The sequence below is a fragment of the Lissotriton helveticus genome, chromosome 7 (genome assembly GCF_964261635.1).
Source record: "Lissotriton helveticus chromosome 7, aLisHel1.1, whole genome shotgun sequence".
Taxonomy (NCBI): domain Eukaryota; kingdom Metazoa; phylum Chordata; class Amphibia; order Caudata; family Salamandridae; genus Lissotriton; species Lissotriton helveticus.
In genome coordinates this window covers 15,551,064-15,672,959 of record NC_136068.1, presented here as the reverse complement: position 1 = coordinate 15,672,959, position 121,896 = coordinate 15,551,064, and the positions used below count along the sequence as shown (strand labels likewise).

The 121,896-nt window shown below is 45.5% G+C and overlaps 1 protein-coding gene across 1 annotated transcript; it reads left to right on the top strand.

Moving 5' to 3' along the window:
* The first annotated feature begins 253 nt into the window (after nucleotides 1-253).
* On the top strand, nucleotides 254-62,160 carry LOC144767916 (uncharacterized). The gene is made up of 7 exons (XM_078651255.1): nucleotides 254-396; nucleotides 14,567-14,917; nucleotides 37,054-37,185; nucleotides 37,265-37,353; nucleotides 37,581-37,775; nucleotides 60,386-60,418; nucleotides 62,119-62,160. Exons 1-7 carry the CDS (start codon nucleotides 327-329, stop codon nucleotides 62,158-62,160), a joined length of 912 nt encoding a protein of 303 aa, XP_078507381.1. The 5' UTR covers nucleotides 254-326.
* The last annotated feature ends 59,736 nt before the right edge of the window (nucleotides 62,161-121,896 follow it).

Below are 121,896 nucleotides of genomic sequence, written 5' to 3'. Positions count from 1 at the left end.
TGCTAGAGAAGAGGAACTGACTTTGGTTGTGAAATAAACCCACACAGAAGTGTTTCTTAGAAAATTGACCAACTCTAACCACAGACCCATGGGGTTACAGCTGGTGAGAGGGGAGGAGGCATCCCTGCAGCAGAGGACTGGAGGAGACTGGAGAGAGGCCACGAGCAGGCACTCTCACAACACACAGGACTGTGAAAGGGTCGGATTGTGAATGGTTCACCAGTTCTATCCCTGCAGACAGGGGAGTGAGGACACAGGGTGGGATCTCCACACTCGAGTCTTCTTCCAGCTCAAGTGTGAGCTCAGCTCGTGGTGTTTGACGCACAATGGTGATTTCCCTGAAGAGCTGGAGGCCGGGTGGACGAGTTCACGGTCGCTGGGGCTGGATCCACACAGGTAAGGCAAGAGACGGGTGGGACACTATGACCCCTCAGTATCTGCACACACAGGAGATCCCCAGGGTCACACATTGCGTCATCTAGAGATAGAGGACACTGAACTCACATCATTACTAATTAATTTCTATGGCGGTAGCTTCAAAATCTAAGATTGTGGAAAGCCATGTCTCCCATGAATGACGTAAGCATGACGTAGGCAGGGAGATAAAAGAGGCAGGCGTGTTTCTGAATTGTTCTTTATTATGTACTTTCATTGTTTGTATAATGCACTTAAAATACCTTGAGAAGTCTTCCAAGGAACATAGTAGCATATTAGCAAGAACCTCATTAAAATGATTGCCGTGTTAGCGGCAGGAAACTGCTGCTAAAAGGCTATAATGGGCTTGCTAATATGCGTTATAGAATTCCAATAGAAGGCAAGTTTAGATGTGCAGGACATCTAACCTGGGCTTCTATTGGAATTATATAACGCATATTAGCAAGCCCATTATAGCATTTTAGCAGCAGTTTCATGCCGCTAAAACGGTGATAATTTTAACGAGGTTCTTGTTAATATGCCCCAAAGGTTGGGAATGAAAGAGGTGACGGAGTAACACAGGGTAAGTGTTTCTACAGTTAGTGCACTACTGTTACAAGATGTGCATTATTCGGGTGCACTATTGTTCCTAATTGTGAACTATTCGTGAACCATTGTTATAAGGTGATCTAATGCCTCCTAATCTTCAGGGTGAGAGTTGTTTACTGTCCATGACCTCTATCCGGGGTCACGTGCCCTGGTATCTGGGAGACATTCATCTCTTTGTATGACCTTCATGAGACCTTGATCCACAGGAGATGAACTGGGAGAAGGTGAAGAGTAGGGAGCCTGATGTGTGTACAGAGCCCTCTCCAGAAAAGGACCGCCTTGTGGAACAGTGGTGGGTGGTCTTTGCGACCACCACGCTGCACTGAGGATTCCCCTTGCCATTCCTAATTTGGCAGGCAGGGCCCACCACCGCACGTCTGGCTGTGGCGGGCCTTCCGCCATCGTAATGAACCATATATTTTTACAAACGATATTAAACACTTCTATATTTTTTTTAAATCGATAATACTTACATGACCATCTGGCCGTCCCGTTGGAGCTCGAATTCTATCATTCCCTCCCCACCTCCTCCGACCGTAGGAAGTGGGAATTAAGAAGGAATTATAGGGAGGTCAATAATGAGACACTTGCCCCATTTATGACCAGATTGAGGCCTCTCATTTTGAGGGATACTCATGCCGCTGCCCTCGGCTTGTCTTTTGTTACCGAGTGCATGACTACGATGCCTCGATTTTAACACTGCTGCTTTTAAAATTCATTCAGCTTCATTATTACTATGTCGCTTTGTTTTCGCTGTATATTTTAAAAACTGTGTGCAACTTTGCTCTTTTGCACATCTCCTAGCTGCCCTACGCTATCCCTGCCAGCGCCCAGGTCCACCACGGGTTTTCCCGTTTGCTGTGGAGGGCGCCCGCAAACATTTGGTGTCCCTGCCCTCATTGGCTACAGAGGGTCACGCGGGGCTCGACACTCATGCCCAACCTTATTTAGGCTCTATGGTTCCCTCCGCGCTCAGCGGACGCGCGCCAAAGTCGAGCTTAAGTCCAGCGCGTCTGCGCCCATCTGCGCTGAGTGCGCGCCATGGGCCAGGGACGCTGTCCCTTCCTCCTTATCTCCCCTAGTAAGTGCGCTTTACTCTTTCGAAGACCTCTTGGCCTTGAAGCCCCCTAGACAGTCCTGCCACCACTCATTCTGCCCAGAGGCGCTTCTACATGCTCCAAGCTTTAGCTGTAATGACAAATACAATCGCCCCAAAACATTGAGTACCCATAAAACCAAGCCTACCATTGAGATACCTAATTCTCCTTCCTTGGTTGTTGAAGAGGATTTCCTTATCAATACAAGATTATTAATCAAAAATAACATAGCCTTTAAAGACTTTGTCTCTTCCAGGAAACCTTCCTGGGTATTCATCACGGAAACCTGGGCGTCGGAATCCTCATGTCCCGAGCTAGTCGACGCTATTCCTGAGGGCTACGTCTTATCTCGGATGGACAGAATTGGGTGAAGGGGAGGAGGACTGGGTATATTACATAAAAGCTCCTCCATTTGTCATACCAAACACCTTTCCACCTCCACAGATTCTTTTCAGGCCATGTATTTTTCTCTTAACTCTACCCCCTCAGTTTCTTTCTCCGGCCTTTTGTTCTACAGGCCTCCTGGTCCCAGGTCTGCCTTTAGCCATGAACTACCGAAGATTTTAGAATCTTTTATTGACAGACCTAACATCACCCTGCTGGGTGACTTCAATTATCACCTTGAAAACCCGAACTCCAGTGATACTTCTTTCCTGGTGGAAACGTTGGCCTCGTGTGGCCTGATGCAACTTGTGGATAGCCCCACCCATTCCGCCGGCCACACGCTGGACGGAGTCTTTTCTAATGACCCCAGATTAAAGATAGGTTCTCCTATCCCCCTGGCGTGGTCAGACCATCTGGCCGTCCCGTTGGAGCTCAAATTCTATCATTCCCTCCCCACCTCCTCCGACCGTAGGAAGAGGGAATTAAGAAGGAATTATAGGGAGGTCAATAATGAGACACTTGCCCCATTTATGACCAGATTGAGGCCTCTCATTTTGAGGGATACTCATGCCGCTGCCCTCGAATTCTCCACCTCCATTTCGGGAGCAGTGGATATCTTGGCCCCTGCTAAACAGCACTACTCTGCGAGAAAGAGACCTTCGGCCCCCTGGTTTTCTGACTCCCTTAGGTTGCCAAGGCAGGGCTGCAGAAAGCAGGAGAGGTGTTGGCGGGCTCACCTCGATCCCAAGGAGAGAGAAATACACAAACGCCTCCTTAAAGAATATAAACTGGCTATAATTGAAGAAAAGAAGGCTCATTTTGTCAATCTGACGGCCTCCCTCAACTCTCCCAGAGATCTGTTCAAGATCGTAGACTCCCTCTCTGTCGCTCAGACACCAGAACCCATAGTGGGATACCAGGAGCTTTGTGATAAGATCTCCACCTTTTTTCACACTAAAATAGTAGATATTTTTACATCACTAGAATCACTTAACCTTGAATTGGACGCTCTCTCTCTTATTGTCCCTTCCACTCCTGATTCTCGGCCGAATGAACCCTGCCCCAGCCTTCCTAATTTCCCTCTCCTTACCCTGGAAAAGATTAACCTGCTGCTTGATAAAACCAAATCGGGTTACCCTCTGGATCCCTGGCCTCTTAAGATACTCAAGAAGTGTAGGGAGGTGGTTATCCCTCCCCTTTTAGAGGTGATGAACCTAGCAATCATGGAAGGAACTTTTCCGGCCTCCTGGAAAATGGCGGTTTTTAAACCTCTCCTGAAAAAGGCCACGCTGGACCCTGGGGTTTGAAGAACTTCCGCCCAATATCTTTGTTACCCGCTCCAGCAAAAATACTTGAGTCACATCTTAACCATCACTTAAGCTCCTTCCTGGATGACTCCAACTCGCTGGACTCTTCTCAACTTGGTTTTCTAGAGCTCACAGCACTGAGTCCACCCTCACAGTGATCATCAATAACATCCGCTCGAAGGCCGACATGGGCCAGACTACTCTTTTGGTCCTGCTCGACCTCACGGCAGCTTTTGACACCCTGTCCCCCTCTGTTCAGGTCGCACGTCTTAGGGAGATTGGTGTTGGAGGCGCAGCTTTAGGCCTCCTGACCTCCTTCCTTAATCAAAGAGAACAGAGGGTGAAGCTGGGCGAGTTCCTCTCCCCCTCTAAACCTGTGCAGTGTGAGGTCCCCCAGGAATCTTCCCTGAGCCCCACACTTTTTAACATCTATGTGGCCCCACTCGCCAGGTTAGTATGTATATAGCTTTATTTCGAAATATTACATTTCATAAAAGCGTTACAATAAAACAATTTCAGGATAAAACAATTGATAAGGTTTAAAATCACAAAAAAGAATCATTTAAAAAGTGCAATATACAACAATACTAAAAATGTCGATTTTAAGACGATCATAGGGACACATGCTTAGTCGACCTTTGGGGAATGAAATGGGACACACAGTAGGTAACTAAACTGCTGAATTCAAGGGAATGAAGCCATTTACTGGAGGATCATCATCCTAGCAGATCTTATCCTCCAGGCCCACCCCAAATATTTCGCCAGACCGCATGCGAACAAGGATTGGGGGTCAGATCTTAACAAATGTAGTGCCTCAACATATGACCGTGTACCCAACCTCAGACAAAGTGGTTTCAACCACCTACGGCGAGGGCTAGAATATGCGGGACACACGAACATTAAGTGGGAGATGGATTCGACACTGCTTGCACAGAAAGGGCAAGTTGATACCGTTTGCCAGGGGGGTTTCCAATTTGCTGTCCATGATCCCAATGGCAGAACACCAACCCTGAATTTGAAGTACAACGCCCTGTCCGTTGGGTTAGAAATCACATCTAAATAGTGCTCTCTGTAGGGACGACCTTTAAATGACAAAAACTCCACCGCAGATCTACATAAGTTGGTTTGGTTAGATCTCTCATTATCTACCCACGCCCAGAATAATTTCTTTAATAGTTGTTTTGGTGGTGAAGATCTGTTGGCCCAGGCATCGTCCAGGCCAAGTTCACAGAGCAGACGCTTTACTTCCAGGAGCCAACCGATCTTATACCAACCCGAGGTGGAGAGAAGCTCACGGAGGGCATCTGCATAACTCGCGAGTTCAGGCACATTCCATATGCGGGCCCACAGGAGAAGGGGGCGTAACTTCGCCTGCTCTGCTATGGAACGTGTACCAGTGTCAAATAAAAGAGGGAGAGTTGGGGAGCTGTGAGGGAGCCTCATTAGGTCTTTATGGAATTTGTTCTCAAGATGGGATAGAGTGTCAAATTTCTGAGTACCCCACAACTCCGCCCCATACAGAGCCGCACTCACAGCCTTTGCCCTATAGATGTCAAGTATCACCCCAATGGGCTTGAGCGAGGAGGCACGATGTTCTTTTAGTAGGGCGCCCGTAACCCTCCTATGAGCCAGAATAATCTTTTGGCGGTGTGCCTTCCAGGTCATAGAGTCACAGAGGCGGATTCCCAGATAATCAAATTCCCATACCCTTTCTAAGGGAACTGAATCCAGGGATGGAGGGTGGACTGTCTTTCTAGGGGGATTCAACACCAGGAACTTGGTTTTGCTGATGTTAATAGCCAAGCCCCTGGTGTCACAAAAGCCCTGGAACCTAGTTAACAAGGTCTGGAGGCCCGCCGGGGTCTTTGAAATCAGCAGGGTATCATCTGCAAACAGGAGTGTTGGTATCTTTCTGCCCGCCAGGGAAGGTGCGTCTGCAGGTAGCTCGAGCAGGTGCTCCACCACTCCGTTTAGATATAGTGAAAACAGAGTGGGGGCTAGCACACACCCCTGGCGGACCCCCCTGTCTACAGAGATACGAGATGTTTTTTCGCCCTGCACACCCCATCTAATTCTGGCAAAATTTTCCTCATGGAATTTAATAATTAATGCCAGCAAGTAGATGGGCATACCTAACCCCTCAAGAACAGCCCACAGTTGGTTGCGTGGAACTAGGTCAAAGGCAGTCCGCAGATCTATAAAGGCAAGATACAGACTGCCCTTGCCCAGTTTGACCACCTTCCAATACAACATAAGGAAGCGAAATGTCTGCTCAATGGTGCCGGTACCAGATCTAAAGCCGGCCTGAAAGTCAGACAATATCTTTGCTTCCTCCGCCCATTGGAGAACCCTCCCTAAAACCACCTTCCCTGCAACCTTCTGGGTCGAATCCAACAGACTTATAGGACGGTAGTTAGCAGGGTCATCCCTACACCCTTTTTTAAAAATTGGGACAACCTCTGCGCCCCTCCAAGAGTCTGGAAATCCACCGCCCTCCAAGGCCTCATTTAGGAGTTTAGCAATAAGTAGGCTCCACTCCTCTATGTTAATGCGCAGCAGGTCACCAGGAACTCCATCTGGGCCCGCTGCCTTATTGGGCACAATACACCTAATTGCTACTTCTACCTCCTTGGCTGAAAAGGTAGAGTCAGGGGGAGAGCTGTTGGTCAATATTGTGTGACTTTCGCCCCTACAATGGCCCCTATCCCCCATAGAGCAGGTGTAAAGTTTTGAAAAATGGGCCAGCCAAACATCCCCTGTAATGTTGCAAGTCAACAGTGAGTCAACCGGCCTGTCCCTAGCTCTAAACAAGGCCCAGAAGGCCCTTGAGTCCTTCCTGGATCCTGCATCCATTAATTCCTTCCAGAAATTGGTTTCGTGAGTTGCCCTAGCCACCTCTTGGGCTTTCCTGTATTCCTTCCTAGCAGAGGAGATCAGCCCGGGATCTTTCAGGCCTACTGCTCGGATAAGGTTGCTTTTGGCCAGTCGGCAGGCAGGTGAATACCATTGATCTCTGCCCCTTGGTACAGTTCTCCGCCTAGCCCCGCCCCTTCCCAGAGGAACCAAGAACAGGTTGCCAAGTGAAGCAATAATCTCCGTAAAGGTAGTTAGAACTGCTTCATCGGGGTCCAACGTACTCAAGGTACCCTTGGCTTCCAGCATTATGGTTCTTGCTTGGGCCATTCTTGATTCATCCAAAGCAACTTTGGCCCATTTCAGCCGTCTGCCACAGTTGGATGGGACGACTTCATTGGATGATTTCCAGATGGGTCGAGGCGATACTGGATCGCCTACTTCCCATGGGAGAGCAAGTAATAAAGCCAAGGGATTGTGGTCACTGTCCGCTGTTTGTCGGACCTCCATATCAACAAAATGCTCCCACAAATTGTGGTTCAACAATATATAGTCTATTCTAGAGGTGTGGCCCTCCCTATTGTAGGTGTGCACACCCCTAGTGTCTGATTTGGAGCGGCCGTTTGTGGCTCTTAAGGCATATTCCAAGCAGAGAGAGTTGATGTCGATAGCATTCTGAGACCATTTTTTGATGGGGTCAAGATTAAGCAGAGGAATACCTCTTTTGGCATCATCCTCCCAAGTGTCCAGAATGTCTTCACAGGCCAGCGGTTCGAAGCAACAATTAAAATCACCAGCCAATAGGATAAAGGAGTCAATGTCGCAACCCCGAAGCTCATCTTCAACTCCAGAGGAGAAAAGAGGAGAAGAGTCCCCCCCCCGACCCCCCCTGACGTACAGGTTAAACAATTCCATAGACTTACCCCCCGAGCACCGAATGGAAAGTCTCAGCAGGTCTGGCGACTGGATGTTAATTTGTTTTATGGTAAGCCCCAGAGAGATACTGACCCAAACAAGAAGGCCACCAGACGGGCGTCCTTTACTGCCTTTTGGCCTGGAGGCCGGCACATGGTACGTCGTGAAACCAACCCTGTGCATGGGCTCCAGGCACCAGGTTTCCTGTAGGAGACAGATCCCAAAAGGCTCCACAAAAGAAATCCAGTCAGGTTTATTCAAATTGCGCACTAGCCCCGCCACATTCCAGCTTAGGATCTTGAGCGGGGAACTGCCCACCGAGCTAATGCAAGGTTGGACGACAGTAGCCGGGTACACAGCATCGAGACCGTCGGGATCAAAATGCTGCAAATGGAGCTCAATTTCCAGCAAGTCCTGGGCTAACGAAATCGCGGCTGGGAAAGAACTAACATTGCCATCGAGCGGGGGAGGGTGCGGCAGACCCCGAGCAGGGGTGGTCAGGGGCGTGACCTGGGTCAAGGGACCAATGCCCCCCATGTCCAAGATAGTATACGGTGGTAGTGAGTCAACCTCCACTTGCGGGGTATTAGATTTGAGGAGTGAAGCCGGCGCAGGGGGTGATGCAAGTCAATCCACATCTTCAAGGCTGGCAAACCTATTAAAGGTTGTGATACCAGACCAGCCACTGCCTAGATTTTGTGCCCTAGGGGCGAACCCCCAACTGGGCTGCCGAGGAACCAGAGTCCAACTGCCCCTCTGTGGGGGCGCCACCCGGGGTGGATAGAAGAATGACAAGGGCCTCGGAGCAATAGAAGAGCCCTCATTCTGGCTCGCCCAGGAGCAGATGTAATTGGCCGTGTATACATCATCAAAGGTTACGACTATGCAGTCCCCAGGGATTGATTTCGTAGTTGTACCCACCCACGGAGCTCTGCGAACCATTGTGACTCTACTCTTCCTACCATTAGGGATGGGTCTGTAGGAATTCAGCCAATGCATAACTTTATTATGGAGGGATTGCTGATGTTCAAAGAGGCCATTCTGTAACTCAGGCACCCCCGTCAATACTGCCACATAGTCATTGGCTTCAGGTGGAAGATCGATGTATCCCCCCCGGAAGTTGTTCTTAGCACTAGGACCCCCCCAAGAACGAGAACTAGGTTTGTTTTGGGAGGTGTGCGTGGAACGAGCACTAGACCTAATGGGATTCTGTGACCTCGTGTTAGCCGGATTGGTACGTACATGTGGTTGAGTAGTAGGGGGGTTTGGGATGTTGGACCTAGGCTGTGGCGCCGGGGTTGCAATGTCAACTCTCCTGGTCCGTGGTTTGGGAATAGGCTGAGTGGGACAGAACACAGTGGGATTAGGCTGAGAACCTGAAGTGACCATAGGGGCGGGGATAGCTGCCTGGACAACTGTATTATTATCTATCAGATCCTGGTGTTCAAGGCCTCTCAGGCCAAGAGTGGCCAAAGCGATGATGCTTTTCTCCATCTCTAGGAGGTTGTTCTCTATTCGAGAGAGCCTTAAATCCAGGGGAGACAATAGACTTTTTAGGGTGTTCCAGACTGCTCCTATAAATTCTGTTTCCCTCCCTTCATGGTCATTTGGGGCAGGGTCCGGTCTCCTGCTAGGCGAAGAGCCACCAGATACCACAGAAGTAGTCCCCACGTTAGCAGCACACCAAGCGGACTGTAGGGCAATGGGGGGCGTCCCTGTGCTACCATTAGCTGCAGTGTTACCCATATCAGACAAATTACCTCCACTCTTTAAGATCTTTTTGTGTGGGGGGGATATGCTGGGTGAGCGTTTTCTTTTGTTGGTGTTGCCAGGGATACTATCTAATCCTCCGTAGGTGGTGGAAGCAAAAGAAGAATCTGACGAGTTCAGGATAGAAGTAGAGGCAACAGAGAGACTACCCGTAACCGTTGGTTGACCCTCGGGCAAAACAAGTGGGCACAAAGGGGAAAGGGGAGTAGGTGAAACTGGGATAGTGTGAACATCAACCTTGATTTCAGTTCCCCCTATGTTAAGAGCCCGGGTGGGAGTGATAGCAGATGCAATGTGCCCAAGGGAAGATTTTTTTTTAAGGGTGGCAAATTCCAGCGACAATTTTCTGGCGGCTTCTAAGTCCAGGGACACTCTTGATTGTAATTTAGTGATTTCATGGTCTATGGCAATGTTCGTTCGCGTGATGAAGTCGTCCATAGGTCCATTGGGAGCTGGCCCCGCCTTAGCCGCCCTGTTGCGGGTTACCCGAGTACACATGTGGGCTAATAGTGGCGACCCAGTAGGACCCTGATGAAAACAATCCCTAGTGCCAACAACAACCGGATGGTGAAGTATGGGTGACAGAGGGGGGGCCCAGACCAGACCGCTCAGACCTCGAACGGCCTCAAACGGCCCGCTCTTTGCCCGGTCTTCGCTCCGGGCTGCGTCCCGCGCTGCGGGAGAAGTTGCCCCGGATATAGCGAGGACTGAGAGCGGTGGGCGGGCCGGCAGGGAGAGCGGACCGGGAGTGGTCAGCGGTCACTCAGGGACTCCTGGGATTTGGAGTCCCTGATACGCTCGCAGCCCTGCAGCCCTCAGATGTTGTTAGGCTCCCACTCCTCCTCACTGGACAACGAAGCGGCACCCGCGGAGCGGGTGCGGCGAGTTGCAGGCAGAAAATCCTCCTCGCAGAAACAGCCAAAGGTGAGCGCGTCCTGGCAAGCGCTAAGCAAAAATGTTTCCCAAGGGTCTGTGCAGCAGGTGGGGCTTTAACGAACCCTCAGGTGGGCGGTGGGCGGGCCGGCAGGGAGAGCGGACCGGGAGTGGTCAGCGGTCACTCAGGGACTCCTGGGATTTGGAGTCCCTGATACGCTCGCAGCCCTGCAGCCCTCAGATGTTGTTAGGCTCCCACTCCTCCTCACTGGACAACGAAGCGGCACCCGCGGAGCGGGTGCGGCGAGTTGCAGGCAGAAAATCCTCCTCGCAGAAACAGCCAAAGGTGAGCGCGTCCTGGCAAGCGCTAAGCAAAAATGTTTCCCAAGGGTCTGTGCAGCAGGTGGGGCTTTAACGAACCCTCAGGTGGGCGGTGGGCGGGCCGGCAGGGAGAGCGGACCGGGAGTGGTCAGCGGTCACTCAGGGACTCCTGGGATTTGGAGTCCCTGATACGCTCGCAGCCCTGCAGCCCTCAGATGTTGTTAGGCTCCCACTCCTCCTCACTGGACAACGAAGCGGCACCCGCGGAGCGGGTGCGGCGAGTTGCAGGCAGAAAATCCTCCTCGCAGAAACAGCCAAAGGTGAGCGCGTCCTGGCAAGCGCTAAGCAAAAATGTTTCCCAAGGGTCTGTGCAGCAGGTGGGGCTTTAACGAACCCTCAGGTGGGCGGTGGGCGGGCCGGCAGGGAGAGCGGACCGGGAGTGGTCAGCGGTCACTCAGGGACTCCTGGGATTTGGAGTCCCTGATACGCTCGCAGCCCTGCAGCCCTCAGATGTTGTTAGGCTCCCACTCCTCCTCACTGGACAACGAAGCGGCACCCGCGGAGCGGGTGCGGCGAGTTGCAGGCAGAAAATCCTCCTCGCAGAAACAGCCAAAGGTGAGCGCGTCCTGGCAAGCGCTAAGCAAAAATGTTTCCCCTCGCCAGGTTAGTAAGATCTTTTGGGTTAGAGGTACTGTCATACGCTGACGACACCCAGATCATGGTCTCCCTCTCCCATTCGGTGAGTACCTCCGCTCTTAACTTCAGGAACTGCATGGATGCAGTTTCTCAATGGATGATTCAGAACTCCTTGAAGTTAAACGGAGAGAAGACAGAAGTTCTGATCTTCGAGGGTGACCAGGATATCTGGTCGAGTGACTGGTGGCCATCGCCCCTCGGGGTTTGTCCCCTTCCTTCTCAATCTGCCAGGAACCTGGGTGTGCTGATAGATACCATGCTCTCCTTCAACCATCAGGTCAGTAGGACGGTTTCCACCTGCTGTGGTATCATCAGGATCTTGAGAAAGATCGCTCACTACCTTTCACCTGAAGCCTGGAAGCAAATCACTGTGGCTCTCGTCTCCTCGAGACTGGATTATCGTAATGCTCTTTATTCAGGCATTAATTAGAATCTTATCCAGCGCTTACAGATAGTGCAAAATGCGGTGGCCATGTTGGTTCTTAATCTTCCCAGACTCTCCTCAGCCTCCTTGGCCAGGAAGAACCTACATTGGCTGCCCATCCAGTCTAGGATTTTGTTTAAAATCCTCTGTCTTGCCCATGGGGCCCTGTATGGTTCAGGCTCAGAGGGCAATAGGTCCCTCTTACATTCTTACTCTCACAGCAGAATTCTCCGCTCTTCTAATAAAAACCTCCTGTCAGTCCCCCGCTTTCACAAAGTAAGGTGGGGAGGGAGAGCCTTTTCCTCTCTCGTGCCCAGACTGTGGAACACTCTTCCCCTTGATCTGGCAGGACAACCCTCTATTATGCTTTTTCGTAAGGCATTAAAAACTTGGCTCTTTGTAGAGCCCTATACGTAGTCCTGCACTGGAAGATTTACAAGCTGTACGACCTTCAGGCGCTTTGGGCTAAGTCGTGCATTACAAGACTCCACTCATTCATTCATTCATTCATTATCTAAAACCGATATTCTTGACCACGAGGATTTTTCTGTTGATATTCCTGACCCACGATATTTTTACCACGATATTTGTGCAATTCGATATTTCTACCTCAATATTCTTTCTCTGCACCACAACTGCCCTATTGAACTCACACTCTTTCCCATAGTCAACAGATTCTTGAAACTCTTGGCCATCACTTAGGCCATAACTTCACTACATATTTTATAAGATTCACCAGAGAAACCCTCTGCCTCTAGTTCCTCTGTCTATCGGACCTTGATGGCCTCCTTAATTCCTCTTCGGTGATCTCCGCCTGGATACCCTCACGGGTGACAAGTAGCGCTCTAGAAATCTACTGATTGATTAATTGATTGATTGATCTCTCTCCCAAATGTCCCCCTATTTCTTGCCCAACCTTCAGAATTCTTATTTTTGAAGGTATTCCTGAACGCGAGTCGAGCCTTGTTATGATCTCTCTGATGTGTAAGGGGCCTGGTGGGAGTGGAGAACCCCCCCTTGTTCTCTTGTGTGGGTTGTACTCCTCACCTTTGTGTCTTGAAAGTGTGTATTGCCATCTCCCTCACCTTCAGTTGTTCTGCTAAAAACCCTCCTTCCTTCTCCTCCTCTTGTTTGATGCTCTTTTCATTGCAAGGTCCTAAATTTCAGAATTCACTTCCTTTTCACATACAAAGCTCCAGCTAGCAGTGGGTGTCATTCTTTCGGATATGTCATCTGCGATTCTCATAGGAGGAGATTGAAAGTATTTAGAATGAACTCTACAAGCTACGAGAATCCATGGATCAATAACATTTGGTGATAAACTCTCTACTGAAGACAGGTTCGTAGCAGTCATCCTCAAGCTAGCCTCAGAACCACGCTCATCAAAAGGGGTTGGCCACACTGTGATAGGTCTCGTTCCCGTCCAATGGGCAACAAGCCTGTGTAACAGGCATGTCCCTCCTCCAATGAGAAGTACAAGCTGTGGGTGGGCCGAGATATGAGTTACTGTTCAATGCTCTTCGCTTCTCCTTAAGTAACTAAGCTTTGATGGTCATGAAAGGTGACACAAGGACAACGCAAAGTCAACAGTAAGATTTGCAAATCCACGCAAGGGAGATTTGTGGCACGTCACACAGCTTTGTAAAGAAATGCAACACAATGAAGTTACACATGCTGCGTTTCACTGCATTTCTACTTGGGGGGCATTTTATGGGTGGAGCGTTGCCATGCGTCCCCCCATGGATGATGGCACATTCCCATATTTACAACGACGAGTAAACCAGGGAATGTGTGAACATTGGAATGTATCGAGGAGAAGCATCTTTATTTCTCCTCATTATTTTATTTTTCCACAGGAGCTGCATTCTGCAGCGCACATAGAAAGAGATCATGTCTTGATGCCTTAATTTTGTGCAGGAAGTTATAATTTCCTGCACAAAAAAATCCCATCTGTACTGCAGGCGCTATTGTGCACCTTGGTGCCTGCGTTGGCGCTAGACAGCACACCGTGCACCAGTGCAAGGAGAGAGCTGGAATGATCCATATCTTTGTAAATAGTGTATATTTCTGCTCCCTCCCTTTCAAGCAGCGCAGAAGCGTTGCTTGATGCGCTGCAGTGCGTGAAAGTTTAGTAAATGTGCCCTACATGTGGTGAGAACCTACAGGCAGGTCACTCTGTTCCAGAGACCCTCAGATCTCCAAACCCACAGATTTATTGATCTAGTCCAGTGAGGCGGCCTCGAGGTGGGAATTGATGAGATGCAGACCCCTGTTATTGCCAATATCTGCCATCAGGGCTGGTGGGGGAAGTGACGCGTCTTTCATGGTAGGTGTGGCCACCTCGATGACCCTACAGCTCACTCGAGAGTCACCCCCTTGTGTCTGTTCAGAAGTAAAGGTTGATGGGTTAAACTGCTGAAGCCTTTGTAATGGACATTAGGGGTCTCGGGTCAGTGATGCTGCCCAGGTTTGTGGAGACTGGTACAGGTTACTGAGTTAGCAAAGAGTAGGGTGAAGAGGCAAGAGCCTTGTTTACATCACACTCTCTGTGAGAGCAGGACATAGGCTGAGTTTACGGGAACTTGATTAAAATGTTTTTTAGATTTTGTATTATACGGTAACCCTGGCATAGGATTAGGGAATTTACTGTGGGAATAATTATGTATATTTTCTCGAATGAATTGTGATAATTGTGTATTTATTTAAAATAAGTTGTCTATGATTTCAAGTGTAGAAGTTGTAGCTCTGAGCTGATATTGTGATGCTTTTGTGTAATCCATTCATCTAGTTACAGTCGACTTTGTCTTTTCGCACCCACTGGTGTCTGTTGTTTTTGGGGTTCAGCCGCAGCGCCTCTAATGTTGTTCCTCTTCTGTGTTTTCTTTCAGCGTGGGTGACGTCAGTCTGGGTGACGTCATTGTTCCAGTGCACAGCGGCGCAGCTGTCAATCACTCCAGATGTGGTGACCGCAGCGGTGGGAGACACCGTCACCCTGTCTGTGCGGCACGAGGGGCGTTTAGAAGATGTTGTCTGGGTCAGGGGCGAAGGGACAGACGGAGATGACATCTTCCTCTATCTCTCTCGCTACCGTCCTCCTGTCTATGGTCTTCAATCCACCGGCCGAGAATCTGTGCTCCCGGACGGGTCTCTGCGGATCACAGATGTGCAGACGTATCACAGCGGAAACTACACTGTGCGAATGTACATCGACCTGCGGAGGAGACATGAGGCCACAGCGCAGCTCAGAGTGCACGGTAAGGTCGGTCACACCTGTCCTGGCACTGCCACCCAGGCCTGGTTCTAGGGCGGTGCGATGGGTGCCACCGCACCGGGCGCTGACTTGGGGTGGGGGCATCATTTTCCCAAGTATATTATCATTTTAAAAGCACCTCCTGCTGCGGCGTTTCTGGCCTCCAGCAATTTTAAGGTCAAGTTTGTCCACTAGAGGTTTAATAATACCCTTTATCTTTAGGTCAATGATGCTGACTAGAAGATTAATTTGTTCAGCATCCAATTTTACACTGTCATCATTAGTCATAGCATCATTATCCTTAACAGGTTCTATAGGGGGGTAACGGCTCTTTTTCTAATTGAACGGGTACCCCCTCATTTAGGCAGGACTTTTCGACACGCTCTAATCGCTCTAGTGGCAGGGGTCGGGGAACGCTGTACTGATGTGCATATGGAATCATCCATTTTGGTTTGGATGGGGACTGACTGCTCAGACACTACCTCGACAGATACATCTAGGTTATTGGGGTTACAAGTATTATCCATTACTAGTGGGGCAGGAGAAATGCACAATGCAGAGGGTAAAGGAGGGCTATTTAATCCTAGTGACAATCGCCTCTCACTATTAATTTTATGGACAACCTTGACTAGGTAGTTGTCCAATGTGGCTGATGCTGGTGCTATCTTGTTTTTAGAAATACTTATGAGAATAACATATTCAGGTAGGGGTTAAAAAGACCGTGTAAGCTATCATGAATTGTCCAAAATAGAATAATCCACCAACTAGTGGCACAAAAACTGATATTATATAAACACCCAATAATAATATGCTAAGGCAAATGTGGGAGTTCAACATCCAAAGACCCAAAATCCGTGACCCTGCCCTGCCTCGGTGTTCCCCGGACGGCCACAGACGGCCCGCCCTTTGCCAGGGCTTATCCCGGCGCACGCCCGCACGCGGTCCCGCGATGCGGTGCTGCGTCCCTTTTTAGTGCACCTCCTGGCGCGAAGAGTGCGTGTTGCGGCTTCCGCTGCCGCTGGGGCGTCTGGGTCCAGTAGTCCGGAAATGATCCCCCCTCCGCACTGCAGCCACTGGTGGCTGTGGGCTGCGGTGGCGGGAGGGAGGGAAGCTGGAGACAAGTGCGGGAGACTCCAGTCCAGCAGGTAGGACACTCGACTTGCCCCCAAAGTGAAGTTTAGGCCCCCGCGATGCGGGGGCTGCGTTCCTTTTTAGTGCGCCTCCTGGTGCGAAGAGTGCGTGTTGCGGCTTCTGCTGCCATTGGGGCATCTGGGTCCAGTAGTCCGGAAATTATCCCCCTCCGCACTGCGGCCGCTGGTGGCTGTGGGCTGCGGCGGCGGGAGGGAGAGAAGCTGGAGACAAGTGCGGGAGACTCCAGTCCAGCAGGTAGGACACTCGGCTTGCCCCCAAAGTGAAGTTTAGGCCCCAGAAAGTCTCATTAGTGCAACTAGGACCAACGGGGCCCAACTACAGTTTCCTATAGGGGAGGGGCAGTCAAGGGCCCTCCGCCCTCCCCCCAGGGGTATTACCTTTGTCTTCGGCGCTCCAGGGGCCGTTGCGGTGTGCGGCGAAGTCTGGGCCCACAGGGGGTCTCACACGCTCCCGGGAGCCCATTTCCGCCTCTCTCCGGTCTCGGTCCCGGGCCTCCTTAGGCTTCCGGGGCCCAGGACCAATCCGGCGGTCACCCATTGCAGCGCGGCCGGCGGAGGTGCGGTTGCGAGGCACCAATGGGAGTGCGTCTGGCAGGGCCGCGCGGATTGTGACCTAGCCGGCTCCCAGGCCACGTGACGACTCCCTCGCCGGCTTCCAAGGCCTAGCGCGGCCTTGCTCGATATCGCGGCGGCCCTCCCCAGTCTCCGGGGGCCGCTGCGGGAACTCCTTACTCCGGACGCCGGGAGGCGGCGATGATCTCGGCCCACAGGCGCACTCCAGGCCAGCGCCTCTGTGGGGTTTGGACGCCGTGTCCACAGTGGTGATTTGGCAGAGAGCGCTCCCGTGCACGGAGTTTGGCGGCACGGGGGCCTCGATAACGCCGAAGGCAGGCGGTTCTTCACAGGGCCCACAGAGGAGCCCCGGGCTACAGTGGTGAGTCAGGGAATGCAGCGCGATTCGACCACAGCGCCTAGACTAGCACAACGTGGGGGCACAGCAGCAGTTCTGGCAATAGCGCTTCGTGAATACATTGTTTCGGGGAAACAACAGTCTCTAGAGCCACAGCGCTCGGAGGGGCACAGCGGGAGAGCGCTTTGGGGGAATAGCAGTTCAGACAGTTCAGCAAGATAGATGAGGCAGGACAGCACAGGGGGAGGCACAGGTCGAGCAGGGGACACTTGGATGATGCAGCGCTGGTACCTGGTTGATCCCCCAGCGGTCCTCTCTGTAGGCAGGTGTTCTCTTGTGGCACAGGGTGGTTCTTGCGCACTTCCTAGGCAGTTTCTTGGGGGGTAGGTAGTAAGGGGGGTTGAGTTGGTGAGCCAAGTCAAGTCATAAGCTTTTATTCGATTTGAGAAATACAAATCATACAAGCATAAAACATATAAAAGTAATTCATTATATACATATTTGTTCTAAATAGAGAGTAGCTCAAATAGTCTCGGGAATAATGCATAGAGAGAAAGAGCATATGTAATGGCAATCACTGATCAGCATAACATAATTAAAGGTAAAATATGAAGCCAGTAAGTTATAAATGTCATACATGTACAGACAGGAATAGGTATAATTGTCACACGATGTGCTATCCTGGCAGCTGTACGTTTAAATGCAGAAATTCCTGAATGGTGCGGGGCAAACAATAGTACAAGGTTTAAAAAAAATATGATTTTCATACAGACGTTCCAGTATGGCTCGGGCAAGCTATAGTACGAGGTTAAAAAGTGGTGTACTATAAAGACATGTATGTACAGACAGGGGTATATAAGATTATGGCAACACTATACTCTTCCTGGCAGCTGTACATTTCAAGATAAAAGTGGCAACAAAGAAACAAATATCCACATTCTCTAAGGAAGACAATAACTCTAGGGCACTCTTTGAAGATCGAATATTATATTTTAAAAGAATAGGTTTTAGGTATCTTACCCTTAAGAAGTGATAAAGTTTACAAAAAAGTAAAAAATGACAACAGCTCTGACGTGAAGTATTGTCACATGGGCAAGGAGTCTCGGATCTTATTTTCTGATCTGGAAATGCGACAAGATGATGTACAATGCCCAACCTGACTCGGGTTAGAACAAATTGATGAGAGGGACGAGAAACGTTCAGAAGGTAGGCTTGGAACCCCGGAGTTAGATTAAGTTCCTTATAAAACTGCACGGTGGCTAACTTGCCATACACCTTATCTCGCCCTTTCTTTTTAAAATTTAAAAATGTATGTTTAATTTCTTTTTTGGGAATTGCAACCGCCAGTTCGGGGTCACGAAGAACATCTATTTCAAATAGAGTTTTATACCAGGAATGCATGTATTTCAGCCATTGGATACGTGATGAGTGGTCCAGTCCTATACAATCAAGAATAATTTCTTGAGTGAATCGAGTCTCTGGCTTAGCCCAAATAGAACGCCACAATAAGAGTGGCCGAACGGCTGCTAAGTCCGAGATAAACTCGATCCCCACCTCATCATGAATTAGTTGGACAGAGGCAGAGGGGGGGACGCATAACAATCTTTTCAGAGTTGGTGAGCCAGAGTCAGGGTGTTTACCTTAGCTCACTGTAGGTGGTTTCCTGGGTTCCCCCCACGCTGGGTCAGATCAGTGGGTTTGGTATAGTCCCGCACTCAACTTAGAAGGGAGTGCCTAAGCCCAGTCACTTCCCGTGGTGTAGGTTCCTCCCCTAGGCCCTACCACCTAAACTCCTGCAGAGGTTCCCCCAGGTCCAGTGATGCCCCAACCAGCAAACAGGTTTCCCTCCTTTCCCTAAATACCCCTAGGTCAGGTGACCACTCTCTAAGGTGGCAAAGTGTAACCCCTCCCCTATTATGGAAGGTTCCAGGAGTTTCCACAGTCTGGGCTATGGGCAGAAAAGGCGAGATGGCATTGTTACTGTATCTTAATCTCCCAGCCAGCTACTGGCTACTAGTATGGGTTTAAAAAGGACACTCGGCAGTAGCAAGGGCCTGTGGCAGCCATGTTGGTAGGAGAGAGCACCTGCACCTTAGCACTGATTGGCAGTGGTAAGGCGCCCAGAGACCTAGGTCCAACGAAAAAGATGGTGGAAAAAACAAGGCAAGGGCAAAAAAAAACGGGGTAAGACCACCCTAGGGCTGACAGGTCTAACAGAGACTAACCTTTCCATAGAAAGTCTTCATTTTCTAAGTGGATGAACATGGAAATTACCTCTGCATTGACATTGTCAGTCTGGTCTGTGTTCCACTACAAAGTCAATTTCCAGTGGGGAGATGGACCACGTCTACAGTTTAGGATTTTCACCTTTCATCTGCAGTAGTCATTTGAGAGGTCTGCATTAGCTAGTTGAAAGATCTGTGATCAGTTTGAACTAGGAAGTGAGTAACAAACGAATATGGCCTCAACGTCTTCAGGGACCAAACCACAGCAAAGGACTCCCTATCAATGGCACTCCAACGCTGCTCCCCGGGAGAAGCCTTCTGCTTATATAAGCAACAGGTTGATCCTGGTCTTCATCATTGGACTGGGATAGGACTGCTCCTACCCCTAGCTCAAAGGCATCAGTCTGCACTATGAACTGCTTTGTATAGTCTGGAGGTTTGAGAGTTGGTGCTTAGCCTTTTGACAGCTAACTGTCCAGTTTACCTTTTTGGGGATCTTCTTGGAGGTATGTTTGGGGACTAAAACCACTGGGCTGGCCCAGGGGCTCTCAAAAAGTTCAATAATCCCTAACTCCAGCATCTTGCTGACTTCAGCTCTGATGCTTTCCTTGACTTGATCAGACTGACGATAGATTTGGTTTTTGACAGGTGAAGTGTCACTAGTGTCCACATCATGGGTACACCAGTTTGTCTGACCAGAGGTCAAGGAAAAGAGCTTAGCATACTGCTGCAAGACTTGCATGCAATCAGTCTGCTGTTGGGAAGTGAGGGTGTCTGAGAAGACAACTCCATCCACTAACCCATCTTTTATCTGCAGGTGGGAATTTAACCCAAGAATAAAACACCTCTGTTCTATATGTTTCGTGTGCCTCTACCACAAAGGTAACATCCCCACCATCTAGTGTGAGACCATTTTGTAGAAGCTTCTCAGTGACTGTATATCTGCATATCTGCAGTTCTCAGTGATGTTTTGTGCCATGTATGCAAAAATAAAGCACAGATAAGGCCATCACAGTGGGAATTAGATCGTATCAAGCATGAATTACCAACTGTCAATACATAGGATATACCTACTCAGCTGAGGAGGATATTCCCTATCACCACGGACATCTCTGGTGAACTACTCAGATGATCCATACAAAATAAGGACCCCACCAACATTGGCAGCACCATGTCATGTAGATTTCACTAATCAATAGGAACTCCAAATTTGTGGATGACAAAAATTTTGGGACGGTGAAAGACTGATTCTGTGCCCCTGAAGGATATGCTGTCCCATAGATCAGCAAGCTCACAGCGTCACCATAAGCCTTCCTAACCTAGACAGAGTGTGAACAGTTCTGGCAACTACTGAACATGACAACTCTGTTCCATCAGGAACTGTGGTGACAAATCTAGAACCTTTCTCTCACATACTCGTGCTCTCTTGTGCTCAGAAAAATATGCAACAAATACATAGAGATGCATTTTCAGTGTTTATTGAACCAACATGATTTGTATATAGAATATCTGTCAATCAATCAATCGATCAATCCATCAATAAATCAGTATTTGTTTAACATGACTACACACCACTAGGGTCTCACGGTGCTGGGAGATTCAGGTCTTGAGGGCTCTCCTGAACTAGGTCAGCGACAGGTGTAGGCTGAGGTAGAGAGACAGTGTTTCTAGGTCTTGGCGGTGAGGTAGGAGAAGGATCTTTATCCGGTCCTGGCTTTGTGGATCTGAGGGATGGTGGTCAGGGCCAGTTCGGTGGAGTGAAGGTGTCCAGCGGGTACGTAGAATGAGAGGCAGTGGTTCAGGTATGCTGGTCTGGCGTCTTGGAGGGCCTTGAAGGCAGGCGTGTGTGAAGAGCTTGAACCTGATTTTTTTGTTGGCTGGGAGCCAATGGTGTTCTCTCAAGTGTTCGAAGATGTGGCTGCGGTAGGGGATGTGGAGGACCAGTCTAGCCGCGGCGTTCTGAATGTTCTGTAGTTTCCTGAGGGGTTTCTGGGGGACGCCAGTGTAGAGTGTTTTGCTTTAGTCTAGACTACTGCTAATGAGTTTGTAGGTGACCATTGTTTTGGCTTCGGTGGGCAACCATCTGAAGGGCTTTAGAAGCAGGCAAATAGAGTGGAACCATGATGAGGAGACAGTGCTGATCTGGTGGTTCATCGTGAGTGAGGAGTCCAATATGATGTTTAGGTTTCGTGCGCGATCCGTGGGTTTGGGGGATGCAGCGGACCAGCAGGAGTCTTCCCACGCTGAGGCGTTGGGCCCCAGGGTTAGGACTTCATTCTTGTTCGAGTTGATCTTGAGGCAGCTGTCTCTCATCCATTTAGTGGCAGCCTTCATCCAATTGTGGAAGTTTTTTCTGGTAACTGTGGGCTTGTTGGTGAGGGAGGGGATCATCTGGATGCTGTCAGCATAGGAGACAATGTTGAGTCCGTGGTCATATAAATGTTGAAGGGGCCCGGGGGGACCCTACAGCCAATGTCTGTGAGTTCTGATAGGAACGGTGGTATTGTAACTAGCTGTGTTCCTCGGGTGAGTGAGAAGCAGATCCAGCCCAGAGCTTTTTCATGGATGACGGCGTCATGAAGTCTTGTACTTAGGGTGCGGTGGGAGACTGTGTCAAAGGCAGCTGAGAGATAGAGGAGGATGAGGACTGATGTCTTTTCCCGGTCGAGGAGGGAGCGGAAGTCATTGGTGGCAGGGAGTTATTGCAGCAACGAGTGCTGCAATGATCAATAGACAGAAGCAGATGAAAGTTATAAGAAGTATCAGGACAGTGAACAATACAAAAAGTCCCACCATCATACTGAAACAACGTATATATGCAGGCATATGTAATATTATAACATTCTGGTATACTCCTACAATGCGAACCCTAACCTATGTGTCTAGATTGTATGTGCCAAGAATCCATTACTTGATAATCCAACCCCATTACCAGGTGGGCAAGAATGTAGGACCCCATCTTGGTCACAAGCTGGACACCCCTCACAGAGATGCTAGCCAGCTGCTGTGCAAAAACATCAGCCTGTAGAGACCTCTAGATGTCAGAAGAAGTGTCTCCTCTGACTATAACCGGAAACAGAACTTTTTTGAATAAAAAAGGTATCTGTGCCTTGGGCTGAGAGTGTGACCAGGCTGCCATTGTTTCTGTGCTACAGATAGTTTTGTTGCCTTATGGATGAACATAGCAAAACACATTTGCAAAACTTATGAGTAGGCCTCGTATATAGTGCCAAGTTGACTCGTGTAAGCAAGGTTGATGTTTCCAGGAAACTAACCCAAAGTGTTGCAAATGTGTGCCAAAAGTCAATGTGACCAGGGAAGTCCTTTTAGGTGGCACACTGTCATTGTTCCTTCTGGCAGCTTCTTTGCCTCTGTTCCCAGGTCTATAATGTGGCACAGGTGCAGATGCACAGGGATTCTCTCATTTGCATGGGGGCACCCTCTGGTGATAGTGTGATATATGTGCGAGCGCTATCTGTATCACAGAAAGGGCTGTACAAGCGTATGCGCCCCTTTTTGTAATACCAAAGAGCTCCGGGGAGTGCAAAGCAGGTGAACATGCCTGTTGGGCTCCCATGGCACTTTCTCAAATATGGCTACAGTTATTCACTATCATGTTTGAGAAGTCGAGAGTGCTGGTTCCACGACTGATGAGTGACAATGTCTTTCAGTTTAAACATGTCACTACCTTGACTCGTGGCAGTGACGATTTGTTCCAATGAACTGGCAGCTGGTGTGCTCGATTTCACAATGAAATGTATGTAGGCTTCAGTTGTCTTGAGAAATAGTCAGTTGGTTTTTGATCTTTTCCTGGACGATGCACCATTGTGTAGTTGTTCTGTTGTAATCTTAGACCTCAATGTTCAATGCAAGGAGGCATCTTCGCTTTTGGGTTACCAAAGATGGTCACAAGTGTGAAAGGATTTCCATATAAGAATATGTTGAAATGTTCGCAAGACCCTACACTACTAAACTTTCTTTCTCAGGTTGCGAATAAGTAGGTTCAGTTTGGGACAAGCCTATGCTTGAATATGCTACACTATGCCTTCGAGCATGTTGCTGACTGCTTTGCTGTGCAAAGATGGCACCTAACCCAACTGTGCTAGAGTCAATAGCCTCTGTTTAAAGCTTTGCATCAAAGTATGCAATTTCAGTGCCGTTCTCTATTCCTTGTTTGAATTTCTTTGCTCACATTCTCATTACCAATGAAAGGAAACACTCTTTTTCGTCAAGTCTCTTAAGGGAGCACTTACAGTGGCAAGTGGCCATGCCAAGGTATGAATGTAAAATGAAAATGTCTTGTAGGGAACTGGCAGTTGACAGTACTTGCACTCTAGCTGGATCGCCCCCATCAGAAAAGATATGGCCAAAGAATTTTAACTTGTTTTACGGCACTCACATTTATGGGCATTCAAAGTAAAACCTGCATCAGCTAGTAAACGACATACTTGCGTGAGAGTTTTGTCACGTACCTTATGTGGAGCTCCGAAAACCAATATTTCATCGCTATAATTGAAAGCATTCATGACAGGATGTATGATACATGGCTTGGTTCACTGACATAATTTTGAATGGACATAATAGCGACGCCAAAATATCGAAGTACAAAATATCGTCTCCCTGTCTACAACAGGTAAGTATAAAAATATTGAAGACAAAATATAGTTTGTTAAAGCGATGTGCTGACCTGGATTACCTACCTTTAAGTTAAAGCGACAAGGAGGAGCCCGGTTTGCATTCCTGGCCCCTAAGTTATGGAATTCTATCCCTCTGAAAATTAGGTCTAGCACTGATCTTTTGAAATTCAGGAAATTGCTTAAAACCTGGCTGTACAGGCAGGCGTACAATTGCCCTGTTTAACGTTCCGGCTCCTTCTAGATTTAGCGCCAAGAAACCAATCGGTGAACGAGCGCTTTACAAAATATCATTAACATAACATAACATAACATTGCCTTGTTCATTAAATACGTCAAGGCAGATCCCTACAGCTCCTTCACTGCCTCTTTTGAGCTTTACCGCTATGAGAGAAACCCATGGCGTCGGACCAGTGGATCACTCAATGATATCATGTATGAGTATTGACTCAAGTTCTGTTTCAACTGGCTTCTGCAAATGAAATGCAATCGTCTGTGTCCCTGAGCAATAGGACAGTAAGCCTCCTCTATATGTAACTGTACTTTCATAGTCTTGTGTTTTCCTAACCAATTATATAACAAAGGGAACCAACTGATATACTATTTCTTGATGAGCATTCATGGAAGTACATGAATGGGAGCCTGCACTTGTGTATTCTTGTGTTTTGTCATAGTTTCAAATTAACCTTAACTTTCCTGGGGTGATGATGCAGCCATGCATATATTTTAGTTTTCAATTGCATAAGCTGGGGAAATGGAGCTAATTCATTGTATTTGTCCTGAGGCATACTGTTTATCCACGCACCACTGTCGATGATGAAAGGTATCGAACATCCATTTATCTTTAGAGTAATCTTTGGACAATGTTTGAAAGACTTGGGTGCTTGTTCATGTCGACTTTCATTTGTACGTTTCTTCAAATGTGACTAGTCCCACACATGCATTTTTCTCTGAGGTAAACATCAACATCACACAGCCATCATCTTCACTTTGACTTGATACTGATATTGAAGAACTTTTCAACAATGATTTAGATAACAATCAACTTCGTTTGGTGTTAATTTTCCTCAGCTGCTGTGCCGCTTGGCTTTGTGGATGTGCTTCGAATGTCATTTGTGGAACATTCGTGGCCATTTTGTCTTTACACCATGCTGCTCAAATATGAATTTACCTTGAAAAAACTAAAGAGAAGAGGTGTTTGGCAAAACAGGAACAGTTGGTTTAATTAAACATTTCGACCAGGAGTACAGTTACTGAAGCGGTCTGCGGATTGTCTCAAAGTACAATCAATCTGAGCTCATCTGTGTCCCTTTATTGGGAATCATAGAAGTACTTCTGGCGATCATTGGTTGTTAAAAGATTGCGGGCCTTGTCTGTGGAGTCATAAATAAGGCCTCTGATAACAAATGTAGGTGGACTTCGACCTTGCATGGACACAATGTGGGCCAGTAGGTAATATGTCCTGATGTCCGGCATAAGGGGCACTTCATCACTGCTTGTACTGTGTATGCTGTGTCCTGATTTGCTGCGTATTCCTAACTTCATGCGGCATCTACCTTTATGGTGTTTTGGGAATGTGTGCACCCTTCTTGCTATATGTGCTTGATTGGGGCTAATTTCCCTGGACACTTTGGTGTTGCTGCGCTTATCTGGGTGAGGGAACTGAGTTTCCTGTTTGCATGTTTGTCTGCCAGCAAAATGCCACCCATTCTGTGACCTGTTAATTAGCAACCTCAGGCCTATTTTGCAGAGCCTGCCCGACCACGTATTTGTGAGTCGGAGTTGATGGAGAGTTCGTAATACGTGAATTTGATATTAGTGATGAGATTTTGTTCGCTTATGAAAGTGTATCATTATACTATTATCATTGAGTTCTAGTCTGGATTTGGTCTTGGAGGCCTCTTGTTTCCTTTGGGATGTGTCTCAGATGATATTCCCATTACAGTTGCCTTTCTAGCGGCTGAAATTTTATTAGGAAAGTCAAATGACTTTTTATTATGTTCCAAAAAGACCTTGAGTTGGGAGCGTAGTTGAGTGTTGTCGTCAGGCAATTTGCAGTGAGACAGGCTCCCTCTCCATTGACTTGGAGGTGGTCTCAATACACCCAGATAAAGCTAGATATGATTGTGATTGTGATCAGAAACCCTCTTGGTATGGCGGTGTCAAGTACATGAGCCACAAGGGTGGGTATAACAGGAAGTGTAAATATAATCCCAATGTGTGTGCTGGAGTAATCTTCAGGGGTCGACCATGGAGATATCTGATATCATATCCCCAAGTAGCCCCCTTTGCGAGACATTCTGAGAACAAGGATGGAAAGACATCTTCATGGAAGGATTCTGGACTAAGTTCCAGTCACCTCCCAGTAGTGCTTTTGTTTTTGGTTACAGAATAACCACCAGCCCACCATTGCTTGGAGGCCCTTTCTCCTTCATGTCCGGCTAAATAAAACCCACCTTCACACTATTTATCCGCCCGCCAGTCAAATATCACATCATCTTTCTATAAATAAACTGCAGCATGAACATAATGAATTATCTTCGTTAGAAAGTTACTTGACTATTTTTTGTCCCAAATAAGGCTTGATCTTAATTGGTTAAATTAATCAGTTAACACATTGTATAGAGTTTGACGGCCATTTAACATCACCTCTAATGCATTTAAATATATAACTTCCCACTAAGCTCATAAAGGGGTTTAAAACCATAGCTGTATTTCAGTGACCTTCCAAAACTCAAAAAAGAAATGTGACTCTATCAGTTTGTTAAATGAAAATGTAGAAACAGCAGAACTGTGTACATAATCTTAAATAAGTTGTCCTCCAAGGTTTTATGTCCTAACTCCTCAGTGAACAACTCTCCATTGCTCTTGGGTAGAAATTTGTTGCATAAATACATACACCACATATTGCTTCACCATATGTTTACAAAGATAACTTAGAATTGGATTGAAAATTTGGAGAATTAATGCTAAGAGTGGGCAATTAAAAGGCAAATGTAATGTAGTAATGTGTTTTGACTGTTTAAAATAAGCGACTTCTTGACAAAGTTAAATTACCCCACTGTTTGTAATGTTTCAAAGTTTAAGATATAATATCAACCTTATTAAATTCAAAAGTTTGCAACAATAGATGAATTTCTTTCTGAATAATGATATCAAATACGCTAGATTAAGGAGGAGAGGAACTGTCTCTCCACAACGTCGGTTACTCTCAGGTCATTGATGAGGGGTGGTGAGGATTTTGTGATTCAGGAAATGATCAGAGATAAGGTCATATGTGTCAGTTTGGTTTGCTTCAATACTTGATTGTTAGATATTCAAGTGCATTGTCTGATGCCTGGGGGTAGTCTGCCATGGAGAAGGAAGACCTGGCCTGACTGACAAGAGGAGGATTCGCTGGAGGATTTCAGGAAATCTCAAGAGAGTATTACATGGTAGAGTGAGATTTCAAAATGAGAGAAAATTAAAAAAAATCTTTACAATCATGGAGAAAAAAACATCAGGTTTCTTAAGACAGAGTCGTCAAAAAGAATTTTGGAACAGATGCATAACAAATTTGAAGATAATTCAGCATATGACATGCCGTACTGGAGCCTTGACTTCGAATAAAACATCATAAAAGTAATATTTTGTTCATTTAATTTCATTTATTTATGTAACGACTCTATATAATAATAATAAAATATTCCATACCTTCAATGTTATCCGCCTTGCCCAGCCAAGTAATTAAAGTGCCTTTGTGCAATCCCTTCGAACAAGCTGTACTAGATACGGACGCATATCATATTTAATAATTATAAATAATAACTTCATCTATAAAGTGACTCTGTGTCTCTACTCAAAATTTAACAGCGTTTTATTAGGATCTTATGCAAGGAAACCTATGTTTCAGAACAAATTTCTGAAACTATCCATAGGAGGACTTGTTGCTAAATTCAAATAAACATCAGTAAAAAGTTTCAAATGTCTACGTGCCTGCGTTCTTACAAATTTCTTTTTTTTTTTTAAAGTAGCGAGTTAAGATTATAATTATTTGACTAATTTTGGGATGATCGGCCATCTTTAATATCTAGTTGTAATGAGCTTTACTAATTACAAACAGTAAGGTTTTACTTTAACTGACACCCATCTTACAACGATGCCATAGCAATACAACAACAAGGTTATTAATATAACCGGCTCGGAGGTGGGGATTTTTGCCATGCTGAAATCTCCAACTCTGGGCCGCAAGCTCCGACTCCGGGCCGGAAGCTCCGCCTCCGGGCCGGAATTTACTCCCCGATTTCGGACTTAGAGTTAGTAGTCTTAAATCTATTCTGTGAATACCGAAAGTAGTAAGTTCACTCTGTGAATCCCGAAAGTAGTAAGTGCATTCTGTGAATACCAAATAGTAGTAAGTTTAGGATTTAGTCTTAAGTTCATTCTGTGAATCGGGCCCGTTATGAATGTGTATTGTCTCACCAGAGTTTGGCTTATTAGGCCAACCTCTAATCTGTCATTGAGATTGTTTGAGGGAGGAGAGCAGTAAGTTCAAACCTAAAGTCACTCGGCAACAATCCAGGACGAGTTTTCTTATGATGAAAGTTTGCCTTGGGGACAATTTGAACAAGTGGATGAAGAAGTATGTTTCAAAACCAACCTTCATTTCCCAGGTGAGCAGATAATTACATCTTCTTGCGGAAGCGGGTGCTGCCACAGTAGATGATTTGTGATGAGACCCATTGTGACCCCCTTGTGTGCCACACCATACACCTGAACTGTGAAGACTGCTTATATATGATTACTTGTCAATAAAGGTTTTCAGTATGTCATTGACACAACTGCTGCAGATGTTAATCAGAACTGTTAGGTTGGATATAGACTAGAACCTTTAGTTGGGCCAAAATGACTGATGAAGGAATGGTTTTTGTGGATCAGGGACATTGCTTCCAAGGATAAGAAATTAGAGGACCTGGTGATGCACTTCACAATTAAGTGCTCAAAGGATTAATAGATTGAATTTCTGATTGCTTTGTAGCGCCTGAAGCTGGTGGAAATAACATCTGGACCTCCAGCCCAATGATCGTCTTTTTTACAGAGGAAGGTAGGTCAGAGTGAAGTTTGGTGTGAATTTCTTGTGTAACAAGGGTTGTGTGTTGCAGATTATAGGTGATTGTCATGGGTGAAGCATGAACTTCATGTCTTCTTTGGGAACTTACAAGCACTGAGCTGGACCTGCTAGTATGGGGAGCAGCACCCCAACCCCCAAAATTTAGGCACTCAGAAATTCAGATCACCCCAAATTTTACCTTTAGCGGTTCCGCTTCAATCCTTGATCTATCAATAAAGAACCCCATCCTCATTATCAGACGTAACATTAATTCAGCTGAGTATAAACAATTAACTAGGAGTTCTAGATTAGGAATAGTTCAAGGGTATTATTAAAAAGTCTCAAAATCAAGGGGTACAGAGTATTGCAAAATATGCTGTGAAGTCTCAAATGCACAATACATAGTCAGAAATTCAATTATTCTCAGTCTCAAATGAACAGCTAGATTATACGTGGAGAGGACAGAGTCCCTGGTAGAAAAGGAAAGTGATCTCATTATAATTGATATAATCACAAAGGAAACCAACAGAATCTCCGGCTGAAAAGGAAAGGCCTCCCAATAAATAGACATAGCCCCTACTAGACAGGAACGTCTTCTGGCTCACCTCAAAATACAGAGTTTTTATACACAATTTCAGAGCAATTTACCCCTTCGCTGCCAGACCTTGCCTCCCCTCTACCCTCCGGGCAAACCCTTTAATGGCTATTTGGGGTATTTCATGCTTAGGCACCCATACCTTTTGAGTCCACATAAGATATCCATGCCAGTAGGAAAGTAGACTCTGCTTTTATGGTTACCCCCACGGTCTGCCTGGTGTTAAGCTATTTCTGACTAGTCTGACTTTGACCCTGCTAATCAGGACCACTGTCCATGTGCTATCTCCAGGTTCCACCTACAATTGGAATACGTCCTTTCTTGAAGGTCGAACCCAAGCAGTTCGACTTGCCCCTTTTACTGCCCCTAAGATCGCCACCACATGCGGGGTCCCACAGGGCTCGTCTCTATCTCCACACTTGTTCAAGCTTTACCTCCTGCCCCTGATCCACTCCCTAAAAGACAGGAAGGTGACTACCTTCCACTACGCTGACGATCTTTAGCTTGCGGTTAACAGTGTGGGAGGTATGATTCCATGCACTGTGAAGCTCCTCCGTGAGGCCCTCAGTGATCCTGGTACCAGTCTTCTAGACCCGGACAACGACTGATGACATGTTTCTGCCCTTCTGCTGCTGAGCCAAGCTTGAGCAGGGGCAGGCAGAACAATAGATATCCTGTCACATGGAGGTGTAACCACCTCCCAGATGGGGTTTAGTGTATTGGGGCAGGGTGGGGATGCTTGCCAGCACCACAGAGACTGCTCAAAGAGCACACTTGGTGCACTCCTTGCATACTCCAGTTCAAACCAGTTCATAGAGCCGTTGGCTCCCACTCTGGCGTGAAACTGGACAAAGGGCATGGGAGTACCCTCTCCACTGTCCAGCCCCTACTCTGGAAGGGACGCCTGAATCATCCCAAACATTTCCTTAGGGAACTTAAGGGCTTACCTGTAGGTGGGTCCCTAGATTTGTCATGGGACAAGATTTAGATCTGGCACCACTTTTGCTTCAACTATTTGGGCACTCTGGACATCCATGGACTTTGCTCTGGGCACCAAGTCCGCAACTGGGAAGACTACTGCTGCTCCTGGCCTCGTAGTCCTGCTAGTCTGCTGCAAAGTCTGTGCCTGTGCTTCAAACAGGATCCTCCCAAGGCCTTTGGACATCCAAGACACCTGAAGGAATGTCCCATGAAGTGAAGGAGTCACTTCCCTGCATCTGCAGGCACGGAAACAGAGCTGACCAGTCGGCTGATCCTGGGCTCCCACAGACTCTGAAAGGCTCAGCAACACAGGTAGTAGTTCTTCAACTCACTTGAGGCCTGCACTATCTTCTCACTGAGTTTGAGGTCAATATCCCTCGTCGTAACCTCAGGAGCCGAACCCATGTGCACCCCGTCAACTTGCCATTGCAAAAGCATGTTCGCTCTCTTCCTCAGAGATCTTCGGGCTCCAAGTAACCTCAACCTCAATCATCTCCTGTGACCAAGATATTACTCCTGACCACATTTCTTGCACTGTGGACCTGCATCTTTGGCAACCTGATTGAGGTCTTCTTGCAACTCCGGTGCCTCCGTCCTGTGGGTCCTCTTGAGGGTCTTCTTTGACTCCAGTGGGATCACCTGATTGCTCCGAGCTTACTCTGACTCCCCTGCTTGTGGTGAGTTACTTGGACCTTGCTGATCCTGAAACTGCACCCTTTTTGCTTGCCACAATATTTGCAGTTGGCGCTCCATACGGACACTGACCCCTCAACTCTCGACATATGATGGGGGTTAGCTTGTGAACGGCTCCTGGTCTTCCACAGCATTGCCTGGTCCACAAAGTTGCAGCTCCATGGTCACCGTCAACTCTCCTGCAACACCCGACATCGGTGGGAATTTGACTTTCATACCTACTGGTCACTCCTGAGTGGCATAGACTCTGTCCCCTCTGCTTGCAGGTTCTTCTCATCTCAAATTCACCTTTGGGTTCCACGGGACACTTTCACCATCTTCGCCAGCGGCATCTTCCTGAAGTCCTCTATTGAGTTCGACACCAGTTTCCGACACCACTTTTCACCTATGCAGCCGGCTTCCCTGGTGTAGGTATACTGGCTCCTAGGGTATCCACTGGTGGGGTAGCTCTCCAATCTTCTGTCTTCCATGGGGTTTCATCAAGGTCCACTGGGAAAGGTCCTTCTTCTTTGAAAATGCAACTGCAACTTACCCATTTACTTGAATTGAGCACGCGGTTGTGTTCCCATTCTGCACATTGCCTCTGTGGGGTTCCTGGTTACTTACCATGGGTGGTTTCTAGGGTCCCCAGCACTTATATGTCTTCTGGGTATGGTCTTTACTTGAGTCGTGGATCGCATCCCACTATTTTAGTATATGGTTTGGTCTCCCTCTGGCAACCACTGTGTATTCATGCTACTAACATGTTTTATTTGCACAGTATTATGTACATTGTGAATATCTCCGGGTAGGAGATATTTGTATGGGTTAGAGAATGTCTTATAATAAATACCAATTATTATAAATACACTTTGTTGTTCTTTTTCATTTAATATACACAAATAAGATTATGTTCTGGTAAAACAAGCCACTTTACACTCCTTCTGGATTATGCCTGAGGACTGCTCTCCACAACTACCACTTAGAGAGCTTTCAAGGTTGTCTAAGACTACTAACATCACCAGGAGTGTTGTCTTAATTTTACATAAGTGAGCACCATATACTAAGCCAGCCTCCTACAATGCCAAATTTGAGCCCTTTTCTTCCATCATCCCAAGGAGTCTAAAGGTACCCAGGGTTTATAGATTCCCCTGGAGGGGACTGAAAAATTAGGCAAAATACAGCTACGTTTTTTTTGTGGGAAAAAGTGCTGCAGAAGACAGCATCCGTTATTTTTTTCTAGCAAAGGCTTTGTGTTGCTGAAATCACCATCTTTCTATTATAGATAATGGGGTAACCCAAAAAGTCAAGACGGACCTGGGTGCAATACGGGAATGAAAAAATGGTCCGTGGCCGATTTATCATGAATTGAATTCAATTATACACAGTCTGTGTTGTGTAGAGCACTACAACACTCAATATCCGAGTGAACTTTCTCATGCATGCACTCAATTCCTATTTATGAATACATGTATAGAGAAACCACACAAGAAATAGCGCCAAAACAGATCAATTTACTTGAAACAAAAACATTTATTAGTTGACTCGGCAAAGAATTTCTATTCAATAAATATAGGTTGCGCGCAAGAAGGGAGAAAAGGTAGGGGAGTGGGTGTTGGTGGGTGGTGAGAGTGCACATCACAGGAATCAGGATAGATACAATTAGATGATTTTAGAATCACTGGTAATCAAAACCAGACAATGAAGACCTGTCCAATGCATAACGTTCATTTGCATGCAATCTGTAAATTTACAATGTGCAATTAATGCATCTTTCAAAGGAATGCCGAATAGGAAGCAGGTACAGGTCTTGTCAAGTTGAGGGTGTCGACGTTTCGACGCAGCTGATGCAAGGAGGGAGATTCAAGCCTCAGCTGCGAGTCTTCTTCAGGACTGGATATGGCAACCTATTCCCAGTGCCAGGCCTGGCTACTCAGGTATGTAGTCCAACAACGAACCCAATGGCCCAATTACGCCACGGGTACAGGAATCAAGGGTGCGCAGTAACTTCAAGCACCATATATCGCATCCGTTAATGATGAGTGTGATGTCAATCACTTCCCTTAATTTCAGCAGACCTCCAGACAATCCATGTTGCTCCTAGCATACGCGGGCAAGGCAGCAGGAATAGGCAGCATTTTATATACAGTTGTGGCATTTTACCTTTACCTATTTGTCATAATTTTTGTGCTTTCAACCTCTTTCCAGTTAGTGGTAGAAATGGGGGTAAAACCAATAATGGATCCCGGAAAGATATACATTTCTGAAAAGAAGACACAATTTTGAATTTAGCAAGGGGTTATTTGTGAAGTCCTTCAAAGTTTTCCTATAGAAGGTAACAGTTGAAATAAAAAATATTGAAATTGAGTTGAAAAAAACAGCCATTTGTGCCTACATTTTCACCTGTTACTTCTTCTAACTTTGCTATATTTTTGAAAGCACTATACTGTTACGTCTGCAGTACCCTTCTGGTTGTGGGGATATATCGGGCTTGTAGGTTCACCGAGAACCCGAGGTACCTGTGCTGCACCTTAAAATGGTTTTTCATTGTGTACCTGGTATAGAGCAATTCATTTGGAAACATATAAAGAGTGAAAAATAGATATCAAGGAAACCTATGAATTTCCGGAATGGGAACAACATATGGAGTTTATAAGCAGTGGGTATTTGCACATCTCTGAATTTGTGGGTAGCCCTATTAGCATGTGAATTAGAGGGTATTTTTCAAAATGACTTCTTTTTACACACTGTCTTACCTTTGGAAGGCAGCAATGCATAGAAAGACAACTGGTAATAACATTTGTTCTACTATGCTGTATTCCCTTGAGTCACCTTATAAAAGCAGTACCTCACTTGTGTGGGTAGGCCAAGTGCCCACAACAGGAAATGGGTCACAACGCAACATGGGCACATCACATTTTTCCACTGTAAACTGATCCTTTTTTTGAAATGTGCCTAGCTGTGGATTTTACCCCTTACCTCAGCCGGCACCTGGAGAAGACTACAAAACCTGTAAAAAATGTTAACGAGACACCCAGGGGAATCCAGGATGGGGTGACGTATGTGGCTTTTAACAGCTTCTGGTACCCTGAATCCCTTGCAAACCTCAAACGTTGTAAGAAAACAACACATTTACCTCAAATTTATGTAAAGGAAAATTCTGGAATCTGCGTGGATCCACAAACTCCCATGCACCCACTATTTACAAAAGTCTTCCGATAAAAATGGTGCCTCATTTTGTGGGTAGACTAGTGCTCGTGACAGGAAACAGCCCAAAACGCCATGTTGACGCATCACATTTTCACAGAGAAAACTGAGCTTTTTTTGCAAAGTACCTAGCTGTGAATTTTGAACCCTAGCTCTGTCGCCACCTGAGGAAACTTAGCAGACCTGTGCATTTTTAAAAACTAGACACCCAGTGGAATCCAGTATAGGGTGACTTGTTCAGCGGTTCTGTCACCCAGAATCCCTTGCAAACATCAAACTTTGTGAAAAAAACACATTTTCCTCATATTTCTGTGATGAAAAGTTATGGAATCTGCAGGTATCTATAAACTCACACACACTCAGCATTCCTCCAAGCCTTTTGATAAAAATGGCACCTTACTTGTATGGTTAGGCCTAGTTCCCGCAGCAGGAAATGGCCCAAAATGCAACATGGACACATCACATTTTTCCTGTGAAAACTGACTCTTTTTTCACAATGTGGCTAGCTGTGGATTATGGACATTAGCTCAGCCGGCACCTAGGGAATCCTAGAAAACCAATAAATTTTTGAAAGCTAGACATCCAAGTGAATCTAGGATGGGGCTTTCACCAGGATCTGTTACCAAGAATCGCTTGCAAACCTCAAACTTTATTTTTTTTTAAAAAACACATTTTCCTGATATTTCTGTGATGGAAAATTCAGGAATCTGTGGGGAGCTATAAACTTTCACCTACCCAGCATTTCCCCGAGTTTCCCGATAAAAATAGTACCTCACGTCTGTGGGTAGGCCTTGTGCCTGACGCAGGAAATGGCCCAAATGCAACATGGAAATATCTAATTTTTTTACATAAAGAGATTCTTTCTGGCGTGTAACATTGGAGACAAATAGTCTTGAATTGTGTCAGGCTCTGATTGATAGAGTGAACTGATCTGTCCAAAATCTCCAGTGCGCTCTGTAGCTCCAAGATGTAAACGTCAGACCCCAGTTGCCGGCTCCATTTTCAATCCAATAACACATTGTCCTCAGTTACATACTGACAAAGGACCTGATATACCAAACTTATCAATCTACTTGCTTTATAAAGATGCCGCTACAACTCTGTACCTTCCAGATGCATCAGGTATTTACATGCTGTCAAAAAGTAGTCCCTCACTTGTAACTATTTTTTAAGTGATTATGGAGCCCATAGTTAGCCTGTAATCTGGTAAATGAGCAGAAGCCATTTAAGAAATACACCTGCCCAATATTCTGAACCCCATATCGCACCCAGGCCTTTCCGATTGGATCTTGAAACACTACTAGGAAAACAGGATTATACTACAAAAGCAGCGTTTCTTTATTTAAAAAGGCAATTGAATATTTATTACTGATTTCCTGTCAGATACGGATAGCATCCTTCACAACCTCAAAGCAAACCCTCTTGAAGTAATTTGGGTCCCCCAGCCGGTTTAAAAAAGGCTTATATTCTTTCCCCAGTGCTAGCTGATAAGCAGAAAGACACTTGGTCAGGGTCTGCCAGGATTAATAAACTGCACAAGCGCCCAGAAAATGCAGCCCGAAAATATGACTTAAAATCTGGGAGTTGAAAGACTCCTCGCTTATATGGTAGCTTTATAAATCAGTTTGCTCGTCTTACCTGCCTGGAACCCAAAAAAAACTTCCAATGGTGACTTTGCGGTGCCTACAAAATGAATACGGGACCCGAAAAGGAATTGCAATAAAAACATAATGGAAGAGCGCTAAGCCCAGTAATGGACAATGGACTATGCACCTATGGAAAAGCGCTAAGCCCAATAATGGACAATGAACTATGTACCTGTGAAAGAGCGCTAAGCCCACTAATGGACAATGGACTATGCACCAGTGAAAGAGCGCTCAGCCCAGTAATGGACAATGGACTATGCACCAGTGAAAGAGAGCTAATCCTATTATTGGACAATGGACTATGCTCCAATGGAAGAGAGCTAAGCCCAGTAATGGACAATGGACTATACACCAGTGGAAGAGAGCTAAGCCCAGTAATGGACAATGAACCATGCACCAGTGAAACAGCTCTAAGCCCAGTAATGGGCAATGGACTATGCACCAGTGGAAGAGCCGAGTAATGGAATTTCAGCGGAAGGACCTTCCGCTCTTACAACATTAGAAACACTGGGAAGTTTATTCACAATTCATTCATATTTAGGAAACTTACAATGACATAATCTAGTCTTCATGTGCAAAGCTGCATAGGGAAATATACACATGTAGAACGGGTTTGGAGGGGGCAAGTAGTATGAGTGAGCAGAAAACAACATCCATATTAATTCAAATGGACATTTTATCAAAATGTGGCGACAAAATTTACACACTGCTATATACTAAGTTAAACGAATTTCAAGTGCGTTCATGTGAGTTTATTATTACCAGATTGGACCCATTATTAAATTCATTATTCAGAAACATTTTCCATAATAATGCAAATCTTAAAACCATTTCAACAATCACATTTTGACAAATGATATATTGCTGTTGAGGAGTGATGATAACCAGCTCAGAATCTTCAATCCAAAATACTGGTGTGTTTGAAGAATCTCTTAGAGATTTTTCTCTCTATTCCTTTTTTTCTACGTTCTTCCTGCATCTGTCAAGAGCCGGACGAGCCTGACACTCACAGGTTGTCTCTCTTCTTCAGAGGTTCCTCTTCCATCAGATGCCTCCTCTTGGTGGGTCACCTTGGCGGTGGCTTCAGGGATGCTCATCGGTGCTGTCGTCGCTGTCCTTGGTGTGGTTCTCCTCTATAAGAGATGCACAAAGAAAGTGAATGGTAAGAGTCCATTCAGAGTCCCACTTCAAAGCATAAAGCAGTCAAAAAGCAGGTGTGATATCTTGTGTTCTAATTTCAGGTGCAACTCCGGGTGGCAGCCGAAGAGTCATCTATGAAACTGCAGTGAACTATGTGAACGTGGAGAACGCAAACCAAGTACAGCCTGCAGTGAGTGCATTATAATAAATCTATAAATACATATGTAGAGCCTGTAACCAAGACACCACTCACAAACTGCAAAGAGAAATACACATTATTACCTTAGACAGGTATGTAAAGAGAACAGGCATGTAACCGAGCACAGACTGAAGAGAAGGCATGCTTCCGGAGACCTGGAAGCAGGCAATCCTTATTCCTCTTTTAAAAAAATCTGATGCAGACCCTGCTGTTCTCAGCAACTACCGTCGATATCTCTGCTACCTAAACCGGCCAAAATTTTGGAAAAAATTGTGCAAGAACAACTTTCGGACTATGTTGAAAGCAATGGCCTGCTACATGACTCGCAATCCGGCTTTAGGACCGGTTATAGCACGGAGACTGCTCTTCTGGAGGTGGTGGAGACCGTGCGGGAGACTGTGGACGGGGGAGAGGTAGCCATGCTTGTGCTCCTCGACCTGTCCGCACCCTTTGACACGGTCTCCCATGCCATCCTCCTGAGCAGACTCCGAGAGATAGGAATCGGTGGCTCCCCTCTGGCCTGGATTACCTCCTTTCTTACAGACCGCACACAACAAGTCTGGTGCCGACCTTTTTGGTCTAAAGGCAGGAAACCTCTAGGCTGCGGGGTGCCCCAAGGATCTGCACTCAGCCCCCTTTTTTTTAACATTTACGTCGCACCCCTGGCAAAGGTGATCGAGTCTCTGGGGGTCAGAGTGATATCATACGCTGACGATACGCAGCTCATTGTTTCCCTTAGAGATAACTCGCTTTCTGGCTCTGAAAATTTTAAAACCTGTCTTTCCAATATTGTGGCCTGGATGATATCTAACACGTTAAAACTCAACACGGATAAGACGGAGGTGTTATTCTTTAATCAAACTGTTCCCTTGTCACCCGCCACTTGGTGGCCTATGGAACTCAACCCTCCACCGTCTCCGGTAAAAGTGGCTCGCAATCTTGGAGTCCAGTTTGATAATGAATTATCTTTTAAAACACAGATCCAGAAAGTTACCTCTGCATGTTTCGGGAAACTTCACATGATAAGAAAAATTTCCCCCTTCCTCCCCACTGAAGCATTGAAGACAGTGACACATGCCCTGATCACCTCGCATTTGGATTATGCGAATTGCCTATATGTGGGACTACCAGCGTACCTCCTCCATAGGCTGCAGATTGTGCAGAACGCCGCTGCTAGGCTGATCTGCAAAGTCCCCTATCGACACTCGATCTCCCCCCACTTAAGGAAATTACATTGGCTCCCGATTACGGCCCGTGTCAAATTCAAGGCCCTGGTCCTAGCCTTCAGGGCCCGCAACGGAAAAGGCCCAAAATACCTGAGACATAGACTAAAACCAGTCCAATCTTCCCTTAATCTCAGGTCTAACCATCTTCGCCTTCTGCTCACCCCTAGATTCCGCTTAGCAAGAAAGGGTGGCAGAGCGTTTGCAGTGGTAGTATCAAAACTCTGGAACTCCCTACCCATCAGCCTTCGGCTCATTGACATCGAGTCTTGTAGTGTAGTTCCTATTATCCCAATAGGCTCTGCGCATTGGAATAATACCTTCAATAGTATAGGCCTAGACCAGACGTTAACTAGGTCTACTACTGTCGATATTAGACTTAAAGTTTTGGGTTTGCCAGCTAGCTCAGAGTTCACTAGAAACTTTCTCGAATGTTCAGGAAGGAATTAACTTCCCTGATTAGACAAGAAGGGATTTAGTTTCTGACAACCATAGAACATGACAACTTTGCTCTCCCCTAATCAAGAGTGTATCTCGAGAGTCGTGTGAACAAAAGGCAATTTATTTTACTCAGTCAGTACGTGCATTCTTAGTCTCATCAGATTGTAGAGAAAAGGAAGAGACGGGTGTGATCAATAAAAGATGTTATTTATTGATCAGTCTCTTTTCTCGTACAAGAGAAATGGATCGATATTATTGCAATACTTGTAGTTAAGTAAAGTGCATACATTAAAAGCAGAAGTATAAAATAATACTGTAAAAACATTGATATGGTTTCTAAGCCATATGAAGGTTTAAAATGAATAAAATATATTACATACACATATACATTTGACTAAACGTACTCAACTGGTGTTTCTAGATACGCCTACCCCGTGTACCTGACCTAAGTCTAATACGTGGGCGGGAATAGAAAGTTACAGTTTAAGTTAAGTTTGTTTTTGCCAAGTGACTGACTAAAGAATTCTCTGCGAGGGGTTATTCAGTTCTGTACCTGGAAGTTAGGATGAATGAGGGATGGTATCTCTCATCTCTGGTCTCGATATTCCAGGCTGCCTGCGAGGTCTACCCGGAAACGCCGGAGCTGGATTTCTCGGCAGGAGAAATAGGCAGCTGCTCGATCTCAGCGCGTCAAGAAGGCGGGGCTGCGCCAGCGGGGTCTGCTCTGCTCTGGGCTTCGGCAAATCTGGCTGCTCCGTCCTCAACACCACCGCGTGTGTTTGCATAGGGCAATATCGGTAATATTTATACCTTTAAGGTGCCGAGATTGACGTAAGGATGGACATAGATACGTCAATAAGGATGTCATACGACCAGGTCGTTAGCACATTCTTTTGCTGAAGTTCTCGGTGAAATCAAAACAATGGCCACAGGGTTTTTCCCAGGTCTGTCATAGGTTTGATTTGTTATGAGAACTCCGTATGCCTTATCAGGGGCTGGAGGAATATCGCTTGTCTAATTAGATGGCAAGCGTTATGACCTAATCAAATAACACGTTCCTGTGCCGTAGTGTGGCTTTATCAGATAACGGTTCCTGCATCATGGGGGTTTTCTGCCTCATGGGCTGACTACTAGTTAACTTGTTAGTTTGCTAACCAGAATAGGGTCAGGAATAGGGGATCGATACAGAACCTATAGGAATACATCACACCCACTCCACGCTAACTATGGTCATATTTACTAATCTATGCATAGTACAACATGCTGTAGAGTATTGTGTATACCTTACCACCCCAAAATACATAAATGCATTTTGAAATTATCAAATATACGGAAAAATTGCAGTCATATGTATAGTATGCACTCAAGCTGTAGAATAATGCTAAAGTAATCACGCATTTGTATACATTATTGCTATTTTGTATATGAAAATTTACACATGAAATGGCTCTTAATACAGAAAAAAGGTTCGAGACCATTTCATCACAGAATAATAATAACTATGAACATGCCAGCGGGCAGCTAATGTCTATAAGCTATCTAAATTTAGAAATCTTAGTTCTCTAAGAATAGTTCTTACTTTAAGCAGAAGATAGTGTCCCGAAAAATATGCAAAAATATTTTGGGGCTGCTGAAAAATTGCTGTCCGTGAACTGGAGGGAAAATTGTTCATGTGACTTTATTATTAAAGTTGAAGGCCAAATTCAGGGAACGCCGTGTACGAGTTTGTTCAAAAGTCTCTATTTCTGCTCTGGTGAGAACATCATATCATTTAGACTCTCGAAAAAGTTGTCAACAGCTTCCTGGGAGAGTTCCACTAACTCGGAAATAGGTGTAACCATGCATTCGTGCGCATGATTGTCTCCATTGACATTCTGATTTGGATTGCTGACAGAAGGTCGTACCTGATCGATGCTGCTTTCATCTTGAACTTCACTACCCCTTAATCGTAGTGGTGAAGCTTCCACGAATGCCGTCATCAGGATTGGTAGCCTTTGAGGGCAGCACAAAGCGTGAGCCTTGATTGGACTCAACAAGGTTTCTGCATCCATTGGCGCATCCGATTGTAGCGTCAGACAGGTGTCTAACACGCATTCTTCTCCGCATAGCAGGCACCTTAATACAGGTAAAACACATCGTTGCCACATTGGTCGAAATGATAGAAACCAAGTCATGTTCAGGTCTCTAAGTCGGGATAGTCCCAGGATCTTTGATATCCGGTCCCGGTATCCAATGGCTAGGATTGTTTCTTCCCTTGTCGCAGGTGTTCTGTCTGTGACATGGTTTGCCATAACGAAATATAAGGACTAGGAATAGGATTCCTGCAATCAGTCTTAAAATGAGGGGAAGTCCGCCAAAAATCGAATGGACGAAATCTGGAAAAATACCCAGTATGGCTTTGAATGGTGTTAATGCCATCGAAAATACTGTCTTAAATACCTTTGAGACTCCACTGGTATCAGAAATATTTAAGATTTCATTCAGGATTTCTGTGAAATGTATGGGGGAATTAGTTGATAACAATGAATATATCTCTGCAGTCGTCCTTGCGACTTGGAGATCATACGTTTCTTTTGATGACGTGAGCCTTGTCGGCGTCTGAAGAAGCACTGTTTTCATTCTGCTTAAAGTATCTATTCGAAGAGAAGTAATTTTCAAGTTGGGCCATGCCCTTGCCTCCCTGTCTGGAAAGGAGCTGGGGAACAATGAGTGTCCACAGCACTTGACCTTCGCAGTCGTAGTTACGAGATAAGGAGTCCCGGGCATAAGACTACAACATCTGCGATCTACAATTAGAATGTAACTCCCATTATAGAGTCTTTGAAAGAATGGTTCAATCTCTGTTGCAGGTGCGCCTTGCTGGTGACATGAAAGGTTATTTGAGTTCCCTTCACAGGCCCCATGCAAACTACCGCTTAGTGACATTGCACAATTATTGCCACTAAGAAACACTTTCTGTCCTTTATTACTGACACATGCATGTGAATAGGGCAGGTTCCATGTTGTTTTTATGTACCCTTTTCCCAATTTTTCGTACATGCCAGCCTGTATATATTTTTGGCAGTATTGAAACCTGAAGGTTGATATTGGAATATTTATTATCCCATGTATTATCCATTCACTGACAGGTCGTTCTGACATTGTCACTGGTAATCTCTCAAGTTTCTCAATGCTCAGGATTGTATAATCAGCTCCCTTTTGGGCCATACTGATTTGTCTATCAGTAAGGTTAAAGATATAGAATAGTGACGTTGTGTTGATTAAACGCCAAGGCACATAGCCTGAACGCAGATTTTGTAACGTCCAGCCAAGCTGTACAATAGAACGCAATTGAGACTGACCGTGTTGTAGCAACAGTAAGTCTTGCGATAATATGTCGATTGCTGAAGACACAATGCTGTCCAAAGAAAAAATTCTGGAGGACAGAGTCATTAACCCATTGTCCACTACAGAAAGTGATTTTTCCAAATTAATACGGTCAATTTCCCGTATTCTCTCGGCTGTTTCAATTTGAGTAACCTTCCAGGCCTCATTGTATGCTGCATATACAGAGGCTGCTATGAAACGCTTTTGACGCTGTTTGCGTGGTCCCATAGTGAAATCACGCAAGTCAGCACCATCATTAAGTAAAGTTAGGTGTTGCTTAATTTCTGCCAGTGTGGAAGTTTGTAGCCATTGCCCACACTGTAGGTGGTTATTATCCCTGGGTGATGTCTTTGAGGATATCTAGGGTCTGGCCTGGTCATTTTGAAGGGTCAACAACAGGAAGGGACAACGAGGGGACGATATTTAAAGGGGTCCAGTGTGCGGTCCCAACAGTCTATATAACAAATAATAGCACACAGTTCCTCTGGGATTAGTGATTGCGTAGTGTAGGGCGCTGTCTTCCTCTCTACCTAGAGTGCAACAGGGAAGGGTATCCCTTGTCGGAACTAGGGATGCCTCACACAACAGGCTGGTTTAATGGCCGTTGTCATGTCACCAGCTAGTCGTATCGTGTCATCATCGGCGCCCTGCTCCAACGTCAAGCCGGCGCTGCAATGCCTGACGGGTAGCACGAGGTGCTACACTCTTGTGGAGATCTTTTGTTCCTTGCCGGTGGATGAAAGGGTGTGAGGGCCCCAGTGAGTGAAGTAGTGAGCGTGAGTGCAGTGGGTTAAAAAAGGTTGGTGTGATCTACTGCTTTGTCTTTAATCGTGTAGTTCACCACCTTAATAAAAAAGTGTGAGGGGTAATGGGACTACAGTAGTTACGAGAAGTCAGTCCCGTTCAACCCTCAATTGTGGATCGGTCGACATGTTTCATGCCCTATTGGCAATTCTTCAGGACCAAAATGGTGCTCATAAACTTAGTGAGATGCCCCGCGGCAGGCTGAGGCATCTGAAGGATACAACCTGTGTGGTTGCCGGATCCAGCCAGAGAGGGGTTCCTGCATCAGGCGGATGCCCTGTGGGGAGAGAAGTAGACTTCAACCGGTGATTCAGGGCCCCATGTTACCCAATCAGGGGGATGCTACTAGGTTACGATGCAGTAATACATAGTAATAAGGTGAGGGGAGGGGGAGAGGACACAGTTTAGGTCACTACGCATCAGGGGGTTGGTGAAATTCACTTAAAAACAATGCTGGGTAAAGGACTGCCAGCAGACATTAGGTGTCTCAACGCGCAATTGGTGATTAAAAATACATGGAAGGATCTAACGCTAGCCAGCGTTATTGCTACACTAAGAGGTGAAAATACAAAAGTACAGAGTATGGAAACCACTTACCCTCGGTGGCCGTCGTAAGTGCCCCTAGGCTGCTCCCGTGGGGTCTGCGGGAATGGGGCAGTTATCTGGAGGGTATAAGTAAGTAGTTTCAGGGGTAGACACGGGTAAATTGCCCACAGGGGGATAATGGTAGTAAGTGGGTAAGTGTGTGTGTGCCGTCTGGTGGGACAGCAGGGGCGGAGTCAGCAGCCTGGGTTAGGTCCGCGGTCCCGGTGGATCCAGGACAATCACACCACCCCGGGAGGTCGCAGCCTGGAGGGGCACCGAATGGCAACGAGCGGCGGTACTCCGCTGCTCTTAATGGCCGGTTGGTGGTGGAATAGTCGCCCCTGGCCACCAGCCGCGCCAAACCTCACGAGGAAACAATCCTGGTCGTATAGATCAGCCCTCACCCTGGCGGTAGGTAGACCCGTACGCTCAAAGCCCGGTGCCCCAACTATGCAAACGGCCTCGGAGGGGGCCGACGCCTGAGGTCCCTAAGGGGTGGGAGGAACCCGCCGGGGGCCCAACCAGGGCGTCAGGGCTCCTGTCGGTCAAGGTGTCCGCCTAACAACTAGCAATGGGTGATTAATAAACAAATGATAATAATAATAATAAACCCGTACCCAACACCTTACCTCAGCAGAGCGGGCGGGTGACCTATGCACCTAAACCCACGTACCAGCGCGAAGTGTCGCCAAAAGCAGCCGTAGCTGTTTGATCTTGGCGCTTGCTGATAAGGGTTCCGGTGAACGCCGGAGGCGTGTCTGGTCAGGGGCTCAGTGTCCGCGGCGCGCCGGCATGACGTCAGAGCGTCTAGGTGTCGGTGCCCGCCGCCATCTTGGAGAGGGGAATAGGGAGAGCGGAAGCCCGAGCAATCAGCAATGTGGCTGTCTCCACCTGATCAGGGGCCCACATGGTGCGATGTTATAGGTGCTAAAACCAGACCGTGGCTCTGGGGAGGTTGACCAGCCAGGATGGTAAGTGGATGGAGGAGATCAGAGGGAAGTCGTATGTACTGAGTAAACCGGCGGGACTGAGTGATGCCCCGTCAGTGATGGGCCGGGGAGTCCTACCGGTATTAGGAGGTCATTGATCAGAGGGGCAGTAGTCCAAGCATGTAGATGATCACCACGTCATCTAGATGATGGGTGCATGGGAGATTGGTCCCTGGGTGGATCCCGCTGGGGGTGAGGGTGGGCAACTATGGGATAAGGGGATATGATGTGCATATCAAGTGTGGTATTGCGTTAGTAATGACAGCAGCTTGGAATGTTGACAGCAATTGTGTATACCACTGGGGAGAGAGAGAGTGTGTCTATCTCGATAGAGTGTTCCACGGGACGAAATCATTCAAGCCCTCAGTATCTAAGTGTAGGCGGTGCACCCATCTTTGTTCCATCCTAAACAGAGCCTGTTGGTTTAATGAAGGATGCCATTCTAGCACGACCCATTGGATGCCCTCAGCTGCATGCTCCTTTTCATGGCAATGTGCATATAGGCGAGTTTGTGTCCTTTTGCAGCGAATGTTGCTGTTATGTTCCATCACTCTTATTTTTACTGGGCGGGTCGTCATCCCAATGTACCCCTGTGTTTTGTTCAGGAATCTGTCTTGACAGTTATTAGTATCTGTGGGCCGGATCAACCACTGTTTCCAATCTGGATGTGTTCTGTTTTGGTTTAATACATAATTTACGTCTATCTCTTCTTCTGTAGAACTATTGCTGTTCATTGTTGGTTTTGGAATAGACGGTTTATTTAAGTCTTTGATTTTGGCTAGGCCAAGACAGGTAGTTTGTTGAACAGTGTCATTTAAAAATATAATTTGTTCTGGGATCATGCAGGCTCTAAACAAAGATTCTATACCCTGTACTTGCCATTCTTTTGTGCCCCAAACACTTTTCAATTCAACATTTTTGTCCCAATAATCAAAACCAAAAGTATTCATTTGTTCAAAGAATGAGTCTGAATATATCAATTTTGTGTTGGTTATCATGGTCTTTGTCCCTGTCTTATTTGACAATTTGAAATAAAATGTTTCAGCATTACTTATGTTAAAACCTGAAAAGTATGAATATTTGTCGTAAACGGGTCTTGAGCTTCCTTTTGGAGGTGTTGCACAATGTTCCCATTGATTATAATTTAAAACATTTCTAGGTTGTGCAGATCTATGTAGAAAATGGTTACCATAGTGGTTATAACAGTACATACTATCATAATTTGTAGAACCCTGCAAATAATCATGTTTGGTAAATTTAGCAGACATTACTAAGTCAGACATCATATTATTAATGCTTTCGAAGTCCCAATCATCAGCAAATGAGCTTGGTTTTACAAAGTCACTCAATGAGATCTTAATTTGGTGTGGATATTTCAGGATTTCAACTGGACCATGGATTTCGTAGTCTGTGTTGTCCCATGCTACCCCACCCGGTATAGGATTGGCTGTGAAGTTGACTGAAGAAAGTTCTCTTTTCTCGACGTGTGAAGATGTGTGTGGTTTGAGGATCAAGTTGATTTTCTGACTTGCTGTGTCCATTTTAGCATATTTTCCCTCAATGAAGCGTCCCAATGTTAGTATCATGATGAGCCAAAGTATGAGGATAAATGCACCAAAACCCACCCAAAATTCGATCCATGGAGAAATCAGATATGTTTCTTTCAGTTGTTTCAAAAGTTCTTTAGCTTTATCTTTAAAGGTTTTTGATGATGGCTGTGTCTTTGATTCCGTGAAGCCTTCAGAGGAATCATCGAAGTTTATGAAGTAGCCGGATGTAGTTCTGTCAATAGTTCCAATTGCTTCAGGATTAATGTTTCTTGCATTGTCATTTGGTACTTCATTGTAGATTGGTGTGTCTCTGCTAAATGTTTTTATTTGGGTTTTCAGAGGTCTGAGTTCTATTGCATTGTTGCATAGTCCTTGTTGTTCTTCTGTAGGCGTTTCAAAAGTGATTAACCTCTTTGTTAGAACCTCTGTACTGGTAGCAAACCTTGGTGTTCTGCTACTTATTGGGAGTCCACTTGGCCTACTATTTGTTATCGGCCACATGATTGTGGTTTTACCAGGTCGATGGATACAACTCGGTTCTCCTTTTTACCAGCAAGTGGCGGTAGTACAACTGATCTTGTCCCGTTGACAGACAAGAAAGGAACTGCTTTTCTGGAAGAAGGCCCAAATTCCTTCTTTCCCGCGATCTTTTCTCTGACTAGATCCCCGACTTTTGGAATCCAGACAGGTCTTGCTGGGACAGGTGGTGGTTCTTCAGTGGTTTTTGGCTGTTGTTTCAACTTTATGTTGCTCAGGTCTTTTCTTGTTTCATTTAAGTCCTGCAAAATAGCCAAACGGTCTTTGATATCAAAGCTTTTTTCCTTCACCACTGAAGTTTGACTGTCAAGGTCAGAGATCAACATCCTAGTTCCAAATAATAATTCGTACGGACTGAATCCCATCAGAGAATTTCTTGGCAAGTTATTTAGACTATGTTGGACACTTTTTAGATGTTTGACCCACCCAGCTCCCGAACCTAATATCCTTTCCGTTATAGATTGCTTTATGCCTTGGTTTTTTCTTTACACCATCCCGTATCCCTCAGGAAGGAAGTGAGAAGATTCCCGCTGTGCTATGCTCATTTGGTCATGTTTCCCATCAGGCTGGAAGGCTAGAGTGAAAACAAAGATCAAACGTAGCATGCTCTTAGCGTATATGCCATTTAGACTCGCAAATCTTTGTATAACAGTCCAGACGTCAGCCGAGTGCTGGTGATCTACATTATAAGTGGAAACTAGCCTGTATATGTTAATCGCAAGCCTTGCTTTTTACTCTTGATTTTTTCTGGAGTGAAACGACGAGGTATTACACTGTTTCTCTCCCCACTGCGATTTCTGTTGCAGTTTGGGCAATTTTTTACAAATATGGTGTGATGCAGGCTCATGCCTGGCCACCAGTACCGTGATTGTAATTCTTCCAGAGAATCTTTTAGTTTGAGGTGTCTGAGACCCTTGCCCATATGTGCGTCTGCGATTAACAAGTTTCTCCTGTCCATGTTTGGAATCACTCTATCCCCCACTTCAGGGAATCGAGCAAAAGGGACGGAGTTTGCATCGATTATGTATGTATAATTGAGTGGATAGTTGATCAGTAGCACTGAGCAGTCGCCTTTTAATGACGTTTTCACCGCAAGCACTGTTTCACCGTCAATGTATTTTAATGTACGCTTTTTTCGAACTACGGGAGCCGATTTAGTTGCTACCGCTGTGGCTGTTTCAGCCAATGAATTCCCTGCAACGTGAACGCCATCACGCTGATGACTCAGTGAGTGTGTCACGTGAGTCTTTGGTAGTTCTTTTTGTAAAAGAGCTATTTGTTCCCAGAGCAGTTTCTGCTTTATTGTTGCATCTGTGTCATCTTTGTAACCGTTTTGAATCCATGTCTGCAAATCGTTGTTATATGATTTGACGCAGTAATATGAATCTGACACTATAAGTGTCGGGAATTCGCGATCCGCATTATCTAGCGCCATTTTCAATGCTATTATTTCAGTCTGTTGTTCTGAATTAGTTTCTACTGAGTGTGTTTTTGTTAATAGAGGTCTTAGTTTACCTCCGCGCCACACTTCTTTTGTAATCTCACATGTGGGGTTGTATGCTTGTTCTCCCCAAACGGAGGGTTGAGCATGTCCGTCTGTATAGATTACACAAGCGTATTGTCGTAAGGGCAGAATGTCGATTGGCAGAGGGAATGTTCTTTCATATTCTAGATTTTGTAATTCCTCTAGTTCTGGATCAAAGTAGTAGTACACTTTGTCCGTCGTGATTGAATTCACCCATTGTATCCATTCCGGATTCAATGTTGTTGTTGGTAAATTACATGGTGTTGTTAATGCCTCAAAGGCTGATTCAGCTGTTCTGACTGTGATGTGTCTACCGTCCGCTTGATCTTTTTCTCTAGCTATCGCGGTTTGAACTGCATGAACAATTTTTTCTTTAATGCTGAATTTCTGTTCAGCTTCTGTGTACAAGTGTGATTTGAATGCAATTGGTACCTTTTCTCCCTCATTAGAGGTCAGGTATGTGAATCCGCATCTCCCTGGGATGACTCGAATCACAAGATTGCGTGTGTTATCACGTGTTTCTAATTTTGTTTTAATTAGCATGTCTGTTTGTAAGGATCTCAAAATTTCTGTGTGTATTTGAGTCCAATTGGTTCTTTTAAAATCAGGTTTTATTAGATCATAAAGGGGTTTGACCCTTTCTGCGTAATTTGCAATGTATGTTCTTCCGAAATTTAGGAAGCCTAGAATTGACTGTAGGTTTTTTAGTGTTCTAGGTGCTTGGAGTACGGCACATTTTTCTAGAAAATTGTCAGCCAGGCTTTTGCCTTCACTTGATAATTCGTATCCTAGGAACAGGACTGTCAGATGGGCAATTCTGGATTTTTTAAAGTTGAATTTGTAACCCTCTGCTGCGAACCCAAGTATTATGGTGTTCACTCTCTTCAAGTGAGTCTCCAAGTCATCATCTGTTAAGTATATGTCGTCGACATACGATAATGCTTCGTCGTCATATATTTGTAGTAATTCTGTTACTCTCGCTGAGAATACTCCCGGGCTGTTCTTGTACCCCTGGGCTAACCGACAGAATTGCTTTTGAGTGCCATTTATTGAGAATGCAGACAAATATCTGCTCTCTGGTGCTATGTTTTGACAAAAGAATCCATTAGAGATGTCTAATGTTGTTTTGTATTTTTTGCGCACTATGTTATTCATTAGTGCAGCACTGTGCGAATTTTGCACTGCAAAAGTTTTGCAACATGAGTTAAGGTGTCGGTAATCCAAAACTAGACGATATGAATTGTCTGGTTTGGAGACCGGAAACAAAGGGTTGTTCATTTGTGAGGTGCAAGTTTCAATCACCCCCTGGTATTCTAGCTGATCTAGAATTTCTTTTACCTGTTTTTTAGCTTCTTGCTTAATTGGGTACTGCCTTTGTGCAGTAGGTTGTGATTTTAACTGAATTTTGTGAGGAGGAGAGTCCTCATCCCATCCTACGTGATTTTTATATAAAGCAGGAGCTAGAGCTACTGCCCACTTTCTAGCAAGTGTATATTTTTTATGAATTGGGATGTGATTTGAGAAGGCAGGCATAATTACTTCTTCGCCATGAGGGCACTCCCTGACAAACTCTGGTGGCCAGTCTTTTTCAGCTAGAAGGATGTCATAGCCCTTGGAGAGATTATCCCAAAATAGTCCCCTTATTTTTCTAGTCTTATCCCCCTCTATACGTAATGTTATTTCGTATATTTTGTGAGGTTTGCTAACTCTGGTGTCTGCAGTTTCCACTTGAAGATATTCATTCGTGTCCACTGTCTCCAGATGATTCATAAGGACTTTGCGAGCTATGCTCACTTCTGCTGCGCTGTCTAGCATTGTCTGAGCCCATTCTCCGTTTTTCAGTTGTGTCCTCAGTATTCTTGGCATTGTTAACTACCTTGATACTGGCAACCTTCTTTTTTGGAAATTGTAATTTCTTTTTTTAGCTGAGCAGGTTCCTTGTCTTTGGACTTGGCGTGCTCTTCTCTTTGTTCTGATCGTCCTCTTCTTTCCGATTTCTGCGAGGAAGTCTGAAAAGATTGAGAGGGACGTGTATCAATGTCTTGATATCTATCAGGCTTTTTTATATTATGCCTATTTCTAAGGTTATATCTTTTCCCAGAGGGGTCACTCTGGGGTGACCTGTGTCTTTGGTTCGGAGATTTTTCTCTTCGCCTAGGAGACCTTCCTCTGGACTGGAATTTCTTTTCTTTAGGATTGGATTGTTTGTTTCCATCCCAGCTCTTTTTCTGTGATGTTGAATTATTATTAAAAAATATTTTTTCAGGACTTTCAATCAGTTGTGGTTTTACTGGTATTCCACCTAAACTATCTCTACCTAGTTCCTCATAGGATTTTTCTATGATTCTGGCAATTTCAGCTGGTTGGTCTGCTATATCTGTCTCCTTTAACCTCTGGCGGATCGCCACGTTTGCTGCTTCACCTTTTATGTTGGCTAATAATATAGCCGAGACCTGCTTGAAGTCTTTTAGTAATTTCATACCAAGAGTTAAAGCGGGTTCTGGACCGTATTCGTCTTGAATTTGTTTTAGCACATCTGGTATTACCGAAATGGATGGAACACCGTGCGTTTTTGTGTAGATGGAAGCAAAGACTGTACCCCAAGTGTCACAGTCCTCAATGTGTGGTGCGATTCCCATTGGAAGACAGATAGTAAGAATCCTGTGTTTTTCTAGTGGGGTGGTGTCAGGAAACACCGCCTCTATTTGGGTAATTTTCTGTGCCAACCAGAATGGTATTTGTTCCCGTTTAGCCGGTACTTTACCTAGGCAGGACTGTATGTTCTGTGGGGTAATTTTATTTGTGTTCCCCTGGTGAGGGTCAGCTGTGGATTTTTAATCGCTGGCTGAATTGTTGAAGTCCGCATCACATATTGGACTAATTGTCTATGTATTTTTACTAATTGTTTTAGCTGTGTTAACAGCTCTGCTGCAGACATCCCATTGATGTCTGGATGTGGTGTGTATCCGGCTAGGACCGGCCACGTTGCTCCTGGTCTACCTAAAGGACCGAGCCTGGTGATGTGATTATTATGTTTTAGGGCGCCATTAAATAAGAGCAAATGCTCTTGAAATTTGAGTGGTACTTCCACCTCCTCGAAAGGAGTGTACTCTCCAGGAGGTTCCTCTATTTTGTAATAGTGGAAGTACTTTGTTACAGCATTTGCTGCTGGAAAATGTATCCATGAATAGTATACCTCTGTCTGCCGATATTCGTGTGCCTCAATTACGAATATGACTGTGCCACCTCTAGGTGTCAGTCCATTTTCTATAAGTTTTAAGGTTATAGATTTTCTTTTAATGACCGGGATGAGTATTATATCCGGGTCTGTGTCTTGTATAGCAGTATCAGCTGCTGCTATTTCAGCTGCTAATCTAACTGTCTCTCTTTCATCATCACTGTCTGCCATTTTACCGACAGGATGGTTATTTCTTTTGTTTGCAGATCAGGTTTCTTATGGAAACAAAGATTTAGATGCACAATAATTTGGAACGGTGTATCCTTCAACGTTGACTAAACCAAGTACCATACATAGGAGTTTCCTCCTGCGAGGTTTGGCGGATATTACCTTTTACCCACTCCAGACGTCTTTGGAGTATTATGGGGAAAAGGGGTCTGAGTGAGAAAGCACGACTGAGTTACTCTAAATGTCTTACGTTAGTTTTATCGCCCTTCCAAACGCGTTGGGCGCCATGTAGTGTAGTTCCTATTATCCCAATAGGCTCTGCGCATTGGAATAATACCTTCAATAGTATAGGCCTAGACCAGACGTTAACTAGGTCTACTACTGTCGATATTAGACTTAAAGTTTTGGGTTTGCCAGCTAGCTCAGAGTTCACTAGAAACTTTCTCGAATGTTCAGGAAGGAATTAACTTCCCTGATTAGACAAGAAGGGATTTAGTTTCTGACAACCATAGAACATGACAACTTTGCTCTCCCCTAATCAAGAGTGTATCTCGAGAGTCGTGTGAACAAAAGGCAATTTATTTTACTCAGTCAGTACGTGCATTCTTAGTCTCATCAGATTGTAGAGAAAAGGAAGAGACGGCGTGTTCAATAAAAGATGTTATTTATTGATCAGTCTCTTTTCTCGTACAAGAGAAATGGATCGATATTATTGCAATACTTGTAGTTAAGTAAAGTGCATACATTAAAAGCAGAAGTATAAAATAATACTGTAAAAACATTGATATGGTTTCTAAGCCATATGAAGGTTTAAAATGAATAAAATATATTACATACACATATACATTTGACTAAACGTACTCAACTGGTGTTTCTAGATACGCCTACCCCGTGTACCTGACCTAAGTCTAATACGTGGGCGGGAATAGAAAGTTACAGTTTAAGTTAAGTTTGTTTTTGCCAAGTGACTGACTAAAGAATTCTCTGCGAGGGGTTATTCAGTTCTGTACCTGGAAGTTAGGATGAATGAGGGATGGTATCTCTCGTCTCTGGTCTCGATATTCCAGGCTGCCTGCGAGGTCTACCCGGAAACGCCGGAGCTGGATTTCTCGGCAGGAGAAATAGGCAGCTGCTCGATCTCAGCGCGTCAAGAAGGCAGGGCTGCGCCAGCGGGGTCTGCTCTGCTCTGGGCTTCGGCAAGTCTGACTGCTCCGTCCTCGTCACCACCGCGTGTGTTTGCATAGGGCAATATCGGTAATATTTATACCTTTAAGGTGCCGAGATTGACGTAAGGATGGACATAGATACGTCAATAAGGATGTCATACGACCAGGTCGTTAGCACATTCTTTTGCTGAAGTTCTCGGTGAAATCAAAACAATGGCCGCAGGGTTTTTCCCAGGTCTGTCATAGGTTTGATTTGTTATGAGAACTCCGTATGCCTTATCAGGGGCTGGGGAATATCGCTTGTCTAATTAGATGGCAAGCGTTATGACCTAATCAGATAACACGTTCCTGTGCCGTAGTGTGGCTTTATCAGATAACGGTTCCTGCATCATGGGGGTTTTCTGCCTCATGGGCTGACTACTAGTTAACTTGTTAGTTTGCTAACCAGAATAGGGTCAGGAATAGGGGGATCGATACAGAACCTATAGGAATACATCACAGTCTCAATTTAGGGGCAAACTGAAAACTTTTTTATTTTCGGGTCAATAAATTCCTCCCCCCCTTGATCTGCATTCCTCAGCGCCGGGACACCCCCGTTGGGGGTAGCTGTGCGCTTAATGAATGTCTTAAATAATAATAATAATAATAATAAATCTATAAATACATGTGTACATCCTGAAACAAAGAGACCACTCACAAAGCTCAAAGAGTAACACATATTCTTACCATAAAGATGTATGTACATGTAACAGACATGTAGCCAAGCACAGGCTGCAGCAGTGGGAGAAAAAAAGTAGGGGAAATGTGGGCGGAGAATCAGAGGGCGGGAATAACCTGTGGATGGGGTTAGTGGGTGCAGTCAGAGGTATAGCAGAAACAACAAAATATCCCAATTTTTAATATTTGTTTCCCATTTCACTAACCGGTTACAGCTTATTACATTATTTAATGTAACCAATGGAAACACATGTTATCGACATTAAAATACATTCACAAAGATGAATACGTTTCCAATCACAGAATATCCCAAATATCCTTAAAAGTGGAATCGTGAGCCATTTGTCTCTCAGCCATGGCTTCTCTGTCATCAGCACTTCTCCTTTTTTCCACAAGAGCAGTTCAAGCATACATAGCAAAATATTCCAGTTCGCAACTTTTTTCTACATAATTATGGCTCTGCCATATTTGCCACATAATACATCATCTGCAGCATAATTTGCCGGTTTTAACTAATAAATTGATCAAGGCTGCAACGGATCAAAATTTACTAAAAAATGTGACTTGTGCTGCTGTGAAGTGGAGGGCCCTTTGCAAAGTTGACTGTTTACCTTTCTCACCGTTACAGTTGTATGTGCCACTGATACTAATAACGAAAAATCTTTGCAGAGACTGTTAGCATGTGTAAAAATGTAAAAATAATAAAGTATCAGAAAATTTACAGCACCACAAATACCAGTGTAGGGTGTCAGAGCACTTTACATCACACATACTAGACAGAGACAATCAATCATACGTGTGTAAATCACTGTGAATGAAATGTTACATAAGACAAAGGTCTACAAAGTGTAGGAGTGACATGACAACCATACTAGTAGGCAGCATAGTGTAATAGTGATTGGTCTGGAGAAACACGAAATCAGAATTTAAAATGTAATACCATGGTTGGGGGATCTTTTTAATAATCAGAATTGATGTTTACCCGAATGAATCCTTTTTTGCAACATTAGGATAATCAAAGACTGGGGAAAAAAACATAACGCTCTAATTTATACCTTGCAGTTTGCCTGCAGCTCTTACATGACAGTTTACAGCTCAATGTTCTAAGTTAGGATTTTAACTTATTAACTGCAAGTAACAATAGGGTCTCTCTGACAAAAGCAGTAACCCACTGACCCATTTACATTGTGTGCACTTTGTGATCTGCATGGTACAGCTTCTTAGCAGCAGGCACATTAACCCTCTGCGCTTCCTTTCCGCGAGACAAAACTTCCACAAGGCAAAGCACCATGGGGCATATTATCAAGACAGGCAATAAGATTATCGCCGCTTTAGTAGCGATAATGGGCTTGATAATATGCTCTATGGAGTTCCAATTGAAGCCCATGCTAGATGTGACGGACAGCTAACATGGGCTTCAATTGGAATTGATAATATGCCCCCATCTCTCTCTACTAAGAACATTAATCACTGGAGTTATCATGACATTTGTATTGTTCCTGAAAATTGTTGGAGGTCAGGAAGGAGGCAGCAAGTGCTCTTAAAACCATATTATACTTACAAACATGACGTCATCACCTGAAGTTAGGCCTACCTGTAAGACTGGAGGTGAACGTCATGGATTGTGGTGGACAGGCCTTCAAGGTTAACCCGCACTTGCCACCACTAGGGGCACCTGCTGTTGCTAAGACACCAGGGCTTCTAAAGTCTTGCGGGCCTTCTAACGTCTGGCATGGGAATGTGCTCCCTCAGGGGAGTGGTCTGGTGGACTGGCCTTGAAGGCTGAACCTGGTTCACTAGTTCCAAATTCAGCAGCTCTGACCATAGTGCCACATCCTCTCCCTCAATGAACACCATACTGCCCCATTGAGGGAAACTTGCACTGCCCTGACCCGCTATAAACACCTAGATGTGACTCAATTCAAATTATGCACTAGACAAGAGCAATATGCTGCCTAAAAAATATTAACAACATCCTAGAAAAAGCAAACACTGATAGGGAAAGCAAGATTCAGTAAAGCATGTGAATGTAAGCGGGAACAACACGGTTACCTTTTCCTTTTTACACTAATTATTCAGAACTTAGTGAGTGCTTTTGCTTCAAAGGTTAAGGCCATGACTACAGGGCCCAGAAGGGACCGCTTCAATGCACATTGCTTATATTCTTACAAAAGGAAAGCAGTATGGTTTAAAAAGACCACGTCCGTGAATACAGAGCCGCAGTATGCATTTTGTTTTCCAATTCATCCAACAAGCAGGTATTTCAGTTCCTCCAGGAATATTACACTTTCCCACCCAGGAAAAACATTGCTGTTCAAAGAAAGAGGAGACAACAAAAGTAGCGCTTCACTGGCAAACACTGTAAAGTGGCGCTAATGTGTTTCGGTGTGAATACATCAATCTGGCCGCCTTGCAACCACTCTGTCTGCTTTAGTTTGTTAGTTATTTTTCATATTTTGAATGTATTATTTCTCTCCACCCCGAGGCTGCACTTAGAAATTAAAAAATGTCTGAAAATGACGACATTTCCAGCAAGTGTTTCTCTTTTTTGGATCCATTTCACATTTGGAGCAAATAAACGAAAGGAGGAAAGAAAAGGTACTGCCTGTTTCTTGAGGTCTCAGTTTTTACTACATGCGGAGGAGCGGGACAGAAAGAGAGGGAGGGGGGGACAAAGAGGGGGGATGGGGCCGCTGCCAGCAGTGCAGTTGTGCCCCCCCCAGTCTGACTCAGACTCACGGAGTCAGTCACGGCCCAAAATCGGACGAACTCAGAGGGGGCTGGTTTTGCTGGGGCAGCCCCAGCACAACCGCCCCCCCCCCTGAAAAAAAACAGCCTCTACACCATCCAGCCTACCGGGTGATTGCCCGGTGCCCAGAATCACCAGTCCATCCATGGTGGCGCCTAACTACATCAAAGACCGTTTGAAGCTTTACGTGCCTAGACGATGCCTCCGTTCATCTGAGTCAAGCCTGTTAGCCTGCCCGCGCTTTAAAAGAGCCACCTTGGAGTACGGGCCTTCTCAGTTGTGATTCCCCAGCTCTCGAACAAGCTACTGGACAGTGTGCATGTGGTAGCCACCTTACTCCTGTTCAGGAGGAAACTGAAGACCATCTTGTTCACTGAGGCATTTGGATAAGCTCACCCAAATCTTGCGGAGCGCAGCAGGAATAAGGGATTCCCGGGTTCTTGGTCTATGCTGCAAGCGCTTAGAGACCTTTTGGTGATTTGGCGCTCTACAAATATAAATTAACATAACATAACAAGGATTTTCTGAATTCTCTGTGGTGTAGAGCATTAAAATTTGCTTGGGCTGGTAGCACAATTAGGGGGAGGTGCACAAAAGTCGAGCTACTCACAAGCCTGATCAAGTGGACTAGAAAAATATGAATCATTTTGATTTTATCTTCAAAATGGTTCGCTAAGGAGTCACTAAGTGTTTGTGAAATTGTGAAGCATTTATTTCTTGGGAGCATGCTTCAAAATGTATAAAAGTATTAAGGACATTAAAAAGGGCTTTGGAAGAGTGTTTGGCCTTTGCAATTTGGTTTGATATAAGAAATGTACATGCTATCTTGAAGCTGAGATGGTATAGGTTTAAGGATACTTTATAAGCCATCGTCTTTCTAACCTCTCACAGGAGGCTTTCTCTTGTAATTCTTCGAGTACCAAGGTGCCTGGGGTGTATGCATCCGATTGTGGTAAGGTTTGAGAGGGGCTATTTTATTAAATTCCGACTCCAGAGCTCTCTCGTAGTCAGAAAGTGCTTGATCTATATCGAAGTCATTTGGCGGGACACTAAACTTCAGCACCTTAGCCACAGAATATGGGGTGGTTTTCCACCACTGTCTGGACATATTTTTATTACATGTATTTGTTTTTCCTGTCACAATATACTTAGGAATCTGAAAACAGATGAGTGACTGCTCTGTCCAGAGTAAAGTGTGGTGTTTTGATGTCATGTCTTGAATCAACAACACTGCGTGTTCAAGATTCCAGAGATGACTGTTTAGACCCAGTGTCTCCGGGCAGTATGGTAGTCTGCGCAAGCTCCTTCTGCGCAAGCTCCGTTTATGTCATGTGACGTAGGAACGTCAAAACGTCCAGCGGCCATATTTTGGGAACAAGATTAAGGCCTTTGTGTACGCGTGACATCAGAACGTGTCACACAAGCGTCAAAACGTGCGGCGGCCATATAAACTGAATTATTTCACTCACCACTCGTGTGCATCTTCTTTAATACCATATAAAGATTTGGGTGGTTTGCAAATTAATGGTGAGAAGTTAGTAAAAATGAAGTCCAGAGTATGAGTTGCGACATGAGTTGCTCTGTTAACTTGTTGGAACAGACCAAGTGTGGCTAGTTTGGAAAATAGTTGACAAGTCTCAGAGGAATCTTACCCATGGTAACTGAAGTCTCCCAGCAAGAGGAACTGTTGTGTGCAAGCACATCGGACACAGTATATTCCAGTAGGGTTTGACTGAACACTTTTTTTGGTCCAGTCGGACGGTATACTAAAGCGCCTTTCCAGCTTACCTTGGGAGAGAGTTGAGCTTGAATATGCATACTTCTGCCCAATCTCCCATGGCAGCATCAATGATAACTAACCCTGGGAAAAGCACTACGTTACGCTCGTGTAGTTTGCGAAGTTTGCGCAACTTCGCACTACGCGAGCTGCACGTAGCACAGTGCGAACACGCGTAGCGCAGCGTAGCGTAGTGCAGCGGTAATTTTTTGCTTGTTCGCGTTCCTCAACGTCATGTTCGCGAACGTGAGCAAGCAAAATGACATCCTGGCGAGACTCGCGATGAGAAACTACCAGTCCGGGTTGAGAAAGCTGCCGCTCGAGTAAAAATCTACTCGAGCGGCAGAAAACTACAGCTCGCACTGTGCAAGATGCCGTTTTCAATGATTGCACAGTGCGGGATGCTTGTCCGCACTGTGCAATCATTGATAACGCATCTTGCACAGTGCGAATATGCTACTACGCAGCTCGCGTAGTGCTACGTGAAGTTCGCGTAGTGCGTAGCGCTACTTCGCGAACCACACCCAGGGTTAATGATAACTCCTGATGTTTACAGGAAACAAGGTATTAGTAGTAGTAGGTTAGCACTGTTATGCTTTCTTAACCTTGGCAAGTGTTTGTAGAGTTTTTGAATTTTGTTCAATTTGATGTTATGTCTGTGGTTGCATATAGTTAGTATTTGTTAAACATCCACTTTATGGATTGTGTTTGCTAATTTGAAAGTATAATGAGCTTCTCCCTGTTAAAGATATTTGTAGAGTGCTTTCTCCATAGACAGGTCTTCCAATGGCTCTAACATTTTGTTGAGTTAGTTGAGTTCATCGAGTTGGATGGCTGGTGGTTCAGTGTTTGTCTGCAAGAGTAGTTTAACAGGAAAGTACAATTTTGTGATACAATGTTGTGCATTTGACTGTGTGACATGTCTCTATGAATTGTATTTGGATGGTTCTAAGATGTATGTTGACCTGGTCTGGGGGCGTCGCTGTTGAGTTGAAGCATCTTGAAAGGATAAGGTTCAGTTGGGGTCTGTCAATAATGTTCAGATTTAGAAAGGGAACTATAATCATTGCAGGAAAGATGATCCATAATGAATATTGTTCAGTGGGAGATGCCGTTCGGTGTCCAGAGTTAGGCGATGTGTGTATGTCTAGTTCATACTGCATTGGCGGTTTTGTGGTGTTTGGTATTTGTGTTGTAGAACATGATGAGCTGCACTACATGGCAGACCTAAGGTACCTTGGCGGCTGTAGAGGAAGGTAGGATGAGGAGTACAAAGTGATTAGACCAAGAAAGGAGAGTGTTCACACACTCGTGAACGAGGAAGTGTGCGTCATATAAGCGAGGACGTGCGTGTGATGAAGGAATATGGAGTTGTCTGGAGATTAAAATTGGAAGATATTCTAGTAGTGTGATACTAGCCCCAAAGAATAGGACACAAGACATCTTCTACACGTTTCCAGTATATTCCCTCACCTTCTAGTGTTAATTCAATTTTAGCATTTAGATTTACTAGAACGCTGTTTCCTTTATGAATTGGGAAGTCTGGGTTTTGGTTATTGTGTCTTTAATCTGTTAACACATTAATTTCACCTGCTGATAAAAATGCAACTTGGATATTTTTGAGTCAACAGTATCCTTGGTTGTGCAGGAATCCCCTCACACATGCAGGGTGAGTCTGGACTCAGTGACGGAACCAAAATGAGATGTTTTTGGGTCTTTAACTAAGACCAGGATGAGGTTCTACTCTGTGCTCAACTCTCGTGCCCGCCAGGTGACCAGAGGTGAGGTATGGCTGTTCTCCCTCTATATCTAGTCACCTGGTGACCAGGGGTGTTGTATGGCTACTCTCCCTCTATATCTAGTCACCTGGTGACCAGGGGTGTTGTATGGCTACTCTCCCTCTATATCCAGTCACCTGGTGACCAGGGGTGTTGTATGGCTGCTCTCCCTCTATATCTAGTCACCTGGTGACCAGAGGTGGGGTGAGGCTGCTCTCCCTCTATATATAGTGACCAGGTGACCAGGGGTGGGGTATGGCTGCTCTCTCTTCATCTAGTCACCTGGTGACGAGGGGTGGGGTATGGCTCCTCTCCCTTTATATCTAGTCACCTGGTGACCGGGGGTGGGGTATGGCTGCTCTTGCTTCATCTAGTCACCTGGTGACCCATTCTCATTGTTTTTTCCACAGGCGCAGTCCCCTGATGCAGACCGCACTTACATGGTAAGACAAATCTAAAGCATCTCTTAGCACAGAATGGTGTCCACTTAGATTGCTTACATAAATGTTATTTTTTGACACCTCCTAAATTAGGTCACCTCTGTAAATGTAACGCAATCCAGTGGGAGGCTAATAAGGCCTGGGTTTTCGATTAATCTGTCATGGATATCTAAGCTGACAAAACAGAATCTTATGAACAGATATGCTGGGATAGTCTCCTTATAGATTGTATAATAGGGAAGATGAGTCCCATGTGCTATTTACATGCCCCGCTTACTTACATGCGAGGAAAAAATGGTTAAAACCCATATGCCAACTCCTGGGCCTTCGCCACATTAAAGATGGCAAAAGAGTGTTTAAAGGAGACACTGCACACCTAATAGTATTCAGTTTGAGCCGCTTCCTCCTATCAGCAGCGATAGTCAGGAAGAGAAAAGGCCATAAAATGTAAACTGAGAGTTGGCATGATTGTAGTCTAGCAGCTGAAATGTATTCTGATTTGTGCCCTATTGTATCTGAACTAATTGTACATATGTAATCTTTATTGGAACATGTGTGCAATATGTAATTATAAATGTAACTGAACTGATATTATTACTACCAAGTGGTGCATGTAATTGAATTTGATCTAGACTTATACTGCAACTCAAACTAGAATAATGACAATAGGAATTGGCCTGATCTTAGTGTTTCCTGGTGCCTTGTTTTTATTGTCCTATAGTATTATTTTAAATTTAATGAATTGCTATTTATTAAGTGTTCCTTGAATATGTGTGTTAATTTAACTGAGAAGGACCTTGTTGCTAGTTCTCTTTAATCCCAACCCAGTACTGTGTAGATATATATATTGTATTGTAATGTTTTAAAATGTATTGTATTGCATTCTTTTAAGGTTGTTTAACCGAAATAAAGAATAATGAAATGAAATAGTTTTAGCACATGTCATTTTGTGGTTGTAAAGATGTACTTGTGGCTACAATGTATTTTCATTAACTCTCCAAAGGCCTTTTGGTGCTGTGGGAATAAAAAGAGGGACTGTTAATAGGAAGAGCTAAATATTACCAGCCCTGAATTAGGATCTTTGGAAACTAATAAATAAATGGCAAGTGTGCGCTCAGAGGTGAGATGTTCCACAAAATGACAACCTTCCCTGAGAAGCATCCGGTCTTACAGTTGGATCTCTGCTGTGGAGAAGTAGAGTGTTGACTGTACACTTAGAGGTGTTGTATTGTATGAGACAGCCTTCACTGAGAGGCATCTTACCCTACCGTCGGATCCCTTCTGTAAGGGGGTAGAGAGTGGACTGAACCAGCTGTACATTTAGAGGTGAGGTGTTCCACAAGGTTGCACCTTCACTGAGAAGTATCCCCCCTCAAAGTTGGATCGCCTCTATAGGGTAGTTGGATCACTTGTTCCTGATTGTGATAGAAGCCCATGATCAAGGGCCCGAGGATAATCCAGTCCACAGTTCATCCACTTATTGAATTCACACCTATTCAGTGACATGTGATATACAAGGTTTCTTTCATTGTCTGCAAGAATACAATACCATAATATATAAGAGAAATGATATAACAAATACAAAGGAGGAAACCAACAAAATAAATTCCACAGAACAAAAGTCAGAGTAAGACTGCTCATCTCATTACAATCCAGCAACATATCTTCTGAAGGTATCCTAATGCTGCTTCTTTTGCTTGCAGGCATTAAAGCATGGAGATCAGGCAACATATGGCCACCTTTAACGGTAAGCAATGGGAAACACCACATTCTTCTCCTCACTGCAATATCTGTACTATCTTCAGCCACATAGAAAAGCCATAAAAAGGCCCAGCATCACAAGAATGGAAAGAATGACTGAGGCGATGGACCACTCTGGGGGAGTGGGGGGTAGATATATTACTGTTAGCACCGCACAACAGAGCAGCTAAAGTATGAATTTAAAATGGCCTGCTACTGCTGTCCTCCTCTGCACCGACGCTCTTATAGTCTGCCTAGTGAACTGCGCAACCTTTGCACTATAGTGTGCAGATGTGTGCATGCTCTTTTGCAAAAGATGTGTACTGGAAGCCTACCCTTCCAGTAAAACATTTTACTTCAGTGGCTGTAACTGAGGGGGAAGCATGTGGCAGAGAAGCAACAGCCTCCAACAATAAGGACACTTCAACCTGCTTCCTAATGTATCCACTGAGGGGCAGAGTAAGGATGTACAAAGACTATAAGTTAAAGGTTCAACCTCAGTGGATCAGCACAGAGTAAGGCCCAGCACCAGTCTCACACTGAGGACAGATCTCCCTGATGGTTACCCCGGTGGGCAGTGTGTGTATGAGAATAATAAAATGAGGGCACTTGTGGCTTTCACTAGTAGACTGTAGTCTGGCTAGCAAGTTCACAACACTTTTTACAGAGGTCTGTGATTTATAGTACTGTTTGGGCGGGGTGCAAATTAACGTGTAGTTATAACTAAAACTTTTGAATTTCTTATGTTTGTGTAGTATAAGTTTATTTTGTATAGGAATAGAACATTAAGTTATATTAAAATATGTTTTAAATAATAAATTAAGGAGCGGGGCCTCATGCCTGCTCCCCCTGCAACAGTACTCCAGTCCAGTTTGTCCGCAGTCCACTACTTCCTTGTAGATCTGCTGCCCTCCACTTGCCCTCTGCTTGAACCTTCTCTGCTTGTTCCTTGCCCTTTATTTTGCATTTTCTCCTCTGTTTTGCTTTTTGCTGCTTGTTTTTCTGCTCTATGCTTTTCTACCTTTCGGAGCAATAGTCTGCGCTTTATAAATTCCATAATAACATTAACATTAACATTAACCTTCTGTTTTGCCTTTTGCTGCTCTCTTTTGGCTTTTTCTGCTAGCTTTCCTGCCCTCTGTTTTTCTATACTCTGTTATATCTTTTTCTGCTCTGTTTGCCTTTTTCTGCAAATTTCTTCCCTCTTACTGCCGTTTCCCTCCTTCTGCCATTTTCCTACTCCTGTGGCCCAGCGCTCCACCCTCCCCCAGGACCTACTTAATGGAGGACGCAGTGTGGCTACGCAGCGGGTAAAAGTGATGCCTGTCTGCACCTGTCCTGAGCGCCTGGATCACACCCAGCACCAGGAGCCCTGGCCATCCTGCCACCCTCCACTACAGTGCTGTGGAGCTCTTGGAACTAGACATCACACACCAAAACAACAACTGCTACACCGCCTCCCCGCGAGCAACCAAAGGTCTCTTCACCTGCCACCATTGCTGCTTCTCCTACAATACAGGATCTCCAGTCCACACAAGAGCCTGCACCACACATCCCCTAAAGGCCACATACATCCTTGTGAAACATCTGGGGTGACTGAAAGGGGGTCTCAAAGTGATGAGAATCACTCTACATCCCATCTTTCCAGAAAAATAGTGCATCATTCCTGTACGGAGTCCTGTCGCCCACAAAATTTGAGACTACTTTTACCCGGTTCCTGTGGGCTGGTTGTGGGAGCACAGCGCTTCTGTGGCGGCCATATTGGGTGAGGGGCGCGGGCTGCACGTTCTAGTGGCTCAGGCGACGACCTCCTCTTAAGGGAGGTAACCAGGTCGCTCGTTCTTGATACTCTTGGTTCCGCTGACCTACGAGCGGACGCGAGACCTACCTGAGCGCTACATGGCGCTTTGCTGAGCTGACGCGCGCTGTAATAACAATTCTGCGGCGTCCTTTTAAAATCCTTTTTGATATTTTCTTTACAGCCTTATTTACTTATCCCTTGTTCTTAATTGCAAACGCCACTTACTTGCACCATAATTGTGGTTGTCACCGCGCTTTGCGGGTCCCGGTTCCTGTGGGCTGGTTGTGGGAGCACAGTGCTTCTGTGGCGGCCATATTGGGTGAGGGGCGCGGGCTGCACGTTCTAGTGGCTCAGGCGATGACCTCCTCTTAAGGGAGTCATGCTAACGCGCAGCGGATACGCCGGATCACCGCCGGAGTCACGCCAGAGTCCAGCCCGTCTGCGCCCGTCAGCGTCCCGGAGGCGACCGGGGCGGCGGGTTGGGCCCTGCCACCGGGCGTATATGCTCCTGGGCCCCCCTTGCTCCGTTATACATCACGTGAGCTACGCTCACTACGCCCCTTACAACCTTTTTCGGCCGATTACTGTACTGTCTTCCCCGGTCGTCATAGGGGTAAGTCTCGCTGCCCTGGATGCGGATGGCGCCCTAGCTGCGCTACGTCTTTGCCTCCCAATAAAAAGATCGACCATGCTGGGTATCCATGTATGCTGCTCAATACTAGATCTGTAGGCAGACATGCGCAGGATATTTATGATCTCCTAGACACGGAAAAGCCTCTCTGTCTCATGTTAACTGAGACGTGGCTGGGGGAATTTTCAAATCCCGACGTGGCTTCTGCCATTCCATCTGATTATAATGTTTTTAGGAAGGACAGACTCGAGGGTAGGGGTGAAGAAATGTGTGGCTTGCTCCATTCTGCCTGTAGATGACATCTGCGGCTCTGAGTCCCTTGCCTTCTCCATCACCTTGGCACCCCACCAATCCTTTAAAGGTCTATTAGTTTATAGACCACCCGGTCCATCTGGAACCTTCTTTGAAGATTTCGAGTCTGTCCTAACAGGGTTGGCCCTGAAAACAGAACATTGTATTGTCGCTGGAGATTTCAACTTCCGCATGGATGACCTATCAGACCCGGATACTATCAAATTTTTGGAGGCCACTGCCCCCTTGGGCCTGATCCCGTACCTTCGGGGACCAACACATGATAAGGGACATACCCTTGATCAGGTCTTTTCGACATCTCCTGTGGAGGTTAAGGAGATTATTCCGGTGCTAAGGTCAGACCATAGGTTAGCCAAATTTTTGGTTAAAGGCACAGCGAGACTCGCCAATCCCGCATTCCAGCAACAGCGCCGCGCCCTTCGGGCTTACCATTGTGTGACCCCAGCGATGCTTGCTCAGGCCGCGCTGGATCACCCGTGCCCCCTCTCAGGAGACCTGGAGAGGGATCTTGAGTCTCTGCAGGCTTGGCTCTTGGACAGGCTAAATGACCTTGCCCCAGTGATGGCCCCCCGCTTAACACCGAAACGGGTTTCGGCCCCTTGGTTTACGGCGGCACTGTCGATCGCTCGACAGTCTTGTAAGGCGGCGGAAAGAGCCTGGCGCTCACAATATGATCCTGAAGCACGACTGCTCTATAAGGCAGCGGTTAAGGCATATATCGGACATTCGCCTGGGGAAAAAAGCCTATCTTGCGGGGAGAATAGAAGCCGCCTCCAACTCCTGCAAGGAGATTTTCTCCATAGTTAGAGAATTTACAGCCTCTCGTTCCAATGCTTCCCGAGGCATGCCCCCTAAGTCCTGGGCTTTGGATCTTGCTAACTTTTTCACCAGCAAGATTAAGCTTATCCAGGACTCTTTTCAACTGGCGGCACCCGCAGGGTCGATCAACATCGAGGATGACTCGCGCCTTGCGGTTTCATCAGGCCCGATGCTGGCAATCTCCCCCCCCATTTCAGCCTCTGCCTCCTTAGTGCTTATGGGCAATCTTAAATCTGGGTCGCCCCTGGACCCCAGCCCGGCTAAGTTTTTAGCAAAAATGGCGGAAGTGATAAACCCGTTGGCCAATCCACTTTTGAACCTCTCGTTGAGCCAGGGTTTGGTTCCGTAAGCATGGAAGCAGGCAATGGTCATCCCCCTGCTGAAGAAGCCTGGCCTTGATCCTGAGGCACCGGTCAATTATAGACCGATTTCTCTCCTGCCAGCTCTCATGAAAATCTTGGAGAAGCACATACACACGGTGCTCTCCAACTTTTTGGAAATGCATGAGATTCTGCACGCCATTCAATCCGGCTTCCGCCCAAACCTTAGCACAGAGACAGCGCTCCTGGAGGTGTCGGAAGACATTAAAGGGGTACTGGACTCTGGGGGTAAGGCTATGCTGGTCATGTTGGACTTGTCGGCGGCCTTCGACACCGTTCCCTATGAGGGCCTTCTCGCTAGACTCTATGAGATTGGCTTTAGGGGGATGGTGCTCAGCTGGTTTTCATCTTTCCTAGCTGACCGCCGACAAACGGTCTGGGCCTCCCCGGACTCGGCCGTGATGCCGCCACTGGGAGTCGGGGTCCCGCAGGGCTCTATATTGAGCCCGACCCTCTTTAACATCTTCATGACCCCTTTGGCAGCACTGGCGGAGTCCTTCGTGGCCCGGATCGTGTCCCATGCCGACGACACACAGCTCCTCTTCTCTTGTAAGAGTGGAGGAGATTTTAATGGGGAGAGTATCCGGGACTGCCTTGAGGCTGTCTTTAGATGGTTCCACCTGAGCGGCCTCAAATGCAACTCAGAGAAGTCTGAGGTACTCTTCTTTGGGTGTGCGTCGGATCCTGACTGGCAAGCCTGGTGGCCTATCAACATGTTTCCACCATCTTGTCCATCTTTAGTAGCTAAGAACTTAGGGGTCAAGATGGACAAGGCCCTGACGATGAGATCTCAGGTCCTTGGGGTGACGGGCACCTGCTTTGGCCTCCTCAAGGTGCTGAGGAAGTTTTTACCCCTTTTGTCGGAAGAACATCGGAAACTGACCGTGCAGGCTTTGATCGGGTCTAGGCTGGATTATGCCAATATCCTTTACCTGGGCCTGCCAGAGTATCTGCTGCAGCGGCTCCAGGTTGTGCAGAATGCGGCTGCGAGAGCCATTTATGGCTTAAATAGGCGAGCCAGTGTGGCGGGTCTTTTTCAGACCTTACACTGGCTGCCTATCCGCAAGAGGATTGCCTTTAAAGCATTAACCCTGGCCTACAAAGCCCTCCATGCTGAGGGAGCGAAGTATCTCCAAAGGAGACTTGCCTTCTATCACCCGGCACGCTCTCTCAGATCGGAATCACTGTTTTTGGCGGTGGTGCCACGTGTAAAAAGAGCTCGTATTGGAGGCCGCTCCTTTGGAGTGCTGGCACCACAGCTGTGGAATTCCCTGCCGCTGACACTCCGGGGTTCCACTAGTCTACTTGCTTTTAGGAAAGGTTTAAAGACCTGGTTGTTTACCATCTAAGTTTTCTTCTCTCCTTTTTCTTTTACTGGGCCAGCCTGTTGTTTTTATTACTGTGTTGTGTTATTTCGTCGTAGGTCTCATTATTAAAGCGCCGGACACTCTTTTTGAGTAGCCGTGCGCTATATGAAAATTAATATAACATAACATATAACATAACATAACATACAGCACAAACCTCTCCAATGCATCTTGCTCAAAGCCCGATCACTCTGCAACCAGGCCATGGCAATCTCCTCAAACCCTGACATCACCACCACAACACCTGACGGCTACACCAAGACTACACTAACAAACACAGCGGGGGCATTGCAATCATCTTCAAAGAAACCATCCAATGCATTGCCACCAAAGTGAGACCACACACCTCTCATGGAACACCTCAACTTCCAACTACAGACCAATGCCCAGACAATGATAAAATGCACCCCGGAACCTTGACCAGCTTTCTGCAATGCCATCACCAACCTCATCGCAACCCTAACCATCGACTCCTTCCACTGTGTCCTACTTTGTGACCATAATTTCTACATCGATGATCCCAACAACGCTAATCCACCACCCTCCAGGAGAAGCTGAACAACACCAGCCTCACCCAACTGGTCACTGAACCAATGCACAAAGCTGGGCACACACTCAATCCCATCTTCACCTCCAGAAACAGAGTCAAACACAGCCACATCACAGAACTCACCTGGTCCGATCTTGCCATCATTCACTTCAACATCTTCGGTGCTCAGCACACTAACCACAAGCATCACAGCTCCAACCACATCTGGAGCAAGGTAACAGAGACACAGTGGATTTAGGCCAGCAGCGACACCCAACTTGATCCCTCATCAGACCCAGAAAAGGCCATCCAGATTGTCTCTGCATGGATTACCAAATGCATCAAAAGAGTCACCCAGACAAAACTAGAAATACCACCAAAAACTTAAAACAAGCCAGCTGGTACACCCCAGAGCTCAGAACCACCAAGCGCAACTGCTTTCAACTCGAGAAATGATGGCACTTCACCAGAAACCCCTCCAAATGAGTCGCTCACAAAGCAGCCTTAAGCAATTACTAACTAAGCATCAAGGAAGAAAAGCCATCACAACCCGCATCGATATAGCAACTAACCACACAAAATAACTATTCAAAATGGTCAAGAAATTCTCTAACCCAGCAGCCATATACAACACAATTCACCCCTCTCAAGAACTCTACAACACCCTCCCGGACTACCAAACAAAGATCGCCACCAACCACAACAACTTTGACCCCAACCCACTGTGCTCAACCTCAAAGCCTCGGCCAACCAGCCCACACAAGCCGAACAATCACCACATGGTCTCCACTGACCACTCAGACCACCACGGCCATCATGTCATTCATCCACTCTGGGGCACCCACTGACCCCTGTCGCAACTGGATTTTCATCCTCAGAACCAGTTAAATCAGCAGGGAACTCACCAGCATCATCAACACTCAATCACCACAGCAGCCTTCCCAGACAGATGGAAACACTCAGAGGGCAGACCCCTCCCAAAGAAACCCTCCTATGACCGCTGCAAACTTAAATATTATTGACCAATCTCCTTACTCCCTCACCCTGAGAAGGTACTCAAGAAGGTCATGAAGTAACAGCACACCGGATACCTGTAACAAAACCATCTGCTTGACACCTCCCAATCGGGATTAGAACCAACCACAGTTCAGAAACTGTGCTGATCGCTACCACAGCCGACATCAGAACCCTCCTCAACAATAGGGAGACGGCAGCTCTGATGCTCATCGACCTCTCAGCTGCGTTCAACACCATATCCCACCACACCCTCATCAACAGACTCTACAACATTTGCATACAGCAAAACACCCTCATGCAGATTGCCTTGTTCCTTACAGGATGCACACAGATCGCCTGGTTGCCTCCCTTCACCTCTGAACCCAAGATCATCATATGTGGCATACCCCAAGGATCATCCCTCATTTCCACCTTGTTCCTCCCCTACATTACCCCCCTCTCAGACATTGCCAGATCGCATGGTCTCAACATAATTGCCTATGTAGACACTACTCAACTTATCCTCCCTCTCACCGGAGACCCCTCCACCACCAGAACAAACGTCTGCAACGCCATGGCCAATGTAGCCAACTGGATGAAAGCCAGTTGCCTTAAACGTAACTCTTACACGACAGAAGTGCTGATCTTTGGAAAAAACACATCCATATGGAACCACAGCTGATGGTGAGCAGCACCAGTCGTACACCCAGGCCAACAGACTATGCACACAATCTAGGCAGCATCCTTGACACTGAACTGACCAGGAAACAACAAGTCAATGCAGTGGCCTCCTCCTGCTTTCACACCCTCTGAACGCTCTGCACAATCTTCAGATGGATTCCACTCAACATCAGAAAGAGCCTCACTCAGGGCCTGATCACTAGCCGCCTTTACTACGGCAACACAATTTATGCCGGATTCTCCACCACGCTCCTCAGGTGACTCCAGGCCATACAGAATGCTGTAGCCAGACTTATCCTGAACCTTCCCAAATGGACTCAAATCACCCCCATCTCAGCAACCTCCACTGGCTCCCCATCCACAAGACACGCTAGTTCAAGATCCTCACGCACACCTACAAAGCCCTACATGGTGAAGGACCGTCCTACATCAACCACCGACTTTACTTCCTTCTAAACGCAAGACACTTGCGCTTCCGCTCATTAGCTTTGCACCCACTGAACGCATCCTCCACAGCTCCAACGGATGCTGTTCCTTCTCCTACATTGCCGCCAAGACCTGGAACGACCTGCCCCTCCACCTCCAAACTGCACGCTCCCTGGCAGACTTCAGAAAGAAACTCAAGACTCAAGAAAATTGTGATTACCTAACTTGCAAATGGAAAGCCTTTTCTGATGCATCAAAGGCTTTCCATTTGCAACTTAGGTAAGCAAATGTTTTTGCAATTACCTAAATTGCTAATGCATTTAGGGAATCACAATTTGTGATTCCCTAAATGCGATGGATTAAGCTTTTCCTACATGTAAACTGTGCATTTAGGGAACGCCAATTAGAATCAACTTGAATTTTATCGGTAATTCGCACATTAATTGAAAAATGCACAAAAGTGCATTTTTCAAATTGACATGTGGCGCACAAACATGCCCTTAAAGCATGTGTGTGCACCACATGTGCACACTTAAATTTCTGGGGGTTGCTTCAGGTGGGCCTTAGGCCCCCGGGCACCCTTGCAATTTAATTCGCAAATTGCGAATGCATTCCCATGCATTCCTATGCATTCATTCCCATTCATTCATTCACCATTTGCGATTCACTATTAGGTAATTGTAGGAAAGTAGGACTTTTTTTATGGTTACCCCCACTTTTTGCTTGTTGTGATGCTGTTTCTGACTAGTCTGACTGGGATCCTGCTAATCAGGACCAAAGTCTTACTCCTTTCTATTTAAACTGGGTTTACTATTTCTAAGGGTCACTGCACTCAAAACCTATAAGTCACCCCATAGCAGGCCTTTACAATCCTGAGGGCAGGGTTCTTGGTCCTAAGTGAGAGGGTGCTACTGCCTAGCACCCCTTCAGCCTACGGAGTCCATTCTCCCGGATAATAAATGAGGCAGCCATATACTATATAGAGGGGCACCGTGTAATCACGCAAATATCATCTCAAAAACAGCTGCAACTAATCCTATCATGTTTAGTATGGTGTGGGAGGTATGATTCCAAGCACTGGACGAGCCCTCCGTTAGGCTCTCAGTGTTCCTGGTACCAGCCTCCTAGTTCTGGACAGCACAAAATGGTTACTGCAGACCAGAGACACATGTCTGCCCTCTTGCTACTGAGCCACGCTTGAGTAGGGGAAGGCAGAACAATAGACATCCTGTCACAAGGTGTGACCACCTCCCAGACAGGATTTAGCGTATTAGGGCTGGGTGAGAGACCTTGTCAGCGCCTGAAAGACTGCATGAGGGGCACATTTATTGATCCTGTGCATAGTCCAGTTCAACCCAGTCATGGAAGCCGTTGGCTGCCTGCTTTGGAGCAAAACTGGACAAAGGGCTTGGGAGTAACCTCCCGCCTGTCCAGACTTTCCCCTGGGAGGGTCCGCTGAATCTTCCCAACCCTTTCCCTAGGGTTCGTCAGGGCTTACCTAGGTGCAGGTCCCTGGATTCATCGTGGGATAAGATTGAGAACTCAAACCACTGCACTTCTACCGTCTCAGCACTTTGGACTTTGCTAGACTTCGTTTGGGCCGACTTCACTGCACTTCCAGTCTGCTGTATTGTCTGCGCCTATGCACCACACAGTAACCTTTCAAGGCCTGTGAAGCAAAAAGGACAACCAAATTAGTCCCCCTTGGAGTGAAGGAGTCACTCCCCTGCATTTGCAGGCAGAGCAACTAAGTCGACCAGTTTGCAGATCCCAAGCTCCTCTTGACTCCAGGAGCACTGCAATGCAAGTGGTGGTTTTTCTCAGCTCCCGAAGCCTTATCTACCCTCTTACCAAGTTTGAGGCCGGTAGTTCTTGTGAGGGTTGCAATACCCAAACTCCTGGGTATAACGTCCCCTCTGCAGTAGCAAATGCTTGTTGACATCTTTATCAAAAGAACTTTAGGCTCCAAGTAGCCCCAACCTCGAGCACCTCCAGTGATCAGAATCTTCAGCCACACCACATCGTGTGCATCGAGACCTGCCTCTTTTGGTGAGCTGTTTGAGGTTCTCTCATGACTCCTGTGCCTTTGGCCTGTGGGTCAATTTTAGGGTCACCTTTGTTTTCTTTGGGCTCCACTGATTTCTCGGGTCTGCTTTGAGTCCTCTGCTTGAGGTGAGTCTCCTGGACCTTGCTGGTCCCATCCGTGCACTTTCTTGACTTCCTGTATTGGTTGCATTTGCCAAGGCTTGTTTGTGCTCCCGCTGGACTCCGACCCCTGAGCACTTGACATGCTTTGTGTGACAGCTCATATCCAGGTCCTGGTTGTCCTCAGCATCGTCCGGTCCGCGCAGCTGCAGAGCCAAGGTCACAGTCATCCTTCCTGAAGCACCCTACATCGGAGGGCATCCCTCTACTAGGTCTCCTGGTCACCCTGAGTGAGACAGACACTATGTCCTATGCTTTCAGGTTCTTCTATTCCAGAATCCACATTTGTATTCCTCCATATACTTTCTCCTCTTCCAGCAGCAGCACTTTCCTGTAGTCTTCCATTGAGTTTGACGGAGGTTTGGGACACCACTTCACACCTATGCATCCGGTTTTCCATCGGAGAGGTAACTCAGATACCATGGTATCCACTAGTAGGGTGGCACTCCAACCTTCCGTCTTCCACGGGGTTTCTTCAGGGTTCACTGGGAAGGGTCCCTAATCTTTAAAAATCCAACTGCGACTTGCATTTAGACGTGTATGTAGCACGCATAGTGGTCACACACTGCACTCGGACACCGTGGGGTCCCTATCTGTTCACCTTAGGTGGTTCCTTGGGGTCCCAGCAATTCTACTTTTTTAATTTAATTTAATTTTATTTAATGCAATTTTATATAGCGCTTTACATAAGAACCAGCTGCGATACATAAAGGCTTAGGATTACATGAGTTACATAAAAGATACAAACAGAAAAAATTGCAAATGTGCAAGTTGTAAAGTCACACAAGGAAGAGATAGAAACAGAAAAAAATTGCAAATGTAAAAGTTGTAGAGTCACACCAGGAAGAGATACAAACAGGAAAAAAAATGCAAATGTACAAGTTGTAAAGTCACTCAAGGAAGAGATACAAATGGATAAACTCTAAGAGTCACATAGGAATGGTAGAGAGTACAAAGGTCTACTACATATACCAGTGGTTAGAGTTATCTCTATATACATATATATACAAATAGTAGATTTTCTCAGGTCAAGACCCAAAAAACCAGGAGAGCAGAGTTCCATCAAGTTGGGTCGGAGGGGGGACGCAGTCACAGCACCAAGTGAAGGCAGTAGAATGTCTGCTGTTTTGCAAGATCGTGGACCAAGGACAAGAGCGACAACAGGAGGCGGTCCCAAAATGGCGGGGCGCACACATGTTTCCAGTCCAAAAGTTACGAGTGAGTGCTCCCCCCAGGCGTCTCCTTCACCCGCATTTGAATGCATTTTTTCCCGTGGGGTGTATTTCTTTGTTAGGGTGGGGCAGCAAGGGGAGGGTGGTTTCTCCTCTGGGGGGCTGGGTGGCACCTTTCCTCGTTCCGATTCCTTTCCTCCGGTGTATTCATTACTTTGCAGGGGTGGGGGCAGCGAGGGGAGGGTGGTGCCTGGGCAGACGCTGCCCGGGCCGCTGCGGCCTGGCATGGTGGAGGGGTTCTATGGCATTTCTCGGCATTGTTCTGACTCAAGTCGTGGTTCTTATACCACTTTCTTAGTATATAGTTTAGTCCCCCCCTGGGCCCCACTGTGTATTAGTGCCATTTACTGTGATTTATTTGCTTAAGTATTGTGTGCTTTGTGTCTATCTCCGTGTGGGAGATACTGTAACATACTATTAATCTATACTATAAGGTTGAATTCTGGTAAAACAAGCTGCTTTACACTCTGAACTAAGCCTGAAGGTTGCTTTCCACAGCTACCTCTTAGAGAGTTTCTAAGGTTTTCTGAGATCTCTTAAATCACCATAAGGGTTGTCTGCACTGGTGCAAGGTGCCCAAGGACAGAATATACCGGGCCAACTACTCACAGTAATTTTTAGGAATCACAATCTATTTTGCTATTCCTACATGCATAAGGAATTGCGATTCCTAAATAGCAATTCCTTAAAAATCGCTTTTTTAGAATCGCAATTCCTTATGTTGAAGCATGTGGCCGTTAATCAATAATAGAGGGAAATAAAGACACCTTCAGGAGTTTTATTGAGCATGAAATCCCAATAAAACCCCCAAAAATTCAAATGCGTACATAGCTGATGTAGCACAAAAAAAGGTAAAATAATGAGGCCACCCAGGATATTGCATCCTCTCAAACTCCTGGGAAGGGGGTATTTTGCCTGCAGAACAAGAAATCTAACTACACAAGTACTCAGACCAACACTTTGGACAGGTAGAGTCTGAAAACATGGAACAGTGTCTCTATTGTCTATACTTCCCCTCACTTCCACTCAGCCTACAGGACACAAAGTTAAGAATTTAATGCCATGTACTTAAACCCTTGCAGGCACTTGGTGTTTACAGGGAAGCTGGGCCTTCCGATCACAATATGGGTCATTTATTGCTAAAGAACATGTGCACCCTATAATGTTGTTCTGAGCTCCTGACTAACCCCAAAAGTAGGCTGAGAAGTGTCTTCATGCTGTCTTTTGTTTCTTCTCCACAGGCCTCAGAACTGAATTCCACATGTGTGCACCTGATCCTATCTGATGAACGGAATACTTTGTACTATGCATCACCCCCTGATACACTGCATTCCTTCTATGGCTGATACTATGCGTGACCCTCTCTGACACACTGAACATCTCCTACGGCTGATACTATGTACAACCCTCTCTGATACGATGAATACCTCCTATGGCTGATACTATGCATGACCCTCTATGATACGTTGAATAGATCCTACGGCTGATACTATGTACGACGCTCTCTGATACACTGAACACCTCCAACTGCTGATACTATGTATGACCCTCTCTGACACACTGAACATCTCCTACGGCTGATACTATGTACAACCCTCTCTGATACGTTGAATACCTCCTACGGCTGATACTATGTACGACCCTCTCTGATACGTTGAATATATCCCACGGCTGATTCTATGTACAACCCTCTTTGATACACTGAATACCCCTGCCGTGTATTTCTTAAAGGTTGTCTGCTGCCTTTGCTTGAACAGACTTGTTTTTGTGTTACACATTTATTTTAGAAATAGGCTGCATATGTTTTATTATTCAGTTCTTCTGCTGGGATTTGAAAGAACATTTCCTACAAGGTTGAAATAAACTGTGCTTTATTTGCTCTGTGGTCGGATAAATCTTATCATATAAATCTAAATTTGTTATGTTAAAAACAGAGAGGACACATTCAGACAAAGCAAAGTCCCTGACACATGAAATAGCTCTACTGCCTGAGATGTAAAACAACTTCCTATGAATGCCAGAGATGGGGCCCCCCACAAGTCCCACCCATCTCTAATATATCACTGTGCTTCTATAGTGAGGGTAGGTTTAGGCACAACTGTCTTCCCATATTCCAGGCCTTTTCATTGTGAACAGTTTGTTAATTATGCTAATCACATTTTTGACTTGTATATGTCTTTTAATTGCAGAGCAGCTATTGCAAAATAGAGCACAATAGTTTCAATAAATATTGTAAGCTTTATTCGTGTCTCTTTTCTGTGCATTGTGGATACGTATGAGTGAGCTAACGAAAGGTGATGGCCTTCTACCGGGATGCCTGAAAGGGTGTAGAGTGTGTGTTCTGGGGCGCCAAACTACCTGTTACTCTGTAAAGGTTGGGAGGGCAGGTACGGCACGATGAACTTGTCTTGATTTGGGCTCAGAGGTACAGATGTGGTATGGTGACTCACGTCCAACACACTGATGTTCTGTGGCCCCAGGCATAGTTCTGTTTCTAAGCAGAATCCCTGCAACAACCCTGTCTGATACATTGAACAGATTCCACTTGTATTGCACCGGTTTTATCTCAGCATGACCAATAGTTTGAAGCTTTTTTTTTCTATCACATTGGATCTTCAATAATGAACTTGTTTCACCGACAGTCAAATCTCTCCCTACTTCTGCCAATCCTTCCTACTAAATAAGTGAACTGCCCCTCTGTCACACCCCTGAGATAGCTCCCCCCAGGCTGTCTCCCACAGGATGGACTGGCAGGCATCAAGAGCTTGCTTATAAGCCTCCTACATCCTGCAAACCACTTTGGATTTTGGAGGCCACACTGCCGAGGGTAGTTATTGTGAATAGACTAAGAACGCCCAGAGCAATACCATCAAAAGCTTGCAGGATCTCTCTTCCTCCAGCATCTATATCCAGGCAAGTGTGAAACTCCTGAGCACACTTAGCAAAGAGATAAGCTCTATGGGCCTCATTTATGAAAAGTGACGCATCGCTGTGTGAAAACACCGACTCGTCACTTTTCACTGCACCCTCCTTGCGACACCAATGATGCGTCATATTTACAGTATGACGCATCACGGTGCAAGGAGTTACAGATACGTCAGTATGCTGGAGTGTGTCACAAAAGTGACAAAAGTGACGCAACTCCAGTAATGTGTCCTTTCACATGGGGCAAGCCCCATGTGAAAGTGCCTGCGTCAGTCTTACGCCTGCTGTGAGGCAGGCACAAGATTTTGACGCATGTGAGTACTAGAAGTGGACACTGCGTCACTTCCATGACCCTTTCTTGCGTCAATACGCCCCCCTTGCATACATTATACCTGGTGCAGGTATAATGTGGCACAGGGGTTTACAAAGTGACGCATCTACGTAGATGCGTCACTTTGTAAATATGGCGCAGCAAGGTGGATTTTTTACACCACTGGTGCATCACAAAAAATGACACACCGGCGGCGTAAAAGTGACGCACGGCCTCATAAATGAGGCACCTAAATCTTTTACCCTGGCAAAAAGGTACCAATTGACACCTCCTTTTACAGTGTCCATGGAGCCGTAGGAACATCCACTATAGGGGCACAGGATTGTGATCACTAAAGAGTGGCTGTGAATAAGATTAAAAGTAAAAGTAAGCAAAAATAAAGGAGCTGAAACAAAAATTAAATCAATGATCGACATACAACTCCTCCCCTTGATCGTCGGAACAATTGTGGATTTGGGGAAATTTACTAACTTGTCCAGAGTAAATACCAGATTAGGTGAGTCCAGGAACGCACCAGGCTTGAGACCCTCCCTAGAGAGGACAAAGTCACAGAGAAGACAAATAAAGTCCCCTGCGAACAAGATTAGTTCCCTCCCAGTTACCCTCTCCCAAAGTGTGTTAAGAGTCAAATCAAGCCGGTGGACACAAGTGCCCATAGCAAGTCTTCCTCCCCACAAGCAGCATGGAAGTTAATTAAAACTAATAGAGGGGAATTCAGGAATGACATCAACCTCTGCATCATCTGGGCCTCCCAGCAGAGGTCACAGATATATTCACTCAGCTCAACTGCAACAGATGTGATCAGTCTCCAGAGCCCTCCCTGCTCCAAGGGCTCTGCTGGTGTAAAGTAGGAAGAGTGACCTTCTAGGAATGAATATTCTATACCTCCCAAGGTGCTTGGAGGCAGATCATTGGACAGCTATTTACCAACTGTAGTCATCTAGGGTTAGTAAACGTAGCAGAAAAGTCCAACAATATTTCATGACAGGAGATTCCAACCTATTGAAGATTGTAGAGTGGCTGCTGAAGAAGTGGGCAGGGCCGGGGGCAACAAATTTTTATTTTATTTATTTATTTGATTTATATAGCGCGTTATAACCCAGGGGTCTCTAAGCGCTTTGTCAGGTTCGAGCATTAAGTACAATGGAGAGCAGCTAGTCATAAAATTACAGACCACCCCACGCTTACTGAAAAAGCACTGTTTTTAATTTCTTTCGGAAGGGCAACAAATTAGTTTCCTTCCGCAGTTCCATTGGCAGCTTGTTCCAAGCTGCTGGGAGTGTATAGGAAGGGGAGTCATGGGAGCCGTGTCAATCGCATGGCTCCAGACCACTCAGAGGAGCAAATCTAGTTGTAGCACCAGAGAGGGGAGTGCCTAGAAGCCAGCCGGGCGCGCAGTGGGGGAGCCTCTCCCACCGCAACCTGAGACACCGGAGGGCCATCAACCCTTTCAGGCCTATAGAAATATCCCAAGGGGAGGGCAACTATACCGGGTGGGTGACATATCTTGAGTGGGGTAGGGCGGAGAGTAGATCTGCCACAATACTGGGGTTGTTAAAATTAACCATCACACAATCCACTCCCCATAGTTTGCTGTCTGAGTCCACCCAACTCACTCTAGGGCCATAATGACAGATTCCACAGCCCCCGCCTCGATGAGGTTGCAACTTTAGCCAGTGCACCTCCATGGCTTTGAGCTCAATGAAGGTTTCACCAACGAGGGTGGGGGGGCGGAGAGTAACATTACGTAGCGTGGCAACATAGGGAGTCGGCAGTAGATTGAGCACCGCACCAGGATTAATGGAGGGGGGGGGTACGTAAACTGTCCAGTTTGCTTGAGACTGCACGGAGGAAGGGCTACTATACTACGGAAGCCTCTGTCAAGCTCTTCAACCCAGGAACATTCAGAGAGGAACCCATCACACCGGGCTCACCTCCGATGTTGGGGTCTGTGACAGGATAGATAAGGATGGTGGACCTCTGCTGTATCATTGGTAGGCTCTGCTCCTGTTGCAACCCCCTCCCCAAACGTATATGAGTCAGAATCTCCCACACCCAGCCATGAAGAGCCTCGCCAGAATGGGGTCATGATTCTTAATCAGAAATGTCTTAAGCTCAGTTAGTAACTACTTACTGGGGATGGGCCTCCCTCTACACAGATGGGGTAAGGGTCTGTTAGAGCTGACACATTAAGCCTGGAATGATTCCGAGTTGTGACGCAACCCTTCCTCTTTCACTTGTGTCTAGGGCTAGCCACCAGGGATGAAGCGGTGGGGGGCTGAGTGTGACCCTGCCCAAACACCCCCTGTCCATCTCCCTGATTGCCCTGATGAGGCGACCCAGGAGCCCTGCTAGAGGCAAGCAAACAACAAATGGGTATGGAGAGGCTATCCCTGGACAAAGACAGCCTTCATTCACCCAGCTCTATTTCATTAGATACTAACCCCACCGCCCAATTAAGGAATCCCACTGTAGTGTAAACACGAGGGCAGCTGGCAGGGGTGGCAATTAGCTTGAAGACCCTTTCTTTTCCCCCATGTTTGTAGCACCCTTTAGTACCATTGAGTCCCCCTGGTTCACACAAAAATGGAGTGTAACCCTTCTCAGCTGGACTCCAGTGGTACAAGACCAGCCCCCACACCAGCAGCCCACCTGGGCGTGATTCTAGTAGCCGCTAAGGGTGTAGCCATGAAAGGATGTAAGTTAACAGCTAGGACTATGAAACGAGGTGAGAGAGCTGACTAAATAAACAAGATAATCCCACTTCCAGAGTCATCAAGGTAAGTCATCAGGCCATCAGGTAAGCCCTACCCACGACAAGCTCCTCTCCTTACCAAAGTTAGAACCAAGGCGGGTGCAGGTGCCAGCCTCTTTCTGATGCTGACGGGTGCAGGATAGGCCCAGACTTGGCCGGGCTTTGCCCAGGCACAGCTGTGCATATCCCGCACAGTGATCGGAGAGTTAGCGCTATATGCGCGAAGGTCTCTCCTCCCCCTGAGAGCAGCTACGTAAGATTTTGGACATATTGGACGCTAGGACTGGAAGTCCCACCAGTGTGATTTAGGGCCAAACAGGAGTCCGGCAGGCAGTCCTCGAACAACACAACTCACTGAGTCAATTCTCTGACTTTATGACTTCAACCCCTTCCTGGAGTCCCACAAAGCACAGGTTATTTCACATCATTGTGCATCCTTCCCTAATTCTTCCAGGTTCTTTGTTGTGTTCATCAGCTGTGGTACCTCCGCTTGTAGGGCTTTAGGCCCTTTAGGCTTGAGATACATCCATCTGCCTCAATCGCTCTATCTACTGCATTCCTGAGGGCTTGGCACAGGAAACTAATATCTAGGCCACCTTCCATCACCTTGGTCCTAAGAGTGTTATGTGAGGACTAAGCAGCTTGTAAAATCTCTTCTCTGGATGTTGAGGGGTTGAAATCATATACACTAGCACTTGTCTGGCTTGAGGTTCTCCTGGACAGTCAAGCATAGGACTTCATCACTTTTACTGAATATGTATTTTTTGGTCTGACAGACTATGTGCACCATTTATCCCTTGCCGTGATGTCTTTCTTGCTTCCTATAATATTTTCCAGATCCCATATTTCCAGCTGTCCCATCAAAGGTCTTGGTGTAGCCATATCTCAGGTACTCTCCTGACAAATGAATATTGACTGAGCCGTGTCATTCTTCAGCTGCAGACACCGTTAGTGTCCCACCCCAAGTCTCATTTGTGTACTCTCTGTTACTTCTTCAGTCTCACAAGCCACAGTGGATCCTGTCACTGTCCTTGTTGACCCTGAAGGCTTTCCTGATTACAGGGAGGGGGTATTTAGCCCTCTCGTGAACACTCATACTTCACATTTATGATAGGAAACTTGAAATCTATATACAAAGCTCTCCTTTCACCAAAACAACTCCACCAGGGGAAAAGAGGGGATTGGAAATATGTTTTCCTGTCCTTAAACATTGCCTTCCTATGCTATAGACCCCAGTAGGAAGCCTGCTCTGCCAACAAAGCTGCAAGCCTCTGACCGATACCCACTGTGCCTTCGGCTGGGTCAATATCTGTGGGCCCAACACCCTCTTCTTCAGTGAGCGATGTCCACTAATCTGCTTTTCTCACCACAGGTACACTTCACCATGATATAGAAAGGTGTATGTCACATCGCTTCCCAAGGGCATTGTTTAACATTTTATGCCAGGTGCCCATCTTGTGTTTATCCTCTATGCTAATTTTGGCCAATAGTTCCTTCTGAAACCTTCTGAAACCTGCCCTGCTATTATAGGAAGAATGTGTGTGGGATTATCCTCTGTCTGTCCACAGGTCTCCTGTCTCCTTTTAGGCAGTGCAGTCAATGCTTCAGACAGGGTGTGCTTCCTGGTTACCTGCACCTTCTCCATCCTGCTGACTCACTCTGTTTGAAGCCATCGCGGATTGTCACTCTATCAGTGGACACTTCACACTCTCTCCTTGTCGCTTTGCTGTTCTCCTCAGTTCACCCTCAAGGTAGAGCAGTAATCTCAATGTCTCTTTCTTCCAAGACTGCAACTCTGTCCACTTCAGCTCAGGTCTCTCCTCAGTTCTCTGTTGCCATGTCTGTCCTCTCCCCTCCTCACAGACCCAACTCCACCACCGTTCACAGGAAACATGAGCAGCCTGTCAGAACCTGTCAGAGAGCTTCAGCTTGAAACAAAATGGTTGTAGTTATCGACTGCACAGGCGCAAAGCTTCAGATGACCGGTGGGTGTAAGGCTTCAGTAGAGTGGTCGGACAGAGCTCTTTTTAGATCAGTCCACCATTTTGGGCAACCAGGACCGGCTCCATTAATGAGTAAATTTGACATTTTACCGCCAATTCATCAATGTTTATGCTTCTGTGTGCTATCAGAAACAGATTCCTGTTTAGAATTAAGTAGTTGCCTGCCTACAGAGATTCTACATTATTTTATTTTTTTCTTTAATTGAGCAAATATAGTGATTGTTTTTTGGAGTCATATATCATCAGCACTATGCACACGGATCTTCTGAAAATCTGTGTGCTTGGATTTTTGATTCTGTTTTCTTGGTATTGCAAAAATCTCCCACCTCAGGTGCACTGTCAGGACCACATGCCATTGCATCTGCAGAATGTTTAACCCCCAAGATGAGTTACACACCCCCTCCACACACACTCATAAATCACATTAATTCTGAGGATAGCGACCACCCACTAACTCCCAAGCCAACGCTCAACCTCAGCTGTTTTCATTTGCACTACCCAACGCGGGTCATCCGGCACTAGTTTTAAGGATAATATGTTCTTGCGCAGAGACCCCTTTTTTTTCATTCATTTGATGGTGTGTTATTAAACATGTAACAAGTGATGAATTGCTGTCTCATCAAAAATGTTTTTCTGGCATGTGCCATTATTCCATAATTATATAACGAACAAATAAGCAAGATCAATCAAAAACACATACAGTGATCATTTAGTGACTATGTCGTATTTTGGCTGAGTCAGCGTTTAGCTCAGCTACACGATCTTTTCTGTTAACTTGACCCAAATGTATGGGAGCCATTTTGAATCCGTTGGCTTCCATTTCGTATGAGCACGCTGCCTCGTGGTCAGCATGCCCTTTTGTCCTTTCTCGATACCCATGGTCGTCTACTTTGCTCAGCAACAGGCTATTTTTAATACTGGTCAAGCGCACATGCGCATTACATACCGACTGGTCATTCTTTAGGAATGTTAGCTTACACTGACCAGTACTACTGGACTCCTCCCACATGCTGGCTGTGTTCCAAAAATGTCCTTATATGTACCTAAAATGTGTAAACTTGTAAACGCCTATCTTTTTATTGCTATTGAATTGTATAAAAGAGGGCGCACACCGATGTTCGGTGTGCTACTTCTTGCAATGCCGAAGGGTGCTGTAGGAATGTACCACCACCCCATGGGGTCTTAATAAACTTGTGTTTTGCATTTTCCAGTGTCCGTGCCAACTTCTATTCTAAGGTGCTCGAGAGTTTAGCAGAGTATGTAGGCCTGATTGAACCCAACACCACAATTGGCGACCACGAAGGGACTCATCGGTGACTCGGATGCCCGAAGGAGAGGTCGTGACGAAGGTTTGGAAACTCGCCATGGACGCGATCGCTGCCACTGAGTGACCCGAGTCTTGGCACCCACGGTGTTTTTCCCTTCCTTCTGATCTGACCTTCCAGGTGGCGCCGGTCCTCGACTGAGATTCTGATCTTGGATTGTCGTGTAGTGCCGTTTGGCTGATTCGATTAAAGAACTTGGCAGTTGGACCTTGGTCGTTTGAAGATACTTGGTAAGCTTATGATTGGTAAGGTAGTCTACTGACACTTACTGTGGCTTTTTGAATTTGAATTTGAATTTGTCTGAGTTAGCTAACGTTTGGATTTATGAATTTGACTTATATGTGAAGTGCACCTCATATAGGCAGGCATGTAGGGATATTTCTCTAATTTTGTTTTATTTGAACGGCACGCCGTGTATGAAGCACATTAAGTGCCATTTTATGTAGTATCACGTTTCCGTGATATTTTTGACATGCCTGTTCTCAGCACGCTCCGAGGAATGTGCTGTCTCGGAAATGGTACCAGTTATCGATTAAATGAATCACAGCCGGCTCCCCCAGAGGGGACTCCTAATCGCGATATGTACATAAAATTTGGCCTTCCCCCTATAATGTATAGTACATTATGGCACAAATACACCAAGGTTGATCGTGAATTGCAATGGCCACTACATGGGTCATTTGATTTACGAAAGATTCAAAATGTAGAGCAGTGTTTGTTTCAGCGCAGGTCTAGACAGGATATGTTTGATTGTGTGCGTATGTGGGAGAAAGAGGTGCGTGAACGATTGAAGCGTGAGGAAGCCTTGGCGGAGAAGGTGCAGCGAAGGGCTGCGCGTGATAAAGCTTTACAGCTACAGGAGAAGGAGTCACAGGAACAGAAAGAGAGGGAGACTCGAGAACGTAATTTACAGATTAATGGGCAATTCCCTATCCGACGTCCTTTTTATCCGGTCCTTACTAATGAGACAGATGATTTTTTATTATTAGATCGATGTCCGCCTCCGTATGTTGCACCTACGGCTCCGAACGAGGAATCGGATGAGGACGATCAGAATAAACAGCGTACTCGGTTATCTACGGATCGAGCTGCGGAATTGCGGTCGTTTGCACGAAAGTTGAATGTTAATACAGTCACTGTTTCTGAGATTAGTAAGCAAATGGAGCAATGGTCTGATAAGGAGCGATTGTATTTTTTAGATCATTTTGGAGATGAGGTCGTTAATCGATTTAGAAAGTATTCTTCTGAGCTAGAACCTAAGGATATATCGCAGGGTCGTGATAACTTTCGTAAAGGTCTTTTTATTCTTTCAGATGCGGATGAGTTTTTCAAGCGCTTGGTTCAGCTACGGAATGAGGCGTCGCGGCTACGGGAGTTGGAAAAGACATCGGGTTCGCCTGCGTCTGGATCGACGGAGATATCCAAAGAATGCTCTATCTTTGGAACAGATAAGAACGCCGCGATTAATGTTAGACTTATGCGGGAAGCTGCGCCTTTGTATGTCCCTCATAAAGGGGAGGGCACAGATGACGATAGAATGTCTAAAGACGCGAAGGGTTATTTTATATATAATTGGGTGTATACGCCTTGGAATAGAGCAGATGTTATGGCGCTTAAGAATGCTTTGCCTGATCCCCGTAAGAATCCAGCGGCTTTCTATGAATGTGTTGAAAGCGCAATTTCTTCGTGTATTATGACATTAGTTGATATTGATTTGTTTTTTGGGCTAATATTGCCCCCTGATATGTGGAGGGCGATTCGTAAATTTGATGATCAAACGTTTCTTGGGGCAAGTTGGAAGGACATAGCTCAAGCCGATTTAGATAGGGAACCAGCATGTAAGCCTTGCCAATTAATATTAGAACTCCCAGGAGCCATACTGAATAAATTAAAAACGCTTGTCCCCGCTAAGAAAATTGATTGGACCATGTTAGCCTCTTGCAAACAGAAAACGGATGAGTCGGTTTCTGATTTCTTTTCTCGCTTTGAGGAAGCGTTTCATGATTACAGTGGGCAATCATTAACAGAAGACACAGGCAGGCATTTATTTGTTGACAAGTATGTGGCCAATCTCCTACCGGAGATTGCAAAACGATTAAAGGCAAGTGAAAGTTCGTGGACCACGGCAACCCCTGCTTCTTTATTGACTATGGCTCAATACTATGAACGACAGGAATTGGAGGCAAAGGAAAGTAGTGAGAAGAAAGTGAAGGATTTGAAGACGAAGGTAATGTTGGCTCAGGTCCAGGCTACGAGGGGGAACGATAGGGGTAGACGAGGATCGTATCATAATGCGCCTCCTCCCCGTTCCGATATCTCTGAGGATCAGTGTGCATACTGCAAACAATTTGGACACTGGGTTTCAGACTGTCCGGTGCTGAGAGAACAGCGTAGTCAGCGTGGTCGAGGAAGCGGAAGGTCTAGGAATAGTTATGGAGGATCGAGGGGTGGAGCGAATGATCGTGGAAGGAGTGAAGCAAGGGGTCGTGGACAAACAGATTACAACACGTTCGATCGACGAAATCAATACCAGATAAATGAGGGTGACTCGCCTGAGTCACGTGACGAGCGTCATGCATAGGATTGCGTAGGATGGGGTGTGGAATCGGTTGAGGTACCAGTTGATCAACGGGGTCCATATATAGAAGCACATGTCTTGGGTTCTACTGATCAGTTTCTGGTAGACACAGGAGCTACTCGTAGCGCTTTGTCCAAACACTTGGTTCCAAGGGCTCCCCTGTCTGGCGAGGTAATTACAGCTATAGGGTTTGATGGAACACCTACTTCTAGCCCACTGTCTCAACCTGTTACATTTTATGTTGATAAATTTGCTGCCCCATGTCCATTTTTGCTGTCCCCAAACACACCAGATAACATCATGGGGCTCGATATGCTAAAACATTTTCGAGCTACTATTCGTTGTGCTCCGGAAGGAGTACGGGTTGTGTCAAATGAAAATTATCCAGAATTCGAGCGAGTGTGTCTTCTTCACGAATCTGAAGTATTAGCCTCCCTACCAAAGACGTTGTGGGCCACTTCTGATACTGATGTAGGGCAGATGATTATTCCTCCAGTGCATATTACCGTAAAGGAGGGAGCATCTCTGCCACGTGTCCCACAATACAAAATATCTAGAGAGGGCGAAATTGCATTGATATACATTGTGAATGATTTGATTACGGCAGGGGTGGTTGAGGAAGTTCCCTACAATGTTTGTAACAGCCCAATTCTTCCGATTCTTAAGAGAGATACAGATACTAAGGTCTATCGTTTTATTATTGATTTGAGGGAAATTAAGAAGATAGTAGTGCCTCAGTATCCGGTGGTGTCTGACATCACCACGTTGCTAACGTTGGCCCCACCGACGGCAACTACTTTTACAGTCATCGACTTGAAAAATGCATTCTTTTCGATTCCTGTACACCCTGACAGTCGCTATCTTTTTGGATTTACATTAAATAACAAATCGTTAGATTCTGTCGAGTTCCTCAAGGTTATACAGAAAGTCCTAGCATTTATAGTCAGGCTCTGAAACGACAGCTTGATTCTTTCGAATTACAAGCTGGAGTGGCTCTCATTCAGTATGTGGGTGACATTTTACTTGCAGCAGACACACAGGAACAATGTGAGAAAAGTACCTTTTCCTTGCTTTCCTTTCTTGCTGAACATAATCATAAGGTTTTGAGGAAAAAGTTACAATACTGTAGACCCAAGGTGACCTACCTCGGTCATCTTTTGTCTAAGGAGGGCCGTGCATTAACACCAGACCGAATTCAAGCAGTTCTAGACACACCAGTCCCCCGTACTCAGAAAGATGTTCGTGCCTTCATAGGTTTGACGTCTTTTTGTAGGCAATGGATATTGGGATTTTCTCACATTGTTAAACCATTGTTAGCATTGTTGTCCAAAGATACACCGATTCCCATTGAATGGACAGATGAATGTCAAAATGCTTTTGAGCAATTGAGGCAAGCTCTTTACTCTGCACCAGTGTTAGGTACACCAGATTACATGAAGATTTTTACATTGTACGTACATGAGAAGGATGGGTGCGCATTATCAGTCTTAGTGCAGATGCACGGAGACAAACAGAGACCCTGCGCATACTTCTCGGCGGTACTCGACCCTGTGGCTCGAGGATTGCCTGGATGTTTTCGAGCAGTTGCAGCAACAGCAGTAGCTATACCACAAAGTGAGGGAATAGTTTTGTCACACAAATTGTTGGTGTTAGTTCCCCATGCGGTAGATGCTTTGTTGAATCAAACGAAAACACAGCATCTAACTAGTGCACGCCGAACAGGATATGAGCTAACGTTGTTGGTGCCGCACATCACACTAAAACGATGTGCTACATTGAACCCCGCTACTTTATTACCCTATCCTGTTGCTGAGACTCAGAAGGAAGAACAACATGACTGTGTTTTTCTGACTGAGGAACAGACAAAGGGTCGTATCGATTTACAGGATACACCATTTCCAGATGTAGATGGGGAACTGTGGGTTGATGGATCGTGTGTGAAGTTACCAGATGGCACGACTTCCGCAGCCTATGCGATCACGACACTTAAAACAGTGGTAGAAACAGCACGAATACCCCAGAGATCGGCCCAAGCAGCGGAATTGATAGCCTTAACGAAAGCATGTGAGTTAAGTGCTGGACTATGTGTGAACATCTACACGGATAGTCGCTACGCTTTTGGAGTAGTGCATGATTTTGGCCTACTCTGGAAAGAACGAGGGTTCTTGACTTCACATGGAGTGCATATCATGCATGGAGAATTGGTACGCGATCTCCTGAATGCACTATTGTGTCCAAAGAAGGTAGCGATAGTCAAATGCAGTGCACACAAAAAGGTGACAGATAAAATAGGACAAGGAAATGCTTTCGCAGATCGCATTGCGAGAGAAACTGCTACGCTACAAAATGACTCTCCCATGTACGTGGTGAAATCACAAGCTGAGCGATGGCATGATGCTAGAGAAGAAATATTAGACATACAGAGATCAGCATCTGAAGCAGAACTTGTGAGATGGGCCACTGAAGGAGTATTGGATGATGAGGGTTGTTGGCGTAGTAAAGACATGGAAAGATGGAAATTAGCTACGGCCTATTTACAAACAATGGTTCAAATGACCCATGGGCTGGCACACATTGGAGCTCTCGCAATCACTAAATTGCTTACACGGGTTTGGGAAAATCCTGAGATTGCTAGTACAGCCAAGAGAGTGGTTCAGACCTGTTTGATATGTTTACAGCACAATCCCGGACAAGGGACTTATACTCCCAAAGGAGGGTTTGTTCCACCTACTGCACCATTCTAAGTACTACAAATGGATTACATCCAGCTGGAACGCTGTAATAACCTCAAGTATGTCTTAGTGGTGGTGTGTGCCTTCAGCAAATGGATTGAGGCTTACCCCACGAAAGATAATACAGCATTGACAACAGCTAAGGTGTTACTCAAGGAGTACTTCCCTCGCTATGGTGTTTGTAAGTTTATGTGGAATGATAATGGTCCTCATTTCATTGGGAAAGTAGTGGAGTACGTCCTGAAAGGATTGGGAATCAAGCAAAGATTCCATGCTGTCTTTCATCCACAATCAGCAGGTTTGGTCTGGCCTCACACCCTATGAGGTGGTGTTTGGAAGGCCGATGAATATTTGGGGAGTTCCTAAGCCTCGCTTGATACATGATGTGCCTTGTATAATGATGAACGATTATTTGGCACGATTAACAAATGATTTACTTTCTATTCATCAACAGGTTCGAGAAGCGCTCCCCGACAACTCCACTGGAGAGGCTCACAATCTTCGTCCTGGGGACCACGTGATGATTAAGGTATTCGAGAAAACCAGCAGCTTGGAGCCGAGGTGGCGTGGCCCAGAACAAGTGCTGCTAGCAACACGGACGGCTGTGCGCGTCACGAACAAGAAGAGGTGGATACATTCGACGCACTGCCGACGTGTCTCTCCGGACATGGTGAGCCCTGTGGTGCTATCCGACTACAGAGATATTCTGGATGCAGAAAAGAGCCCAGCTGTTAATGAATCGGAGGGAGCCTTCCCGGACCACACTGTTTCTGATGGAGTGAAGTACAATCCAGGGGCGGTGGGTGACATTTCAAAGTGGTGGGGCGTGAAGTGATTTGCATACAGCACCGTAGCGAGCGAGCGCAGTGAGCGAGCTTGAACCCCAAAAGGGGGGTTTGGGGGGATTACCCCCCCATAAAAATTTTGAAAAAAAAGAAAAAAAATCATGCATTTTCAAGCAAATTTGAGAAAGTAGGAAGGTTAATAAAGCAATTGTGAAAGTGCAGTTATTACATTAATAGATGGCATAACATAGGTAGCTGCTTATTCAGTATAACCACAGAGCTTCATTCATTCCGTCCTATTACGCTCTTACGCTCAGGTGCTGAATTCAGACTATAAGACTTTCATGAAAATCTCAGCTCTAAGAGTAGAAGAAGTTGCACAGCAGTTGGGAAACAGCCTTCACAAAGCATTAGGAAAATGAGAGGCAATTACTTGAAAGCAAACTGAAAGCAATGCATCAAGTAGTAACTTAAAGCAATGCATCCAGCAAAACAGTGCATGCAGTCAACCATACAAAAGTAAACTAAAGCAAGTGTGAACCTGTGAACCTTCACTTTGAAAGCAGGGTGCTAGTCAACAGGCCAGTCACATACATTTAAACTGAAGAAGAGTACACCTCAGCATGCAGGCACCAACATAAAAGCATCAAGCAAGTCATACAGTTTAATGAAAGAAAAATGACTGGTCTGGGTCTGGATCTGACTTGGTACGAGCAGGATACAAAAAGTAAACGAGTAGGTGGTAACCCACTTCAAGTGAAGGAGCTGTAAGGAACCTAAGCGCACTGGTGTTGATACCAATAACAGGGCAGCTCTGGCTTTCTCAGGGTGGGTGTCAGCTGTGTGATGAAACCAGCATGTGAAGCAGTTACCTCAAACTAAAACCAATGCACTCATCAAGACAAGGAGTTACATGAAATCAAATAGAAAACCACCATCAACCCAGGTAGTCACCAAAAGGCAAATTGAAGTGACTGCACACTATGGGAAGTGCACTTCACCAGCCAGCCTATTACACTAAAGGAAAATAAAAGCAATGCTCCCAGTAAACAAGACAACATAAATTGAAAATGTTTCCCAGCAGGACCAACAGTTACAAAAAGTAAAGAAACAGAACGAAGTCAGAGGCACTCCAGGAATCCAGGAGGGTGGTCTGGTGGACTGTTCATGAAGGCTGAACCTGGTTCCCCAGAACGAAATTCGGCATCTCTGGCGTAGTGCCACATCCCCCAATGAACACCATACTATCCCAATGAGACACCCACACTGTCTTCAGCTACAACCCAGTTGAGCCCTGCTACATATACCTGGATGCGGCTCAATTTAAATTATGCACAACAGTGATATGCTGCCTGGAAAAAAAGTACCTTCCTGGAAAAAGCAAACCCTCATATGGATGCAAGATTAAGTAAAGCATATGAAATGTAAGTAGAACAACATGGCTACCTTAACACTTTTATACTTATTATTCAGCAATCAAGAGTGTTTTTTACTGAAACTTTAAGCACCACTACAGATCCCTGGGGGGACCAGTATCACGGTGTATTGCTTATATCCTGTGAACCGTGAGCAGTATGGTTTAAAAAGACTACATTACTCAACACAAAGCCACTGCTTGTTTTTCTTTTTTTTTTCCTGTTTCATTATTTTTCATCCTTCCACTCCCTTATTGTTTCGAGGTCTCAGTTACTTTTCTTTTGTCCTCCACATGATAAATGCGCCTTCCTTCCCATGATTTCTAATCTTTCCCATCCCCTCCTGTGATTTAACCTCTCAGTTCCCAGGTCACCCAATACCTGAAAAGTGGAACTGGGCCCCAGGACATGTATTAAATAGCCCCACATCCTCCACTGTCTCTCATACTCAGGTACTTATGAAGTATTTGGTGACCTAAACATGGCCACCGAGATGGACATTAGCCATGTTGAAGTACATGGCTTTGAAATCAGGCACAAGTCAAGGGTGCACATGGGTCAACAACAGACCAATTCGGTTGGCTGAAAGCCCCAATAGGTAAGTATATTGTATACAATTTTAGGAAAATCAAAATGTCTTTGCTACCACAAGACCTAAAAACATCCTTGTCAAAGTCAAATTGTGGACCACTGTTCCTGAGTCTCTGAGAAAGTGTACCTCATTTCTTTAATTTCAGAAAAAGCTGAAGACATGGTTATTTTAAACAGCGGCTATGTCACCTTAGCTTATTGACACGCGTATTAATTACGCTCATATACTTAATAACGGTCATATACTTAATGCCAGTTGACTGAATTCTTTGTAATGCATTCATTAATACTGCAAACGCTCAACAAAGCTACAAATAACGCAAATTGTGCGCAATGTCAATATCATCATTCCTTTGTTAATGCGATGGGTGGATTGATGGGGAGAGGGTGGGTGGATGGATGAAGGGTGTATGGTAGCACTGGTGAAAGGCTGGCTGGATGGATGAAAGGGTGGGTGGATGACGGATGGCTTGCTGGCTGAATGAAAGGGTGGCTGGATGCATGGACGGATGAAAGGGTGGGTGCGTGAAGGATTGGTGGATGGCTAGATGAAATGGTGCATGGATGAATGGATGTTTCAAAGGGTGGATGGGTGAAGGATGGCTGGATGGGTATGTGGATGGATCAAAGGGTGGGTGGGTGGATGAATGGGTGGATAGTTCGCAAACAAATACTTAATAATTGCTTCATGTAAGTCTGTACAGGGTGGATGGATGGAATTGCAGGCATAATCATTTCAGGGCCTTTTGTAGACGGGAGGAGCGAGCTGGACAATAGTGTTTAGTTCTCAGATTTCATAGATTTGGATTGCCTCAAAAGGTCAAATTATTATCAAAACGGGTACATTTGGTCATGAACAGAAAGCAATTAGTTCTGCAACTCTTCGAAAATGATAAATGTGATAAAGATAAAAAACGAGTCACGCAGACGGTTAACACCATACGTGACACATTTATCAGTACTGCAGACATAATCATTTCAGGGCCTCTTGTAGACGGGAGGAGCGAGCTGCAATAAATGTATTCACAAATACCTCTGTCGTTCCATTACGTACATGAACTAGGTTTAAAAAGAAAAACTAGCCATGTTTAAAGAATCAGGTCGTAAATCATGTACAGTCAGTGCCAGTTTGTGTTCCCATAGAAAACACTGTGCATTAAAAATGTAATTGCAAGCGAAAGAAACGTACACAGCAGAAAAGAAAAATGCACGTTAGAAATCCGATTATAAAGCTGATCACATTTTATGCACAGCGAACCAGACTATCCCGAACACTAATGGTATTTACATAGCGCTTCGTACCGCTTTGGGTGGCGTACAGGTGCCTTATCGAACGGGTAGCAAGCGCAATCTGCGAAATGCGTGGCTGCCGAAATATGCACCGATATAAATTGCACTTTAGGGAACAGATTTTAAAGCCAATCACAATTCATGCACAGCGGACCAGACTATCCCCAACAGTAATGATATTTACATAGCGCTTCATAACGCTTTGGGTGGCGTCCAGGTGCCTTATAGGACGGGCAGCAAGCACACTCTGGGAAATGCGTGGCTGGCTAAATACGGACCGATATGGGATATGTATTCTTGTCTTTTTTACAACAATTTCATTTCAGTAGGATAAAAGAGCAGTTCACACATGAAACAGAGGGGTACAAAAAACAAAACGCGTTGTCGGGGCGTGCGATTTCGTGGTCTGCGAAGTTAAGTACTGCCCAATAGCAATCAACGTATTGGCGTTGCAACAACTGCCTCTCCCTCCCTCTGTGTCACTCCATCCCTCACTCCCTCCCTCTGTGTCACTCCATCCCTGTATGTCACCCCCTCCCTCTGTGTCACCCCCTCCTTCTGTGTCACACCCTCCCTCGGTGTCACCCCCTCCTTCTGTGTCAGTCCCTCCCGCTGTGTCACTCCCTCCCTCTGTGTCACTCCTCCCTCTATGTCACTCCATCCCTCTGTGTCACCCCCTCCTTCTGTGTCACTCCCTCCCTCTGTGTCACTCCCTCCCTCTGTGTCACTCCCTCCCTCTGTGTCACCCCCTCCTTCTGTGTCACTCCCTCCCTCTGTGTCACCCCCTCCTTCTCTCTGTCACCCCCTCCTTCTGTGTCACTCCCTCCCTCTGTGTCACTCCCTCCCTCTGTGTCACTCCCTCCCTCTGTGTAACCCCTCCCTCTGTGTCACCCCTCCCTCTGTGTCACTCCCTCCCTCTGTGTCACTCCCTCCCTCTGTGTCACCCCTCCCTCTGTGTCACTCCCTCCCACGTTCTGTCCCCTCTTCCCTCACTTCCTCCTACTGTCCTTCACCTCACATGTTTCTCTTCCACCCAGCTATCTCTTCTCCCTTGCTTGGGTCAATCTTTCCCTCAACTCTCCCCCCCTATGTTTCACATGCTCTTCCTCTTCCTTCGTGCCTGCCCTCCCCTCTCAGCAGTGACCTAGCTTCTCTCCTCACCCCCTCTCTCCCTCCCTCCCCCCTAGAGATGCCTGGTTACAGGTGGCGTGCTGGGTCATTCACATGTAAATCGGGGGTGTAAACAGCACAGTGAGTTAAGAGCATGTTTCACAGTGTACTGTGCTTTGCTCACTGTTTACATTGAAACACAGAAGCCAGTGGCTGATGCTAGCCTCATGCTGTCTGCCCTTTTCTCCAGCCCCACCACCCAACCTTTTACCCTGGCTCTCCCCAACATGTGCTTCTGTTGGTTTGTTTTTGGACTCTATAGAAAGAAATGTGCGCACTTCCTGATGGGACAGGCAGGCAGCTGGACCCTACAGGTGTAGTGTTAGTGTACTTGTATATGTTGCGAAAAGCGACCTTTAAGATTTATGAAATGTAAAGAATATCTTCTTGTTATATAAATTGTATATATCAATATTAATTTACTTGTATTCGGTGTTACTTTTTACAGGATATTCGCATGAGATTTAGTTTTCTGCAATGTTTTATGATAAGACAGTAACCGAACTCGGTCATATGTTGTGACTTTACAAAGCTGCAGGTTTTCATCTGTTCAAAATGAACAATAGAAAGGGGCCAGGGAGCTCGTTTTGTATTTATTTATATGGCGTATGGTTAAGACGTGGTAGAGAGAGCGAGCGAACGTAAGAACCTCTTGTTCAAATGTGCACTTCACACTTTAGGTGGAGTCTGGCCAGGTCAGTGGGGCGAGCCCTGCAGACGGCAGAGCCCCCCGTTTACAAGGAAGGCGCACCCCCTCAGTGCGTTCGCTTCTCTCAATCCTCAGCTGCTGATATTACAGTCAACGTCACCGAGGAAGCAGGAAAGGTTGGACATGGACTGATACGACAACAGAGCATTCTTTAAGAAAGACCTCGCGTTTCCAGAGCTAAAATGAATTGTTTGGTACTGGTAATAAAATAAATAAATAAAATAAACTCACTGTGGAAAACCAGAATCGGGCACCGCCGGCGCCAATGACCAGTCCTCCTTGGCTTGCGCTGCAAGACGAATGCTGCCGCCGGGCCAACCCCACGCGCGGCATCCAATGGGATGCTGCGCAGGTGTACCAGCCAAACCTGGCCCTGCAGCAGTGCCAGGATTGGCTAGGGGGTCACATTTGCTGCTCGCCCTTTCGCCCTTAGGAAACCCGGGCTACAGCAGCACTGTGAAGCACCCCATGGTCCCACTGGGGAACTTACAGTGCGCATGCTTGAAAAAGTTGAAAACGTTCTCAAGCATGCGTACTGTAAGTTCCCCAGCGGGACTGCGCACTACGGTCTGATGCAGCCTGAGTGTGTGGACTGTCACTCAAGCTGCAGAAGGCAAGCCCCCCCCTGCGCAATTTTTAAGATACGGCCGGCGGCCGCGATGCGTCCATGGTGGCTGGCGGGGCTCCGCACCGCTGCTGGTACAATCTACGTCCTAGGAAATATCTTTTTTTAGCATTTTGAAACTGGTTAGTAACCGCTCTGAGGTTTGTGAAACGGAAGCCGGGAATATCAAGGGGGGGATCAGTTCTGTCCAGTGTAGCGACACCTGTCTTGAATCTCGGAGAAAAAACCAACGGCAGCCTCAGTCCAGAACTACCTTTTTATTATTTTTGCTTTTGGAGAAAATTGTTTTGAGAAATATGACACCTCCTCCGACAAGAAAGGGGAGAATTCTTGGTGCTGTACTGTTTGTTTTGACTATAGTGGTAATAGCAGTAATAGCTTGGACTATAGAACAATTGTTTCCTGCACGAGAACATTTACTGCCTACCACTCCAAGTTCATCCGAACATTTTCATTTTACTTTGCCTTATCATGAAGAGAGACATAGGCAGACTTATTTGAATAATAGTTTCATTCAGATTTTGCATCACACTCATAACATGACCAACATGTCCAATTGTTGGGTATGTGGAATGTTGCCTGGACATCAGAAGAGGGGAGGAACCCCACTTATTCCTCTCCCGTTTTCTCATAATGGTTCTTGCAATGCTTGGTACACTCTTCTTTTCACTTTACGATGGCCAACGAAAGGTGGACTACTTTTTCGGTTAAACAAAGTTTGTTTCAATGACAAAGATGGCTATCCACAAGCTGAAGGAACTAAATTTGAATGGGAAGAATACCGTCCGGACAATGTATCTACACCTCGTATTTTTACAAATCAAAGATTCATAAATGTGTCGAACTCGCATGTGATAACAGTTATTGATACGAAAGCAGATCTTTGTATTAGAAATAAAGGTACAATCCCTGTAGGCCGCAGTGAATGTAATATCACACTTACATTTGATACACCAAATGGAATCGCATTTGTAGCCTCACGTAATACATATTTTATTTGTGGAAATAAGGGATATCATCGTCTTCCAATGGGATGGTTAGGAACCTGTTATGTATCTTTTGTATTACCGCCTGTGTTTATTGCACCACCTATGTATCACAATAATTATGTGTTGTACCATGATTTTGTACTAAATAGGGTTAAAAGAACTTTAGATATTGATGGAGTAGACCAGACCGATACCTCTTTACAACAATATGTAGATTTCAATTTAGGGTTATTTTCATTTGTAGGAACTGCATTAAACAGTAGAAAGATAAGACGACTTACACGTGTTGTGGAAGCAGTTGCTAATGAAACTGCCTCTGCTTTGGGCAACATAACTGAAGAGTTGCAGATTACTAGAATCGTAACGCTTCAAAACAGGATGGTTCTAGATATGATATTAGCTGATCGGGGAGGAGCATGCCGTATTATCGGTAGTAGCTGCTGCGTGTACATGCCAGATAATTCCCCTTCTGTATATGAAGCTATTTCAAAACTTCACAAAATAGCTGCTGAAATTCACCCAGAGAATGGAACATGGACCTTTTCTAGTTGGTTCTGGACTCTACTTGGTACATGGGGTTGGAAATTATTAACTATTCTATGTATTATTATTGGAATATTCTTTTCCTTTTGTTTGTGTATTCAATGTGGCCCTACCTTATGCTCAGTATGTATCACAGCTTGTATCCCGTCCAAACGAGCTATTATCAAGCAAGAGAAACTAGTTAATGATGAAGTGATGAAAATCATGGCGATTGATATTGAAGATGAAGACCCTGATTACTTCCGTTATGAGGTAGCTTTTGCTAAACGCTAAAAGGGCCGTCTGTCGTATTTTGGCAGCTCCTGAGTCAGCGTTTAGCTCAGCTACACGATCTTTTCTGTTAACTTGACCCAAATGTACGGGAGCCATTTTGAATCCGTTGGCTTCCATTTCGTATGAGCACGCTGCCTCGTGGTCAGCATGCCCTTTTGTCCTTTCTCGATACCCATGGTCGTCTACTTTGCTCAGCAACAGGCTATTTTTAGTACTGGTCAAGCGCACATGCGCATTACATACCGACTGGTCATTCTTTAGGAATGTTAGCTTACACTGACCAGTACTACTGGACTCCTCCCACATGCTGGCTGTGTTCCAAAAATGTCCTTATATGTACCTAAAATGTGTAAACTTGTACACGCCTATCTTTTTATTGCTATTGAATTGTATAAAAGAGGGCGCACACCGATGTTCGGTGTGCTACTTCTTGCAATGCCGAAGGGTGCTGTAGGAATGTACCACCACCCCATGGGGTCTTAATAAACTTGTGTTTTGCATTTTCCAGTGTCCGTGCCAACTTCTATTCTGAGGTGCTCGAGAGTTTAGCAGAGTATGTAGGCCTGATTGAACCCAACACCACAACTATTTAGCTGAAAAATGATTCCAGGAATGTCATATGTCTTATTTTAGTTTTAGGTTCTTAAACACATACAGGGCAGGCTCCATTTTAGCTACGGTCTCTATTTTATTTAGGTTCTCCAGCCTGTTTACCTTTGTCGCAAATCCATCTTACATAAAAGAGGCTGCCATCTTAGACCATGGAGGCTGCCATTTTAGATCATGGAGGCTACCATCGTAGACCATGGAGGCCGCCATCTTAGATCATGGAGGCTGGCATCTTAGATCATGGAGACTGCCATCTTAGATCATGGAGGCTGCCATCTTAGGCCATGGAGGCTGCCACCTTTGACAATGAATGCTGCCACCTTTGACAATGGATGCTGCCATGTTTCCTCAAATTATGCAGGATCATCAACATGTCTGTCTTTGCGCTAATGTTGTCTGTGCCCATCTTTCCAAGACTTTTAAAGCGTCATGTCATTCAGATATTGACATCAACAGAGGCCTCAGTGTGACATCAGTCTGGGATAGGTACCTTTTCCAAGGTCAAATGATAGCCATTACCCAAATAATGTAGTTTATATTGAAGTGTTTCTACGATATTAGTACATCCACTGATGTATATAATTATGCCCTCCTTTTTGCAGATTACACCTTGATAATCTCCAAATTGCCACATGGACTTTAAGAGCTTTTTAATGTTTTTCAGCTATTCTGTGTTGAGAGGGGTCTGTAACTAAATAGCTTCAAGACCAAATATCTGTTTTTTTCTTCACAGAAGGCAAGCCTAAGTAAGAAATTAATGCTGCTGAGTGATGTCCCTTAGATGAGTTGGCTGAATTTGATCACTTAGGAATACAACTTACTAAAAATCTATGCTGGGCCCTGCAAGTGGAAAGGGCACAGTTGTCCTTGGTTCAACACACTAATAATATAGAATAACTGTATCCGGAAGGGAGGCCCCCGCTCTATAGATTTACAATGTTAACGCTCTAGGTTATGTCTTGAATGGTGTGGAGTTATGGGGCAGTACAAACACCCGGAGCCTGTCTACAGTGGAGCACACGTTCTTGAGACCTTTATTTATCCTCCCAGAGAGTACCTCTTTGATTCATCTTCATTTAGATCTGGCACAAAAAAAAATTGCCCATAATACTGAATATAGTCTCCTTATTATTTGGGACAGGCTCTGAGTTAGAATCATATGGGGTGAGTCTTAGAGGCTTTCTAACTGCAATGTGTAGGTAGATTTACAAGCCCCTTGCGTCACTTTTGCACTGCCGTTGCTTCTCTTTTGTGATACAGCGGAGGCCTATTTACAATATGATGCATCTAAGGAGATGCGCCACGTTGTAAAGCCTTGCGTCACGTTATACCTGCGCCAGGTATAATGTATGCAGGGTAGGCGTTCCCATGCAAAAAGCCACATAGAATTGGTGCAGTGAAATTTACAAGAATTTAATGCGTCATTCTACGCCTTCACTGCGTCAAAATCCCTATGCCTGCTCAGACCAGGCATAAGGATTGACGCAGTGCACTTTACATGTGACCGACCTATGTTTTCTGGTGCATTTCTGGAGTTTTGTCACTTTTGTGACAAACTCCAACAATGCGTCACTTTTCCTCCAGCAGATATGTCAGAATTTCTGACGCATCTATAATTCCTTGCGCCATGGTGTACTGTATTGTAAATTCAGCGCATCCATGGTGGACAAGGACATTTGGAGGTGACGCAAAGAAACTGACGCATCTATGCAGATGCATCAGTTCCTTGTAAATCTGCCCCATTGTTTGTACATGCCTCCTGCAATGGGTATGCCCTGTATACTCAGCGAATGACGAATGAGGGACGGCGAGGGGTTCAATGGCCAATAGGAATAAGAAGGGGGAAAGAGGGGAGCTTTGACGGGTACCTCTTTGAATCTGAAAGGCGTCTAATATAAATCCTCCGCAATTGAACTGGGCTACAGGATTATCATAGAGCAGGCGAACCTTGGCAATAAACTGATCACCCAGGTCAAAGTTTTCATAGTAGCGAAGTGGTAGCCCCAGTCAATGCGATCGAATGCCTTTTCTGCATCCAGGGAGAGGGTCTCCACGTCTTCAGGTTGGTTTTCTGCAGCCCACAGAGTGTGAGACAGAGTACGGAGATGATTTATTGGAATGCAGCCCAGGACAAAGCCAATCCTGCGTGTGTTGAATAAGGAATGGGATGTACTTGCACAGCCTGGCCGCCACCGTACTTGCCAAAATCTTAACATCGCCATTTATGAGGAAGATGGGGCAATAGCTGGGGCAATAGAGTGGGTCTCTGCCTGGGTTGGGAATTACAGTGATCATCGCAGAGGAATGCACTCTGTTCGGCCTCATGCAGGGCGGCATGTAGGGTATCTATTGCTTCTTCCCAGCATGTGCTGTTATTTTAATGTGTATTAATAGATGGCAATGTCTCAAATTTGGTTGTTCTACGTATTATGTATGTAGTGTGTTGTTTATATTTGTTTGTACTTTTTTGTAAGTTGTACCTTTATGATGTAAAGTGATCGAAATAAAGTCCTTTGATTGAGTGATTAAGTCAAATCATTCCTAAGGTGACATTGCAAATTCCACTGTAGATAAGATACAATATATAAATAAGAACTTCCACTTGACTACTTAGCCAGAAGAGCAACCTCACCCAGGTCGCAAACGCAGATCCAGAGGAGCATAGCACCATATTCCATCTTGACCAAAGAAGCCTGCAGCAAGACACCCCAAGGCTCTGTGAAGCCTTCCATTACGCCTTCACAAACAGGTCCCAGGATTGTGTTCTCTCATAGACAGAATCTCGTAGCTCATGGCCTTGTGCTCAAAATAGCTGAGAAGATATTGCAAGCAAAACTAAAACCTTGTTGCCCAGGTATGCGCACTTACTCTGAAACTCAGGCTCATTATGTATTCATGTGCTAGAACTAGCCTAGCGCTTAGAGATAGCACAGTAATTGTGATTTTGAAAAGGATATCTGCTATTTATTATATCCTATGATGTTACCAATATTATGTGCACTAGATGCTGGTATTTAAAAAAATATAATTATGTTGACCTACATATTCCCCTGCTAGTGATCTTGAGTGTGTAAATCATTATTAAACGATTGCTTGGATTACCATTGCTACTACCTCATTTTCATACTTGGTGGGGTTCTGCGGGGCTACAATATCCTGTCTTTCACATTAGGCGCTGGTGCATTGGACTGAGTACACTCTTGTCACCCGGGGTATGGAAACAAACCTTGTAGAGCTGAGCCAGAGACTCAGTTTACGCAACTCATGCAGCCGGGTGAGTCCCCGGCCGGAGGCCAAAGCTTTTATTTTCAGCCACATTCCTGTCAGAGCTCATAGACGAGCTGCTGTAGGTGGAGACTTAATCATCCTCTCTGTTCTGTCCCAGAGCCAGACTTGATCAGTTCAAACTTAAGTGGTTGAAATTATGAGAAAGTCAAAAGCTCCCTCTTTCATGAGAAAATTACAAAATACACAGTGAGGCAACTTCCTCTTTTTGGAAGTTCACAAGGGTGCTTCCTTCTTTGTTTCCTTCCACACAGATTGTGGTTTTTTGTCAATAATCTCCTCCACTCACGCATTTAATAACTGCTCTTCATTGAGACAATACAGCTGGGATTTCTGAATATTTATTTCCTGTATGATGTGTGGCATACAGAGCTCAGATTCAGTCTCAGCACACAGCGTGAAGCTCCTGTCCCAGGAGGAGATCCTGAACAAGGAGGCTGCTGAGGATTCACCACTGAGGATTCACCACTGAGGATTCACCACTGAGGATTCACCACTGAGGATCCACCACTGAGGATCCACCACTGAGGATTCACCACTGAGGATTCACCATTGAGGATCCACCACTGAGAATTCACCACTGAGGATTCACCACTGAGGATTCACCACTGAGGATTCAGGGACCTCTGCAGAGGCTGATCTACCTCAGGAACTCCCTAAACACCCTCCTTCAAAAGGGGCAGAGCATGTTCTTCACCTGAGGCATGAGCCAGGTAAGTATCTTATCTGCTCTTATCCAATAGAGGGGACAGATAATCCAGTAAGTGACAGTGCAACTCTCCACCAATAGATGGGTCAAGGGATGGAACCGATAGAGCCAATCACTGCCAGGTGAGATGACATAGCCATGCTACATCAAACACAGTCCTTTCTGACCATGGGGAGAAGTGGAAAAAGTGGCAGCCTCAATTGGGCATGAGAATAGGCAGGGCAATGTGAAAGTGACAGAACATATCTCTGCAAGGGAAAGGACATGGCAATGTGATATCTGACAAAATCACTCTTTGCCCACAAAAATAAAAGGGCAATCTGACTCCAGGTATCAACATCGGCTGGAGCTGCTCTCACAACACCTCAACCCCAGATCTTCCCTGAACTGGCAGATGCAGGAATACACTGCAGGAAGTGCCTAACTACTCCCTGTGTTTGAGAACATTCTATTGCTGCTATCATCAACCTTCTCAAAACACACAAGTGTTAATTGTTGGGGGGGATTTAGGACCTTGTGTTTCTTTGTTCTTTTGAAACACTGAAGTTGGACTACACAAGTTTTTTATTATTTAAAAATGTAAAAAACTCTAAAAATAAAACATTGTAAGGAAATCCTAATGAAGGATACCCTTTGCACAACTGATGTTCCTTTTCCCTCCCTTTGTATACTCTAATATATGCCAAAGACAAAAATGGAAGTGGTCAAATCAGTTCTGTCCACAGATTGAAAAGGCTAGGAGGCATGTCAATAAAGCTGTTTCTGCTTACCTCAGAAACCATAACATGGGCTTATCTATAACAACAATCAAGGTTTTAACATGCATAACATCTACAGAACTGATGGAGTTCACTTCACAGATCAAGGGAACAGAGTGTTTCTGAACAGCCTTAAGCTGTGCATCCTCACCTACATGTAGCTGTAACAAAGCCAACAAAGTCATAATAAATACAAGAGCTCTTCTTAGAGCCACCCAAAACCCAACAGTGAAAGTTATTTATTTTTACACATATATAGTATTTTGATTCTTTTTTGGATACGCATGCCCATTGTGAAACTGCAAAATAAAAGCACTAATTCAAAGTACTACAACCCATATAACCTTTCAACTATAACTTTTAATTTACATTTTAAATATTAAATCAAACTCTGATTTTGAAGTTCAATATCACTACTTTAAAAAAAGTTCACAACTATAACATTACTTTCTGAATTAGATAGTATTTAATTATTTATTTAAGATGTATTTGTGATTTCACCCCAATGTTACTCTGGGGGGCAGCGCTGAGAACTGCGATTGGGGTCGCGACTCCTCCACGAGAGAAAATAAAAATAAGTAATCCCTCCCACTTCCATAGGGCCCCTTACACCCCTGAACACCATTTCATACATTATTTGTATTTATTAGTAGAGGCCCGGCGGCCCCCTCTCCAGGCCGATTACAGCCCCGGGGACCCAATCTCCTGGGACCCGACCATTCTTTGTTTTTTTAAAGGGAGTGGGACTCTACCCCCCCGGAGCATGGCCGTCTCTTTAGGGATCATGGTCCCAGCCACCTCCCACCTCCTGGGGGGAGCCAGCATTGCTTTTTATTCTGACATGTAGCTCCCTGAAGGTAGAAAGGAAAGTACCACACTCTGAACAGGTGAGAGAAAAATGCTCTCACTTGTTCACAGTGGAGCACTAGTTTGCTATGGGATGGCGAGAGCAGTGCTCTTGCTGTCCCACAGCAAACTGCGACCTCTGACCCTGCTCGCAGGCAGGTCACTCCCCACGCTGCTGTACGGCCAGGTTGGTATTGTTTTCTGCACCGCTGCTGAATTGCTGCTTGTCGTGATTCTGCCGTTTCTCTGCTCACTGCCAAAATTTCTTTTTTTATCTCCCTCCTGCCTAAATCTCCTCTGTTTTTTATTCCCCTCCTACCTTTTCTCTGTGCCCTGTTTTGCCTCTTTTTTTTTGCCCGCCGTTCTCCACCCATCTTTTCACGCTGCTGCGTCCCTGCGGCCCCGTCCCCCTGCTTGCCCACTCGCCACCCTGCTCCTGCCTCCCAGGAGCTCCTCCCTCCCCTCATATGGAGGCTGCGCAGCGGTGAAAGGAGCGACCTCTGACCCTGCTCGGAGGCCGGTCACACCCCATGCTGCTGCCGGCCAGGTTGGCATTGTTTTCTGCACCATTGCTGAATTGCTTGTTTGGTGATTCTGCAGTTTCTCTGCTCAGTGCCTAAATTCCTTTTTTTTCCTCTCTCTCCTGCCTAAATCTCCTCTGTTTTTATTCCCCTCCTGCCTTTTCTCTGTGGCCTGTTTTGCCTCTTGTTCTTCTCCCGCCGTACTCCGCCCGTCTTTTCCCGCCGCTGCGTGCCTGTGGCCCAGTCCCCCTGCTTGCCCACTCGCCGCCCTGCTCCCACCTCCCAGGTGCTTCTCCCTCCCCTCATATGGAGGCCGTGCAGCGGTGAAAGGAGCGACCTCGGACCCTGCTTGCAGGCCGGTCCCTCCCCACGCTGCTGCACGGCCAGGTTTGCATTGTTTTCTGCACCGCTGCTGAATTGCTTGTTGTGGTGATTCTGCCGTTTCTCTGCTCACTGCCTAAATTCCTTTTCTTTCTCTCCCTCCTGCCTAAATCTTCTCTGTTTTTTATACCCCTTCTGCTTTTTCTCTGTGCCCTGTTTTGCCTCTTGTTTTTTCCTCTGCCGTACTCCACCCATCTTTTCCCGCCGCTGCGGCCCCACCCCACTGCTTGCCAACTTGACACCCCACTTCCGCCTCCCAGCTGCTCCTCCCTCCCACCTCCCCTCATATGGAGGCTGCGCAGCAGACACGTGCCTAAGTCAAGCCTGTCTGCGCCCGTCCGCGACTGGACCGCGCCCAGTGCCAGAACCCCTGGCCTTGCGAACACCACAACACCTGTCTCCGCAAAGACTCCAGCACCCTCCACACCCTTAACGCCGGACGATTATGCACCTGCTGCCTGGCCGCCCCGAAGCACACCCAAGGACCCTTCTCCTGCCATAACTGCAGCTTCACCAGCATCTGGACCGCCCACCCACCTACCAAAGAACCCAACCACCTCAGATGCATCCATCTAAACGCCTGCTCCACCCGCAAACACGCTGTTGAACCCTGGGACCTACTCGACACCAACACCGCAGACTTCACCTTCCTGATGGAGACCCAGCTGAACCCCTCCTTGGGCACCTGACATTGCCATAGCCATCCCAGATGAAAACAAGATCACACCCAAGGACCGCACCAATGGAGTAGGAGAAGGAATTGCCATTGTACACTGGAACACTCTCAAAATCTCGACAAACACCAATGACACCCTCAGCACCGTCGAACACCTGCACTTTCAGATCCACACCAACCCCAACACCACCCTCGGAGGAACCCTCGTCCACAGACCCCCCCGGACCTTGACCACAGTTCAGCGACTCCATCGCTGACTTTGTCAGCACACACGCCCTTGCCTGCACGGACTACATCCTCCTCGGGGACTTGAACTTCCAACTCAAGAACAACGACTCCAACTCCTCCACCCTGATTGACAATCTCGCCAGCCTTGGACTCAGACAACTTGTCACTACACCCACCCACTCCGCCGGCCACACACTTGACCACATCTTCTCAGTAAGCTCCCATGTCTTCTTCGAATCTATGACATAATATCGACAGACAGAATATCTACATACAAAATATCGACACAAAAATATCGAAATCAAAAATATCGGAGTCATATCTTCATAAAGGTAAGTACAAAAATATCGAAAAATTAATATCGTAGTACAAAAATATCGAAATTAAAAATATCGTTTTTTTAAATGTATTAATAATAATGTAAAAATAATTTTAAAATACATATAATTTTACAAATATTAAATAAAAACATTAAAACATAATTAAAAAATTAAAACTAATACATATACATTTAAAATAAATTAAAAACTCTACATATAAATTAACGCAAAAACTATTAAAACGCATGTATTTACAACGCATGTTTTTACAATGCAGGTACCTTTACAACGCATACCATTACAACGTAAGTATTGGTAAGTATATATTACTTTTTTTAATTTAAAAAAATTGAAAATAATATAATTTAATTTAATATAATTTAATGTAATTTTTTTTTTTATTTCATTTAATTGATTTAATTAAAATTTAATTTTATTTTATTTTTACCCTGTACCGCTGTACCCCAAAAACCCAAAACTGACCCTGAACCCTAAAAATACCCCTGTACCCCAAAAACCCAAAACTGACCCTGAACCCTAAAAATACCCCTTTACCCAAAAACCCCAAACTGACCCTGAACCCTAAAAATACCCTTTTACCCAAAAACCCCAAACTGACCCTGAACCCTAACAATACCCCTTTACCCAAAAACTGAAAACTGAGCCTGAACCCTAAAAATACCCCTTTACCCAAAAACTGAAAACTGACCCTGAACCCTAAAAATACTTAAACTAATTATTATTTAACAATAACAACACATTAAATATATTAGCACATTAACTCTAAATAATTTAATTACATAAGTAATATTATTTAATTACCAATTAATTATTAATTAACAATAACAATAAAGTAAATATATTAGCACATTAGCTGTAATTAATTTAATTTACTAATTAATATTATTTTTTCCCAATTAATTAATTAACAATAACAAAAAATTATATATATATAAAAAAATTACTCTAATTAATGTAATTAACAAATTCATATTAATTAATTACCAATTAATTATTAATTAAAAATATTTACAAATATATATTAATTAATTAATTATTATTAAATTACTTCCCACCCTATTCCCCTATAAACCCACAACCCGCTCTGATACTAAAACGCAAAATTTACAAATTTTCAAACATACATTACAAAACATGTTTAACAAACATATAAACAACATAATAAAACACATAACACTAAACAAAATTTTGATATTAGTAAAATTCGATATTAGTAAGATACATACCTTAAAAAAACGATATTCTGTCTGTCGATATTTTGGACATCGATATTCTATACTATTGAAATTAAAACATCGATATTATTGTATATCGATATTTTAATTTAGATATTTTGTCTGCATACCGTCTTCTTCAACCACACCACCGAACTCCACTGGACCGACCACCGATGCATCCACTTCACCTTCCGGAAACACACCACACACCACTGCACCGAACAGATGCCTCGCCGCTGCTGGAGCAAAGTCACCGAAGAACGGCTAAACACCACCTTCGCCTGGAGCCCACCCGCAGACCCAATCGTCCTCGACGCCACAACCCGCAACCTCGGACAGTGGATCAACGACTGCGCCAACACCCATGCCCCGCTCAAGAGACCCTCCAACAGCCACACCAGAAAGAAAGCGAGCTGGGTCTCTGAAGACCTCCTGGCCTCCAAACAAACCTGCCAAACGCTAGAGAAGAAATGGAACCGTGAACGAACACCGGAAAGCTATGCAGCTCACAAGAACGCAACCCGCAGACACCACCACCTCATCAGATCTGCCAAATTGGCCTCCTTTAAAGACTGCCTAGAAAACAACGATACAATAAGTGGCGCATCCCTGCACATTAGCGGGGATGCGCCACTTATTGTGCGCCATGTCTCCGCCACCAGTGATGTGCCGCATTTACAATGCCACTTTGCGGTTTGAATTTTTTTAATTTATTTCAAAGGTTTTTTATTTTTACCTTCCTTTCTATTTTTTTACACAATTTGGGTATTTTTTGGATACAAAAATCTCTATACAACTGTCCGGAAAAAAATCACATAAAACGACCACGTTCTGTTTAGGCCAATCAAGCCAAGTCATTCCGACAAGAATATTTGGAAAGTCTTACAAAATATCTGATGGCCTAGGATAAAAAAGAGAAAAAAGAAAAATATTTTTTTGTATTTCAATTTATGTTTGGTAGCTCTCTTTGAATACTGTCTTGCATTCTGAGATTGTTCCCCTTTAGTTTTGAATGAATATGAGAAATAGTATGACTGAACGTATGAATGAGTTCACTTTATAGTATGAATGGCACTTCACTTGGGAGATTGAGGAGAGAATGAGGTGTTAAGATATGGTGATGTAGATGTGATGTATTATATGTGATGTTTTTTCGGACATTTGTATAGTGATTTTTGTATCCAAAAAATACCCAAATTGTGTAAAAAAATAGAAAGGAAGGTAAAAATGAAAAACCTTTGAAATAAATTTTAAAAATTCAAACCGAAAAGTGGTCTGGAAAGATTGGTTTTGTTTCCATCTTTCTGATGAAATAATTGAATAGGTAGCAGTATTGGCAACTGTAGTTGTTCATTTGTTTAGTTAGGCACAGCCTTGCTGCATTAGTGCCAGAACCCTTTCATTGACAATTCCCTTGCACTTACAATGCGGCACACCAATGGCCAAAAACAGCACAGATGCGTGACGCATCTGTGCCGTAAAGGCAGCCCATTGCTGGAGTTGCGTCGCAAGCGCAACACAGCTCCAGCAAGGCTCTGGGGGGCCCTATCTTGATAATGCTACGTCAATCCTTACGCCTGCTTCAAGTAGGCGCAGTTTTTTGACGTAGCATGGGCCCCAAAGTGACTCAGTGAAATCTTGTAGATTTCAATCAGCCACTTTTAGGAGGCGTTCCTGTGCCGGAACGCCCCCCCCCCCCTGCGCAGGAACGCCTCCTTCTGGTGAAGGGCTTTACAATGTGACGCATTTCCCAGATGCGTCACGTTGTAAGTACCCCGCACCATGGCGCATTTTTTGCGCGTCTCTGCATCACAAAAGTGACGTAACTGCGATGTAAAACGGGCGCACGGGGCTTGTAAATCTGCCTTCTAGTGGGCTAGTTGGCCCCCAGGGACCCTCAGGATTGAAGTGGAATTAATACCCCAACTTAAAATGCGCCACACGGAGTGTTTGCACACATGTCACCTCAGGCCCCGCCCCCTTCCTTAACCGCTGTGCAAACGTGCCCCCTGGTGAGTAGTATGTTGGGGAATTAATACTCACTCTCTTAATCAATCACTTATAGAAACACATACTTATTTATACAGGAACTCTTCCAATCTCTCACTCTCACATATACTCACTTATATACACCAATACTGACATATACTAGTTTAAAACATATGTAGTTACTCATAAAGAAACTATTGAGACAGTCATTCACTCACTAACACACCCATACACACACTCATCCACCCATACAGTCCTGCACACATGCTGTCTTCAACACATACAAACAGTGAGTCACTAATTTATGCATCTATGCACTAAGTAATACCCCCTACCGAACCATACAGACACTCAGAGACTCATACTGATACTCAAAAAACCAACTAATAACCCATATAGACACTCCTGTAGCTACTCACCAAACCATGCAGTCACTTATACACAAAGTGAGATACTGATACAAAAAAAAAAAAAAAATATATATATATATATATATATATATATGTATGTATATTTATATATTACCTACTGGCGGTCGCCAGTAGGTAGTTATAGTTAGGACCTAGTTTCCATAGGAAATCCGCAACTTTCTATTGGGAATAACTTTGGCGCCGGTTGATGAATCTTCACGAATTTCTCAAAGAAGATGGCCCGCTCCGCTCCTTCCCTGAAAGTTTTGGGGGGATTCGTCAAGTGGGGGCTGAGAAAAAAGGGGGGGTCCCAAAACGTGTTTTCCCAACGTTATTTTCCATAGGATGATTAGACATGGCTACAGCCCGAACTACTGAACGGAATTACAAGAAATTTGGCAAAATGGTAGAGTCTGATTCGCAGATCACGCTTTTGCTCAAATGGTGTAAAACCCTCCAGTAGTTCCTGAGAAAATCAAATGCAAAAAAAATATATATATCTAGGCACGCGTACCGTACGCGTACGGTACCCGTACCTTCCCGAGCACGATCTGTATGCTGATTGGCTGTCAACTGTCTGTCAACACTCCTAACCAGAAATTGTTGGCAGCCATCTTGTGCCTCGGTAGACTGAGGCTCATGAGAGCAGAAAAACAAACGTTTAGAACTCAAAAAGGGGGCAGGGTAGAAGCACCCTGACCCCCTAGGCCTGTTCAGGGGCTCCCACAAGGACCCCCAAATTATATTTTTTTTGACAAAAAATTGCAGGGTATGCGTACGGTACGCGTACGGTACACGTACCTTTCCGAGCACGAGCTGCATGCTCATTGGCTTTCAACACTCCAAACCAGGAAGTGTTGGCAGTCATCTTGTGCTCGGTAGACCAAGGCACAAGAAAGCAGAAAAACAAACGTGTAGAACGCAAAAAGGTGGGCAGGGTAGAAACACCCTGACCCCCTAGGCCTGCTCAGGTGGTCCCACACGGACCCCCAAGGCCCCAATTTTTTTTTCAAAAATCCCGGTCTGGTTTTTTTTCAAATTCCCCCCGGGGGGACCAAATCCCGGGGGCATAGTGAAAAAGAAGTGTGGGGGGTCCCAACCCCCACGACACTGCCCCGGGGATCACCACCCCCCGGGGCAAAGCAACGCAGCCCTCTGGCACATACGGGAGGTTCCAAGGGGAATTGGTTCCCCCTCTGCAATCGCACCAGGGGGCTGCGTTGCAGAGAGGTGTAAAAAGGGGCGTGGCCTCATTACACCTCTCTGCAATGCAGTACCCTGACGCATACTGGAGGTTGCTGGTGGGCTAGTTGGCCCCCATGGACCCCCAGTATGCAAGGGGAATTAGTTCCTCCTCTGCAAACATACCCAGGGGCTGCATTGCAGAGAGGTGTAAAAAGGGGCGTGGCCTCATTACACCTCTCTGCAATGCAGTCCCCTGGCGCATACTGGAGATTCCTGGTGGGCTAGTTGGCCCCCAGGGACCCCCAGTATGCAGGGGAAATGAGTTCCCCCTCTCCAAACGTGCCCGGGGGCTGCATTGCAAAGAGGTTTAAAAAGGGGCGTGGCCTCATTACACCTCTCTACAACGTAGCCTCCTGGCGTATACTGGAGGTTCCCGGTGGGCTAGTTGGCCCCCAGGGACCCCCAGTATGTAAGGGGACTTAATCCCCCAACTTAGAACACTCTACAGGGCGCGTTAGCACAGTGATGAAGGTAGGGGCAGGGCTTGAGGTGATGTGAGTGCAAACATGCCCTGAGGCACGTTTTAAGTCGGGGAATTAATTCCTGTTCAATCCAGAAGTCCCCTAGGGGGCAACTAGTCCAACAGGTATCTCCAGTAAGCACCACAGAGCTGTGTTGCAGAGTGTTGTAAAAAGGGGGCGTGCCCTTTGAACACCTCTCTGCAACACAGCTGCCTGGCGCATACTGGAGGTACCTGGTGGGCTAGTTGGCTCACAGGGGACCTCAGGATTGAAGAGAAATTAATTCCACAATCTAGCTCACTACTATTCCTGAAAAGTAAATGTAACTGTACTTACCAATAACTTGAATTTTCTTCCATAGAATATTGTTGCCTGCTATATAAAATATATATAAATTAAAAAAAATATTAAATTTAAAAAATATATATTACAATTTAAATATTTTTTACAACATTTTTTTTCAATTTATATTAAAAATATGTAATGTAATTTAAAAAATAAAATATCTAAAAATAAATAGTTTAAAATAATGTAGTAAATCGGTATAAAAAATATAACAATTAATACATTTAATAATTGTCATTTACAAAACCTTTGAAATTCACTGAAAAAACCATGGGTTTCACACACGTTATAGTTAGGAATTAGCATTTAAAAAACCTTGCAAAATCAATGAAAAAAACATAGGTTTCACATACGTTATAGTTAGGAATTAGCATTTAAAAAACCTTGCAAATTCATTGAAATAACCATAGGTTTCACACATGTTATAGTTAGCTGGACATTTCACTCATACAAAAACTTTGAAATTCCCCCGTTATAGTTAGTTCAGCTAACTATAACTCGCGCGCCTGCAATGCACTGCTGATGACGTCACATATTACATCACTCATGACATGGTCAAATTTTAGTTATTTAAAAAAAAATTATTTAATAATTCTATACATTTTTTTTAGGATGTATGACATTACAATGCATGCTTTTACCACGCATGCCTTTACATCGCAGTTTTTACAACGCATGCTGTTACAATGCATAGCGTTAAGGGGTGCTAGATAGTGAATAGTTTCATTTACTATTCCAACTCCAGTCCCCGTGGATAGTAGGGAAGGTGTTGGATAGTAAATTAAATCCATTCCCTATCCTAGAGCACCCCCCGGCGCAATGCGTTGTAATGACATGCGTTGTAATAGTTGCGTCGTAAAGGCACTGCGTGGTAAAAGTTGCGTTGAAATGGATGTTTCCCATTTTTTTAGATTTGTTTTGGTGCCATTTTCATAATATCCGACATTAATTAATCAACTGTGAAAAACAGTAAAAGGTTGTGTGATGCACACCTTATGTATTCTACAGTCATCATTTGAACTTGTAAAGGCGTGCGAGGGCGGTCCGCCCCCTGTTCCATTGCACTTACCATGAAAACTCAACATTGAGATGGGAACCCTTCCTGCTGCACAGCCAAATCCTGGACTGTTATGAGTCCAATAAATCAAGTATCCAATTTTTCTTCTTTTTACTCCTTGTTTATTTCATTTACTTTAACCACTTCTTCCATTTTCTAATCAACTTTCCTCATTGATATGACATCACTGAGGAGAGTTAGTGAGCTACTGGCATTGACTTTAGAAGAAGACTTCTTTCAGCTACACAAAGATAAGAGAGTTAAAGAAAAAACAGTGGACGGTTAACTACCCTTCCTGCACCTCTATACCAGTTTCACATTTTATAATTGTCCCGCGCCACAAACCCAGACACCAACTGTCCTGTGGTGTCACTGTTTTCCAGATCCTAAAGCAATGCTTGAATGGTGTGCGCAGGAATGCAAGAAATGTCCAGGAATTTTATCTGAAGTTATCCAAAGTTTCTTTATTGAATAAATATCATAGAAGGTTCACAGAAAAACAGGGAATTTCAGCCAACGCGTTTCGTTTTGATAGAGAACTTCATCAGGGCTGAAAAGTAGACAAAATACACACAAAAATATATACAGAGGGGAAGATCAGAACAGAGACGCATTCTAATTACATATGAAACAGAAATAAATGAATGAAAGTAATGAAACAACATATATCCATTGCAATACATGACAACCACATGAAATACAACAATTACAAGAATAAAACACGAATATAAATATTTTCTGTTTGTTCATAAACCTCATAGGACAAACAGATGCTTGTTAATATGTCCTAAACAAAGAAATAACAGAGACCATCACTCTTACATCTGTAAAATATGAAAATAGAACACCAGAAACAGGACAATCAAAAACAATAATATTAAAAAAATAGAACTATAGCAATATGATGTGAAAATACCTTATTATGTATAGTTCTTGGTATAAAACTTAGACAACTATCTCATTCGTATCAACAAGAAAAAACAAAAATGTAAAGTTGTGAAAAAGCCCAGTAATAGTCCATACTCAGGGAAATGGTCCATCCATCTACAATATCCCCAGCTGGATGTCCCGTAGGACAACCCAGCCAAATATACCGCACATATCTGAAAAGTATCATCATAGGAAGCTGCAATTCAAAAATCTTACAATCAAAAAAGTACTAAAAAAGGTCTTCCAGTTACCCAAAATATGGCTAGGGCCTGAAAAAGTTGTGTCCAAACTTTAAATCAAGACTATCTCTAAATCAAAAAGAAATATAAACTCACCTTCTCAGGGTAATACCCCTCTTGAAGGAGAGAACAAATAAGTTCTCATGGCCTGTAAAAAATAAAAATATCATGTACACCGAACAGGAACTTGATTGAACAGTGGTAATTGCTGAAAGGAGGCAAAAATAGAAAATTCATTAATCTGCCACAGTACCTAGCAAGATAGAAATATGGCAGAGTGACAGTAAGTGCCTTTAACCTTAAAACCAGTAAATATCCAACTGCAATCGCATTCCCGAGGTTTGCAAGGAGATCCACAAAGTTTTCTTCCAACAGCAAGGCTGTAATAATTCTACACAAAGAAAAAAGTATTTATGAAAAAATACCGTAATCGCATTAAAAGAAAGCGAGAAAAGACTGAAATATAAACGGAATATCTGACCTAAATTCGACGAGATAATTGTATAACAGTCACTGTCCAAGCTCCTTTAAAATGACATCAATAGCGTTCTAAATTGTCAAAAGGAAAAAGACTGTGTTTAAGTTTTCTTTAATAACTTCTCATTGTATTGAGAAAGGTTACTTGATAAAAGTGTACAAGAAGAACATTTTTAAAAAGATAAGTCACAATATCCACCTATATATTTGAGAACGATCAGTCACAGCATCGACCAATAAAAAAACCCAATAAAACCAATAAAATTACCTGATACTAAATTTTATTATATAAATAAATTATTATTATATAAATAAAACCCCGATATGTATTGGGGCTTAAGCGATAGGGTGCTGGATGATTGCAGCGGCGGCGGCCGGTGCTCCTCAAGATGCAGTCATCTTCGTGCATGTCTGGGCCATGTGCACTCTGATTTTAGCCAAATCCATCTCTGCAAGTCTTTGTAGATTTAAGCTTGCATCAACATCCATGAGTGGATGCACATGTTTCACAACATACCGCCAGCCTCTGCACATCATCACAATATTGTTATCATGACCGTTGATAATGTAGGGGCATAATATCAAGGACCTGTGTTAAAATTATCGCTGTTTTATCGGTTGGAAACTACAGAAAAAACGGCGATAATGTGCTTGATAATACGCCCTTGTTAATTCCCATAGAAGCCCATGTTAACACCAGAACATTAACACCAAAAACTACCAAACAGGTAGTTTCCTGCCGATAAAACAGCGATAATTTTAACACCAGTACTTGATAATATGCCCCGTAGTCTTTGATGCAATGGATTATTAACAATGTGTACATGTCTGTACTGTTTCTTTTTATATACAATTACAAGAAGTACCACAACATAGAATGATTTTGAGGATGTTTTATTTCATTCATATACAAACCTCTCCGAATGTGTATCCAATATATCTATTTATAAAAAGTTTTGCTGACAAATTTTCATAAAAAATAAACACATAGCAGTTTGATATCAGTTCTGATAATTATTGCCAATATTAGTGTCGCAATTCTAGAATTCTCTTGCCCGTATTAGTTGTTATTCACCGTGTCCAGGTGTGTCTTTTCATGTTATCGATGATTCCCTGTCAGGGCTCATGTATCCTACATACAGGGGCCCCAGCCCTTTTCCAGATGATGCACAGGAATGGCCATGAACCATTGGTGGAATGCTTCCTTGAAGCAGAGTAATTAATGCAAGGCAGAGCATTGGGTAGCATTACTTTTGGTTACAAACCAACACAAATCACCATTTGAATTGGTTTGTAAAGAACAACCTGGATTTTGCTTTAGGTCTGTGTTACAAAAGTAATGCAAATTTGATGTAAAATCTTTCTGGATCTGAGCGATAGCGTCTCCATGTCCTGTCTGAGGTCGCAGGCTTGCAAAGTTAAAAATATAACCAAAGGCGTGGGAACCGTTTCCTGCTGGAGAAAGAGGTACTGACTTTGGTTGTGAAATAAACCCATGCAGAGGTTTTCTGCAGAAGAGTGACCAACTCTAACCACAGACCCATGGAGTCACAGCTGGTGAGAGGGGAGGAGACATCCTTGGCACGAAGGGCTGGAGGAGACTGTCTGGAGACAGGGCAAGAGCAGGCACTCTCACTGCACACAGGACTGTGAAAGGATCGGATTGTGGAAGGCGCAGGAGTCCTGTCCCTGCAGACAAGAGAGTACACACGGTGAGAGAGACACTCTCAAGGCACAGAGGAAAGGATCGGATTGTGAAAGTCTCAGCAGTCCTGTCTCTGCAGACAGGGGAGTGAGGACACAGGGCCAGTGCAGGCACTCTTGCTGCACACAGGAGTCCTGTCTCTGCAGACACTGGAGTGAGGACACAGGGCCAGTGCAGGCACTCTTGCTGCACACAGGAGTCCTGTCCCCGCAGACAGGGGAGTGAGGACACAGGGCCAGTGGAGGCACACTTGCTGCACACAGGAGTCCTGTCTCTGCAGACAGGGGAGTGAGGACACAGGGCCAGTGCAGGTGCTCTCGCTGCACACAGGAGTCCTGTCCCCGCAGACAGGGGAGTGAGGACACAGGGCGGGATCTCCACACTGAACTCTTCTTCCAGCTCAAGTGTGAGCTCAGCTCGTGGTGTTTGACGCACAATGGTGAAATCCCTGGAGAGCTGGAGGCCGGGTGGACGTGTTCATGGTCGCGGGGGCTGGATCCACACAGGTGAGGCAAGTGACAGGTGAGACACCATGACCAGTGCCTGTACTTTTGCGACACACAGGAGATTCCCAGGGTCACACATTGCGTAATTTATAGATAGAGGAAACTGTCCTCACAACATTACTAATTAAATGCTATGTTGGTGGCTCAGAACTCCAAGAAAGGTGGAAATTCACGTCTCTGATGAATGACGTTAGCATGACATAAGAAGGGAGAGGCAGGAGTGTTTCTGAATTGCACCTTAAATATATTCTTTCATTGTTTTTGTAAAGCACTTACACAACCTTGAGAAGACTTCCAAGCACATGAGTTGGGAATTATAGAGGAGACGGAGTAAACAGAGTGAGTGTTCACACAGTTAGTGATCTACTGTTAAAAGATGTGCACTGTATGTGTGCACTATTGTTACTAACTATGCACCATTCGTGTGTACCATTGTTACAAGGTGAACTGAGGCCTCCTAATCTCCAGGATGAGAGTTAATTACTATCCATGGCTTCAATCGACGGCCACGTGCAGTAGTGTCCTGGAAGTCATCCTCTCTTTTAATGACCTTTATGAGATCTTGTTCCACAAGGAGAGGATCGGGGAGGGAGGTGAAGAGAAGAGAGCTGGGTGTGTGTGCAGAAAAGTCTCCAGAGTTTTCCTACCTTGTGGAATGTCTCCTGGGAGGGAAGTGAAGAGAAGGGAGCCAGGTGTGTGTGCCGAACAGTCTCCAGAGTGTTCCTACCTCGGGGAGAGTCTCCAGGGAGGTAAGTTAAGAGATGGGAGAGTGGTGTGTGTGCGCAGAGCTCTCTCCACACTGTGCCTACCTTGAGGAGTAAAACACACAAGGTGATGGACGGAATGTTGCACAATTCCTAAACATTCACCCCCAGTCACAGATCTGGGTTTAATCCATGGTTATTTTGCTCACTCCGCCACCCCAGTTCAGACATGGCCAGATGCAAATCAGTCTTTTCCCTGTGCTTCATGGGAACAGTCCAGCCCGAACTGCCAAGCCATGTCTTCCCTGGACCGGAATCAAGCATCCTAGGACCGATTTCTGGCTATCAGCCGTCATCAGCCAGGATAGCTTGACTCCAGTGGCGTAGTGAGCACGGACTAACGTCTGGGCATACCCTTCCCACATAGGGCGAACAGCAAAACACACAAGGTGATGGACAGAATGTTGCACATTGGCAAAACATTGACGCCCAGTCACAGATCTGGGTTTAATACATCGTTATTTTGCTCACCACACTACAGACATGGCCATATGCAAACCAGTCTTGACCCTGTGCCTCATGGGAACAGTCCAACCCGAACTGCCAAGCCATGTCTTCCCACTTGTTTCCAGTCCAGGGAGGACCTGGCTTGGCCGTTCGGGCTGGACTGTTCCCATAGGGCACAGGGTCAAGACTGATTTGCATATGGCTGGGTTCAAACTGGAATGGCACGGTGAGGAAAAAAACGATGGATTTAGGCCCAGATATCTGTACTGGGGTGAATGTATGACATAGTTCTTCATTCTGTCCATCAGCTGTTTATTTTACCTTAGGGAGTAGCTCCTGTGAGGGAGGTGAAGAGAAAGGAGCCAGGTGTGTACAGAGCCATCTCCAGAGTTTTCCTAACTTGGGGAGTATATCGTGGGAGGGCGGTTAAGAGAAGCGATCTGGGTGTGTGCTCCTACCTTGGGGATTATCTCCTAGGAGGAGGTGAAGAGAAGGGAGCTGGGAGTGTACAGAACCCTCTCCAGGGTGTTCCTACCTTGGGAAGTGCCTCCTGGGAGGGAGGTGAAGAGAAACGCGCCAGATGGGTGTGCAGAGCCCTCTCCAGAGTGTTCTTACCTTGGGGGGTGTCTCCTGGGAAGGAGGTGAAGAGAAAGGAGCCTGGTCTGTGTTTTCAGAGACCTCTCTAGAGTGTTCTTACCTTGGGGAGAGTCTCATGGGAGGGAGGTGAAGAGAAGGGAGCCTGGTGTGTGCAGAGCCCTCTCCAGACCGTTCTTACCTTGGGGAGTGTCTCCTGGGTGGGAGGTGAAGAGTAGAGATACAGGTGTGTGTGCAGAGCCCTCTCCAGAGTGTTCCTATCTTGGGGAGAGTTTCCAGGGAGGTAAGTGAAGAGAGGGGAGCCGGGTGTGTGCTCCTACCTTGGGGAGTATGTCCTGGGAGGGAGGGGAAGAGAAGAACACACCTTTCTCTTCACCTCCCTCACAGGAGATACTCCCTAAGGTAAAATAAACAACTGATGGACAAAATGCAGAACGATGTCATACATTCACCCCAGTACAGATATCTGGGCCTAAATCCATCGTTTTTTTGCTCACCATGCCATTTCAGTGTGTGTGCAGAGCCATCTAAATACGGCTCCTACATTGGGGAGAGTCTCCTGGGAGGTAGGTGAAGAGAGCAGAGCCTGGTGTGTGCAGAGCCCTCTCCAGACCGTTGTTTCCTTGGGGAGTGTCTCCTGGGTGGGAGATGAAGAGTAGAGATACAGGTGTGTGTGCAGAGCCCTCTCCAGAGTGTTCCTATCTTTGGGAGAGTTTCCAGGGAGGTAAGTGAAGAGAGGGGAGCCGGGTGTGTGCTCCAACCTTGGGGAGTATGCCCTGGGAGGGAGGGGAAGAGAAGAGAGCCAGATGTGTGCAGAGCCATCTAAACACTGCTCCTACATTGGGGAGAGTCTCCTAGGAGGGAGGGGAAGAGAGCAGAGCCTGGTGTGTGCAGAGCACTCTCCAGACCGTTCCTACCTTGGAGATTGTCTCCGGAGAGGGAGGTAAAGAGAAGGGAGCCGGGTGTGTGCAGAGCCCTTCCCCAGAGTTTTCCTATCTTAAGGAGGGTCTCCTGGGATGGAAGTGAAGAGAAGAGAGACGTCTGCATGTAGAGCCCTCTCCAGTGTTGTGTTCCTACCTTGGAGAGTGTCTCATGGGAGGGAGGTGAAGAGAAAGGAGCCTGGTGTGTGTGTGCAGGGACCTCTCTAGAGTGTTCTTACCCTGCGGAGAATCTCCTTGGAGGGAGGGGAAGAGAAGGGAGATGGGTGTGTGCAGAGCCTTCTCCAGACCGATCCTACCTTTTTGAGTATCTCCTGTGAAGGAGGTGAAGGGTAGGGAACCGGGTTTGGGTGCAGAGCCCTCGCCAGAGTTTCCATAATTTGGGGAGTGTCTCTTATGAGGGAGGTGAAGAGAAGGGGGCCGGGTGTGTGTGCAGAGCACTCTTCTGAGTGTACCTACCTTGGAGGGTGTCTCCTTGGAAGGAGGTGAAGAGAAAGGAGTCTGGTCTGTGTGTTCAGAAACTTCTCTGGAGTGTTCTTACCATAGTGAGAGTCTCCAGGGAGGAAAGTGAAGAGACAAGAGCTGGGTGTGTACAGAGCCCTCTCCAGAGTTTTCTTACCTTGGGGAGTGATTGCTGGGAGGAAGGTGAAGAGAAGGGCACCAGGTGGGTGTGCAGAGCCCTCTCCATAGTGTTCCTACCTTGGGGAGTGTCTCATGGGAGGGAGGTGAAGAGAAAGGAGCCTGGTGTGTGTGTGCAGGGACCTCTCTAGAGTGTTCTTACCCTGCGGAGAATCTCCTGGGAGGGAGCCGAAGAGAAGAGAGCCGGGTGTGTGCAGAGCCCTCTCCAGACCGATCCTACCTTGGGGGGCGTCTCTTTTGAGGGAGGTGAAGAGAAGAGAGCCAGGTGTATACTGAGCCATCTCCAGACTGATCCTACCTTGGGGAGTGTCTCCCAGTAGGGCAGTGAAGAGAAGGGAGCGGGTGTGTGCAGAGCCCTTCCCGACGTGTTCCTACCTTGGGGAGTGTCTCCTGGGAGGAAGGTGAAGAGATGGGGGCAGGGTGTATGTGCAGAACAGTCTCCAGAGTGTGTCTACCTTGTGTAATACCTCCTGTGAGGGAGGTGTAGAGAAGTGAGCCTCGTGTGTGCAGAGCCCTTCTCCAGAGTTTTCCTACCTTGCGGACTGTCTCCTGGAAGGGAAGGGAAGTGAAGTGAAAGGAGCCAGGATTGTCTGCAGAGCCCTCTCCAGATTATTCCTACTTTGGGGAGTGTCTGCTGGGAGGAAGGTGGAGAGATGGGCACCAGGTGGGAGTGCAGAGCCCTCTCCAGAGTGATCCTACCTTGGGGATTATCTCCTGGGAGGGAGGTGGTTAGAAGCGAGCCGGTGAGTACAGAACCCTCTCCGAAGTGTTCCTACCTTGGTGAGTGTCTCCTATTGTGTGTTACGGAGAATATCCAAGAGGAAAAGGACAATCTTGGCTCAGGCAAGGACTTATTAATCTTCCTGCACAAAGCGATCCTGAGTTCTGCATCACATATAGAAAGGGGAAAAAATGGGAATAAATAAAGATATTTCTCCTCTTTATCTTTTGGCACATTTCCAGTTTTACAAGTCCTTGTAAATGAGTCAAAAACCTTGGGAGTTTCATGGGAACACCGATCGCAATGCCTATGGAATGCCTCCGTTGCGCAAAGTACGGAATCACCGATGATTTGCGATGTGTCACCTCACTCAAGATTTATGATGCCACTCATCGCCTCGCAGGGTGGCTTTGCATAGCTTCAAACATCTGACATAAAGTTTGCATCACGCATGTTCCAAGTTGCGTGGTGGAAGCATGACGCAAAGCTCTCATAAATATGTCCCTCAGTCTCTGCCGCTTTTCCTTACTCTTTCTATTGCTTTCGACTCTGTCCTTGTCGTACTTTAGCTCTGGCAGGGGCCAATGATTATTAACGATGTTATTAAGCTTCTCTGTGTATTAAAACAGTCAACTAGTTTAATAAAAAGTCAAAGCTATGCAGCACCAACTAACAGAATACCACTGCCCAGGGCCTGGAAAAGTAAAAAGGTGGCGCCACTAAAAAACACACAGGATTTGCCAGCACTTCTTCCACCGTCCTGACTGGCTGATTTTTGTCTGTCGCCTCCACCCTTCCTTTTCCCTGGACATTTTTCTTGTCTATCTCCTCCTTGAAGCATTGGAATAGAAGGCTCACACCTAATGCCTGTCCTTGTTGCAAAACAACCCCTACGGCTCAGATTTCAGTTCATGAATTATTCACCACTTTTGGTCCCCCCCTGTGGTGTCTGTTATTCCTAGCCTAGAGGGCTTTGCAGTCTCACAGACTGCTGCTGGTCCTAATCTTGGTGTTCTCGGCTCTGCCCACCCTCAGCTCCTATATTCCTATGTTTGCGACAAGGCGGGCCGGTGCTGCTGAGGAGACGATGCAGGAGTTTCTGACTCTCTGGGTGGGGTGAGGTGGGGAGGCAGGAGCACGGCAGCCAAGCGCAACGCGGCACAAATCAGCTTTACAGAGTCAACCAGTCAGGAGATGGTTCCACATCAAACCCAGTAACTCCAGGGGATACATTGGCTCTCAGAGCCACTCCCAACCCTTCCGACGGGGCTGGGTCCGTGTCCTCTTGTGCTCCTGGCTGTGGCTCCTTCTCTCTTCAACTCCAAGATGACAAAACTAGAAAGTGGTGGGATTTCCTGCATAGGGGTCGTGGAAGCACCTCATCTCATATTCATGGTCCGTATCAGCTGGACCATAGCAGCGCCCTACAAGCTCCTGGCAGGGCCTACAATTTGATTATATCCCCAAGAAGGGAAGGGACAGAAGCCATGACCCTGTCCCCCTGAAAGGGTTTCCTAAAAAAATGACCCTAGTATCCCCAGGTCTATATTTATGCCCCTCTGAGAGGTTTTTCCTGCTCTGAAGGTCTCTCAGAGCCTGAGCTGTTCAATATAAACTCAGCAGTGCAGGGATCCCCATTCATGTGTCCTTCAGCTGCAGACACACATTGAATAAAGTAGAAGAAAGGCTCTGAGAAACGTCATTCAATTCAGTGCTTGATTGACATGGAAGATGGTAAACAGAGCATGGTTTTACAGTATAATGAATGCTATTGACTTCAATGGTGGGTTATAACAAGTATCGCATGCTGGTACTATTCACATTGACTTCCAGGCCGTTAAAATGGGGAAATATAACACGTTGCTGCTTTTACTGATGTGATGGCACCCTTCTTGGTAATGCCCCCCCTTATATTATGATAATGCATCCGGTATTAATTGGGGTTATAGCGGGTATAGTTTTCAGAATGTGAGATGATTATATCACCAAATGTATGTCCATCCACCTGATTGTACATATTTGCACTTTAATGGGTAATGTTTTATACTGTTTGCACCATAAAAATACTTTATTTTATTGACAGGGGGCAATATGAAGAGGTGTCCATTGGGTCTTACTTGGGCTTCAACAAAGCAACCAACAGTGCTTCTCAACAGGTTGGTGTTAGGACACCCTCCTTCCACACCGCATTATATAGAGTCGCCTGTTGGGATACCAGCGCTGAGCAGAACAAAAAGTAAAATTCCCCAGGCAGCCCATCCACCCCAGGGGACATCCCTGATGCT

Coding starts and splice junctions, on each gene's coding strand:
- LOC144767916 (XM_078651255.1), top strand. CDS start 327: ATGGTGATTTCCCTGAAGAGCTGGAGGCCGGGTGGACGAGTTCACGGT. Junction 14,918..37,053: donor AGCGCAGCTCAGAGTGCACG/GTAAGGTCGGTC, acceptor TCTCTTCTTCAG/AGGTTCCTCTTCCATCAGAT. Junction 37,776..60,385: donor AGACTGTGGACGGGGGAGAG/GTAGCCATGCTT, acceptor TTTTTTCCACAG/GCGCAGTCCCCTGATGCAGA.